Source organism: Pogona vitticeps, chromosome 6 (genome assembly GCF_051106095.1).
Source record: "Pogona vitticeps strain Pit_001003342236 chromosome 6, PviZW2.1, whole genome shotgun sequence".
Lineage (NCBI taxonomy): Eukaryota > Metazoa > Chordata > Lepidosauria > Squamata > Agamidae > Pogona > Pogona vitticeps.
In genome coordinates, this window is record NC_135788.1 from 75998590 (window position 1) to 76142768 (window position 144179).

General features: G+C 40.5%; 2 long non-coding RNA genes across 3 annotated transcripts; one reads left to right on the top strand and one right to left on the bottom strand.

The window, feature by feature from the left end:
• Positions 1 to 32379: 32379 nt before the first annotated feature.
• LOC140708375 (uncharacterized) lies at positions 32380 to 118805 on the top strand. Its single transcript, XR_012088506.2, has 3 exons — positions 32380 to 32469; positions 90772 to 90820; positions 118716 to 118805. It is a non-coding gene; the product is annotated as an uncharacterized LOC140708375 (long non-coding RNA).
• On the bottom strand, positions 91566 to 116811 carry LOC110086081 (uncharacterized). Of its 2 annotated transcripts, XR_013537434.1 has the most exons (5): positions 116624 to 116794; positions 114048 to 114131; positions 93551 to 93649; positions 93017 to 93089; positions 91566 to 91742 (listed from the first exon to the last, which is right to left on the bottom strand). It is a non-coding gene; the product is annotated as an uncharacterized LOC110086081 (long non-coding RNA). The 2 variants fall into 2 exon arrangements; XR_013537433.1 differs by lacking the exon at positions 114048 to 114131 and having other exon boundaries at positions 116624 to 116811.
• Positions 118806 to 144179: the final 25374 nt, after the last annotated feature.

Here is a 144179-nt window from a genome sequence, read left to right on the forward strand (position 1 = left end):
AAGGAAGGAAGGAAGGAAGGAAGGAAGGAAGGAAGGAAGGAAGGAAGGAAGGAAGGAAGGAAGGAAGGAAGGAAGGAAGGAAGGAAGGAAGGAAGGAAGGAAGGAAGGAAGGAAGAAAGAAAGAAAGAAAGAAAGAAAGAAAGAAAGAAAGAAAGAAAGAAAGAAAGAAAGAAAGAAAGAAAGAAAGAAAGAAAGAAAGAAAGAAAGAAAGAAAGAACAAGATATAAATGTGTCTAATAAATAGAGAATGAATAAACCACTATCTTTTTGGCCACAGACCTTGATGAAACAGTGTAGAAACCACCAACAATGAGATCATCCGAATGATTTGCTGTGAGGGAGGGAGGACAGTGTGGAAGCAAACTCTGCCCAACTCATAATGTCTGGCAAAGGTGTTCTTGAGATTTTAATGCACATATGCACCTACTGTGCCTTAACTTCTATCGTAATTTTTGAGAGCATGACAGGAAAGCCTGTGACTAGAATGTGTGAGAGAGAGCATTCAAGAAATCCAGGCAATGAGTTGTCAATTAGACACCCATGGTGTTGTTTTTTAAATCTTAACATCAAAACAATCCAGTCCAGGTTATCATTTGTTTTGTTTTGGAACCATCGGTATACGAAGGGAGAAGAGTTATGTTTCATCAGAAGTCTGTCTGGTGATTTACTGACAGTGGTTTAACATGGCTGTACAAGAAACCAGGGATGGGCAAAGGCAGCCCTCTCTTGTTGGCATTTCTCACTGCTTGCTATGCTTGCTTAGGGGGATAAGAACTCTGGTCTGTGCTGTGCCATCAAGAGGGTTGCACCCTGCTTACTTTTGTGTAGCCATAAAGCTCATAGTAGAAACATTTTCACAAGTGTTTGCTTTCTGTAGACAAAATTGTAATCTCCATATGTGTGTGTGTGTGTGTGTGTGTGTGTGTGTGTGTGTGTGTGTGTGTGTGTGTGTGTGTGTGTGTGTGTGTAATTGCAACCAGATATCTTGAAGTGAATTGTATTTCTGGAATTTAGTCTTGAACATTTCTCAAATTATCTTCCAGTTTCGTTAAAATTAGGTTTTTCATTTTTACTGAAATTGTGCATCTACACCGAGGCAGTCATCATGGATCTGGCCTTTGATTTCCAGTTGTGCCGCTGTTAATTTTGACCCTTGGCCCTTCCTTTTACAGGAACTCACCTCTTTAGATGGCAAGTGTACATTGCCTCCTTTACTTCAAAATGTGGTGAGGAGCCACATTGCTTCAGCTGGGGGGACCTCTTGCTCACCAAACTGATTTGTGACCCCTGACTTTAGACTCCCAAGTCCAGCCCTGAGGGCTATATTGCTTATGTCAGTGTCCCACTCCTTGTCACTCTTGAACTGCAGTGGAGAGTCTTTTCCTTTCCTTTCGACCAGAGCCCCTTCAGTAAAACAAGTGGTGTTTCCTGATGTGTTCTGACATTGCATTCGTGTTTGCTATCAAGATTCTTCGCCTGTAAAGCCACCTCTGTATCTGTTGTTTTCCTTCTCTTCCTTTTGCCTTTTATAAGTATGATTACACCATGCGGGCATCTGCATTTCAATGGGATTTTACGCCTGTCCGCTTTCTAAACAATCATCACGAGACAGAGAGGAAAATTAATTTACCTTTCATTGAAGCTACTAATTGCAGAGTACATTATCTTCCTTCTCTTTTTCTTTATCTTTTCTTTTTCTCCTCTGACGCACAAGCTCTGTAACAAGTGGCACTAACTTGAGAGCTTGCATAGTAAATTGAAACCGGCCACTATATTTATACACTTTCCACATTTAGACAAAAGCTATTTTTATCCGGAGTTCTAATTGTGGGGGCTGCCAACGTCACTTTATATTCACATGGAGCTCGGGCATCATAGGCTTCATGTTTTTGTTTACGACGCCTCTGCCAGACTTGCCTTCTTTTCTTTTCACCCGCGTTTTTCTGTTTTTGTTTTTTTAAATTGAATAACAGGCAATCTCTCAGCGGGCCAGGGCTGGAAAATAGTTTTGTACAACTGCAGATTCCCAGATTACTGCGGAAGGAAAAAGAGTCCCAACCCACCGTTATCGTTGCCAAGCCTACGTTTCAGGAGCGGGAGCTTTAAGGAAAAAAAAATTAAACCGTTTCTCTCCGATAGGGACCACCGGCGCCGGGGCGCTTGCCTGGAGCCGGCGCCTGAGGGGGAAGGGAGCCGAGGGAGCTCTCTTTCCCTCGGTAGCCTCCTCGCCGAGCAGCCGTTAATTTGTGCTGAGTGACGCCGAGGAGACGCTTCCTTCGAAAGCAGTGGCAGACCAGGAGAAGCATGCGAAGGAGCGAACTGCTGTACCCCTTCTGTACGCTTTTCTGCTGCTGATAGCTGTAGGTTTTGTTTTAGCATTTCAGCCTGGCATCGGCGTTATTTCTCTCCCCACCCTTCCCCCATACCATGGGCGCGCCTTGGAGTGTGATGAATGGCAACCCGGGAAAATAAAAATATCCCACCCTAGGGTCTTGAAAGAAGGTACAGCGGCAGCTGCTCGGTGCATAGTCATGCATAATGCACGCGACTTTCAAGAAGGGCTTCCCTGAGTTTCTCTGGTAACCTCCGCTGGCCCCCCCAGAGGAATTCCCCACTTCCTGGGTGATTCGGGAGAGTCACTCATTTTGTGCGCCAGCCGGGCATGCCGGATTCATCCGATACCCCCATCACGCGTCCTTCCCTGTTCTCTGTGTGCTCTCACAGGCCCTTGCAATTTCTCCGGTTACCCCAACACAGGCAAGCAGCTTCTAACTTACATAAGAATGAAGAGCAGAGCCCATAACTGCTGAGAGCATTTTTTTTAAAGCAACTTGTTGGTATATATTAGATAAATCAATAAAGTAATCCTGGTATTTACTTCCACGTACAGTAGTTGATTAAAACTGTAACGTTTAAATTGTATTTGTTGGACCCTTGAGTGTTATTTTTGCCTTTCAAATATCAATATCATCCACGTTTGAAATTTACAACTGGAGAGACTGGATTAGAAAAGGGGTGTGTGTGAAATCCATATTAGTATGAAAATAAATGAAAATGTACTTGCTCTTTAGAAAAACCTTATCCTTATTTCCTACATTAATGCCTTTTTTACCTGGATTTCCAAGTTGATTTAATCGACATGAGGGACTGGTGCTGTTTTTCCCCCTGACACATGTTTGACTGATGCCTCTGAAGTCTATGAGAGTGAGAACATGTTGAAAGGAAATGACTAATCTCACATTTTATTCTTCCATCTTTGGAAGCAGTTATCTGAATATTATTTATCGGATTCCCTTGATTATTTGAATGTGCAGGATGCTGTCTTTTGTAGCAAGCTTTAGCCCTATCCTTCATAAGATACAATTCCTCTTGTCACTGTAGCTTTCTGACAATGAAAGTTATTCATACTTCAGAATGTTTTACAGACAGAATGGCATCTAGCAAGTTAGAGCCCTGGTATTTTATCAAGTTAGTATATGAGTATACAATTGCACACACACACACTTTTAAACTGAGTACTCCAAAAATACAGATGAAGAGTGTAGAGTGCAATCAGATGGACATTTGTCCCACAATTTGTTCTGGGTTGGGAATTTGCTGGTTTGCTGCTTTTCCAGTGACCACGTGATGTATGTGCCATCATGAACCAGCCCACTCCTGATTGATGCCCACACATACTTTTTTGTGTCCTTGTCAGGAGCTACTGTGTTGTGTGGGTTTTTTGGTCCAAGTAGGATTGCTTTATTTTGATTCAGTTCCAGCATGTGTGATCACTTGGATTGAACCAAAGCTGCTGACTGACCGTTACTTTGTTGACGCCACTTAATGATCTTGAGAAATGGTCACCTTCCTTGCTGCTCACCTGTGAAGGGGAAGGAAAAGGAAATTTTGCATTTCCTTTTAATTGTTGCTATTGCATAAGAGATTCTTTGAAATAATTTTTTTAAAAAAGAAAAAAGGCCTTTCAAACCATTGCTGATGCACTATATCAATGAGCAACAATTTAAAAGAAATGAAAATATTCCTCTCTCTTCCTCTGTGCAGGTAAGCCACAAGGAAGCTATTTCGCAAGACCATTAAGTGACCTAAACAAAGCATGGAGGAAGACACAGAAAGGAGATTTGTTTTTGTTTTTCATTCCCCTTTTCCTTTAAAGGGAAAGATCATTCCAATCATGCTAAACAGTGTCACTTGAAGTGTGATGTGGCTAATCCTTGCACAGGGATGCAATCCCAAATGAAACCTGGAAGTGACCCTGCTTATTACAATCTAGACTGATTTGGCTGGTCTAATCGCACTCTGAGTCTCACAATAAACTCTCATAAAAATATATGTTTATATTCAGAGTTCTCCAGGGGAAGCTGCTAGAAACTGCAACAGTTTAAATCAGCAGCACAGACTTCCCCAGCTTGGTACACTTCTTATAAATTGAGCACAACTCCCATCATCCATAGACAGTGTTGACAGTGGGAATTATGACAGCTGTAGTCCAATGCAACTAAAGGGTATTAGTTGAGTGAGTATACATGTACCCTTCATAGGTTCTGGCATGGCAGGCTTGTTCAGACATTTCCACTGTGTGGTATATTGTGCTCATCCCCTTGATGCCCGTAGAATGTGTGAGTTACTATATAGATGCCAATGATTTCAATCAAATATTAAAGTCTTTTACCTGTGGTCATGACAATGTATACAGTATTTTGCAACACGAAGGGTACTACTATTTAATACAGAGAACTATATTTAATGAGAAGTTATGTTATTATCTCAGGACCATTCATATTAATCAGGGATCAGAGCAGGGATCATTTTATAATTCTGGGTGAGCAAAACAATATTTGTTTCCTTGGTTACATCTGAACACTTATAAATGACTGGAAAAAGGGGTTATGAGTGAGAGAATTTATAAGCATTTCCTGCATAGCTGATGAAGAAGAACACACAATGCGCTACGGTTGCTTCTCTAGACACTGTTTTCCATATTTATCTCAGTCACAATCCAAAAGCAAAAGAGCAAGTAAGTGTAAGATGCAGATGAATTTTTGAAGTTATAATTGAACCATCAGTATGGAGCATTGAGAACTAAGGATTGAGCTTTGTTAGAGTGTTAAGGAAGCTGGCCCAAGATAGTTTGTTGCCTAGGAGAGAGGACAAAATAGAGACCCCTAAATAAAGCCATCTAGACTGGCACTTGAATTTTACTTCAGCTGTGCGACATGACAAGTGTCTTCCACTGGACTTGTGGATTGCAAGCCATTGTAGGGGGTGGAGCTGGGGCAAGCTACGTGACCAAACACAATTCTCTCTGTACTTTCTCCTTCAGTGCTGAGAAAACATATAGAATTAGACACTTGTCTACAGTGAAAAACTGATCATATTTTGCACCCTATGATAATTTTGCAGGATTGTTTCTGCAACATTTTTAGTGTGCACTCTGGAGTAGCCATTCTTGAGATTTCAGGCACTTCCCCAGTTCTTGTTATGACAAGGCTAGTTGTTGGATTCAGGGAAATGTAGTCCAAAACAGTTAATTTCTTATCCCTATCATCAGAACTGGGAATGAGGATAATTCGGAAGGTGAAATATTAAAACAATGACAAGAACAACCATTTCACGATATTGCCACAATCTGCTAGTTTATCAAGCAAAATATTCCACTACAGCAAATTTTCCTTGTATCTGAATCATCTTCAGTAGAATTGTGTGCTATTTCATATCTTGCACAACCATGTGACATGGGTCTGTAGGCGTCAATCGCAATTATACGTTCATGTCTCTCATTGATGCATGGTAGGATTGCTAACCGGCAAGTTTTCTACAAGAAAATCCAGTTTGAGATATATGTCATGCCTTCTGAGGGGGAAATGAATCCATATGGGTATGTGGCCTTAGGGAATGTCTTGTGTCTGGAATAAAAGGAAGTCGTATCTCTGCAGTTCGTTTAACCCAATCTAGGCCTATACTGTAGTAAAATCTTCCTTCATGATGGAGCTATGATGGTTTTATTAAGTCATTTATATCCCGTTCCCACCCACCCCATTTGTTACTTAAATAGCTAACAAAATGAGTTTATATGGTGTACATTCACAGTTCTATACCAGCAACACCAGTTCCTCTAATAAAGTTGCAATCCTCTTTCTCTCTCTTTCTGTCTGTCTCTAGGTTTTGTCTACATGGGATCTTTTGGGGGAGGCTGGTGTGGGCTTGGGGTCGAGCAGAGGTGTGATACACATCTGTGAATCTTTTTGAGCTCAGGCAACCCTAATTGGTCTCGCTCCTCCTGCTGGCAGTTTCCAATATTGTGTAGTGGCTTTAGAAGAGAGTCACTTTAGGATATTATCAAATTAAACACTTCCTCTGCTCTTTGGTGAATGGGCAGAGGAGATTTAAAAAAATTAAGTAATGCAGATGAGCCACATCACTTACCTTTAAAAAAACACACACATTTTCTTTGCCTTGTCTTAAAGGGCGAGTTGAAAAACTGCATGCAGCCACATCTATCTATGACTACTGGCAACTGATATTTTTTGGTAATTAAAAAAAACTCCTCTTGCTATCCTATGGCTTCCATGGCCCCTGTTCCATGAAACAGATTATTTGCAAGTCAGACAAGTCACAGGACAGAAGGAGAATGTCTTTAATTACTGAAAATCTTCCACTATTGGTAATGTCATTACCCTACTACGTAAAGGCACAACATACCCAGCTCCTTCAACTCTTTATCACAACACTTAGTATCTAGACCTATTAGTTTTTTGGTCCCTTTGCAAAAGAAATATTCCACTGATTATTTTTTAATAATGTAATGAAGACCTAACATGGTCAGTAAAGAATGCCACTCATCTTAAGTACACTCCTTATTTAAAGGGCTGCCCAGTTCAAATCTGGTTTAAAAACATACAGACTTATTGGTCAGAATCCTATTGGTTTTCACATAAGGTTTGCATAACCTCCTGTGACTAATTGTAACTAACTGATAAAGTACCAAGTCATGTGTTAGTCTTAAAACTGGTCACACACTTGATTGTGCAGCCAATATGTGCCACAGCACCTTGTCGGTTAGCTGCAATTAGACATGGTTTAGAATTCTGGCCATTTGATTTTTATAGATATACAGTTGAATTTCTTTTTATTTCTTCTTATTGTTTTAAGATTATTGTAATTTCTATCAAAAGTACCTAGTAGTAGTACAGTGGTGGGAAGAAATATAAATAATAACAACAATAATTATAAAAATTAATCAGAGTGAGCAGAGGCTTGGAACTCTCACATCATTAGTGAGAATGATTTTTTTCTTCCACCCATCCGGTTGGCCCTGGTTGTTGTTAAATATGTGATTTGCTTTCTCTCTTTAGTTCATTTTGAACATTCTTTCTCTCTTGAGTGTGTGCACAATTCCTTATTCATCTTTCCTCATAGGGCTTGGTTTCCAGTCCCTTGGTCATCCTTTTTCCCCTCTTCTGAACTTGTTCCAGTTTGTCTGAATCCTTTTAAAAGTGTCCTATGGCTCCAGTGGCTGGACATAATACTTAACATTCATTTCCAAAAAGCTCGCATACCTGTGTAGCTAATTCTGCTTTTGTTTCCTGGGAAATTTAGAACTCAATCAGGAACTGAAGTAGAAGATAGTCACTTCCTCTGAGAGCTTCCTATACTGCTGCTTTTTTCCACCAAGACATCTCTGTTGGTATGCTTGACCCTAAATTTTGAACATGGAAGTAATTAACACATTGTTCAAATCCTGTTGCATAAGTTATGCCTATACAAGGTTGATGATGTATTTGGGAGGGAGAGATTTTCAGTAATTAAAGATTTCCTTCTTCTGCCTCAAGGCTCTTACGGTTTATGCAAAATGAGATTGATTATGTATGAGTTAGATCAGTGGTCAGGGAACAGGGGTAAATTACCCCAAATGGGGTAAAAATAAAAATCCTGGGGGTAATGAAGATGGTCGCGGCAGCACGACCATCCTCATTACCCCCAGGCATTTTATTTCCAACGATGCTGTGTGTAGGCGGGCACATCGTCATGGGGAGAGTGAGTCCCGGCGAGGAACTGCACAGGGCATCCACCTGCCCTCCTCGCCTCCAAAGGGGGGGGACAGACTGGGCCAGCTGCACTCTTTGCCCAGCGGAGACCTGGCCAGAGCTCTCCTTCGTCCCAGATCTGTCCGCCCAGTCCACTGGCGAGAAGGCCCCCTACCCACCCTGCCTCACCTGAGTTCATGGCCGGTGGACCTGCCACCCCTGTGGCGTCTGCCTCCTCTCACCAAGGATGCACTTTCCTGGCAGTGTGGCTGCTCCAGACTGGCTGCCCAGGTGGTGGCAGCAGTTCCCAGGCAAGCGCAGAGGTGGGGGGGGGGTCAGCCGCGGATGGCAAGAGTGGAGAGGGGTGCTGGGAGGGGGCGAGGTAATGTCATCATATATAAATTGGGGGGGGGGGGTAAAAGGTAAAAAAGTTCCCTGACCCCTGAGTTAGATAAACTGTGGGACACTCTTTAATTACCAGAAATCTCCCACACTGGTAACATCATCACTCTTATGTAGATGTAACTTACATAATAGGATTTGAGCCATTACAAGTAATGTAATGTATTGCTTTTCTTGGTAGCAAGGACGAAAATATAGTTCTCGAAGTGATAGCTGTGTTAGTCTGTGTAAGCATATCAACAGGAAATACAAAACATTGAAATAGAGTAGTTCGTTTCAATTTTTTCCTTTTAGTTTCTGTTTCTTAACAAGGACATAACAAGATTCTTGTTTTTAAAAAATACAACTGATAACATTGCTATTTTTAGTGCACTTACTACTTTTTTTTTCCTTTATTGGTTTGTTCATTATTTCTAGAACACTACTTGGGGAAAAGTCATTTTGAAGAATTTGAGGTCATTTTTTGTATTTAAAAAATAATCAAAAAGTAATCAAAGAAAAAAAATTATCACCAGCATGTTCCTTTTCGAATAATGAGCAACAAATAATCAATTGACTCTTAAAGTTAATGTCACAAGCTCCGCTTATGACATTTGTAATTCTTTGTCACATACAAAGATCTTGTGAAGAAAGTATTCAATATGATAAATCTGCCAGAAAGGGTAACTGGTTCATTTGTTTAGAGTAATCACATCTTTAAATCCAGCGCATCTTAACATTTAAGCCTTTGTGTAAAGGTTTCAGGAGTATTCTTTGTTTACACTAAGGAATTAGATTGACAACAGATTTTGTAATGTTCTACGCATCTCTGAGAAGGATGTAAGAATGTGGGATAGAAACTACATTTGCCCGCCCACCTTTTTCCTGCCAGGTACCAGCAAAGACTGGCACATCCTCACAGTCATTCTGTACCCAGTGTGACATTTGGCAAGTCAGAGTTCTCTCTCCTGCCTCTTAGCTGAGTACATTCTTCGCAGTGCTACATACTCATTTCCCTCTCCAAGGAATACATAACCGTCAACCACCGGGCTGCTGTGATACTGAGTCACAAGTCATCAAAGATCACTTTCAATTGCCCCCTGCTTTTATCTTACAGCAGAGGTATCTGATATTGTTCCGTATGCTCCCTTGAATGTCAAAGAATTTATTCCCTCTCTCTAGAGAATGTCATCATGTTTCAATTTACCCATAGCATTTCCCATTTTTGCAAATCGTTCAGGAATAATTCCTATGCTGGCATTGGTACTCAATAGTGAATATATGGAGTGGGTTTATTTAGTTGCATACTTTAATTGGATCCTTTTGCATTTACTGGTTGTCCAATTAATAGTGTATGAGCACTCAACTTGCAGCACAAATGCCATTAATGGCACAGGCAGCAGAGGCTTATTGCAGACCAAGCCTAAGGGCTCTAGCACTGGCATCAGATTGGGCCTGCGCTCCTGATTCGATAAGCACTGGGAGGGTGGGGTAAGACAGCATTATTAAGGGGGCTGTTAAGCTGTTATGGAATTGCTACGGTGATTAACAATTTCCTCCTTTAACAGGCTTTTTAGCAAGAAAGGTTTCAGTGAAATGGCTTATTTGTGAAATAAGTGGTGCAAATGAATATTCTGAGATAGAGAACTCTGTCCATAATAACGAATATACAAAAGGAAAAGAGCAGGAAGGAAAGCTAATCTCTTGGGTTCTTTTTTCTTTTCCGTAATATAGTCAAATAAACATGAGTTTCCCTAATCTAAAATAACCAATTAACAGTGGTGCCCAATGACTAACAACCTCACACGTTGGCTCTCATGTATTATTATGTAACAAAAGGAAGAAAATGGACAACAGCCTCAAAATTCACATTGAACTTTGTGGAACAACCTATTAGAATGAAATAATTATTTGCATTGAAAAGTATTGGGTCATATTGGGAATATAACAGATTGTTCTTATATTTCTTTTATTTGTTTATTTGTCAACACAAGAAATATGTCTCTATTGTAAAGCTTTTAAAAAATTGGGGGGGGGGGGAGCCCAACCTTTTATCTCTGCAGATTGTTCTATCAGTTAACCAGCTGATAAGGCTACCTCTTCTAAAAGCCATAAAAGCAACAACAGGAATAATAACAACAACTGGGTTTAGGAATTAGAAGTCAAACTGCTGACAAGAAGCATACATATATTTCACCACATACAGCAGGGTGGTCTTGGCTGTATCCATTCAAAAAAGCTTGGACTCTTCTTCTTATCAATGTTAAACATTTGAAAATGTTAATTATGTGGTTGGTGTGCACAGAGAAAACGCATATGAAGATATTACAAAATGGGACAAAGACATATATACTGAGGTACATGGAAGACTTTGCTATAATCAGCCAATTCAAAATGATTCCTAAACACTGGCTTTCATGTCCCGGGATGTGCAGACATCGCAGATTAAGTTGGTGGTTGTGTTTAAAGGGTTCAATGCAGCTGAGTGGATAATTCATAATTAATCCTTTGTGGCCCTTTGTTTAACTTCTTGTTGTGTGGGATTTTTTGTTCTGCTTCCTTGACTTGACAGATTTTTCTGCATCAGGCTCTACCTGGGCATTCAAGTACTGAAGGAAAAGCTCTGGCATCAGTAATAGGTGATGCTGAGCTGTGTGTGTGGGTGGGTGGGGGTTGATTTAACAGAGTAAAAGTGTTGGTTGTTTCAGATGCGAAGGTTGTCTGAACAGGAAGCAAGACGTTTTTACTTCTCTGCGTCTGACAGCAGCCTGACAAACAGAAATAAGTAGGTGACCCTACGCAAAAGGGTGAGATTATCATGTGCTAATAACTGCAGATAGAATTACAACTAAAAACACAGCCAGAGCGGCTGGTTAATTTAGGAATGCAGGAACCCACACTTACCTGAAGAACCCCCTCCCCCAACTGGGGTGGAACTGGTAGCCCAGGTAGGCAGTGAGCCATGCAGTTGGCTTCCAGCATCATGATGACTCCCACATGGTCACAGCAAACTCAGGGGACAATGGGAGCTGACTGCTGAGGCAATCATCTTGCCACAAGCCATTGGGAATTTTGAATCATAGTCTTTGGAAAGGTGGACCTCAAAGGAGCAGGCTCCAATCCAATCCACTGCTCAGCAGATAAAGCGCAGCTGGAAGATGTTCCAGCCAGTCATTGGCTTGCCAGTTTTTCTTCCTGTTCCCCTCTTCCTTTTATGTTTTGTTCCTTACTTTCTTCTTTTGGTTTAGACATGTCAATCAATAATGTTAAGATGGTGTGATGCTTGGTCTTTGCACAGTGGTAGGATGTAATGGGCATTGGTTGGTTGTTACGGGTTACTATGCATTTATTCTGTCACAATTTTATTTGGTGATTTGGGGTATTGGGGTGGCTCCAGACAGTCTGACGGTGGCAAACAGTGGCCTTCTGATCCTAGTTGAGAAAGGAATCCCTTTAAGAGGAGCTGAGGGCAGGGCCTTGGTCTTTCACAAATACAACATTCCCAAGATATCCTCTTGTTGCTTAAAAGCCTGACTGAAAAGGAAGGCCTTTCCTTCATGATGAGAGGACAAGAGGGAGGTGGACAACCTGGCTTCTTGGGGTGTTGCATTTCAAACTCTGGAAGCAACCACTGAGAAGGTCCACTCTCATGTTCTCACCTAACCAGTTTTGAAAGACAGGGGAGCTAAGAGAAGGGCCTTCCAGGGAAATCTTAAAAGCCACGTAGGTTCCTGTGAGGTGATACAATCCTTCAAATATCCTGGACCCAAAAGATTTGACTCTGGCTACTGTTTTGCTTTTTCAGTCCCCCCCCCCTTTCCCCCGTGCATCCTAGCTTCAAATATCCACTGTCATTAAATGTAAGCACAGTCCCTGAGCCTGATGAATAGGTGGTTAAAAAGCAAAGCTCCCCCTCCTTGTTTTATATCTGCTGAAAGTGCAGGACTGGGAGGCAAGCATCTTCCTCCTCAACAAAAGGTTTGTTGTAGACCTTCAAATAGAAATTATTCTTATATTTTGTGGTTTTTCTTAAAGATTTTATTTCATAGTTTTGTGGACTATTTAAATCAGGTTTTCCAAAGTTTGCCACAGTGGAAAATTTAAAAAGCCCAACTCAAAAAAAAAAAAAAAACCCTCACAAAAAACCCTGTTCAAAGTGAAACAAAATAAACACAGTCAGTCCAGATGGTAGCATTCATTTTCTACAAAGAGACAGACAGACTAATTAAAAAAGGACTATAGTTTCCCAGGGTTGCCAATCAAACAGTGTTTTGCTGATCCAACCAGGAAAATTGTGTTTCTTCAGGTCACCAGAAGTATTGGAGTTTGAGGTCTCAAATTGACATGTTGAAAAAATAATAATGTAGCTGCTGCCCCCTCCCTTTCTCATTCTCTGTATATTTGGAAATCTCCCTGTACAGTAGCTGAGGTGGGTGTGGGTTGTGAGATCTGTCGCCTCTGTATCATTTCAACTTGTTACTCTTCTATATCTTTATTATTTTAAAGTATAGTTAGAGATCCAGTTATTAATTTCTCTGTATGTCTACTAGTGTCAACAACCTGCAAGATTATTTCAGGTATTATTTACCTTTGATCCAACCTGGACTACAGAAAAAACAGCAAATGCAAAATGTTCCATGAAGTCTTCAAGACCTAAATGGGAGGAACCAGTTCATCAAAAGGAGTAGATAGGTAAGTACATAAATCATAACTAGATGGGTGATTCTATGAGGCGCGATCTCAGTGAAGTTCCCATTTTTCATTCCAGTGCCCATGTAGGTCTGGCCCAAAAGAGATTAATAACATGTCATTATGTAGGGTTGTTACTTTATTAAATATAGAATTCTTATTACAACAAACCTGACTTTTCTTTTTCTGAAAATGTCACAGGTATCGATCTTTGCATGTGCAAGAGTGAAGGCGAGATTTTAAAAAAATAAGCTGCATTTTTTACCAGAAATCTGAATCTGTTTTGTTTAGCACACCCCCCTTCCCTCCTCAATGAACAGAAATTAAAATCTTTACAGTAAAAGCTTTGGGTGAGTGCTGATGCGTTTGCTTTTCATTTTAAAAAAAGAAGGTGCTAATCATTTTCCTTTAAGAGAGGCTGACAATTATACTATATGTAAATTCTCCTTCCAAGGAACAGACCAGATTGCCTGGATCTTTTTGTTGTTGTTCTGGCTTCAGTTTCAGAACTGAATGCACTCCTTCTGCTCCGTCTGTTTGAGTTTTGACAATGCAATAGATGAAGCTGGAGGAAATCCCATGGATAAGAGTGGTCTAAGCTTCTGCTTTATCTCAGTTTAAATTACATTTCTGTTTAGTAGCTGTATACCTTGTGAGGAGAACTTGTTGTAGCTCTTAGAGTGGAGGAATCATACTTTCAAAAAAGAACCTTTGACCTGTTTTAATGTATTGAAATTACAATATTTGGGCTTCAGTCCTCGCTATGCATGCCTACTGTGGGGATGGGTTTCAATGAGTTCACAATATTTACTTCAGGATGAACAGACATAGAACTGAAACTCTCATAAATTAACTGATTAGAATAAATGATTAAAATCTTTTGACTAAAAAGTGTCTCCAATTAATTAAGGCAGCACATACTTTAATTTTTCACAATATTTAAATAACAGTTGTATAGCATTCAGTTGTTTAAAGCATCACACACATCACCTAGTTGCAACTCCTATGGCAACTGTTGTGTTATTATACCTAATATCATGGGTCAATATTATTATATCTTATTTTACAGATGTGAGAACTGAGTTTGAGAAGGAGCAGCTTCCTTGAAACCACTCAATGAGTTCATTGAGGAAGGCAAAATATGAATTTCTTGCATAACTGCCTGCACAACAGAAGTAGTGTCATCAGTTAGTATCCTGTTGCATATTGGCCAGTATCCTTTTACAGATTGTCACTAATTAAAGAGTCATTGAATTTCAGTTTTCATGTTACTGTGTATCTATGTGTGAGTGTACCCCCAAGATAAAAAAGGAACTCTGGTGACATCAGTCCTCAGGCACAGGTGGAGCTGAACATTCTGATACTGGACTTTTGAGTTACAGTGGGGTCTTGACTTGAGAACTTAATCCGTATTGGAAGGCGGTTCTCAAGTCAAAAAGTCTGTAAGTCAAGTCTCCATTAACCTACAGTGCATTGAAAACCGATTATTCCCGTAACAGGCCGTTTTTGTTCCATTTTGGTTTTTTTCTGGTCTGTAAGTCAAATCTTAGTCTGCAAGTCAAACCTAAATTTTGCGGCCAGAGAAGTCTGTAACTCAAAAAGTCTGTAAGTCAAGCCGTCTGTAAGTCAAGGGTCCACTGTATAGCTTAGTCTCTTAGCTATGCTCTTTATCAACTGTAAAAATGCAATAATGAGCATCTTAGAAGATTTGTTTTATCTTCCAAATCATCAGGAACTACAGAGAAAATTGGGAGATGAAATTGGATTAGGAACTGCACCATCCAAAAAGGGAATTGCTAATGGCAGCAGAAGCCAAGCGGATGTAAACTTTCTTCCTTACTCTTCAAATCATAATATATTGGTACTGATTTTTTCCACACACACCACAAAGTTGTTCCAGCCAATGTCTAAGAGTATCGCCTTCCCAAAGAATGCAGACTGGATATAGGTTTTAAACCAGCACTTGGAGAACTATCTAGAAAATGCCAGAACTGGGCTGGATACATTACTGTAATCTGCCTTGAGCATTTTGGTTAGCAATGGCATAATTACTCCAAATAAAATGGGTTAAAAGGCCTATAGACTGATGACTCTCTTAGCCAAACATTGACCCTCTCCTACACATAGTAGTTCACAAGGGCCCCAGTTATATATCAGATGCTTTCATGTTTGCCATGGATGGCAGAAACAGAAGGTTTGGCAGGCTCCAGTACATAACTGATGAGTGTGAGGAACGTTCTAGAATGGGTATAAAGCCTTTAATATGCTGGCCACTTTTCTGATAGTCATTATGCCAACAGGACCAATCCATCCATCTAACAAATCTTAATATTTTCTGTATCATGCCTGCGTAAGTGCCTATCTTTCAATGGCTAAATCCAGGCTTTAAACTGCTATTTAACTAATGCAGATGTGCAGTTTGGGGGTGTTCCTGGATTTGTTTCTAAGCCTGGATGCCCAGGTTTTGGCGGTCACCAGGAGCACCTTTGCACAATTAAAACTCGTGTGCCAGTTGTGGCTTTGATTTGGCCATGGTGACACATAACCTAGTAACATCTTGGTTGGGTTATTGTAATACACTCTACTTGGGGTTGTCTCTGGAAAGTGTTTGGAAACTGCAAAGGGTCCAAATATCACAGCCAGATTGTTAACTGGGGCTGGTCACAGGAAGCATGTGACACCCCGTTACAGTAGCTCCACTGGCTGCTGATCCGTTTGAGGGCACAATTCAAACAGCTGGTTTTAACCTATAAAGCCCTAAACGGCTTGGGTCCAAGCTTTCTAAAAGATTGCATTTCCCTCTGTGAGCCTGCCCAGGCATTAAGATTGGGGGAGGCCTTTCTCTTGGTCCCACCACCCTCCTAGGTGTGTTTGGTAGGGGCATATGAGAGGGCCTTCTCTGTTGCTGCTCTGAAGCTGTGGAGCTCCCTCGCACGGGAGGCCAGGCTGACTTCATCCTTGCTGCCCTTCTGCAAGCAAGCAAAGAGATATCTCTTCAGACAGGCTTTTCCTTAGTGACTGGCAATCTGAGATAGATTTTGTGATCCTTTGTCTTTAAATTTGTTTCTAGTATTGATTTTATTTACCATTTTTTAATATGATAGGTATTGAATTCTTTTTAATATTTGTATACTGTTTTTAGCCTTTGTATATTGTCCTGTTAATGATGTCAGCCGCCTTGGGTCCTTTTGAGGAATAAAGTAGGATAAAAATATTTTAAATCAATCAATAATAAATAAATAACCCTGACATGCGTGTTGTTAATTGGGGTGGGATTAGAGAAGGTACTTCCACCATGAGGCTCACATATGCCAGTAGTGTTTCCACATGAAGTAGGTTCCCAGACATGACATTCCTTATGTTCAAGGACATGCCATGCCAGAGATATGTTTGTCATGGGCCTGTTGGATCCACTGAAATCAAATCCCCTTTGTTTTCCTTGAGGACCCCTGTATTGGGTCCCATAAACTGTCAGCTTTGTTTAGAGAAGTGGCAAGTACTCAAAGAAATGATTGTTCCCAGGGATTTCCCAAGTCTTACCCTGCCAAGATCTCCAACAAGACTTCTCCCTACACCAGTGAGACGTCCTGCTTCGCTGCAAAAATTAGATCCCATTGCTCAACCCCACTTTTAAAAAAATCGCTTGTTATTCTGCACAGGAAGCTGCCCAATTCTGAAGATGACAATGCTCTTTCTCTTGAAACATGTGCGGAACAGATGCCATTTTTGCACGTTAATTGCAATCATCCTGAGAATCTTTGAGGTTTCTTTTCTCCCCTTCCAGGGGGATCCTATGGAGGAAGGATACTGTTCTGTGCAGGAATTATAATATTTTGGTGGTTTTTTTTCCACAGAAAATGACCACAAGACCTTCAAAAAAATCCCATAGGGCTTCCCATAAGATTTCGCAGGAAGGAATTTCTCACAGAGAAATATTCCAAGGAGAAACAAGGACTTCTCCCCAACACATTTCCCATTAAAAATGAGAGTGAGGTTTGCAATCTGGATGAAGATGTTAACATTGTGATGGTGGTGGTTGGACAGAAGGAGGACAGAAATCTGCTGGGCCTGTTTCTAGAAAAGCCCAGGCTTCCCCAGCTTCCTTCCTAGCTGACAAAAGCTGACAGCACTTTAGACGTGGTAGACTGTCATTTCTTCCTCTGTTCCCTGGAGCTTGGAATTGCTTTGTTTACCAATAACCAGACTGCTTTGGAATCTTAGGGCCAATCTAGACAATACGTTTATCACTTTTTTTTTCTGAGGTGCTCCCCCAAGAAACACATCTGCTTGTTATGGCATTTTATTTTTCGTGTACTGTGTTTAGCATGTTTTGTTTTGTGCTTCGTCTTTGGAAAGTAAACATGGCCTTAATTTTCACATGTGATTCCTGATGCAGTTATACAGTATCTGAGGAGAGTTAATGGAGTTAACCATAGAAAGTACACATTTCCCTTCACATTTGTTTGCCATTTATTTAGACTGCTTTTTTTAACCTGTCATCCACACTTTATTTTAGAATTGTTCACTTGTCCTCTTATGAGTACATTAATTAATTGAAACACGTGTATTATCCAACCCTCATTGGAGAGATATTGAAGGACACATGCAATCAGGTAATACAATGCAATAAAGTGAAACCAGGCTTTTAATTATCATAAGATTGATACACACCCTCCTATTAATTGGATTTCCAGTGTGGTGTAGTGTACAGAGTGACTGACTAAGACTCTGGAGAACAGGGTTCGAATCCCCACTTAGCCATGGCAACTCACTGGGGGAGTAGAACTGGTAAAAGCACTCCTTAAATATTTCACTTCTCTTGAAAGCCCTATTAGGGTCGCTGCAAGTTGATTCTGACTTACAGCACAGAACACACACACACATTAATTATTTAATTATAATTTATATATTCTGGCACAACCACTTGTGGCCTTCAATAGGGAAACACACACACCCCTACGAAGCCTTTCAGTGAAAACTACCCGAGCTTCACTGTGGACAACTGGTTGTGGAATAAGAAATGGATTAGCAATTGCTTTAGCTGTTTATTTCACCAGATGAACAGGGCTGAACTTCTTAAACCTTTCCAAACATCCTTGTGCCATTTTAGTTCTCCTCATAAATGTATTACCACATTATGGAAGTAGGGCATTTTTATGGCCAACATGGCTACTGTTGCTTTTTGCTATCAATTAAAACTTGCATAGCTAGTGCCATCTAGTGGAGCCCTTGTGAGATTTTGGCAGGTTTAAGGTGTTTTTGTACGAGAACATCCATACGTGTAAATGAACACTTATCTTGTCCAAGTGAAGGACTGTATATCTGTAACTTCATCTCTATAAGAAGCAGTCTAATACCACATTAAACTTTCAATATTTATCTAACTAGTTGCATACTGTATATACTATTACTGGCAAGAACTCTTCAGGATCTCAAGCAGTGGCCTTTTCTGTTGTTTGCTACTTCTTCTTAATCAAAGATGATGGGAACTGAACCAGGGAATATTACATGTGCCATACTTCTTTTCTTATACACATAAGTCTCTGTGAGTGCTAAATGTGAAAGTGGAATGTGAAAATGGAAAGGTAGAATCTGAAGGGAGAAATAAGGTAAGTAAAAGCACTGCTTGTCCCTCTTTCAGAGTCATTCTTCTGTACTTTTAGAGACAAGCTGCAGGGAGTGGGGTTGGACAGTCACAACAGCTGCTGGAATTGTTGCAGAGACAATGCAGTTGGAGGTGGAAGTGTTCAGTGCCTCCTGCCTTTCATTTTTCTCCTGAAAATGCCTTGGTAGGTAGACATATTCACATTGTTCCAACTATAGTGGTAGGCAACCATATTTACTATAGTAACCATCAGATGAATGCCAGGCAAAAGAAAACAAAAAAAAAATTAAGAAGACAAAAATGTTGTGGTACCTTAAAGACTAACTGCTATATTTTAATGTGAGCTTTCATGAACAAGTCCACTTCTTCAGACACTTCTTCAGACTGTTGCCTATCATTAAAGATTTAACTGGGAAGATAATTTGATTTTGTCATGCTGTGCTATAAAAGCAGTTTTATATATCATAAATAGGATCTATACACCATCAGTTGTTGCAAGCTTCCATCCTCATCTGAAATGTCACGAAAGCATCATTTTTTTCCTCATCAGGACTGCATGGAAGTGACTTGACACATGTTTCTGGTCCTTCAGGGATTGAAACATCAACTGAAAGCTTGCATGCAAGAAAGGTACAACAGAAAATGGAAAGTCACAGACCAAATGTTCACACCACCTCTGAAACAATACTATCCAATAGAGGGGGCTGCATGTCTGTGAGTGGCAAACAAAGACCTTGAAAGCTTGTTATATGGGTGTGCCGATCACATCCAAAAATAATATGAATGGAAAGTATTAGAAGACATGCAAGAGAACAGCTGCAGAACTTATGATCTGCATGATGCATATATTTAAATATATTACCAGGTTTTGTTAACTGTATCAGTGGGTGTCTGGGAGGCCGGGAAATTTCAGAGCAGGAAGCATTCTGCAACACCCTTGGATGAAAACTAGGAATCTTTGCCAGGCCAACTATAGATTTAACATGCACTTTGCTTCTGTTAGTTAAATGGGGTCCTACAGACCTCTCATGACAGCAAATTCTTTACTTTCATGATGAGTGTTGAGGGCCTGTTGATTCACCCCATTTGCAATAAAAGTGAGGCCGTTTGTAAGGTAGGAACATCACACCACTCCTTTGAAATAGCTATGGGGATGCCAGATATCTCAAGGTTCACTCACTGTTAATTATGGTCTATGTAGCATATGATAGAGTAGGAGAATATAAGCAATAAAATAAACATTTGAAACCCCCAACCCCAAAGTAATAGCAATATTATTAAAACATCCATGAACATTTCACCGTGGTTACAAATCTAGGGTCTCTAGCTACTGCCACAATTCACAGAATCCCTGATCATTGGCCATGCTGGCTAGAACTTCAGGAATTTGAAGTCCATGAGCATTTGCAGAAACAAGTTTGGGAATCACTGCACCACTCCAGTGAGGATGAGGGTTTGAGGCTTACTGAAATTCAGGGTACTATTCAAAATGCTTTCTTTCTTTCTTTCTTTCTTTCTTTCTTTCTTTCTTTCTTTCTTTCTTTCTTTCTTTCTTTCTTTCTTTCTTTCTTTCTTTCTTTCTTTCTTTCTTTCTTTCTTTCTTTTTTTCTTTCTTTCTTTCTTTCTTTCTTTCTTTCTTTCTCTCCAAAAGGACCCAAGGCAGCTGACATCATTAAAACAGTATTTAAAAGCCAAAATAGTTATGTATACAATTTAAAAAAAAAAAATTAAACAAGTATTATATTCCAATGGTAACTAAGGGCAATATTAAAATACATTTAAAACAACAGAGCACAACATCTGGGAATCCTTTCTCTCTTCAGTTACCTGAAGAACTACCTTTCTCAATAACCATATGTGAAGACCTTTGGTATTCCATTCAGGAGCCTCATACAGATACCTCATCATCTGAGATGAATAGCAGTTTAAGGCATTCAAAATGGTGGTGGCCACCATAACAGAGAGCTTTTCCTGAACATACGTCTATGTCACATATTTCTTGTCTTGTAGGTACCAGGAGAAGAGCTCTCCACACAACTCAGTTTCCTAAACTTTTAGATGCAATTTTAATGTCGCTGTTTAATATTGTTTTTGTGGCCTTGTAGCTTTTTATTATTTATATAATATTTATATTTGCATTTTAATTCTTCTATTATTTCTTTATACACTACTCTGGTCAGATGGATGGTATAAATAAATAAATAAATAAATAAATAAATAAATAAATAAATAAATAAATAAATAAATAAATAAATAAATAAATAAATAAATAAATAAATGAATGAATGAATGAATGAATGAATGAATGAATGAATGAATGAATGAATGTGAATGAGTGAGTGAGTGAGTGAATGAGTGAGTGACATAAAATATGACCTGCAGATTTAAATAAAATACAGTCTACAGGATACCCTCTTGTGCTCACAACCGTTCTTACTTGTTGAAAAACAGCCCTGACAATTGATTTGTATTTGAGTGAGAAGTGGTTAACTGAGTAAAAAAAAAAAAGGAGTCTGTGTCTTGTTTATTTTGCACAAGGGCAATATGTCTGTCAATGCTATTTTGTATACTAAGACACACACAGTCTGTAATAAAATTATATATTTAAATAAAGAATGGACTAAACATTTGTTTTATTGGTATTATAAACCTATCTGATCACACTTCTCAAATCAATATACGGTTTAAAAGAGATCTATAAGTATTTTCACCTTTACAAAATTTGGTTGTTCAATCAAAAATATATATACATCCATGATGAATATATTGAGGGAAGTATGTAAAAACTGTATACAAAACTGGAAGAAATATATGTATGAGATAAAGTTGCACAGAAAGATGTTGTAATGTGTTATACAAATTTTAAAACAAAAAATGCAAAATGATTTTGAAACGGAATAGAATGAACTTAAAAAAATAAGAAACTGGGCATGTTTGCTGATCGCTAGTTTTAAAATCCTCAAGATACCTCCTGATGCCCCACTTCATCACTGACTGTATGCTACTGCTGACCGGCTGTAGCTGCTTTGTCATGAACTTACATGAGGTCACTGCCCATACACAATCCTGCTGCAAAACAGAGTTGAGAGGTGAATAGTGAAGCCTGTGAGTTTCTGTGGGGATGCCGTGGGCATATAGTAAAGTCACTTCCTATGTGAATGAACACAGAGGGCATCTATTTGAGAACCACAGCTTCCATTTACAAAAATCTCATTTCGTCAAAAAGGTAAATTTAAAGAAAGACTGATGATGCCTTGTGGCATCTCCAAAGCCTGAGAGGTTGGATATTGAATACGATTTCCAGGGATCAGGGGTTCGATTTCATGTGATACCTCACTGGCTCTCCCATGACAAACAAAAAAATACAATCGTAACATTATGCATAATAAGAAAATCACATAAATAGGCATAAAACCGCAGAACACACTTTTCTTTATCACCAAAAAAAATATGTTTTTTTACCAAAGAATTGAATATGTTGATGATCTGGGAAGCAACAGATATTTATTTTTATTCCTTCCAATTTAACATATTTGTCCTCTTTGCAGACATATAAGCATATCTTGATGAGGTCGCATGACACCTCAGATGACGAGTACTCATATCCCTACCTTCTGCTTTGGCTATGCTTTCAGTTCTCTTGTTAACAGATCCACAGGGATTTCGAAGGACAGCTTGCTTTTCTAGAAGCCACTTCTCTTGAACCCGTTGTAATACTGCCAGTGACATATGAGAGAAGGTGCTCATGTTCACTGCCCAGTGGCAGATCTGGTTTCACCGGGAAGCCTCTCAAAACTCTCACCCAGCAGAGACAGCTGCTCAGGAAACAACACTGTATGCACATGCTCTAATTATTCAAACCCTGTGATATAGCCCCTTCTTTCAGAATGTAGCTTAAGGCACAAACCACTGCCCAGTAATCTCACCCATAGAGATCAAATTTGCTAATATGAATTCTGAACACCTGATCCATATCTGATCATGTGAACAGCAGGGATCAGCAACCTTATTGCCCCATGGACACATGCCTCCCCCACAAAATGCCAGAGAACTTTACTCCTTTTATGGATCATTCAGCTTACTAAAACTAGAAGCAAACTGTTATGTTAAGTACTGTATCAGTTCTAATAACATATGACTGTAACTGCCATGACAGGTGCTAGCAACTATTCATAACTTCAAAAGGAATCTCCTTGAGATCTAGTGGGTTAACATCATAAAAAACTCTTTCTGAATTCACCATGAGGTTCACTGAGTTCTGTTTCCAACAGGGGTGTGACAGATGCTCTTGGGCAGCCAAAAAAACAGGGCATAGAAGTTCTCAGAGTAGCACTGAGGCACAGAACACCTCTACCCAGAGTTTCCTTTGATAGTTAACATACTAGAAGCTAGTCATCGACCTGTTCTCCATGAATTTTCTTGCACCAAATAGATTTCCAGCTATTTAGAGACCTTTCTCATAAAATTAAACCAAACTCCAGCTATGGCTGCTACAGAGGTATCCAACATTTGTAAACAAATGAGTAGTTTTCACTTTTTCCAAACAATTGGTTTCTGTTACATACAAGATTGTATTTCCAATTATCCTCTCAAATAATAAATTATTGTGCATTTTGTATTTACCAGATAATATAGATAAAGCAAAGAAGGCCATAGCTACATATATAGTTACCGCAGCTAGAATCTTATATGCTAAAAACTGGAAAAGTCAGAGGACACCGAAACAAGATTTGATAGAGAAAATAAGAGAAATGGCAGAAATGGACATACAGTGGACCCTTGACTTACAGACGGCTTGACTTACAGACTTTTTGAGTTACAGACTTCTCTGGCCGCAAAATTTAGGTTTGACTTGCAGACTGAGATTTGACTTACAGACCAGAAAAAAAAAACCAAAATGGAACAAAAACGGCCTGTTACGGGATTAACCAGTTTTCAATGCACTGTAGGTCAATGGAGACTTGACTTACAGACTTTTTGACTTGAGAACCGTCTTCCAATAAGGATTAAGTTCTCAAGTCAAGGACCCACTGTACTATCAGAAGTAATGAAGGACTGTCCTTTGCAAAAGGCAACCCAAAGACGGGACTTATTTTACAAATGGTTAGAATCACCAAACAATGCTTGAATAATTTAGAACAAAATGTGAATTAAAATCTAGAAGGCAGAAAAGAGTACAAAAACGGAAATACAATTTTGGGATGATAATGTGAATAGAATGGATGTTAATATATTTTTGTGTCTCCTCTTCCTCATAACCCCAACCTTTCTTTCCTTTACCCTTTGCATCCGTTACCCTATTCCAAGGTATTAAAAATGAAATTTAAATAATAATAGTAGTAGATTATTTATTTATTTATTTATTTATTTATTTATTTATTTATTTATTTATTTATTTATTTATTTATTTATTTACTTACTTACTTACTTACTTACTTACTTACTTACTTACTTACTTACTTACTTACTTACTTACTTACCACCCATTGGCTAAGGGTTATTTGAGCCCATGTCTCCTGAGTTGCAGCACTGCATTCTAATCACTACAACATGCTGGCTCTCAAGCAATAAAGGTCTTTCCTCCCTGTCTTTCTGGGTCTCTGTGAGAAGCTTCGTTGTTGTTGTTGTTGTTGTTGTTGTTGTTGTTGTTGTTGTTGTTGTTGTTGTTGCTGCTGCTGCTGCTGCTGCTGCTGCTGCTGTTGTTGTTGTTGTTGTTGTTTTTAAAATGTGTGTAGAATCACTATTTTGGTTTGTTTCCAGCCCATGTCATCATGCTAAATGGCACACCAAACCTCTACCTGACCTGAACAACCCTGTTTAGTTCACACCAGTGTGCTCCAAATAAACCCTTGTAGATAAGCCCTTAGCGCTTTTCTTGACAGAACATTTCTTTGCCTTGAAGTACTGGGTTTCACACTGATGCCACCAACCAATGTTTTTCCACCAGTTGACATGATGTTCTCCTGTTACTTTTCACTTCCTGAAAACATTATTTTGTGTACTGTTTTCTGCTGGTAGCAGTAGTTCATAGTTAGCGTCTGGTGGTGGAAGCTTCTAGTCAGAAACTTTCAATTAGTACTCAATTAGCACCAAACACACACACACACACACACACACACACACACACACACACATACATACATACATACATACAGTGGTGCCCCGTATAGCGAGGTTAATCCGTTCTGGATTAACCCTCGCTATACGGAATCATCGCTAAACGGGTAGGGAAAATGTATTGGAACGCATTAAACTTTGTTTAATGCGTTCCAATACCTTTGTTACTTACCCGTTCAGCGAGGATTGCAGGTGCCGGCAGCCATTTTCGCACCTTCGCTAAGCGAGGGCAGGGCGCGAAAATGGCTGCCGGCAGCCATTTCCGGGCTTCCGGCGGCCATTTTGGAACCGCCGATCAGCTGTTCGGCGGCTCCAAAATGGCCGCCGCAATACCCGATCTTCGCAATGCGGGTTTTCCCCATTGCGAAGATCGGGTATGTTTCCGTATAGCGATCCCGAAAAAGGGATCGCTATACGGAAACATCGCTATACGGTGCACTCGTTAAGCGAGGCACCACTGTACATACACACACAGAGAGGGGGGGAGTTCCAGCAGAGAAGTTCCAGCAGGGAAGTGGATTTCTTAAATGGTGCCTAAAAGAGACAAATAGCAGATTTTTGAAGAGGAGTTTGGATGCATTTTGTAGGGAGCCCTCTGGCCAAATGATACAAGAGGAGGAAATGCTCCATCTAGAAAAGTCCCCAGTTTAATAACTCTTTGATAAACTTCCTAGGACTAAAATAATATTTGTCAGGACTGGATAATCATTACCCTAAATCTTTTTCATTCATTCGTTTTTGAGATATTTTCTATGTGAGTGGAGCAGGTCTCTGTAAAGGGACTTGTGAAAAGATAAGATGGGTGGTTGGGCAGACATATTCATTATTAACATCTATAGCCAAAGACTGGGTTGCTTTAGCAGTCCTAGTCCATTGTTTCTTAATCCCAGACAACTGCTTTTTAAGCATGTTGGTGCAGATGCCTGTTCCTCTCCATCTTCTTCCTAATCTTTTTCTTCAACAGCAGCATCTTCAAACCATGTGTTCTAGAAATTCTTATCTAGCTCTTGCTTCTTACATCTATGATCAAGTGGCTTTCTTGCCCTTTATCTTACTTGTAGCTCATTTACACTGGTCATTTTGAGCTGGCTAGTGTGGGCTAAATAGGGTCACCTGGGGTTGGATGGAGGTGCAATATGCTATATGGTGCCATTCTCACATCTGAAGGTCATATCAGAGCTCAAGCCATCCTATCTAATCCCAATCCTTCCTTTTTGAATTTCTGGTATTGTGAAGTGGCCTTATAAATTAACCACTTCAGGATTTCAACAAATTGAATACTTCCTCTGCTCCTTGGTGGAGAGGCAGGGGAAAGGGGGGGGGGAATTAAATTATTAAAAAAATATTAAAATAATTTTAAAATTATTTTCTTTGTTTGAAGGACTGGTTGAGAAATTCCTCATAGCCAAATCCATAGATTTGACTGTGTGCAGCTTCTCAACTAGTTCTAAGACAAAGCAAAAAAATTTTAAGAAAATAATAGAAGCAATGCAGTGCATCAGCGATGGTATGCCAAAGTCTTTAGAAAAATAAATTCCCCTGCCTTCACAATATCAGAAATTCAAAAGGGAGGGAACCTTGTCAACCAGAAGATTTGCTTTTTGCCTGTTCCCAGTGATCATGTGACCTGGAAATGGACCAAACTAGAGCAATCTTACCTGCACCAAAAAAGTAGAGACCTCTGGAAGGGGCTCAGAAAAGTGTGGGTAGAGACAATTAGGAACAATTTGGTTTGTTCCAGCGATTACGTTGTCTGATTGCCAGAAAAAGGAGCAAACCAACCTGTCCCTGCAGATGACAAAGTAGTGGGCTAATGATCGCACCCTTACTCTGCTTGTTAAATTTGTTGCAAGCTTGCTGTTGTTGCTCCTAAGCAGAGGCTCATGAAGTCAGATTGGATTTCTTCAATATTGGGGATATTGCAGGAACAGGAAAAATGGCATTACACTGGAATTTCTGGGCCTGGTGGGAAACTATGTCTGAAAAGGAATCCCAGAAAATATCTTATTTCTCTCTCTCTCTCTCTCTCTTTATAGCCTTGTTATCAAATGGAACAATTTATCTTTCACTTTGTACATGCTTCATTTCATCTCTTTCACATCACTGGTGATGTGCTATATAGGGAGGAGGAGGGGTTGTACCTAAGATTATGCTGTCATGTTTACTTCAGGTGGAAGCTGAGGTAGAAGAAAGGTACATATGTGCCTTTATGTTTCCAATGTGGATGGGGGCAGCTTGATCTTTGCTCTGCATTTCCTTGCTTTTGATAATATAGCTCTGACCATCACTTTTTGCTTTAAATCTGCCCTCCCAAAAAGTGTTGATTTCGTGTTGTCACATTCCCACCTGTCTCTTGATTGCTTCACCAAACACAGGACACAAGCTACTTGTCTTTCAGCTGCCACCAGTTGATTACATTAACATTAAATATTATTAAGAATAGAGGTCCAGGCCATGTGTCATTTTAAATAGAACCAAATAGAAGTTGTTTATTAATACAGGTGATGAAGGTACAATCAATGTCTTTAACTCCTAACCAAACATCCCACTTCATCCACCCTCAACCGCCAACCCTCTCTCTCTCTCTCCACTCCAAACTCCCAATTCCAAAACCTCCCTTCTCAAGTCCCCTCAAACTCCAATTTAATCTCCCCCTCCTCCCACAGAGAATCTTATATCTCGTGACTCCGCCTCTCCAGCACTCTCATTGGTACATGCAGATAACATATGACCTGGGTGGACGCCACAAGTGCTTAAAGTTTTCTCTGGGAAACATGTTGCACGATCAGATGTGTTCCAAAAAAAAACACCTAATCCTACCCATTTGAGGGAAGGGTTAAATAACCCCAGTTGCACCCTCTTAATTGCCACTATACCTTGTCTACTTGATAAAAGGCAATGGTAGCCACTTCCGTCTTTCACATGTAAATCTCTAATCAGCCACACCTATAATAGAAGCAATGAGCTTCAACATGTGGCAAATGTAATAAAAGTTATCCTGTTTGAAACATAAACAATGCATTTTCAAAATATACATCTGGATATTTCAAACGCAGAACCAAAGGACATGAGGCTTTTCTTTATAGGATCTCCCAATGTTTTTTAACCTTAAAAGCATCTGCAATTCCACCCCAACACTCAACTAGATGAAGGTACTGGGACTAACCCTCCCCTTCTCCAATTTTTCTGATCAAAACCATTCCCTGATACAGCTGTTTGCCCTGCTGAGAATTATGTCCTTTGCATTTTGCAACCGCCGTAATTCAAATGCCAGGCATAAAATCAAAGAATCATGTGATATTCTGGCACTGCAGTTACAGGCACATGTGTTCTAAGGCTATGGCAAATGATTGCGTTAAGGCAGGTACAACTTAATTTCCTTGTTAAATTTTTTAAGTGTCTGTCTGTCTCAATTATGGAGCTTTCATAATGCTTTGTGTGTAAAATACCATTAGGAAAGTTAACTGGCAAAATATAAATGGAAACATTTGCGAATTTCCTCCAGCTGTTGTGACTACTAATGTATCTACCTCACAAAAGTCTAGATTTGTTCATAGCTTTAGGGGTCTTTGAAATACAAAAAAACTAATCAAATCTCAGCTGCTTTTCCACTCTTGAGTTTTGTAACTCTTGCTATGTGGCACTCATTTCGTTCTGCTGTATCCAGACAATGGTCAATGGTAAGGAAAGAGAAACTTTGCCTTTCAAACAGCTTTCTAAAGCTAGCCTAAAATGGAGGTGTCAAGTGTAGATGATGCATGAGACTTTCCTCTTTAAAAGCTCATGGGCCAGGATACGTCTATGGGATCCTGGCACTCATGTCACAATTGGTGACCTCTTCTCCTGTAGACCCTTGTACAGCTTAAAATGCTACAGATGGCGAGGGTTGGGAAAGATTTTTGATGGTAGAGGGTAGCAGCAGCAGCAGGATCATCCTGGTTCCATTGTGTTGGATACAAAAGTATACTGATGAATCTTGGCCACAACATCCATGCCCCAGTGCCATTATTTAACTGATAGGATACCAACTTCTTGGGACCTGCAATAAACAGATTTTACAGATAATGTTTAGAAGCACATCCAGGGGGGTTGTAGATACTTTAAAAACTCACATATACACCAACAATGCAATTTTTTCCAAGTATATGCATATTTAGAAATATTGAGATTTAAGTTACACTGAAGGGAACCCGACTAATATTCCACCCAAATCACTCAAAACAAATTATTCCATTAATCTACATTCTACCCCAAGTCACCCAAAATAATTTCCTCTTCAATTAATTTACCCCAATTTACCCTCTAATTGATTTCCCTCTAGATCCTGCTCCAAATCAATTCAATACCCTTTTAATTAATTTAATTAATTAAACCAGCTAATCAATTACTCCACTTATCACCCTAATCAGCTCTAAATAAAGTCATTTTAATTTCATTTATTTAAATTCATTTAATTTATACAGTCCCGCCCAGTAACTGAGATAATTTCCTCCATATTCATTACCCATCCCAATCTTGCCCCAAATCAATTTAGGTCTTCAATCCACTCATTTCCACTCTGCCTCTTGTTTCAGAAAGAAAGAAAGAAGCTAGCAAATATAAAATCTCTTATGTTGGAACTTTTTTCCTAAAGAAATTGAGATGGATAGGTCCTTGCACTCCTGTACAACATACACCCCGAAAATTCTTCTTTCTGCCTCCTGTACTGAAGCACACCTTGCAAAGTGTGGACTTTGATATCTGAGATCAGGCGCAGGAATCTACCACATAAATTTCCTCTGGGCAAGAGTGGCATTGTGTTCAGCCAAAGTGACAGCACATTTGGGGGGGGACAGAGCAATGGGATTGCTGAAGTCATGAGGATGTGGGATGGACTGGCTCAGATCAAGGCCTCAATAGCTCAGATAAAGGTTCACCTGGCATGATACCAGATGAGGATTTTACAGTGCAATCATGCGACCTCATTTATCAAAATGGGATGGATTGGGCAGAATCAGGACAGGACTGAATTCAAATTTTAGCCCTCCTGTTTCCTTATTCTGTTTTTTTTTTCCTTTGTAGAGAAAATCCAGCAAAGAAAGGAGACAGGATATTTGCACAATGTTCTTCAATTACAAGAAAGAATCCTCTGTCAGAAACTTTTCCTGCTGATGGCAGGTGGTCCTCTGGTAGACCTTGTGGCCACCTCCTCCTACGTCACAGAGGGGACGCCACTTCACCCTCTCTTTCTCAACACACGCTGCCACCAACCACACACATATATCTGACTCCTCAGACAAAGGTATGGATTTTAAAAAGGAAAATGATTGTTTATTGTAACAAGTAAATAAGTTAATCACTATAATCAATACATAAATAAAGTATCCCCTCAAACACACTATCACTCAGACCTTAACTAACACAGTACTTCATGCCCTAACTCAACTCTCACTCTAACTCTAACTCTCCAAAAACTGTCTCACCTCATTCACTCCCCCCCTTATATACATAGCTCCACCTCCTGGAGTCCCACCTCCTGCCCCGCTATAGGCAGAAGAGCTCCAGCATACCATTGATAGGCAGGTGACGTCATCGCAGCCATCACAGACCTCAATAAACTATTTTTACAAAAAAATGATAGACATTATGAGAAGGAAATATAAATGAAATAATAAATTATATGTGTCAGTTTTACAGGAAAAGACTGGGAAGAGAAGTGGAAGGATGCAAAGGAACTGGCAGCTTTTTCCTAATGAGACTTATCTTTGTAGGTCTGGACTAACTTTTTGTATAAGAAGCAAGCTGAGTTTTTGGTGGAGGTATGAAGAAATCTCAACGCTGTCTTCTTTATGGTAAAGATAGGCTGCCTTAACAGGTTGAGACAGCCTAGCAAGGATTCTCAAGCCGTGCACAAAAGATCTCACCTCTAGCACGAAAGTAAGATACCAAACATTTGTCCCCATTCCAGTGTTTTTCAGGATTAGCCTCAATCTTCTGTAGCATCTTTTTCCTTTGTGAAGCTATGCACACAAACCAAGCACAAAAGGGCTGGGTGACTGTTCCAGAAGATGCAATCCCAGCACTTCTAGTGAAAACAGTACATGCCACAAGACAGGAGGTATTATAGTGTTATGTTTTGTGTGTTTTTACACAATTTTGTAAAAATCAGTCTCAAAAATGCATGACTTCTGTGTAAAATGCTGAAAATATCATCTCAGGACAAGGTAAATATTTTCTGTACTTTCTCATTTAGAGCATGAAGATGAACTGGGTCAGGATCTAGAGCTCTAATTGAGGGCAAAGGAGCAGGCGGGGGTAACTGCAGAAGGCACAGTCGGAGGGAGTGTAATGCACCTTCCTCCCCATGCAGTCATGAACCAGCTTTAAAAGGAGCCGGCAGCAATAATAGGCACTGATGAAGAAAGTGTCCTCCAGTGCTAAAACTCCCATGTCTTTGTGAACAGCAAGGATACTTTTTACTTTCTTCCCTACACAGAAGCCCCACTTTCCTTCCTTCCACTATACAGAAAAAAGTATAATGCCATTCCCTTCCATTTCCACAGTTCTCTAGCAATTGTGTCTGGATCCCTATGCTCTTCAAAAGCAGACAGCTCGTCCTTCCCTGCCTTCCCCCCCCCCCAATCACCACCTAGAGATACTCTCATGAAGAGCTGTGCTCCCACACAGCTTTTAAAACTTGTTATATTTTGATACTACAAACCCAGATGTTTTCAAGAATATCACCCCAGGCTGACTCCCAGCTAAGAAGTATCTTTTCCTAGTTTTTAAAATGTAGCCTTCATGACTAAAGCTACTAGATCAAGTAATAAATCAAGATAAAACTGAGGTTCTATATCCTGAATAGTTGCACTTGGAAGATTAGCTGCTACACTCGCTGTAAATTCAGCCCACATAGCCTGAAAACAGGTTTTGCAAAATGGCTGCTTTTGGGGTCCTAGGCTAACACACCTCAGCCACCAGTGCCTCTAGGCAGCCATCTTCTCCTTCTCTCTTTATGGTGAGCAAGAACTAGATGGCCCAATGAGCATTGCAGTCAATCTGATCCATTGGCTCCAAGTGTCTATGCAAGCAAACACACACACACAAACACACACACACACACACACCTCTTTCTTTTTCATGCACCCTCAAGGAACCTAATTGAAATGCTACTTCAGAGACAGTCCCTCTGTCTTGAAATAGCTGTCTTGATCCTTTTCCTTGCCCCAGCCAATTATACCACACAACATCATGCAGAGTAATGCAGAGCCATTCCTGAAGTCTTGACACCTTCAAGGTGGGCATGGTCCCAAGAGGGTCACCCTAGGCCTCTGTACCTTCCCTACTCACATTGCTTTGCTGGATTGCTTCTGCAGGACAGCTGACCGAAAGAGAAACCTTGTCCAGGCAGATGGTATGTCCCCGGGGGCCACGTGGCCCTTATTAGAGGCAGGGTATCTCCCAGGAAAGTCTCTCACTTGGCAAAGCTGCCTCAATCCCACTTTGGTAGTGACTCTCAATATACGGTATATCTATTTTAAAAACTCGCTTGTTCTTTTTCTGGATTACTCATGAGAAAACCAGAAATAGGAAGGAATTTTGAGTATCTGTAAGCTGTATCTGGCAGAAGATGAAAATATTTTACAGCTGGAAGTGTGACATCTGAGACAGGTATTAAACAAAGAATGCATTTCTCTATATTCCAAATGGAAACTACTTTGTTGTGAATGGACTGTGGTTTGTTGGATTTTCTTCTTTGTTTTGTTGAATCTTGTTTTCCCCTATTTCTATTCTATCAAGAATCTAAGCAAATCAAATATGTACTAGATGGGCTGTCAGATTTCTTTCATTTGCCTTCATTATTTACATACCTAGAGGGGCATGTCTCATTTTCCTTTTCATTATAAGATGCCGAGTTTTTTCCCACTCCAGGAACTGATGGGGTTAAAACAGAATCACTGTAGCACATGGTGGTTCTTTTTTCCCCCCTGACACCATCACTAGTCGAACTGGTTTGACACACTGGAAACCTGTTCAGCCAGAGGTGACAATATAAACTATATGTGTACAATATGAGAACATGGCTATATTGTGATCAACATATGGTTTAGTCCCAAGATAGCCCTGAATTTAACTGTATCTGAGTGAGGTTAAGAGCTGTTTGTTGCTTTTCATTTGTTCTTTGACAAAGACAATGACATTTTTGTCTACATCCCTAATTGGTATGTTGCCTATGCCTTCAGTGACAGTGAGCAGCCAAAGTCTGCTCCCGTTATTTGATTAAAAATTAACTGTTATAATTTATTACCAGAATCAGCTACAGGTGTGAGTATGGAAACAACTAAGTATGTATGCATGGAAAACATTTATCTTGCCTTTCTAAATATTTGAGTCTGTTAATAATAGAATTTAAAAATCTTACCTTACCCCAAAAATCTTTAAAAACAGAAAAAAGAAAATGGGTGAGGACACAAAAAAGACCAGACTGAAATAGTTAGGCAGCAAAACTGCAAACTGTCCTATTAAACTACTAGAGTTATTTCTAACACTATAAGTAATGCGCAGCAGGCATTTACAGAATTCATTTTTGTTTCTTGCCTCTGTCAGTGTGAAACCCTGAGCACGCACAACTCAAAATCACATTTGCTATAAGCAGAATCTGCCTCCTTCTTCTTGAACTCTGACAACCTTGAGGCATCCTTTCTTTCCATTTGCTTCAGGCAACTGGGAAGTAAAATGACAAGAAAGACATAGATCAAGTCAGGCCTGAAGTCTCTTGAGAAGCAAAAATAATGAAACTGAGACTACGGTGGGCACATCATGAGAAAAGACTTGCTGGAAAGGACAATAACGCTGGAAAAAGTTGAAGAGAGCAGGAAAAGAGAAAGCCCGAAACTAAGCTGGATTGACAAATAATGGAAGCCATGGTCATGAACTGCAAGAGCTGAGCACGGCAGTACCTTTTGGAAGCCACTCATTTAGAAGATTACGATATGTTGGAGGCAACGTAATAGCACATAACAAGAAAAACAAATTGACAACCCATGTGGTCCTGCTTTGTTCTAGCTACATAACCCATCATCATATAATTCTTCGAGTGCTCCAACAAATATCCCTCCCCCCGAAGAAGTAGCTATTTCCATATGTCCAAGAAAGATTTGGAATTATATTTCTCAAATAGCAGCCCTCCCTATGTTCTTCTGAATATTTCAACTACTTGAAAAAAAATCTTTGCATTAAAAATAATTTGTAGTTGAAATGATCACAGAGCAGAAAAAAAAAATAATAATAAGTGAAATTCTCCAGTCTGATGTTACTGGTTTTGATCCAGGCTTTATCATATTTAAAGCAAACCCACTCTAATCAATGGCACTTAAGTTAATTATTGGTTTGCTCTATTGATCACAGTAGGTTTATTCAAAGCTTGACTAAGGTTTGGATCCAACTCTTTTTGCTTACTTTATTTTTTCACAGTGGCTAAAGGTGTGGCATGTCATTGCACCAAACATCTTTCCAGTTTTGTGTAAAGGTAATTTAGTAGGTGGTCCTGTTAAACTGTTGTACCAAAAGGAAACCAGGAGTCTTATAACAGATGAACTAATATTTAATTTTCCTAAGTTTTTGTTTGTCCAAGAACAATTCTTCAGATGAATGGTAAAAAGTGTGGTTGGATATACAAATGCTTATAACAAATAAATACTAGTCCATCTTAAATCTAGAAGACTTCTGGTTTCAATATTGTTTGGTGGCCTTCTCATCTTCAGAGTCCCCTGGACTGCAAAGAGAACAAACCTATCCATTTTGAAGGAAATTAACCCTGAGTGCTCACTGGAAGGACAGATCCTGAAGCTGAGGCTTCAATACTTTGGCCATCTCATGAGAAGAGAAGACTCCCTGGAAAAGACCCTGATGTTAGGAAAGTGTGAGGGCAAGAGGAGAAGGGGACGACAGAGGATGAGATGATTGGACAGTGACATTGAAGCTACCAACATGAATTTGACCCTACTCTGGGAGGCAGTGGAAAACAGGAGGGCCTGGCGTGCTCTGATCCATGGGGTTATGACGAGTCAGACACTACTTAATGACTAAACAACAACAAGCCTTCTCATCTGCCCATGCCTTGTGTTCTGAAAGAGCTTACTGAGTTATCTCATGGCATCTTCTGTTGGACTTCAACTGAAGAGCGGTAGCCAAGGGTTGGGGAAGGAACAGTATGGGGTATGAGTAATTTCCCTATATTGCTCTTTATATCTATATTTATGTCCTACTTTTCCTTCAGTGACTTCATGGCAATGCACGTGACTGTCCTTTTTACATGGTATTCAGAACAACCCAGTGAGATAGGTTAAAGCTGGAAGACTGACTGGATGAAGATTTTTCAATGAATTTTATGACTGGGTGGGCAAACTTAAAGAGCGTCAGAGGAGAGAGGGGGAAAAGGACAAAATATAATGCCACCTTAAATACTAACATACTTGTTTCACTGTAAACAGCAGTGGAGTGCAGTGGCAGCATGACAGGAGCAGTTAATCCCCACCCCACCCCCCACTGGGGATTAACTGTAAACCAAATTGCAAATCAGTTTGGTTTTCCAGTTGATTTGTGGTTTGTTACTAACCACAAACCATCACGGACCATCATTTTTCAGGTTCACGCCCAGCTCTAAACAAGTCTCTGAGCACAGTTACATTAGGGAAAGTAACTATTTGAATCAGGTTCAGCATGTTAAAAAATGATTTTTTTAAAAAAATGTGACTACACAATGCACATGGAAGTATGTATTGTTTTGACAGGGAATTGTTTTGGAAGCAATATAAAATGCTATTCCACCAGAGGGTCATTTATTTTAATTCATGTAAAATTAATTTATTTTGAATTGTTTTGGCATGTGTAAATTTTGTTATAAATTGTGCCTGTGTGGTTTGCCAATTAGTAGTGTGCCTTTTGTGCTCTTCATCTCTTTCTACTCTGTGTGTGTGCGTGTGCGTGCGTGCGTGTGCGCGCTTACCTCTTTCACAAGCCTACGAATGCCCATCTAGTTAAAATGTCTGGTCAGATTCACTTCAATTCAGTGTCCCACCCCCCCCTTTCACAAGCCTTTAGTTTCAGCCAGGGCTCAATGTCTCCGAGGTCTGCTGCTTGCTGGGATCCTCACTTTTTACTTTTAAGCAGCAGGAGATAAGTGGCAAGAAGCAGTCTCCAGCCCCAGCTGTGGCAGAGAGCATTCCAGTGGGCAAGCAAGCCCATCAGACAAGTGATCAGCAGGCAGGTGGAAAGCCCACTGAATAGCTGATCAGCACATAGCAGAGTGGAGGAGGAGTATCCAATTGGTGCAGAGAGCGAGCTGGCGGGCAAAACTGCTGAACAGCAAATAGGCATACTGCAGAACAGCTGACCAGTGCACCTTACAAATTGTGGGTCAGCCCCTGCCCAGCAGTGGAGGGCACACTGGCAAAGCAACCAGCTGCAGAGACAGATTCCACTGGAGGGCTGAGCAGCAGTGGCAGCGCCACTGTTGGAGGGCATGGCAAAGCTGTTTTAATTTTTTTTTCCTGTCTGTCATTCCCTTTTAATGATATCCCAACTTGAAATACATAAAAATGCTTCAAATATTAAAAATAATGCCACAGCAGCAGCAGTGAGTGGCTGTGAGTGGCAGCCAGTGTGAGGGTGGGTTGGTGCAGGACAAAGCCTCAAACACAATGATTCTAAGGGCCCGGGTTAACCAATATGCAGCACAGTTTAAAAACGGTTAAATGCTTTCTCAAGAGGATGCACACACTAACCCCCCAAAAATGTGACTACCATGTGACTTTAAAACCAGCTTCAAAATCCATGAGCCCTCAAGCCATTATTTCCATAGCATAATTGTACTCTTAGTTAATTATTCTGAACTAGGAATTTAAATCCTTGCTGATTTTATTGCAGGTGAGAACAAAGCATTTAAACATTTCCTCCTCACTGGACAAAAGTGTTTTTTTTGCATGGTGGAAGTTTCTAGTGGAAAATTGCAGTGTTTTTATGAAAAAAAACCATGCTAACACTTCTGGTGCTCCCCTCCCCCCGTTGTTGTTGTTGTTGTTGTTGTTGTTGTTGTTTTTTGCTTTTTTGTAAGATAGTATACCATCTTACAGCGACTGATCTTTTTTAACAAAGAAGATGTGGGTTTTTTTCTGTCCAAGGGTGGGAAAATTTGTTAGTTCACCCTTAGTCTAAACAAAGGCTTACAGCACTCAAATTAGATGTGTTGCTCTGACAATAAAGTCTTTATAATTTGTCACACTTTCCTAAGAAAGTGGGAGGAGAGGAGATGTCTTCACTTGTAGTTTTCATCAGAGGTTGTTATCTGAAAAGCACTATGAAGTGAAAAAGATATTGAGGAAACCAAAAGTAGCTACTGATTTCCCATTGCAGATTTTTTTTTTTAAAAAAAAAATCAGAACTGTAAGAATGGGTGGGCAGTCCCATTTTCACCAGGAATATTGTGAAGCTATTCTTAGAGTGACCTTATAAGCAGACTCAGAATCTTTAACAGATTAGGTCATCTTGGCACATCTCCACAGATGTTACTAAAGATAGGTACGAATTTCATTTGGCTCCGTTTGCATAAGAACTTTCATACATTTGATCAGAAGAACTTGAATTTTTACATAATCTATCCTTAGCAATATTACTAGTCCATAATATATTTTTAATCACCCACCATGGAGCCAAAGGAAATTCTTGGTGGTGGGGATCTCAACTCTTCCAGATTGCCAACATTATCTTAGATAATCTCCTGCAGGAGGGGCTTCCCTGCAAAAGCGACAATCTTGCATGATGTTTCTTGGCAAATAGTACTTTGCTGGTGCAGAAGACCGGAACAAATGTTTTTTGAAGTTGGTTCTCAGAGTACCTGAGGATTGTCTTATGCAGACATTGTCCTGAAGGGTAGAGTCCCACATTTTAAGGTGGTGTGTAAGGCACTGTTCCATTTTTTCAGTGCTTCTAACAGATTAGTTTATACTAGAGATGGGAACTAACTGCCAAAATGGTGGCTTGTCCTCCATCAAGGTTGATGAACCACAAATTTCCTGCCTATGAATTGATGAACTATGAATCAGTTTGTTGTTCATCAGTTTTTTTTGTAGACAGACAGAGACTGTCTTAAAAAATGGTTACAAACAAAGCGCTGGAGAGTTCTGAAATGGCCAGCAATGAGTCAAGATCTGAATCCCATAGAACAGTGGTCCCCAACCTTGGACCTCCAGATGTTCTTGAACTACAACTCCCAGAAGCCTTCACCACCATTTCTGCTGTCCAGGATTTCTGGGAGTTGAAGTCCAAGAACATCTGGAGGCCCAAGGTTGGGGACCACTGCCATAGAACATCTGTGGAGAGATCTCAAAATAGCAGTTTGGAGAAGTCATCCTTTAAATCTGAACACCCTGGAGCAGTTTGCAAAAGAAGAGTGGTTCAAAATTCCAATAGAGAGGTGTAAGAAACTCATTCATCGTTACAAGAAGCAATTGATTTCAGTTATTTTTTCCAAAGGGAGTGCTACCAAATATTAAGTTAAGAGTGCCAATAATTTTGGCCAGTACATTTTTGGGTTTCTGTGTGGGATTGTATCAGTTTTGGCTTTTTCTCTCTGTTTTGTGTGTGTGTGTGTGTGTGTGTTGTCCCAATACAAACCAAAGAAATGAACATGTGAGTACCAAAGCATTTGCAACTGCAACAATTTTCTGAGAGAAGGGTTGAGTTTTCTGACAGAATTTCAAGGGTGCCAATATTTTTGGCCATGAGTGTATTTAGATATAGATGTTCCCCAAGATTGAAGAAAGAAAGAAAGATGCTTAAAGTGCTGCCCAATTATCCTGACCTGGATAGGTCTAGATCATGCTAAACAGGATCATTTTTAGGTGCAGTATGTCATTTGGGGTGATTGACCACATAGGTAAAGGTAAAGGTTCCCCTTGACAATTTTTGTCCAGTCGTGTTCGACTCTAGGGGGCGGCGCTCATCCCGCTCTTCAAGCCATAGAGCCAGCGTTTGTCCGAAGACAATATTTCCGTGGTCACATGGCCAGTGTGATTTAGACACAGAACGCTGTTTACCTTCCCACCGAAATGGTACCTATTTATCTACTCGCATTTGCATGCTTTCGAACCACTAGGTTGGCGGGAGCTGGGACAAGCGACAGGCGCTCACTCCGTCACGTGGATTCGATCTTACGACTGCTTGGTCTTCTGACCCTGCAGCACAGGCTTCTGCGGTTTAGCCCACAGCGCCACCACATCCCTATCGCCACCACGTCCCTATGATTGACCACATGGCAGAATTGAATGGTTTTATTTCGCACAATCTAGACCCTTCTCCTTTTAAAGGGAAAGGAAAAACAAACAAAAAAAGTTTGCTTTGCTTAAGTGGCTTAACAATCTTGAGAAATTGAGAGATTCCTTTTCCTTGTCTGCAGCAAGAAAGGGAAAGGAAAATTTCCATTTATTTTTCACTGGATATAGCACATCAGTGATGCATTGAAAGGGTTGATGGGTTAGCAACAATGGAAAATAAATGGAAAACTTCCTCACCCTTCCTCTTTTCAGGCAAGCAGAAAGGAAGCTTTCCATTTCTCAAGACTATTAGGTGGCTTCTGCAAAGGGATAGCCAGGCATCCACTTTAGTTCAGTCTCACCAATCACACACACTGTGGAACTGAACCAAAACAGAGCAAACCTACCTGCACAAAAAAAGAGTAGCCCTGGCAAGGACACGAAAAGGTGTAGGTAGGAATTGATCAAGAACAAACTAGTTTATGATGGGACATTGTGTGGTCACTGGAAGAGGAGTGAACCAGCCTCTGCTCAGCCTGGACCAAATCATGGGACTATTGCCCATCTGACTGCACCCTTAGTTGCTTTGACAAAATAGTAGTCATACTGCAATGTTTGCCAGCAGAAGGGGGAAAACACGTTAATTACTTAATAATTCATTGCCAGTTCTTGATGTAGGATTTTTGCTTTGACAAAAATACTAGTTAAGAGGGAAGATGTATCATTTTACTTTTTAAAAAGAAAGTAAATAAATACGTAAATAAATAAATAAATAAATAGATGCTTCTGCATACACAGTCATCCAAAGCAGAGCTTCAGAAGAGTAAAGAACTTTTACTGGGGCAATATCAACTCTAAGACAAAAGAGAACACCATATATCTGACTCCAGTTGCTTACTCACTTGTGTCCCCAGCAATACCTAAGGTTGTTGTAGCTGTAAGAGATTAAAGAAAAGCCATGTTTTTCCCCTTTATTGTTTTCCAGTTTGTTTACTGTGTGCATCTGACAGCACTTTGTGCCTCGTCCGTCTCCTTTTCTCCCCTGTGTAGTCAATCAGTTTCCCCTGCTGTTTGCGTGAGTCTTTCACACAACGACTGGGGAGAGAAAGACATTTCTTAAAGATAGGGAAAAATGATTGTAAAAAATTACAAAATCTGGCAGGGAGGCTCAGGGGTGAGAGATAGTATCTGACACTACTCTTATCTCATTTTTTGAAGTTGAATAGCTTTTGTATTAAGGATGTATAGTTAAAAGCATAAGTCTGAGCAGGTGTTCAGCTCCAAAGTCTAAGAATCCAGGATGTCTAGCAGGTTCTTCTTAAAACAAACGAACAAACAAACAAACAAACAAGCAAACAAGCAAACAAGCAAGCAAGCAAGCAAGCAAACAAACAAAAACTAAAATCCCACATAACAGTAATTAAGCAGGGAGATAGGAATGTAGATCCAGCTTTCTTTCATACTCTGTGTCAGCCAACTGATGGAATTTCTTTTTTAAAAGGGAATGGATGTGCAACTGATTTGCACAACGCATTCTCCATCTTAGTAAGATTGTTATGGGCATGTAGCAGCTTCCTCCTGTGTATGCCTGTTCCCTATCTGAAATGGGCCATTCATGGCAACCATTAGCAATGAACAGTTAAATAATCAAATAAAACATACCTCTGAAGTTATCTGATTATTTTAATCATCAGAATGGGTTGGACTGGTAAGGATGAAATCATGCATGACTTGCATATGTTGTTATGAGTTGTCAAGTCACATCTGACTTATGACAACCCTAAAGGGGGTCTCAAAAGCATGTAACTCATTTGAGGAGTGGTTTTCCCAATGCCACACTATCTGTGATGTTCCATGGCTGAGTTGGGTTTGGAACCCAGATTTCCTGCCTCCTCGTCCATCATTCTATCCAACACACCACACTGGCTTTGAAAAACAGTGTTGCTTCTGAGGTGTGCACGTGAGCAAATGAGTCAGCCACACAATCCTAGTTTTATTGATTAAAACAATTTGTCGAAATTGTTCCGTTATGCTCTGACCTTCCATTAGAGATGATGGGGGCAGAATATATGCACTGATGGAAGAGGTCTGTCATGGGTGCAGGAGCAAAGAGTTTCCTTTATTCTTATATATCCCCCACTGTCTGCTCTGGACAGCTGGGAACACCTTCTCATGTAATACAGGGGGCTGGGGATGAGGAAAGAGACAAACAAATATAAGTTCACAGGATTCACATGGAAATCACCCCCTATTGTATCCACTGACAGAGGTTATATCCTCTGGAATTATCCCCAGTTAGATCCTGATGATTTTTCACACCACCTGAATATGGATTAATCAAAGTTGTGCTGTGTCTAAGAATTGCTTGAATTGGAAGTATAAATAACCAACATGAAACAAAAAATTAAGGTCTACTATTCTAAAATAGTACCGTCATTTGGTTCTAACTGCTGAGGAAGGCAGTTTTTTTACAAAACATGTATATTGATCTGTTCTGAGAGTGTCAGACACACTGTCTGCATTATGTAGTTAGTATGGACTGGTGAGGATGTATATGAAGCAGATTATGAAACATTCCTATTAAAAAGGGGACTGTTCTATTACTCATCACTGCCCTGGCAGGGACAGAACATTAGAATTAATGGTCAAGCAGGTACACATTGTTGCATTCCATGCTACTAATGTGTTGCCATTACTGTTCTCCTGCCTCCCTGTAGGTCTTTATATTATATCCTATCCTCAGGAGGGAAGCTGCAGCCACTCCCCCGCTGAGAACTGAGTTCTGTTTCCTTCCTCCCTCCCTCTTTTGTTCTTTCTTTAAAACCCAGCAGCTTTTCCTCCTTTTGTTTAAACTCAGACTGAAGCCACTTGGTTCCCTTGACAAGCTACAAGTGCTTGAGAAAGTCTTCTGAAATCAATAATGGCAACAGTCTCAGGAGGATTCTAGATCTATAACATTTGAGTGTGCAGGGCAATAATATCACAGAAATGTATATTAAAGCTGTAAGGTGTCTTGTGTTATTAGATCTGTTACATTAGATCTGTAATTATAGCTTTAGGATTCTCTAATTTTATCAGTTCTGGTGGACTGGATTAGATTTATAATTCTGGACAGTATCCTGCTCAGTACTCACGCTTGTGGAACTCAAACTGCAGAGAAGTGCTGACCTGACAATGTGTTGTTCATGTGTTAGGTCATGTATGGCTGGCACTTGGCCAGGCAACGTTGGCAGCTTCCACAGTTAGAGCTACACAGACATGTAAATACTGGCCTATAGCTGTTGTTGTTCAGTCGTTAAGTTATGTCTGACTCTTCGTGACTCCATGGACCAGAGCATGCCAGGCCCTCCTGTCTTCGCCTATAGCTTTAGGGTGCCATAATATTATTTAATCTATAACATGAGAGCTAGTGGATTTGACTTATTATTACAGTTTTAGGGAGTTTTAATGTTATGAGCTCACGTTGGCAAACAAGATCCTCCTTTCCATTTTTGTCTTCATGACCACCCTATGAAATAGTGTAGACTGAAATATGAAGGTAGTTTGAAGGGACCCAGTTTTCCCAGACTTTAGAATTTGATCAAATCCACTCTCAGGAATCTAGGATGGAAGATGAGTTTTAACTCAGCAAACTGATTAAGCATTTTATGGGTACAACTGGATGGGCATTTGTCCTGCTGTTGCTCATTGATCATTTTGACATATTGTCTGACGATTGGACAATGCTGTTGTTCATCCTGGACAGAGCTGATCTTCCTGTGTGACTATCTGGCACATTTCATTTAGCCCCCAGTGTCCCTTTGTCCAATCTCTCTCTCTGTTTTGTTTCTGTTTTTATTTGATTGGGTGTGTGTGTCAGAATTGTATTGTGTAAAAAATGTTTTAGTTCTTTTTTTTGCTGTACTGTATATCTTGATATAGATCAAGCCATATATGGTGAGATGTGGTGTGGGAACAAATACTTTTGCCTCTTCCCTCTCACTAGTTGCATTGCCAGTAAAATTACAATACATTTCCTATAGAGTTTTTTTTTTTTAAAAAAAAACCATCAACAATGATTCTAGCACTATGTCAGTTGACAGGTTAAACCATTTTTGAATTATACTGATATACTAACAAACCATCTCAGTGCTGCTTTGTTTCTTTATTTTAAAAAGACAGTGAATTAACAGATATATGCGATGGAAGCATGAAATACATATACAACAGGAAACTGAGGAAAACCTGTCTCCAAAAACTGCAGCTATAAGTGATGTTTGTGACAATCACAAATAGAAAAAGATTTTGTGCTGTACTGATACACTGCTAAGCCACTTCAAGACTGAAAAATATTGACTGTATGCAACTGAAGTGAAACACATTTGCAACAAATACATTTGGTATTTACAACAACAACAAAAAACTTTAGTAAATCCATGTCTTCAAAAAGGTGATTTCCCCAATTTTGCATTATACTGATATACTGCTAAACTATTTCAACACTATAATGGCTGTTAATTTTTAAAAAGATATTGAATTAAGTTATATAGAATGAAAGCATGAAATTACAATTAAAAATTTCTCTGGCCCAGCTCCAACCGAACCATGGCAGATGGCGGCCAGCGATGGGCCCCGGCTGGCGGTGTATGGCAGCCAAGGTGGTGGTGGGGCCGGCCATGGTGGAGGGCAAGGCCGGGGCGAGTGGCTGGAGCACCCTAGCCAGGAGGAGACCCTGCTTCCAGTGCCTGGAGAGGTGGATTGCAGTGGAGGGGGAAGGGCGCAGCCATGACAGCGGCCTGGGCCAGGCTCAGCCTCCTGCTGCTGGGCCGCCACCCTATGCCCCGGCACTCACCCAGGCATGTGGCTCCCTTTGGCGGTGCCTCCGTGCTGTCTGGCCAGGGCTGAAGGAGCCTCTTGCCCTCCATGCGGCGGCTGTTGCGGCTCTTCGACGGCGAGGCCCCTGGCTGCCCCAGCGAGCAGCTGCTGGAACCACTGCCGGGAGGTGGCGTTGGGTGCCCCCGGAGGACAAGCTACTTGCTGCTCTTTGATGGCCACCCAGGAGCCACCCGCTGGCGGAGGAAGGGAGCTGCCTCCACAGGGCCAAGGACTGAGCATGGCCCCACCAGGCGGCAGTGGAGGAGGAGGTGACAGTGGCCCGGGTGGTGAGGCTTCGGCGGTGGTGCTTGACTGGCCACATGTGACCGAGATCCTTCCTTTCAAATCAAGGGGGTCATGCCAGCGTATATAAATTTTTCAGGGGGTAAAAGGTAAAAAAGTTCCCTGACCCCTGCATTAAATGTTACATCATCCACAAGTCAGCATCCATGAGTCAACATCCATGAGTCAGCATTCTTACATACCTGTACAATATGACTGCTCATTAACACACACTTTTTTCTTTGCTTTTTTTGCATTTCCCATGGGTCTTGCATGTTTTGCTTGCTTTTTGCTTTGCTTTTTTGCATTTCCAATGGGTCTTGCACGCTTTGCTTGCTTTTTGCTTTGTTTTTTGCCTTTCCAATGGGTCTTGCACACTTTGCTTGCTTTTTGCTTTGATTTTTTTGCATTTCTGATGGGTCTTGCACAGTTTGCTTGCTTTTCTCTCCCCCCCCCACACACTTTGGCCAGAATGGATTATCGTGTTTCTGATGGGTCTTGCAGTGGGTTTTTGTGTGTGTGTGTGTTGTTGTTGTGGTTTTTTGTTGATTTTTTTCTTCAGCCAGAATGGATTAATTGTACTTCAATGGATTCCTATGGGAAATGGTGCTTCAACTTACATCCATTTCGAGTTATGACCATCTTCCGGAACAGATTAAGTTAATAAGCTGAGGCACCACTGCAGTTCAACAGTGCATTAAAAGTGTAGGTGATCCAATTCAAAGCACTCTGCACATACCTATTCTATGTCAAATTTACTCAGCTGCCTGACCTCAATCTATACCATTCCATAGGAGGCATAATTTCAGTAAAGCTAACTGGAAAAGTTAACAACAATGCTAGATGTAGTTGTGTTTCAACTAGAGAACTATGATCAGTTTGTAACTTCTATTTTGGAATGTTCTCATGCCTCCATTACATTTCACACTTCAAAGAAAATCCTTTTAGTGAACATACAATAAACATACAATAAAAGCTGGAAGAAATTTGATCTTGACCCCTGCAGAAACAAAAAAAGAACTCACTGGACAGAAACTATGACAGAGTTTGACAAGACAAGAAGCAGCCAGAAAGCTTGGAGACTACGGAAAAAGACTGAACAATGATCCAAACAAAAGGGCACTGTATGCAAATATAACCCCCAACCAACCAGAACACCAACTGCTCCTGGCAGGGAAAACCAAATATCACATCATAAAAATAAAACATCAAAGGGATATGTAGAGAGAATCCAACAAACTTTCCACTGTGTTCATAGTGGCAGAACTAAAGAGGCCAAAATAAGATGTACAAATGGCAAAGAGGTAGGACTTGATGATATGTGAATTGAGCAAATTAAACATTTGGGTCAAAATACAAAGGAATTGTTCCTTCAACTCCTTAATAACTGCTGGACAGGGAAACAAATTCCAGAAATATGGTGGGAGATGAAAGTAATCACTAGACTGAAACCAGGCAAAGAATCATCAGACCTCAAAAGCTACAGGCCAATCTCACTACTACACCACTTATACAAAGTGCTTAAATGAATACTATAAACCATTTAGCCCCTAAAATTGAACTTCTAATTCCAAAAAAGGCAGGCTTTTGTCCTGGCAAAAGCTGTATGACCCAAGTCACAAATCTAAGCCAGCATATAGAAGATGGCTTTGAAACATATAAAATAATGGAGCAGCATTTGTCGAACTTACAGTGGCATACAATACTGTCTACCATCAATTACTGCTCAAAAAGCTGTACCTGCTTATTAAAGATTGTGCACTAACAAAAATGTTTGCTGTTCTACTTCAAAACTGAAGATTTGTTGTGGAATTTTGAAGCAGACGCCGGAAAAATTAAAGGAACAGTCTCCCACATGACACCATTGCTTTTAAACATTTACACAAACTATAAACCATCATCTTCATACTTCAAGAATTTCATCTATGCTGATGATCTTGCCTTGACAGGGGAATCTTTTGAGTCCACTGTGTTAACCAGCAAGCCTTATAATAATATTTGTGTGCCATCAAGTCAATTCTGACTTATGGCAATTCCTTTCAAGATTCTTCCCAGTAGAGAATACTCAGACATGGTTTGCCATTTCCTTCTTGGGGGGGGGGCATCTTGGGGCTCTGCAGCTTGTCCAAGGCTACATAGGCTGGCTCTTTGGAGATACAGCACATGAGCAACAAATACCAGGATGTGGGAGAGATGCAAGGCAGAGATTGTACAGTCTTTTTCATCCTGGAGCACAATTGTCAATTAAATCTAAATTGAGTGAACAAGGCTCCCAAAGATGCCCCTAAGTTAATGTTGTTTACCATCCTCTTTAGTCACTACCTAAATGTGTGGTGGCCACATGTGTTGTGTCAAAAGAGCTAGCCCCCTGCCTCCCTCATTATTTTCAACACATGGAAGTGACAGTCAAAACAGTGGGAGATGCTTTATTCAGATAGTTTCTCTAGAGAACATCATGGAGGAGGGTGTCTAATGAAAAGACTATAAACAGACTTCCACCTTCCAGCATCTTTGTTTCATATGCTGAAAATGATGACAGAAGGGGTAAAGGGCTAACATGTTCCTCTCAGCATGTGTGGACTCCTAATTTTCCCCCCTATGTATCCATGTGTTAGAACTTTGTAGATCTTGGCACTACCATTTCTGGGAAGCCATAGGTTCCATTAGGAGGGATCGGTGTGCTACCCTTTTTTTATATTTTAAAGTACATAACTAGAGGTATTCTTTTGTAGTGATGCATGTTATGCAACCATATAAAGCAAACATAATTGCTATGCAGCTTTGCCATGCACACCCCCGAAAAATTCCAGCAGTTGATATTTTCTGAAACTGATTCATTTTTTAAAAGTAACTATTGTATATTTTGTTTTGTGGCTTCAGTCTTGCGCAAACTGCCTGGATAACTTATTCTTAATCAGCACTATAAATATGTTGATCATATACAAATTTTCACAGATCTCTATAAACACACATTCTAGGACCTCAGCATTGCAAGCCATTTGTTATGTCTCCCTCACAACCTGCATGAGCAAAGCAAATCCAGACACAAAATCTCTCACTGTGGAAGACTGTGACTATCACCATACACATACTGAAGAGAAGGGATGTATTAGAGGAGCCCCATGTGCCAAGATGGAATGATTTATTGAAACAGATTAATACTACTAAAATTTCATTCATTTTATAACCATGGTTTAGTTGTGCTCTTTAGCAGAATTATCTTAAGGCTTAATCCAATCATAATATTTTCACTTGCTATACAAACACCTTTTCTTTGGGAAGGAAAATCTAGAGCTGGGTGGAGTAGAATTGACTCTTCCTGATACCTGTAGACAAAATCCAAAAACACTAAGGGGAAAGACCAATTGCACAAAAGTAAAAAAAATCAAGTGTATCATCATTTAAAATGTTAAAGTTGTTTCAGAAAAACAGAATACTGTAGACTCAAACTGCTTTGAATACAGTACAAAAGATTTTACATAACATGACACTCCTAAATTATACAGGAAAAAAAGGAAAGCAAGATACACGCAAAACCAAGGAGGAAGATATTTTTGGTCATTTATTACATTAATGCATATTTTAATTAATATCAGGGAATGGACATTACATAGTATGGTGGAGAAAGTTGGAATATGTACAGAATTCTCTTAAGAATGCACAGAATTGCCACCATTTTACATTCATCCCAATTTAGTTTGCTTGGTCAACATTTAGATGCTTTCTCCATCCAATTTAGTAGGAATTCATGTGGAAAATAATAATCCCACTTCTCAACCAACTTTAGGAGATAACAAATATTTAATGATGCCCTACCTAGAAACAATAAATAAATTTGAGTTCCTCCTGGACTCCTGTGGAAACAGGTAATGAAAATTTTATAAGATGGAAATTAATAAATTATAAATCTGGCTGTTAAAATGTGAATCACTAAAGACTCTTGACACCCTTTTCCTTCCTCTAATTAGAATTTGAAAATAAATAAATGAATGTATAAACCTGCTGCATTTCTAGACACTAACTTGTTTCTCAGAACATGTCGTGAAGCTAATAAGCCCTGACAGTGCTACAGTTTACATGCCTTCATTCACAAATTAAAATTGCTTGGAGGGACAGTAACAAGAGGAAATACAAATGATTTAAAATGCAGTCCTTTTATAAGAATCATGTTATAACAAGGAACATAACCACAAACAGGTTTTTGACAGCTGAGAATTCATCACAGTATTTTTATGCACATAAAAACGAGCAACTGTAAGAGTACATTTCCATGTTGATGTATTTGCTTTTTAAAGGTTCTGATAGACATACTTCTCTGTCTCTGTAGTGCTGTCCAGCATCACATGTACACAGAAAGGCCTTGTTTCGTTCACATCAAACCTGAACATCCTTTAATTTTTTTGTAGAGTCAGGATAGCAAGACATCTCTATAGACTGCCTTTGATTCAAACATTGCTTTCAGTGAAACAGATACAAAATGTTCTCATGGACTGCAGTTCCACAGTACATTATACAGGGTTTAAGGGACAGGGACTGCAAGGGCAGGGCACAGGCTAGAATGACAGAGGTACTTTAGATTTCCCCATCTTACACTCTACTTTTGAAATCCCCTCAGTTTCAAAGGTGACGTTAAGTGGCGAGCAGGATGGCTGTCTGAGAAACACAAGCTCTCAAACCCCTGTGGCTGGGTTGCACTAGGGGTATGGTTCTCTCACCGCTGGTTGCTTAGCAGAAATCTGTAACCAGGCCAGCTTCCCATAAAGATTATAACTTAAATCTCTCTGTGTGAACTTGGAAATAAATCCCATTGGCAAGAGAGACTTTTGATGTGACTTTATCACTGACATTTCTCTCTTCTTTTAATATCAGAAACACAAATTTCTATCATAACATTTTGTTGGACTGAAATTATACAGTGGTACCTTGACATAAAAACGTCTCCACTTGCGAATGATTCGAGTTACGAATGGCTCCGTTCACAAAAAGTTGCTTTGACTTGCAAACGGAGCCTCGACTTACGAACAACAACAACAACAAAAAAACACACAAAAACTTTTCCTGCCCTTTTTTGGATCTAAGTTCATCTTATGTCAAAAGATGAAAAAATTTTTAAAAATTCTCCCCCTAGTGGTAGAGTACGGATTAACCGGCTTTGCATTAGTTCCTATGGGAACTAATGCCTCTACCTATGAACAGCGCCTCGACATGCGAACGAAAAACAGCCTGAACTGATTAAATGGTTTTCAGTGCATTCCTATGGGAAATCTTGCCTCGACTTACGAACTTTTCAACATACGAATGCTGTTCCAATACGGATTAAGTTCATAAATCAAGGTACCACTGTATTTCTAATAGGGCTTGGCGAGGCTGCTGTTTGAGAAACTAGGGAGTGCACTCACCTATTTGGTGCTGTTATTTGAACCCAAGGCCAAAACAGAACATTAACCATTCTGGCTGGAGCTGATGCTGTTTGAAATCCAGTATCATCAATCTGGCCACATGTTCCCTGCCCTGAAATGAAAGAAAAGATAGAGAGGCTAGAAACAACAGCAGTTGCCTCTGAGAGGGCAAGTGAGCAAACAAGCCACTAGTAGTCACCAGTGCTATTTGCTGAACCATTTAGGAAGGTGGGCTGTTTCCTGCCCTCTCCCTCTTTGCAGTAAGAATGCAAGGGGAGCTCAATTCTGCCAGATGTGAACTAGATAAAGATGGCACCAGGAGGAAACACGGCTTCTCCTTACAGGCACAAGGACTATGGCAGCTGCCCAGCAATGCTTGGACTTGCCATTCCAGCTGAGACTCGCAGTATTTTTGCATTGCATTGCTGGACAAATTCAAGACCATTTTTTTTTTGAGATGCTGTAAAACAACACAGATACCACATTTTACTGAGTCATTGTAAACAACCAGGAAGCTAAAATCTTGGTTCAGTGCTTGCAAGGGGTTATGGTCACAAATGTGAGCCTTGTTCTAGTTTTGTGCCACCAAGTCGCCTTTGACTTATGAAGAAGCGATCTCCAAAATGTCTGGTCTCCACCAGCCCTGCTCAGCTTTTACAAACTCAAGGCTGTTGCCCCCTCTAGAGAGTTAATACATCTCATATTTGGTCTTTTTCCTGCTGCCCTCAACTTTGCTCAGGATTAATGCTTTTCCCAGTGAATCTTGCCTTCTCATGATGTATCCAAAGAATGACAGCCTCAGTTTTGTCATTTTTGCTCCCAGAGAAAGTTCAGACTTTATTTGATCTAGGACTTGCTTATTTGCCTTGCTGGCAGACCATGGTATCTGCAAAGCTCTACTCCAGCACCATATTTCAAATGAATCAGTTTTCTTCCTATCAGCTTTCTTCACTGTCCAGCTTTCACACCCATACATAGTGATTGGAAATACAGGAATGTCAATGATCTGCCGTCCCCAGGCACTGGGTGAGAGACAGTGTCTGGGAGTATTTCTGGCCTGCACTCCCCTGGCCTTCAGGACTAGGACCCTGCTGCTCCTGCTGCTGCTGCTTTGGGCTACCCCACCCCTTCTGCAACACCAGCCATCTGGCTGGGAGGGGAGAAGGGGCATTAGAAGGGTGTGTGGGTTTGTTTTGTTTGTTTTTAACTGTTATTGGGTTGCATAGAGACCCACAGTGGACCTGATGGAACAGGAAGGGGGGAGGGCGTTGGAGGGGGCAGCCATTGAGGTGGTGCTGGGTAGGGGAAGGAATGGCGGTGGGGGTAGAACATGCCCGCGCAGGAGAAGAGAGGTTAGATATCTTACATCTATCCCCTCTTCTAGTCCTACCTCCAACCAGATGGTATCAGGCGACCATATCAGTAAACCCTCGAGCCACATGGTGCTGTTGATGAACGCCAGGTCAGTACAAAATAAGACTGCCCTCATCCATGATGTAATTCTGGATGAGGGTACTGACCTGGCATGCATTACTGAGACCTGGGTGGGAGAGGAAGGTGGTGTCCCCCTCTCCCAGCTGTGTCCTCCTGGGTACTCAGTCCAGCACCAGTATCGCTCGGAGGGTCGGGGAGGGGGAGTTGCTATAGTCTATAGGAGTTCTATCTCCTTGACCAGGCTTCCTATCCCTTTGAGAGGAGGTCTTGAGGGCCTGTATTGTGTGTTGGGCTCACGAGACAGATTAGGGATTCTGTTGGTGTACCGCCCACCCTGCTGCGTACCAACAGTCTCCCTACCTGAGCTGACGGAGGTCGTCTCGGACCTGGTGTTGAGGTCTCCCAGGCTGTTGGTGCTGGGAGACTTCAACATCCATGCCGAGCCTGCCTTGACTGGGGCGGCTCAGGACTTCATGGCTGCCATGACAACCATGGGGCTGTCTCAATGTGTCATCGGCCCGACACATGAGAAGGGCCATACCTTGGACCTGGTTTTCTCAATGGGACTGGAAGGTGGTGGTTTGGAAGTGGAGGGGCTGGTTGTGACCCCATTGTCATGGTCAGACCACTTCCTGGTCAAGTTCAGTCTATTAGCATTTTCTTCCCTCTGCAAGGGTGGGGGATCAATTAAGATGATCCGCCCCCGGAGACTAATGGATCCGGATGGTTTCCTGAATGCTCTGGGGGATTATCCGTCTGATATGGTCGGCGCTCCTGTCGAAGCTCAGGTCACCCTATGGAATAGGGAGATGACCCGGGCGGTTGACACGATTGCGCCTAAGCGCCCTCTCCCTGCTCGACGAGCCCAGACAGCTCCTTGGTATACTTCTGAACTGTGGGCGATGAAGCGAGAGGGGAGACGGCTGGAGCGCAGGTGGAGGAAGTCCCACTGGGAATCTGATCGAACACGACTTAGAGCCCATTATCGGGCCTATTTCGTGGCAATACGGCTGGCAAAACGGCAATATTTCTCCAGCCGCATTGCTTCCTCAGAATGTCATCCAGCAGAGCTGTTTCGGGTGGTCCGGGATCTTCTTCAACTGGGAAATCCGGTGGAGGTCCTGGACTGCTCATCAGCTCGCTGTGACGAGTTTGCTATTCATTTTGAGGAAAAAATTGCTCAGATTCGCAGTGGGCTGGACTCCACTGTTACTGAAAAATTGGAAGATGTGTCCAGTGTGCCGTGCTTAGGTCAAACTTTAATGGATGAGTTTCAATTGTTGAGACCCGAGGATGTGGACAAGGTGCTTGGATCTGTCCATTCTACCACCACGCTGCTCAACCCTTGCCCATCTTGGCTAATTGGAAGTTCTGCCAGGGGGGTTCGCACCTGGGTCCGGGAGGCCGTGAATGCCCCTTTGAGAGAGGGAGTGGTCCCTACCGCCTTGAAAGAGGCGGTAATTCGACCACTCCTTCAAAAGCCTAACCTGGACCCAAGGCTGGTGGTTAACTACCGACCAGTGGCGAACCTCCCTTATTTGGGCAAGGTGTTGGAGCGGGTTGTGGCCGGGCAACTCCAGGCGCTGCTGGATGAAACGGATTTTCTGGATCCATTTCAATCAGGTTTCAGGCCGGGTTTTGGTACAGAGACTGCCTTGGTCGCCCTGTATGATGACCTTTGCCGGGAGAGAGACAGGGGGAGTGTGACCCTGTTGATACTCCTGGACCTCTCAGCGGCTTTCGACACCATCTACCATGGTGTCCTTCTGGATAGGCTGGCTGGGTTAGGAGTTGGGGGCACTGTTTTACGGTGGTTCTGCTCCTTCCTAGCTGACCGTGTCCAGAGGGTGGTGCTGGGGGACAGTTGCTCTGCCCCATGGCATTTACGTCATGGGGTTCCTCAGGGCTCGATACTGTCCCCCATGCTGTTTAACATCTACATGAAACCGCTGGGAGAGGTCATCAGGAGGTTTGGGCTGAGGAGTCAGCAATATGCTGACGACACCCAGCTCTACCTCTCGTTTTCCACCAATCCAGGTGAGGCGGTTTCTGTGCTGAACTCGTGTCTGGACCTGATAATGGACTGGATGAGGGTTAACAAATTGAAACTCAATCCAGACAAGACGGAAGTGCTGTTAGTGGGTGCTTCGCCGGACAGGTTGGAGGGCCATTTCCCTGCCCTGAATGGGGTTACACTCCCCCTAAGGGACAGGGTCCGCAGCCTGGGGATGCTCCTGGATCCCAGTCTAACTTTGGAAGCTCAGGTGGACTCGGTGGCCAGAGGTGCCTTCCTTCAGCTGCAGAAATTATACCAGCTATGGCCCTACCTGGACGAGCGGAGTCTCATGACAGTTACACACGCACTGGTAACATCTCGTATAGATTATTGCAATGCGCTCTACGTGGGGCTGCCTTTGAAGATGGTCCGGCGACTGCAACTGGTCCAGAATCGAGCTGCACGGCTGGTGAGTGGTGGAGCCGCTAGAGATCACATCAAGCCGATTCTGTTCAATTTACATTGGTTACCAGTTGCTGCCCGGGCCCAATTCAAAGTACTTGTTTTGACATATAAAGCCCTAAACGGCTTGGGCCCTGGATACCTGAAGGACCGCCTCCTTCCATATGAGCCTACCCGGCAGTTAAGATCTAGCCAGGGGGCCCTTTTGAAAGAGCCGTCCCTCAAGGAGGTGAGAGGGACGGCTTGTAGACAAAGGGCCTTCTCGGCAGCTGCCCCCAGACTATGGAATGCCCTCCCAACTGAAATTCGTCTGGCGCCGACATTGATGACATTTCGGCGCCAGGTTAAAACCTTCCTGTTCCAGAAGGCTTTTAATTGAAATAACAACTGTGGGTCCTGGTGATGGCAATTTTAATTGTATTTTAATTGTATTTTAACTGTATTTTAATCATTTTATTTTATTGAATTTTAATTATTGTAAGTCGCCCAGAGACCTCTGGGTAGAGTGGGCGGCATATAAATTAAATAAATAAATGAATGAATGAATGAATGAATGAATGAATGAATGAATGAATGAATGAATGAATGATCTTGGCCATGGTCTCCAGTGACACAATCTTATACTTGATAATCTTTTCCAATTCTTTCGTTGCTGCCCTTCCAAATCTCAGTCCTCTGATTTCTTGACTGCTCTCTCCATTTGGATTGATAACTGAGGCATACAAAATCTTTAACAATTTCAGCTTCTTCATTGTCAACATTAAAGTTGTGACATTCTTCTGTAGTCATAATTTCTGTCTTCTTAATGTCCAAATGCATGCCTGCTTTGACACTTTCTTCTTTTGCTTTCATTAAAAGTCATTTCAAGTCATCACTGCTTTCTGCCAGTAAGTTTGGGCCATCTGCATATTTGAGAGAGGGAATAACTCTCAAGAAGGTCTTGGGAAATAGATAGGGAGTTTGTAAAATTTCAGAAAGAAACTATAAGACTCACAAGATCCATTCTTTTTCAGCATGAATTAGATAAGGCAATAGGAGGGGGAAAGTAGTAGGCAAATGCTTTTAACTGAGTTGATTGCGGAAATCTATGCAGGTTGAAATAGTTAAGCTCTATGGTTAGGCACAGTCAGGCCATTTATTTCTCAAGTTTGGAGAATTCCAAGCAGGGCCATTTCCCATTTTGGTAAACAGTTTCATACTCACTCCTGAGGAAGTAATTTTTGGTATTTGTACAGTTTGGAGCTGCTTACAAGGCTGAGATTATTACTGTGTCCTGAAGGTGAGATTCTTAAGACTGCCAGCTCAGCTACTAAAATAACTCCCACTTCTGTTTACAACTGAAAATAACACCCAGGTTCCACTTTCTTTCTAAAGAAGAAAACGGAAGGAGTCCCAAACATGACTTCTGAATTCTAAAGTTAGCAGCTGGCATTTGCGTTGTGGCTACTATCAATCCAAAGACAGAGGAATCTCTGTTTTGAAGAAGTGTAGACCTGTTCTTTAAGTACCAAGAATGCACAGACTTTTCAAATCCTCACTTTTATTTTGTGGATGCAGTCTTGACAGATACTCTGAACAGAAGGGTCACATGGTGATTCCTCCATGTACATTATGGAATATCTTGTAGAAAGTAAAAGGTAAAGGTAAAGGTTCCCCTTGACATTTTTAGTCCAGTCATGTCCAACTCTAGGGGGCGGTGCTCATCTTGTTTTCAAGCCATAGAGCCAGCGCTTATCCAGACAGTTTCTGTTGCCACGTGGCCAGAGTGACTAGGAAACCTTCCCACCAAGGTGGTACCTATTTCTCTACTCATATTTGCATGCTTTTGAACTGCTAGGTTGGCGAGGAGCTGGGACAAAATGACGGGAGCTCACTCAGTCGCATGGATTCAATCTTATGACTGCTGGTCTTCTGACCCTGCAGCACAGGCTTCTGTGGTTTAGAAAGTTGTAGAAAGTTGGGACCAATAATGCATTCAACAAATGAAGCCCAAAGTATGAGCTGAATCAAGTCAGTTCAGAGTGCTTCTCAAGGTGAAATATTTCTGCCTCAGCTATTAGGACTCAAATTGGACCCCTGGATTCAGAAAGGCAGCGAAAAGCAAAAATTAGAAGTGTCTGAGTGCTTTGTTTCAGTGAAAATTTTGAGAGAATGGGTAAGGAACAAGAGAGGCTTACTAGTCATGGCTTAAAATCCTCTTGCTTAGCATAGTAAATGACAGTAAATTAGGCTCATTAAATCCTTGGTGATTTTGTGAGTTAACTCCTGTGTATATTCCATTGATTCAAATGGGCCTACTCTAGCTGTGACCTTACTGCACACAAAAAAAGATATTGCAAGGGGTGCACAGACAGTAGTTAAAATTATTGCATTATCTGGTGGATGGAATAACTTCAGGACTGGGCCATAATTCCTATCAAGGCTTTGAATTGGCTAATTAAGGCACTACTCTGGGTTAAATGATTTGAAATTCTGATAGGCATCTCCATGTATCCGTAACTGGTCAAGAACAACTTGTTTTAATTCCAGTCAATGGGAGAAGTACAGTATGTATGCATTATGGTGACCCAGCTATAACCTTCTGAGCTCTTTCTTGGAGATTTCATACTTCCAGAAGTAAAAGGATTCTGGAGCCAAGATAGCAGGATGATGTCCATAAGAAATGCCAAGCTCACCTACAGTTGTACAAAAAGCTAGCACGACTGAGTCCCTCTCTAACTAAAAGACTTAAAAAAAACTCATCAGTTTAAAACTGAACAATAATAGTTGTTGTTGTTGTTAATAATAAAATAATGATTAAAATAGCTTTGTCTATACTTAAAGTGTTTTAAATTAATTCTCTCCATTTACTATAGCAACAAGCCTAAAACACATTCATTCATTTATTTTAAAAGTGAATTCCATCTTTAGGGAAAGGGATTTTCTGGAACATATTGTGTATAAAAAAATTCCACCACCTTTAATCAATGGAGTGCTTGTTTCACATATTTAGTGTACTCAGTAAACAACACTTTAAAAATGTTTGCCATGTTAATTGTGCATGCCTTGTAAATGTCTGATTTTTTTTTGCCACAGGCAAAAAGTAGATGAACTGAGATGTTTGATTAGGAAAAATATCAATAAAGTGCACTTAGGCATCAGTCTTATACAGATGGATCTGGGGATAAGCCACATTAGAAACAATGGGGCTGACTCTTGGTAGACACCTAATGGTTTACACTATAAGTGTCATGTGAATGTTATATTGAAACAAATTCAAAATTTTGCTCAGAAATTGTTTTGACTGGAGATTTATAAATATTTTAACTGGTTACTACTCAATACTGTGCTTCTCTTGAAGAAAAAAAATGGAGACAGTGCAAAATGGTAGCATACTAATGTTGCTTAATATGAACGAAGACCTGTGCCACAGTATAATATGCTTTGTTGGAGTACGTAGTCAACTAAAGGAGATTACTGAAACGATGGATTTGTGCTTGTGCAATAGTGTCATCATTTCAGCTGCTCATTTTGACTTGTATTGTCAGAAGTGTAAGCAGCAATTTTGGTGCCCAGAGCTTTGTGACCCTATTGGTTAAGCTTGGGTAACATGAGATTGGTATATGCAGGGAGAAAATGGGAGAATAGTGAGGTACTCTTGTATATGAGCACATGATGGCCATGTTGGTCTGACACTTGACTCACTTTTTAATGTTTACTTCTGCCCAGAAAGGAGTGGCTGTAAGTGGAACAAAGGCTTGGGACAAGTGGGTTCATGCTCTTCCATCAGCAAATAGCCATGGACAGGTTGATACCCCTGCAGCAGCAATTTTGTCATTCTCTGAATTTCAGCACCTGGGTCAAAGCTCCTCAATGTCCCATCCTAGTTTTGTGTGCTGTGTTTTGTTACTATTGTGTTATAATCATTTCTAGAAATGGACATTTTTCCCAAGGGAAAATGTAATATTGGGAGTATTGATTAATACCTGGCAACAATTACAGACTGTGGTAGTATAATAAACCATAGTTTAGGAAACAAGGGACAAGAGGACTGGCCCAAGATATGTTGCTACCTGAGGTAAAGGACAAGAGAGCACCACCCATTCTCCAGTCCATGTACAGAAACTGGAACAGCAGTTGAGTCTTATTTTGGCACTACTAATAAAGTAGTACTGCATTCTCCATTTCCACCATAGCAGAGTCAGTTGAGGGCAACACTGTCCCCCAACAGGGAAGAAGTGCTGATAGTTTTTAAGGAACAGCTAGGACAGCCAACAGGAGTTTCCTCACTCTGCCTAATGGTAGGGGTGGCCTCAGTGGACAAAGTTACGGCCCACCCAATTTCATTTCATGCCTTGAGTTCAATGAGTAAATCCTGGTTTGAATTAAGCCCAAGTTTCTGGTTCCATCAAAATCATGAAACTACAGCTTAATGTTGGTTAATGGACCAAGATAATGACGCCAAGAAGTGGGAGGAAGAAGTATCTTGCCACACTGCTCACCCAAGAGCTGTGAATAAAGGGGCAGATATGAGTGGATGAGCTGACAGCAATTAGTACTTAGACCAGAAGAAGATTACAAGCCCAGAGCAGATAAATAATCTTTGTCTCGTGTCAGAAGGACAAAGCATCAGACATGACATCAAACATGTTTCATTAGTGAGAAAAAAAATCATGACCAAAGTAACATTTTAAAAACCCTGAACTAAACATGGAGCCTCTGACATTTTCTTCACAAATTAGGTCTCACTCACCCCTGTAACACAATTAGTCTCTCATCAGGCATGATAATTGAATGCAAACCAGATTTTTTTACCCCTCCTGAATCCTCACCTCAAGACTTCAAAGACATCAATTTGAGCTACTGTGCTCCTCTCTCCTCTATTCCTCTTTCATACCTTCCATTACAATATTGTCTCTTTCCACCACCATCTGGAGGCTTGGGGCTACTGCTGTCCTCTTCTCCTTTATATTGCCATCTCTACCCTCCAGTTGTTATGACAACTATTATTACCCTGTCACTGACTGAGCTTCTGTGATGCCATATACAAGCTGAGGGGAGCAGCAGCAGCAGCAAGACCTACAGTGATGATACCATGTTTCCCAGAAAATAAGACAGGGTCTTATATTAATTTTGGCCCCAAAGAAGCATTTCAGGGAATGCTTTATTTTTTTCACGTACAGCCATCTATATTTATTCAAATACAGCCAGGTCATCTTTTGGTTGCTGCACAAGGGTGGAAGGTGGGTTTTCACTTAACTAGGGCTTATTTTGAGGGGTAGGGCTTATATTACGAGCATCCTGAAAAATCATATCAGGGCTTATTTTCAGGTTAGGTCTTATTTTCGGGGAAACAGGGTAGCACACAAATGCAGCTTTACCATTAACAACACACCCACCCATTTATCTACTGCTGCCAGAACCCAATTAATGTGGCCATTGATCTGGATTTGAGCCAGACTACCCCTTTTTAAAAACCTTATCGTCTTGTTGGTCCAGAGGCTTGACAGTTCAGGATGGCCTAGAAAGATTCCTCAGGGAAGTCCTTGGAATCAATCCATGATGGGAAGGGTAGTGTCTGACAATGCCTGTGTTCTGAAACTGACAAACACAGAAACTACCCTTCCCATTATGTGTTAGTTCAGAGGATATCTCCTTAAAACTAGAATTCAAGAAAAGGAACTGGGGCTCCCTCTGGTCATTTCATTTGTTGTGGAACGTAATTTGGGGACAGCATGTTTAGAGTTTTAAAAATATATGAGGGTGCAGCGGGCAATGGCTTACATAACTGTTGATGAATTCAGTAGTTGATTTGAATGAATGAATAAAAATTAATTTATTTTGTCTCATTCAATTTGTTTTCTAATGCATTTAATTTTAGGAATAAACACTGCTTAAGGAATTGAGCATAAAATGTTATTTGAAAATAAGAATTAAGTCTGTGTGAGTATTGATGGGTATTGATGTCATAATTCTCAAAAAATTTATATGTATAAAATATAAAAGGTTAAATATAAAATGGATATTCTTTTTCAAGTATAATCATATTCAGTGAATTGCAAAAACTATTAGGAGGCCATTAAACACCATGCATTATTGACTTAATTTATATTTCACCTTTCATCCAGTACTGGGACACAAGGTGTTCACCTCAACCAACTTCTGCCCTATGATGGATTATATATTATAATTATACTTAAAGTATCGTTGTCTAGTCGTTTAGTCGTGTCCGACTCTTTGTGACCCCATGGACCAGAGCATGCCAGGCCCTCCTGTCTTCCACTGCCTCCCATAGTTGTGTCAAATTCATGTTGGTTGCTTTGATGACACTGTCCAACCATCTCATCCTCTGTCGTCCCCTTCTCCTCCTGCCTTCACAATACTTAAAGTACAGCACATATATATTCTTGCACCAGATTATATCCTGTAATTTACCATTAAATTTTTGGTATTTCTTAATACTTAATATGTCTTTGACATACCACATTAATACAATGTATGCATTATAATTCACCTTCTTGTGAATTATAATTTGTTATGTACACATCTGCATAAGTTTGCTGTTCATTGTATGCCTTGTTTTTCAATATATCAAGGAGCAGCTGGTAAATCTATCAAAAATATTCTGATGTTTTCTCCAAGGCTGTAAATGGATGTGAAGTTGTATTGCTAGAATCTATAATATGCAGATGATACCACTCTGATGGCAGAAAGTGAGGAGGAATTAAAGAACCTTGTAATGAGAGTGAAAGAGGAGAATGCAAAAAACGGTCTGAAACTCATCAAAAAAACTAAGATCATGGCCACTGGTCCCATCACCTCCTGGGAAATAGAAGGGGAAGACATGGAGGAAGTGACAGATTTTATTTTCCTGGGCTCCATGATCACTGCAGATGGAGACAGCAGCCACGAAATTAAAAGACGCCTGCTTCTTGGGAGGAAAGTGATGACAAATCTTGACAGCATCTTAAAAAGCAGAGACATCAAATTGCCAACAAAAGTCTGAATAGTCAAAGCTATGCTTTTTCCTGTAGTGATGTATGGAAGTGAGAGCTGGACCATAAAGAAAGCAGACCGCCAAAGAATTGATGCCTTTGAATTGTGGTGCTGGAGGAGGCTCTTGAGAATCCCCTGGACTGCAAGGAGAACAAACCTATCAGTTCTAAAGGAATCAACCCTGAGTGCTCACTGGAAGGACAGATCCTGAAGCTGAGGCTCCAGTACTTTGGCCATCTCATGAGAAGAAAAGAGTCCTTGGAAAAAACCTTGATGTTAGGAAAGTGTGACGGCAAGAGGAGAAGGGGACGACCGAGGATGAGATGGCTGGACAGTGTCTGCGAAGTAACCAACATGAATTTGACACAACTCCAGGAGGCAGTGGAAGATAGGAGGGCCTGGCATGCTCTGGTCCATGGGGTCACGAAGAGTCGGACACGACTAAATGACTAAACAAAACGAATAATAATCTTAGAACTACAAAGCTGGAAAGGACCTTATGGATCATCAAGTCCAGCCCCTGCCCAGAAGACACAGTGGGGAACTGAACTCCCAACCTATGGCTCCACAGTCAGATACCTAAACCACTTGTCTAGGAATTCTTATGTGCCCTATGCCATTATCAGCTCCAAATGTATAATGACATATTATATATCCCAAAATCACTGAATAAGCTCTATCAATTGCTGGATACTGTCAATATAAGCATGTTTGCACTTTAACAAAAATTAAGATTTAGATATTCAAATTGAAGTTATTCACTGGTTGTCTGGTTGAAGTTTTATTTATAACCACACATGCTATCTGAGTGACTGGGAGGGATTTTTCTGGGCTGAGGTAATTCTCTCTCTCTGTCTAGTGCTAACCAGTAATTTCTTCCAGCTTTTTAACTCAAAGAGAACTCCAACTTTCTGCTCAGTGTTCTATCTCTCTCTTTTGTCAGTTGTGGCAATTTTTTGTTTGATGTTGATCTGGTTGGTTGGCTGTTAGTATGTGTGCAGTAAAGAAAGCAGTATATACAAGTCTATAATTTCAAGCAACTGTAAGTCAAGAAATGTGTTTTTTTAAATGTTTTCTCTTACAAATGTCTCAAGAGTGAGTTATTGAGACTTTAAGTGCCAGTTAATGAGAAATGGGTAGACTCATTATTCTGGGGAACTTATAACCATTCTCTTCTGTTGATTGCTATCCTCCTATTGTGTAGTAAAAAATAATTTCACCAGAAATTCAAAACCCTACAACAGGTCATACACCCTCATGGTAGAAACTAGGCTATCTATAGAAGGCAATTGTTAAAATCATCAAAATGTGTATGGAACATTTTGGGGAAACACTATATAAATATTAAGTGTGATTATTTTTATAGTGTCTTCCAATAACAGTCATTATTTTCTGCTTCCTCCTGCACAGAAACAGGAGGTGATTGAGATGGCAATGTAATTCCACATCTCAATCAGTACCAGCATGCTTTGCTTCCAGAGCTCTGCAGAACAAATACCGTATTTGCTGGCATATAAGATGACTTTTTTGGCCCCAAAAACATGCCTCCAAGTGCATGTTGGGTGCATTTTAGTTGGGCCAGGAAGGAGCCGCCGCCGCTGCTGTTGAGTGAGTGACGCAGGGCCGTGCCGGCTGGAGAGGAAGGCAGGCGGGCAGGCAGGCAGTCGGTCCAGACGGAGGGAGGGAAGCAGAGCCAGCCATGCCTGAACAGCCAGAGCCCGCTGCCAGGCTGCCTGCTGCCCTGGACCACTGAGCCAGCTGCGTGCTCGCCCGCCAGCCGCCGGAGAGGCACTTCCCCTCCCCCTCCTCCGCTGCCGCTGCCCACCAGGATGCTTCTCCTCCTCCTCGCCCTCCTCATTGCTGGCTATGAACTTCCAGGGCGGGCCTGGGCAGAGCCCTGGGCAGCCACCACCAGTGCTGCAGCAGAGCCGTCCACTCTATATTTTGAGTGGAAATGTTGGGGGGTCGTCTTATACGCCCAGTCATCTTATACACTGACAAATATGGTAATTCATTAACAAGGAAGATGCCTGTTCTAAAACTTATATTATGATTCTGCTTTGAGTAGAACTGTTGCTGAAATCATTTGGCCATTTTCTTTTAATTGGGCAAAATCAGTGCTAAAGAACTTGAGCATGAATAGTATTTGCATCTTTCTTATATGTCTTGATTCAGGGAAAACAAGAAAAAGTGATTTCATGATGAATGTTTTTATATTTAATACACCCTCTGAATGAACCACAAATATAAGTCAGTTTCAAATAAAGATTTACAGTGTGGCTAATTACGCAAAAGGTAAATGGGATAGAAAAGGAATGGGTAGCCCTTCTGTTCTGGTATTGTGAGCAGTTCTGAGAGAGGAGACTCCTCTCAGGTCACAGTCCAGACAATGGAGAAGGCTTTTTTGCCTTGTCATTGCCTGGGTAACAGCTAACTGGAATCTCTACCTTCAGAGGCAGCTAGGCAACAGTCATGGTTTGGCAAGGCATGACCATTCTCTGGTGACATTCACTGTTTCATATTGCAAGGCCTGTAAGTGTACATGGCTCATAACTGGAGCTGGGGGAGAAAGTCCACCCAGAAACTTGAGGGAGAATTGGCTTAGAGACCAAGGGTTGCTGCTGACTTTAAGCTTAAACCAATAAAGCTGACTGGTAGATTTTTCAAATAGCATTTAGATAATTAATTGAGAGGGCTAGTTTTAATCAGTGAAGTTGACAGTTAAAGTTACACTTCTTTATTTTAAGACTGTTTTATCAATGAAGTGTTACTGTAATATGGCACACAAAAACAGAGATAGTTTCTCCTTTCCGTAATGAATTGTACCTTTGACTTATTAAATTATAAGGTAGCAATCCATCCTAGTGCAAGTAAAATTATTAAAAGCTGCAACACAATATTGATCAATGGCATGGTTCAGAAGAGAGACATGGCACAGTTGTTATGTTCTGCCTAGTTACATCTGACCAATGGTGACTCTAATAGAGTTTTTCAGGGACATGAGATAATCAAGGGGTGGTTTACCACTGTCACTCACAGGGCCAGGTGTCCTGGGTTGTAGTCTGATACACTTCCACTAAAATATGTCAGCTTTCATAATGATATATTGGCTCTGGGTAACTATATCTGGGATATAGTTACCCAGAGCAAATCCCACTGAAACTGGGAGAACTAGGAAGACTGGTTATCCTGTCTTTCAGAATCTGAGCAGTTTTTGTAATGGATACAAGCATGCATAGTTACTGAGACAAGCCACAGAAAGATGAAGGAGGATGGGAGAGATGTGTGTATGAGGCAGAAGAACAGAGATTTTAAGCTGAAGGTGGTTGCAATGCACAGGACTGTAACATACATGGTTAAGGGTAAGTTTGGAGGATAAGAGAGAGAGAGTTTCTGGCTAAAATAGATATAAGCCAGCAGGAAGATATTACTCTGCCATTCCTTTGTGATGGACCTCCTCTAGAGTTATTACATGATATCTTCTCTGGGGCTCACCTGAAAGCAGGAAATTAGGGAAGCTACCAAGCATAGCAAGTAATACACAAACAAGAAATTTACTAAATTAAATACCAAAGCAAGTGAAGACCCAAAAAAGTGTAGTGGAAGAGGAACTGCTTATTTTTTTTCAGACTTCTGTTACACCAGACTGTTTTGGTGACCCAGTGGTGTCGAACTGTGGCCCTCCAGATGTTCTTGGACTTCAACTCCCAGAAGCCTTCACCACCACCTCTGCTGGCCAGGATTTCTGGGAGTTGAAGGCCAAGAACATCTGGAGGGCCACAGTTCGACACCACTCTATGCAAAGAAAAGACACACAGAAACCAGGGGAATAACCTGGGAGAGACAATAATACTGACTTGATGTCCACCTGCAATTTTTTATGAAAAGGACAAAGTAGAAACAGATGAGTAAGTGTTTCACTTCTGCTATCTCCCCGTGTATATAAATGGTTTAATAATAGGACTCTTTTTAAATGACCCAAAGCAGAATATGGCACATTCAGTTTTAGAAAAAGTAATTTAGAAATTTGGAGCTATTTCAGCATGATTAGATCTTATAAATACAATGCTTGTGTATAAGCAGGATCAGGTGGAAAACACTCATACTGAGGGCACAATTTTCTTATGTGGACAAATCACTCTGTTGTTTGATATCAGAAAGATGCTATCTTAGCAGACCTCATCCTTTAGTGACACCAAGATTTAGTAGACATTGCAGTGATAGGTTATAAAAGCAGGGCCTAATATTAATGGCTTTTATCCAACTGCTCTCGTGTGAGTCAGGACTAGAGGAAACAGTCCAGAAGTGGCTAAATTCATCCAAAGCCAATAATGAAATATCTTAAGCCAAGCCTGTGTAAAAATGGAAAGGCCAACTTCTAATCGCAGGGATGCATTCGAAACATTGCCTGGAACAGAACAAAATTGTCTCAAGAAATCTGAATTGCGCAACTTCCAGATGAACTTGAATTGTAACCAGGCTATTTTGGATTCCCATGAAATCACTGAGTTCAGGATTAGTTTTGAAATTTTCATGTACATGTATGATAGCTAGCTCAACAATAATGTGTGGTGGTAAAAGGTTAGCATAGTTTAAAAATGTAACATATGTTTTTTACACAATGACTGAATTCCTAAGGCTTAGCATAGTAAATCATAACTAGAATAGACACACTGAATTAGTGGAGATTTCATGAGTCAACTTCTCCATAAGTTCCATTAATGCAAATTAGCTGATTCTTGTTGAGGCTGACTTTAGAGTAGTAAGTTACAACTAGAGAAGGCTCATTTGAATCAATGCAACTTGTGGAGGAGTTGACTCAACAGATCTCCACTGATTCTATGGACCTATTTTAGTGTGACTTCATATGCTAAGCAACAGGAGTTTAGCCATTGTGTAAAAACATATGTTAAATTTCCATGCCAGTCTTTTACTACCACACATTCTTGTTGAGCTAGCTATACTCTCTGTTCTAGATATTTGAAAGTTCTTAGGCTGTTGAATTGTGTACCCAAACACTATTTATCTTATTGAAAGAACATGGTAACTTGAACCCAGCTCTTAGTCCTAAATAAAAACCCATAAAATCAATGGCACTTACAGCAGAGTGGACTCACCAGATTATTACTTATTCACATAAATGTTGATTCACAATTCAGTGGTAAACTGGATGGTAAAATTCTAGCTGCAACTGCAAGTTGAATTTAAAACCATTACTCTAGTTTTATTAGAATGCACCACAAACTATTTTGTTCGACATTGTTGACAAAATGTCTCCATTATCTTCTCATGCTTATTTTTGTCTAGGATAAAAATACAGTATCACCAGCTTACAATGAAATAGAAACAAGGGTTTTTTTAGCTAGTATTGGAGGTGTGATAAGCTGAGCATGTTATGAACTTAATACAGAAGAAATGTACTCCCTCAAAGTCTGCTACAGGCGTGATCATCCAGGACCAAGCACAACAGATGGACTGCTGGGTGCAGCACTACTCTGAGCTATATTCCAGAGAGAACGTAGTAACCGAAGAAGCATTAAATAACATTGAGTGCCTGCTTGTCTTGGAAGAGTTGGACAGCGAACCAACCTTAGCAGAAATAAAAACAGCCTTGGATTCCCTCACCTCCAGCAAGGCACCTGGAAAGGATAACATCCCTGTTGAAGTGCTGTAAAGAGATCATCACCACCGAACTGTATGAAGTCTTTTGTCTTTGCTGGAGGGAAGGTGGAGTACCACAGGACATGAAGGATGCAAACATCGTCACATTGTACAAGAACAAGGGAGACAGGGGCGACTGTAATAACTACTGTGGCATCTCTCTTCTCAGCGTTGTAGGGAAGCTGCTTGCCCATGTTGTGCTGAAGAAGCTCCAGGTGCTGGCAGACAGAGTCTATCCAGAATCACAGTGTGGATTTCGAGCTAACAGATCCACCACTGAAATGGTATTCTCCCTCGGACAGTTGCAGGAGAAATGAAGGGAACAACAACAGCCACTGTTTGTGGCCTTCATAGATTTCACAAAAGCCTTGATTTGTTTGCAGGGATGGCCTTTTTAAAATACTTCCCAAGATTGGATGTCCACCTCCATTCCTTAACATCATCAGGTCCTTTCATGAAGGAATGCACTGTAGTTTTTGATGGCTCAATATCAGATCCCTTTGGCATCCAAAGCAGAGTGAAACAGGGCTGTGTCCTTGCACCAGCTCTTTTTTGTTTGTTTGTTTTTGCCATCATGCTGAAGCATGCCTTTGGAACTGCAACAGAAGGTGTCTATCTCCGGACTAGATCATACAGCCTTGAAGAGTCCAAAAACATGTGGGGACCCAATGGTGGGAACTGTTGCTCTAGACCTACCGTACAGACTTGTTCTGAGGATTAAATGAGGAGGGGATTAGACATGTGGGCTATTTCCAGATTATTGGAAGAAAGGGCAGGGAATGAATGTAGCAAACAAATAAATAACACATAGAACAGAAGATAAAAGAAATAGTTATGGTTAAGCTTCTCTTGATTCCTAGTGTGGTGTAGTGGACTGAATGAGGACTAAGACTCTGGAACAGGGTTCAAATTTCTGTTTAGCCATGGAAACTTATTGGTTGAATGGAACTGGTAAAAGGTAAAGGTTCCCCTTGACATTTTCAGTCCAGTCGTGTCCGACTTTAGGGGGCAGTGCTCATCCCGTTTTCAAGCCGTAGAGCCAGCGCTTGTCTGAAGACAGTTTCCATGGTCACGTGGCCAGCATGATCGGGGACGCCGTTTTACCTTCTGACTGAGGTGGTACCTATTTATCTACTTGCATTTCCATGCTTTCGAACTGCTAGGTTGGCGAGGAGCTGGGACAAAGCAACGGGAGCTCACTCTGTTGTGTGGATTCGATATTATGACTGCTGGTCTTCTGAATCTGTAGCACAGGCTTCTGCGGTTTAGCCCACAGCGCCACCACGTCCCTGGAACTGGTAAAACCACTCCTTAAATATCTCATCTTGAAAGTCCTATTAGGGTGACTGTAAGTTGGTTCTGATTTGACAGCACAGAACACACACACACACACACACACACACACAGAGAGAGAGAGAGAGAGAGAGAGAGAGAGAAGTTTCTATTGGAGAAAGGATTGAAAGACCTGCATGCCAGTTGGAGCAATTTGGTATGGGACTGTCCTTAGTCATTCTGATTCTATTTTTGTTTCAGATTTAAATACTTACTGTATTTTTCCATTTATAACGAGCCCCCATTTATAAGACCCACCCACCCCCAAATTTTCTAACCCAAGAATTAAGGAAACTTACCTTTGAGGATTCAGCCTCTGGGCTCAGAACATCAGGAATTTTGTTTCTGTTGAATCTTGAGCCTACAGGCTCCACCTCCAAGGATGTGTGTTCCAGTTGATTTGTTCAGCATCAGATGACATCAGTTCCATAAGACTTGTGACTGGAGGAAGCTAAGTCTCCTGACTAGGAAACTAAGCCTCGTGGCTGAAGGAAGCCTGTTTACAGGGGCAAGGTGTGTGCCACTGTGTTTTCTCCTCAGCTATCTCAGCTTACTTCTGTGTAAAAGACACCCCTCAATTTTTTTAAGGAAAAAGTAGCATCTTATAGACAGAAAAATACGGTATGTCAGTATTTGTGTCCATATATTGGGAGGAAATTTATTGCTGGACGTTTTGGAATGCACTTGATCAGTTCAGTATTGCCTGTTCACTCACATTGAGAATTGCTTCTTGACATTTCACTCCCAATACAAATTGCCATCCCCTTTTGCCTAACTTTTCCACCATCTCCCCACCCACTTTACTCTCTACCCCCTTCAGTGTTTGTTTAACTGGACCACCATTCTCAAACCTTCACCTTTCTGCCACAGTGCTTTCTGATTTAAATTTTTTAATTATCAGTTTTCACTTATGCACTATGGTGCAAAAGTGTGTGCATATGTGTGTGCGTGTTTTGTGGCATCAAATGATCCTAATAGGGTTTTCAAAGTAACCGAGATATTTAAGGAGTCTTTTTACCAGTTCCACACCCCCAGTGAGTTTCCATAGCCAAGTGGGGAATCAAACCCTCTTCTCCAGAGCCCTAGTCCATCACTCTATCCACTACACCACACTGGGAATTCATGGTGCAAAAATATTAACATTAAAACATTTAAAAATTAAAAAACAGAACACAAAAATAGCTGCTACCCCAAGGAAATTAAACAGGAGTGTATGTAAAGCGTGGAGAATGATCAGTAAAAGCATGCCATAGTGCACAAATCTGCATGCATCAAGATGGCACTGGAGTTCACACAAGGAAACTGTGCACTAGAGCAAGTTGTAGCAAAACAGAACAAAAAAATCAACATATCAAAAAAACCCAGAAGAAAAGTTCTCTGTCCAATTTTGACTTGGCTGGTACTAGTTTCAACCCTCTGTTGTGTAGGCATCAGGATGCAGTAGTACAGATGCAAGGAAAGTTGAACAAATGCTTAGTGTGGATGGGGCCTGTGTGTGCATGCAGGAACATACCTGTGTATGTATGTGTAAGATACTTTTGCCCCTGACTCTACCTGTTGGGGATGAGGTCAGAGTCTGACCTCATTCCTAACAATCGCTGCTAGGAGGCCATGTGGGAGGAATAGGAGGCAAGGCTTTATGTTTTGTTCAGAAACTAGTAGGAACATTTCTGCATCACTTCATTAGAGGCCAGTATAGTGTAAATTGTGTTTGTAAGGTTTGTCAAGTAATGGATGCCAGTCATGGTTCTGAGCTGCAGGAAAAGTTTGCAATTCAATTGGAGAGAGAAAGGCTGGGTGAGGGAAGAAGCCATCAGTCTTGTCAATTTATCTAGTCAGTTTCCCTTTACTACTCACTAATGTTCCTTCCCTTTTGCCAGCCCTACCTGCCAGTATCCTTACTCTCTATCCTTCTCCACCCCCCCATGTCTCTCTCTCCCTCCCTCTCTGCTGCAGTACAATCTTGCACACTGATCTGTGTTAAAAAAATTTCTCTCTATCATACTGAATTAGCGCTATGTCAGATTGCAGCAAATTAAAAAATAGCAAAAGTTATTTTTAAAAAACACCATAGCTGCAGTGGCTAGTGTTTGTGAGAAGCAGCCAGCATGAGAGGTATGTGTGCTTAGCACAAAGCCTAAAATGCAATTATTCTAAAAGTCCATGTAGCTCCCTTGACTGATATACAACACAGTTTAAAATGGATTAAAAGTTTTCCCAAGAGGATACACACAACAATACCAAAACCATGTGACTACCACAAAACTTTAAACTGACTTTAAAGCCCCAAATCCATATTCCAATTCATTTTCATTGTGCAACTGTGCCCTTAGTTAAGCTGTTGTATTTCTTTAAAGCCAGATGTTGCTGTGATGCATGAGCATATAATAAATAACACTTAATGCCAGGTGTAGATGTCTTTAATCATTAACTCTTAACTAATGATCTCTGAATGTAGAGTTCTTTCACATGTGCAGAACTGAGGGGACAAAGGTGGGATACATAGATATTAGGAAACGAATCTTGAGAATATATCAACTCTCCCCCCCCTTCCTTCTCCATACTGCCGCTGCGGCAGGAGGTAAAAAAGTGGTTGTAGTGGACCATACTGAATGTCACTCTGGATGGTGGCACACACAGTCCCCGACATACTTGTTCCCCAAGTTTGTATACATTTACCTCTACACACATGCAGTCAGGAAAAGTGAGGATCCTGTGATGAAGCTCTTCAGGAAATGTTTCAATGTTTAAATCTTTTATTTTGAATAAATTACTTTATCAACTACATCCATCAAAGTTATCTAAGCCAGGAAAGATATTCTTCTATTTTTAAACAAGACTTAACTCAACACCCAGATTAGTTTTACTCTACTTGTTGCTACCTCGGTGAGAAGGTAACAGCATTCCATGTCTAGTCGCACTGGGCACATGACCACCGAAACTGTCTTTGGACAAAACGCTGGTTCTGTGGCTTGGAAACGGGGATGAGCACCGCGCCCTAGAGTCGGACATGACTGGACTAAATGTCAAGGGGAACCTTTACCTTTACCTTTACTTGTAAGAGTAAAGTTTTCAAGGAAGTCAACGGCAGTACATACAGTAGATGTTTTACTGCTCCTTAGAGATGTGGGGAGTGAATAGAGTGAAATAAAACCACAAGGCCACATAATAATTGAAACCAATATTTAGAATTTTTCTTTTGGCCCTGTAGGTGAGATTAAAATCAATTAATCTTTGTTTCAACAAATAAACAGCATCCTGTTTCTTGAATGTGAGACATTATTCAAAATAACACTTGTAAGTCTCTAACCACTATACTATTTTTCCAGTTAACATTCTGTGTGGTCCCCAAATTTATTTTAGATTCACAAGGCACAAATGCAGACATATTAAATAATCCCTGTGAGAAGACTGAGACTAAGGCTGAAGCTGAAGCTGAGGCTGAGGCTGTGAGAGAGTGACTGGCCCAAAGTCATACAACAACCTTCATGGCAAAGTAGGGATCTGAACGTAGTTTTCATCTAACACTGTAAGCACTGTGTCATATATTTTACTTCACATATTTTTGCGTGGCTGGGACATTTAAAAGTTCTTTTTAGTAAATATGTCAGATCAACACATGAGATCAGATTTGTATGTTCTATTTAGGGCAGAGGTAGGAAAATCAGTTCAAATTTCCTGGAAAGCCCACACCACAACTTCTGAGCCAGCACTTCGCAAAACAGTCTCTTGAGCCCATACCTCATCTGAGAATGGGTGAATCAATCCTTCATCAAATTTGTATGTTTCTGTGAATGTGAATGAATGGGAAAGGGGTACATGAATGTGTCTGTGAGCCAATCCTTGAAGAGTCAGTTTAATCAGGAGATTCCTTTGCCTGCCTTTCACCTTCCCCAGTAAAGGATGGGGCACCCTGAGTTGGTACCTAAGAGTTATTCCTTGGGCACTACCTCAGATCAAAGGCAAAAGGAGGGGTGGTTTTCTCCCTACAACATCTCTGTGACACTACAAATGACCCACCCAGGACTATGGTGAGAATTACATTACTCAGTGAAGCTTCTAATCTGGATTTCCCAATTCCCAGTGCACTGCTACACCAGATACTGGCACAAAGATGTTCCTTTGAATAGCAAGCTCACGAATTGTCCACCAGTGTGATTGTTATCAATTACACCTGTAACTTACCCTTTTTTCATATAACACAATGCATAAATCCGTTTTATCCTATATGGGGAAGTAAGCTGAGCGAGGTGCTTTCCCTGAGTGTGTCATCGAACACACTTCATGACTCCGTGGGACTTTGAACCACGCTCTTTCTGATCCAACTGTATTTTATATAATTAAAGTTGGGTTTTTTTTGTATTTTTATTTTTTATAAGGGGTAACAAAAAGGAAAAGGGAATTGGGATTGATAAGGAAGAGGGGAGACAATAACATACTTTCATCCATTCTGTACCTATTGCCATATCAAGATTTTAAATTATTCTATTTACTCTTTTCTGCCTTCTAGATTCAGTTCTCCTTTCAATATGTACTGTTCACAAGCTGCCTGTTGATTCTGTCCACTTGTTAAATAGATCCCATCTTTCTGTTGCCTTTTGCAAGGGATAGTCCTTCATGACTTCTGATAAAATGTCCATTTCGGCTATTTCCCGTATCTTTTCAATAAGATCTTCTTGTTTCGGTACCGTTGATCTTTTCCAATTTTTAGCATATAAAATTCTAGCTGCCGTAACTATGTATATAACTATATAATTCTTTGACTTATCTATATTTTCAGGTATCATACTCAATAAAAACAGTTCTGGGGTTAATGGCACTTTACAGAGCAATATTTGTTCCAACATTACATGTACTCTTTTCCAATATTGTTTCGCTACTCCACATGACCACCACATATGATAATAGCTTCCCACTTGTGATTCACATTTCCAACACTTATTTGATACATCTGTATTCATCTTTGACAATTTTTCTGGGGTCATGTGCCATCTATAAAACATCTTATATATATTCTCTTTAAAGTTCACCGATCTTGTAAGCTTTATATTATTTTGCCATATTTTCAGCCATTGATCAATATCAATATTATGCCCTATATTTTGTGCCCACTTAATCATACATTCCTTAACCATTTCATCTTGCATCTTAATTTCCAACATATAATGATACATTTTCTTAACAGTTTGTTCTTTTGAACCTAATAAAAGTTTGTCAAAGATCGTTTGCTCTAAGTAGAAGCCTTCTATTTTATCTTTTGTATATCTAGATTCTAGCTGTGCTCTAGGCCACCACTCTCTATATATATTCTGTGACTCTAGCTCTTCTTTAGACTTTAGTTCACCATCCTTTTTTAATAGATCTTGATATTTTAAAAAGTTTGTTTTTGTCATAAGACTGGGTTGGATAAAGGCCTCTAACGGTGACACCCATACAGGTATTTTATAATAAATTTGTTGTACAATTTTTCTCCACATTCCCAGTAAGGCTCTTCTTATCATATGTGAGTTGAAATTTTTTTGTTCTTTGTCCTTTTTATACCATAAATAGGCATGCCAGCCTAATTGCAAATCATGTCCCTCCAAGTATAATTAAAGTTGTTAAAATTTATATAATCATACTTCCTACACAATCACTGTTTTAGACTACATGAAAAGCTGTACTGAAATTCAGAGGCTACAAACAAATTGGCCTTTTCAGCCACACTAGATGCTGTTCCAAGTCCTCGATACAGAGCATGTTACCATAGTCTCTCGAGACTGAAGGATGCCTAAGGAGTGACAAACCTACTGATTTTCCCTTGCCAAACAAGGCTATTTTCTTTCTTAATTTTTTTAAAAAATGCTACATTAGTGTGGCATTATTCTAATATGGATTTTATAAAATGATTTTGCATTTCATACCATTTCCCCCAGGTTTTTATATCTTTTCTCTGTGTTAAAGCCATTGAACTTTTTTTGCAGATAGTTGAATTGTACTGTTAGAGCAAATCCATCCCAAAGCTGTGATCACCCCAGTTAAATGTCCCAATTTTCTTGCATCTTTTACTCGCTGAGCAGTCTTGTGTTGTAGTCACGTGGCATATATCCCAGGATGTGCATTTTGACATGTTTTTAAAGTACCGCAAAACAATTTTAAAATTAGATGTGCTATGTGCAGCTACACCTCTGTAACAAAACACATCTCTTCCTGGTTTTTTTTGCATTTCTCTAATTGCTCTTTTTTAAAAAAAAAAACAGAATACATCAATGTGTTGACAATAAACCCTCGATAGATACATATGTATATGAGGCATTTCTGCCTCTTGCAGTACTGTGTTTGCCTCAATGGTGGAGAACCCACCGCCCATTGGCAGTCCCAAGGCAATAGGTGGAGTGATGTTCCACAGGCCTTTGTCCAAGCATGCCTGGAAGGAGTATCCAAATATGCTCCCTTTCCCCTCTACTTTCTGGATAGCATTGGACATCTATCATTGTCACAACCCTTCCTTTTCCTTTACAATCCTGTTTTTCCTAGCTCCTGAAGTCTACCTCCCCCTCTCCCTGTTAGACATAGTCCATGCCACAGCTTCAGTGAAAATGACAAGTAATTCTCGACATGTCAATTTATCATTACAGAGCAGATGGAACTGGTTGATTCTTTGTATCATGAGCTCAAGAAACCAACTATTCCATTTGCTCTGTATAATGTTGCATGAGTGGGCTTCCTACTTCAGTGAACTTGGTTGTGCCTGGTTTGCCACTGTTTCCCAGCACTATCCCTTGTGGAGAACACTTCGGTCCTTTTTTTTTTTTTGCAAATTCACAGCTGTACTATTTCCAAAATTAGCAAGGAAACCTTCGATATTAACAACAGAAATACCAAAAATTACACAGGCAATACCACAGACCATTTTAGTATCGCCTTCCCCCTCCCTACAATGGTCTTCATCCAAGAAATGTGGGTGCCCTTCTGTGCTCTGAGATTCACAAGAAAACGTCCCCTACAACCTGAGCTACATCACAGTTAACATTAGGGACAGGATTTGTCATAGTACTTTGTGAGGGCGGCTTTAGAGTGACTGTTTCTTTAGATTTTGGCCTTAATACTACTGTTTTGATTCAGCTGCTGTTAGGTAATAGAACAGCAGTGCTCAATTCGCTGCTGATTTACTATTGGTAAAATGTTTGCTTCCACACCTCCATCCATGCAAACTTCTCCTTACTCATTCTCTTCTTTCCTGCCCTCTACAGCTACTCTTCATGGATTGCTGCCTTGTTGTGGTGAAGGGGCTTGAGTAACTCAGAGAAGCTATGGGCTATGCCGTGGGGGGACACCCAAGACAGACAGGTCATAGTGGAGAGTTTTGACTAAACGCAATCCACCTGGAGTAGGAATTGGCAAGCCACTCCAATATCTTTGCCAAGTATACCCCATGAACAGAAACAAAAGGATAAAAGATATGACGCTGGAAGATGGGCCTCTCAGCTTGGAAGGCGTCCAATGTGTTACTGAGGAAGAGTGGAGGACAAGTACAAGTAGCTCCAGAGCTAATGGAGTGGTTGTGCCAAAGCCGAAAGGATGCTCAGCTGAGGTTGTGCCTGGAAGTGAAAGGAAAGTCTGATGCTGCAAAGAAAAATACTGCATAGGAACCTGGAATGTAAGATCTATGAACCTTGGTAAGCTGGATGTGGTCAAACAGGAGATGGCAAGAATAAACATTGACACCCTGGGCGTGAGTGAACTAAAATGGATAGGAATGGGCGAATTCAATTCAGACAATTATCATATCTACTATTGTGGGCAAGAATCCCACAGAAGGAACGGAGTAGCCCTCATACTCAGCAAAAGAGTGGGAAAAGCTGTAATGGGATGTAACCTCAAAAATTATAGAATGATTTCAATATGAATCCAAGGCAGACCTTTCAACATCACAATAATCCAAGTTTATGCGCCAATCACCAATGCTGAGGAGGCTGAAATTTAACAATTTTATGAAGATTTACAACACCTTCTAGAAATGACACCAAAGAAAGATGTTCTTCTCATTATAGGGGATTGAAATGCTAAAGTAGAGAGGCAAGAGATAAAAGGAACAACAGGGAAGTTTGGCCTTGGAGTTCAAAATGAAGCAGGGCAAAGGCTAATAGAGTTTTGTCAAGAGAACAAGCTGGTCATCACAAACACTCTTTTCCAACAACATAAGAGGTGACTCTACACATGGAAATCACCAGATGGGCAATACCGAAATCAGATTGATTATATTCTCTGCAGCAGAAGATGGAGAAGCTCTATACATTCAGCAAAAACGAGACCTGGAGCTGATTGTAGCTTTGATCATCAGCTTCTCATAGCAAAATTCAAGCTTAAACTGAAGAGAGTAGGAAAAACCACTGGGCTAGTCAGGTATAATCTAAACCAAATCCCTTATGAATACACATTGGAAGTGAAGAACAGATTTAAGGAACTCAATTTGGTGGACAGAGTACCTGAAGAACTTTGGATAGAGGCTCGTAACATTGTACAGGAGGCAGCAACAAAATCCATCCCAAAGGAAAGGAAATGCAAGAAAGCAAAGTGGCTGTCTAAGGAGGCCTTACAAATAGCAGAGAAGAGAAGGGAAGGAAACAAAATGCAAGGGAGATAGGTAAAGTTACAGAAAATTGAATGCAGACTTCCAAAGAATAGCGAGGTGAGACAAGAGGGCCTTCTTAAATGAACAATGCAAAAAAGAGGAAAATAATAGAAAAGGAAAAAACAGTGATTTGTTCAGGAAAATTGGAGATATTAAAGGTGTACTCTGGTCCATGGGGTCAAGAAGAGTTGGACACAACTAAATAGACAGGACTAAACAACAACAACAACAGCTACTCTCCCTCATCCTTGGCTCTGGTTTATGTCTGGCCATCTAGAGCTTGGGATAGCAACAATTAGCACTGAATTGTGAATTGCCCTGGGTGTTAAAATGAGCTCCAAAGCCCCAAGGAGAATTGCATTCCCAGGCTCAAAACAAAGAATAGGCAGTCACTGCTGGTTCCATTCATACAAGTCCAGCTGTAGTAATGAGTAAGGGGTGGTTTGTCCTGACAAAATCTAATTGTCTTAATGTGCTTGAAGATCGATTTGCAAGCCACTTTGGAGAGCTATCTGAATTCGGTGGGGGGCAATAACAGGGGGTGGGCAAGGAAAGTTGTGATAGTGGGTAGGAAAGGTTTCCCATCAGTATGTGTGGGTGTATCATTAAGGGATCGGAGGAAGGGATTTTCCAGATTTCATAAACACTTAAGAAGAACCAGAAGAAGGGCTGTCCTGCTTTCCTCTTTCCAACACTGTGATCACTACTATTCTTGTTTATAAATGAAGGCACAGGCAATGTCAAAAAAACATTCTCTATTCTTGGACTACTGAAACATATAGCTCAGAACATTTCAAGTAGCACAAAAGCAGTTATGAACATTCACAAGTCACTTTCAGTACTTACCTGAGTGCCTGTGCTCAAAACTGACTTCTGGGATAGACTACAACCGATGCATGCAGTCCTATTACCTCAGGTGTCTTTCCTCATGTCCCTGTTGAATTTCATTCTGTTGTTTTCAGCCCAGTGCTCAAGCCTATCTAGATCATTTTGAATTTTGTTTTTGTCTTCCAGTGGGTAAGCTATTCCACACTATTTTGTGTCATCCGTAAATTTGATTAACATTCCCTGTATCCTCTGATCCAGGTCATTAATAAAAATGTTGAACAGCACCTTCTAACAAGGGAACACCTCTGACAAGTAGTCCTGTCATTTGCAGATGGTTTAATATTCCACAGAGTGTATTAAGTCTGTTTGTAGATTTGAAGGGAAATTCTTGGGCAAGTGGACTGACGCATTTTTGTCTTTTTTTACTTTTTATTTCTCTTTTGCTTTTAAATTAATCCATCCCTTTTAAGAGCCCTGGTTGGGTTCCATGGCTGTGCCGATTATGTTTCAAGTAGTGTTGGAACATAGCCATGTTTTTATCATCCCATTTTACCACAGAACAACGGAGGCATTGTGGGAAATTACTTCATAGACTTACAAAGTCTTATGAAGCCGCTGTGGTTAACTATTGGTATACAAGGCACTGCAAACAAATAACTTCCAACATAATATAATATTATAAATCCGTATGGGTCATTTTCTTTGCTGCTGTTTTTTTTTTTTAAAGTTTATGGTTGAAACACTCAAGGATAGAAAATACTTTACCTAGAATTATTCTTATCTTCAACGCCACCTCTTGCAACAGCCAAGCCTAATAATACAGATCAGGGCTTCTTTGTTTGTTTTGGAAATAATGCTTGGATTGGAAACAATTAACAAGAGATACATCTTTCTTATCCAGCTGCTGTGTATCTTCTGTCCCTGGTGGAATACAGTAATCCCTCTATGATGATTTCCTCAGTGTTCGTTTATGAATATTCCATGCCCATCTGCGATAGTTGGAAAAGCTCTTTCTGGATGCTCTACTGAGCTGCCAACTGCCTTGTTAGTACTTATGCGGATATTCTGATCGAACTGCCTGGCCTACTAAACTCCTTCTAAATATGGCAGGCCTTGACTGGATAAAAAAATACCAGGCTAGTCATCACCTTCACTGGTCTTGCACGCCTCATAGTAAAAATCTATACACATTGTGCTTCAGGGCGGGAGCTATTCTTAGGTGTTATTTTTCCATTTGTTCCACAGCTGTTTTTAGTCACAAGTTCCTGGCACCAGAACAAGACAAAGAGTTGGTGAAAGGAAGAGTGTAAAGACGATGACATACAGCCCCATGTGAATTCTACTTTATAGAATTATAGAGGATCAGGCGGTTCTCCCTTTTCTGTCCTGCTCCCTGGAAGAGGGACATGAAAAGTAGTAAAGCAGGCATCCTGGACTACTCTAGTTGTTACACCCAGTTGGACAGAAGCCCATCCCTGATGGTCAGGTTTATATGATAGCTGCAAAATACAGCTAAGGCATAGCGGCTGTTTGAAGCATGTGTCCTGTGCTCCCAAAAGCAACAGATGGTTTCCAGGTATGTGTATTTACTGCTACAGTTAGCTTCAGACCCATGAAGAGAACATAATTTGGAAACTGCAGCACATATATAGTAGCAACCACACAAAGTAGATGAAGGTGGCAAGCTATGTGCACTTGTCTGCGAGTAAGTTCAATGTGACATAGTAGGCAAACATCTATGGTTTGTGATATAAAAAGTTCCAACAAAACAGAGCAACACTCAGGGAAAATTTAGATCAGAGTAGTGCATTCCAAGTGGAAAGCATTTTCTCACATTGAGCACAACCCTTATAAACACATTTTAAATATAAAAGCAGTACACAGGTTTGACATGCTGTGTGTAAGGCAAACATGCACACCACAATATTATGGAACATATGCACAGAGGTGTGTATAGGGTTTGACAAAACTTTTTTTAAAATCACAAACTTATGAGGGAACAAGATGGAACATGATTCAGATGAGGAAAATGAGAAGAGTGTGAGATTTACACATTGGTCTGTCCCTGTTTTCTGATATCTAGTGTGGATTTCTATGATCTTATTTTATTTATTTATTTATTTATTTATTTATTTATTTATTTATTTATATGCCGCCCATCTAGACATGGTCTACTCTTCTTAATGTACTATAGTTCCATTCATTTTGAAACTATGATCATAGTATACCAACTCCACCCCACAGCTTATGTAGAGTGGGGAATTCACATTTAATGGAAGAGGTACAGTGTTGGAATTTCATACAAAACACAGCAAGTAATTCAGTGGTGTGTAAATCAGTCTTAAGAACTGATGGCAGCTAGGAACAGAAGGATATCAGAGTCAAAAGAAGGATGAATAGTGACTTCAGTGGAGTTTAAAGAAGGGGTTAACTCTTAGGCTCTTGCAAGAAAAGGTAAATATCCTTATCTCATAAGTGAAGTTCATCGGCAGGATATTCAGGATATGCAAAGGGAAATACTTCTTTGTATACTGTTTAATTAACTAAGAAAATTCACTCTAACCATATGGACTGAGTGATTGAGGACTAGTAAATTGCAAGGAGCATTGGCCTATTAACAGCCATTCCATACCTGCTGGGAGGAAACTAGGGGCACAGCAACTTTATTTAATGCTATACAGTGAGATCTGTTAGGAAGGCAAGCCACTCCGCAGAAATGTAATAAGGCAGGGGCTGAACTTCATTCACTTCGGGTCCTGGAACAAGTTCCATGTCTCTAGGTGGCCTCAGGCCAACCACCTCTTGGGGGGAAAAGGCCCTCATCACCCACCTTCAAACCTCAGGATTCTGAGTGCGCACTCCAAACAGAAGTCAAAGGGTTTCCTTTCCCCATCACTCATCCAAAAGACAGATCCAGGGAGTCCCCTTTCACCATAGATATCCCTCAGGGTATTCACTTAGGAGTATCTATGGATTTGTATCCTGCATCTTCCTGCCATTGTGACAGATGTATTCAAATATTTTAAAGGCTGATGCAATATATAAGTACACTAGTGCCACCCTATTCCAACATCCAAAACACACCTTAACTTACAATGTCTCGGGGCATGGGCTGACGTCTCAGGGAATTGCTATTCTTCTTCAAGTTTCAAGGCAGGGGCACAACTCTCAGAAGAAGTAGCACGGGAGGAGGAGAAATGTTGATTTCATGATTTACAGAGGATGTAACGTATCTTTACGCATGCTAGGGCTCACTGGTCCAGCAAGGAGATTTTTGTTTAGGAAGTAGTGCAGGAAATCTTTCTTGCTCTGGGATGGCCTTCTATTTCCCAGGGGAAATGAAAAGAGGAAGAAAGAGAAGAAAGGAGCCATGTAAGGGGAGAGCAATGGCACTATGGGTGAGAGAGCTGTGACTTGGGAAACAGAGCTGCAATGGGTGTTCTTGTTGATTATGATGGAGGCTGTATCTAAGATCCCCCCCAACAAAAAATTGCATTGGGGTAATGACAAAAGCAGTAATTATACAGTGGGGTCTTGACTTAAGAACGGCTTGAGTTAAGAACATTTTGACTTAAGAACCGTTCTCATAGGAAAATATTGACTCAACTTACATACTTAGATTTGAGTTAAGAACTAAAAAAAACCATGTGGGAGGCAGGGAAAGTGCAAAATTGGAACTTTCAGTTAACGGTTGGCCAGTGAAAAGAGTGCCTGTCTGCTTCCTCACTCCTCCCAGCGTTTAGAGAGTGGATTGGGAGACAGTCTTCAGACTGTCTGGTACTGAACTGCCTGGACTGTATTTTCCCTGCCTTCCCTGAACCTTTCTTGACCTAAGAAAAAAAGAAACAAAATATCCCCCTCTAGTGGTCTAAGGCAGAATAGCAGCTTCCCATTAGTTTCTATGGATGGAAAAGAGCAGATACGGATCAAATGGTTTTCAATGCATTCCTATGGGAAATGCAGATTTGACCTGAAAACTTTTTGACTTGAGAACCGCCTTCCAATACGGATTAAGTTCTCAAGTCAAGACCCCACTGTAGGGCAATGGCCACCTGAAAGGACTGACAAAGACTGCAGACTTTTTAGTTGGCCAACAGCAACAATCATCCCATTTGCAAACCCATTATTAATCTCTCTCTCTCTCTCTCTCTCTCTCTCTCTCTCACACACACACACACACACACACACACACACACACACACACACACACACACACACACACTTCACACACACACTTCACTCTCTCCCATGCACACATATCATTTGTTTAGATCTTCACACTGGCATTAAAGCATTCTCTTCTAATACTCTACATATTCATAGTTCAATGGTTTCATCAAGAAATCTCAACACCTTGACATGCATTCACCAGGCACAGTACCTTTCAGGCTACATCCTAAAGTCATCTTGCTATATTGTCTGTAGTTCATGATGTAATATAGCACATAAAAAATCCAAGTTTCCATTCAAGAATAGTTGGCTATTTTCTGTGGACCAATTCACACTTTATCTTGTTGGGTGTCTTTACACTATTTACACAAGGGTTTCCAGCATGAACATGGAAAGTGTTAAATTAATCTTCAGACATGGAGTAGACATTGACAGCACGTGTCCACTGTGATGCTGTGACTGTTCAGAGACACACTTCTCCCCTTTGCACATGCTTTCAGCAGCGTACATTATGAGAAAGTGACAAATACACCTACCATGTTCAAGTGTGAATCAGCATGGGATCTGGTCTAGCTCATAGACTTAACATGGTCTGAATTCTAGACTAGTAAAACAAATACCTTCAAATGTTCTTCAAATATTTGTGTAATAAACAGACACCTGGTTACAGCATAGCTTCTCTCTGATGACAAAGTATCACAACCAAAGGAGGAAATTTAATGAAGAGCACAGTTACCTACTTAATTACACTAAATAATTACATTTATTTTCAGTTTGAGTTTCAGAACCTTTTATTGGCATACAGTACAAGAGAGTGAAATACAATAAAATGTTGGAAAGGAAAACATATATGCTAGGGGATACCCAGATGACATCATTAGGACTCAATGGTGTGTGACACCATGATGCAATGCCTCTGGATGATGGAATGGATATATCTGACTGTTGTCTGGGTGAGTTCCTTGTTAGTGCCACTCAGCAGGTGCCGGATTTTATCTGGGTCGCCCCAGCCAGAGTGGAGAAAAAAGGAAGGGGCTCAGGTATTGCAGGTGGAGAATCTGATACCACATACAATAGAACAGCATATGCTGCAATAATCACATCTATTGCTGTATCATGCTATCAAGTTCTATCTGGATTATGGCAACTCTATGAATGAATGATCTCCAGAGTGTCCTGTCATTTAGGAGCCCTGCTTAGCTCCTGTAGACTCAAACCTATCAATTCCTGTATGGAGACAACTAATCTCAGATTTGGTCTTCCTCTTTTCCTGCTCCCTTCAACTTTTCCTGCCAAGTCTTATCTTCTTATTATGTGGCCAAACTACAACAGCCTTCATTTGATCTTTTTTATTTCCAGAAAGAGTTCAGGCTTAATTTGATTTAGGACCCACTTGTTCATCTTTCTGGCAGTCCAGTCCACAAAGCAATCCTCCAGCAACATTTTTCAAGCAAATCATTTTTTTTCCTGACAGCTTTCTTCACCGGACACTTTTCACACCCATACATAGTGATTTGGGAATACAGTAGTGAGAATGATCTTGGTCTTGGTCTTCAGTGACACATAGTTATACCCAATTATCTTTTCTAGTTCCTACATTGCTGCTCTTCCAAGTTTCAGTCTTCTAATTTCTTGGCTGAAGTCTCCATTTGGATTCATGGTTGAACAGAAATGTGTGAAATCTTTGACAATGTCAATTTCTTCATTGTCAACATTAAAGTTGTATAGTTCTTCAGGAGTTGTGTCCTCTGTCATCTTATTATGCTGTTTTTGCACTTTCTTCATTTACTTTCATCCGAAGTCATTTCAAATCATTGCTGCTTTCTAACAGTAATATGGCATTATTTGCATATTTTGAATTATTGCTGTTTCTTTCACCAGTTTTCACTCATCTTTCACCTGAATCTAATCCAGCTTTCTGTGTGATAAATGCTGCACAGAGATTGAACAAACAGAGAGATAAAATACATCCATGTCTGGCACCTTTTACTATGGAAATCATTTTGTTTCACTATATTCTCTCCCAATAACAGGCTTTTGTCCAAAGTATAAGCTATGAATCCAAGGGACATGGTGGCGCTGTGGGCTAAACCGCAGAAGCCTGTGCTGCAGGGTCCCAGCTCCCGCCAACCTAGTGGTTTGAAAGCATGTAAAAATGCAAGTAGATCAATAGGGACCACCTCGGTGGGAAGCTAACAATGTTCCGTGTCTAAGTCACACTGGCCATGTGACCACGGAAGATTGTCTTCGGACAAAAACGCTGGCTCTATGGCTTGGAAACGGGGATGAGCACTGCCCCCTAGAGTCGAACACGACTGGACAAAAATTGTCAAGGGGAACCTTTACCTTTTTTATAAGCTATGAATGACGGCCATCAAATGTTGCGGTATACCTTCTTCTTCTTCTTCTTCTTTTTTTGGAACAATTCATAGCTTTTCATGATACATATAAACAACAACTTTGCTATAGTCTAAAAAGCATTACTTCAATAATTAATAATAATAATGTGCTGTTAAAGCAACTCCAACTTATAGCAACCTTTTTCAGGGTTTTCTAGGTATGATGTACACTGGGAGTGCTCTCAGACTGTGCAGCTTGCCCAAGGTTACATAGTTTGGTTCATTTCCCAGGAGACATCATGAAGAACTGAACTCCTGATCTCTGCTATGCAGCCAGGTGCCAAACTCACAAATTAACCCACGACCATTACACTAATTCGTTCGTTTAGTCATTAAGTCGTGTCCGACTCTTCGTGACCCCATGGACCAGAGCACGCCAGGCCCCCCTATCTTCCACTGCCTCCCGGAGCTGGGTCAAATTCATGTTGGTCGCTTCGATGACACTGTCCAGCCATCTCATCCTCTGTTGCCCCCTTCTCCTCTTGCCTTCACACTTTCCCAACATCAGGGTCTTTTCCAGGGAGTCTTCTCTTGTCATGAGATGGCCAAAGTATTGGATCCTCAGCTTCAGGATCTGTCCTTCCAGTGAGCACTCTGGTTTGATTTCCTTTAGAATTGATAGGTTTGTACTCTTTGCAGTCCAGGGGACTCTCAAGAGCCTCCTCCAGCACCACAATTCAAAGGCATCAATTCTTCAGCGGTCAGCTTTCTTTATTGTCCAGCTCTCACTTCCATACATCACGACAGGAAAAACCATAGCTTTGACTATTTGGACTTTTGTTGGCAAGGTGATGTCTCTGCTTTTTAAGATGCTGTCAAGGTTTTTCATCGCTTTCCTCCCAAGAAGCAGGCGTCTTTTAATTTCGTGGCTGCTGTCTCCATCTGCAGTGATTATGGAGCCCAGGAAAGTAAAATCTGTCACTGCCTCCATATCTTCCCCTTCTATTTGCCAGGACGTGATGGGGCCAGTGGCCATGATCTTAGTTTTTTTGATGTTGAGTTACACTAATACTGTGGGCTAAATTCAGTTGAAGTTGAATAGTCCCACTGGATCAATGGCATTGGTTCAATTGACATTCACGTCCCATGGATTCCTTGGGCTTACTCAGACTGAGATTAAGAAGTGGATTTAGCTCCTTATATATATATATAGAATGTTTGGCTTCTTTTACATTAAGGGGTTCATTTACTACGTGTATCAACTGACTAAAACATTTTTACCTGGTTAAACACCTGCTTTTTAAAACATTAAAGTGTCAGCACATCCATTTAGATAAATTTACATGTTCAGTTAAAACAATCCCTGCAAAAATGAAGGCAGCCTCCTTAACAGTCTTATTTTTAAGACATTTGACCACGACTAAGTTCCATTACATCCGTGCCTCAGCTTCACTTCTGTTGCAGAGGGACTGTGGCCATTGGGGGTCTTTTCAGCAGAGGTGGCCAAACTGGGCACTTGTAGCTGCTTTACAGGCGTGGATCTCAGAAAACGGAGAAGCTGTCCTAGAAAAGGCTGATAAAGAAATGTGAGGTGCTTTGTTGTTACCTGTCTTTCAAAGTAAAAATGAACACTTGCTTCATGTCTAACTTGGCTACCCTTGCTTTTGCTTCACTATTTCGGTATATGCTTTTGAGATCAGTAAAGGAAAGGTTTTCTTGAAAATTGGCATGACATAAATATTGCTTTGATATATTTCAATGTAAAACAGCAAATGACTTGATAAATATAGGTCAGAATCTTATAGCCAATTAACACTTGCATAAGGAATGTGTGTCACCCTTACCAGGAAATTGTTGCTTGTTAACAAAGTGCTGGTTGCATTCCTGGGCACATGCTTGATCACGCAAGGGGGTTCATGCCCAGGAACACAACAAATACCTCATTATATTCGTGAAGGCTTTCACGGCCGGGATCTAATGGTTGTTGTGGGTTTTTCAGGCTCTTTGGCCGTGTTCTGAAGGTTGCTCTTCCTAACGTTTCACCAGTCTCTGTGGCTGGCATCTTCAGAGGACAGCACTCCGTGCTCAGAGAGCTGTCCTCTGAAGATGCCAGCCACAGAGACTGGCGAAACGTTAGAAAGAACAATTTTCAGAACACGGCCAAAGAGCCCGAAAAACCCACAACAGCCATCAAATGCCTCATTAATGGCCAGTAGTTTGCTGCTGTAACTGACCCAAATTCACTTATGCAAGCACAAGTCAGCAGCAAGAATCTATTACTTAGATGGATGGACCATCTTAAGTGTTTTACGTATATTACCTTCACACACAAGACCAAATGTGCTGTTAAAAATGAACACCAGGGCCCTCAACTTGGAACAAAAAAACAAAGCAGGGACTTCAGGACTTTCTTGACCTATACTGTTTCTAGTATGATATTGCCACCACATTAAATTTGTTCTCACCAGCTAAAATGGGAATAAATTGATTAATTAACTTGATTAACTTGATTAATTTATCCTTTAAACCAATTCAGGCTTAGCATCCTATTATTTACCAACTTGTTTCATTTGTATCTTCCCTTGCAAAAAGCAGGGAATGGGTTGATGGGATATCAATATTTCAGGGGAGATAGATGAAGTTTGGAAGACACATTAAATACTATAATTATTTCCTTAATTTAGAAAATGGGGAAAATATACTTATTTCTTTCCTAATACATAACTGAGTGTGCCATCATATGTTGTGCTGTAGTGCACCTATTGTTGTTCCTTTATCTTTCTTTCTTTAATCTCTGAGTTACATTACAATGAAAATTCCTTAGGGGAAGATGGTGCTGTGTGCTCCCCTTAGTATTGCCCCCTCCAAATACGCTACTCCTCCAAGCACCAACATCTACGCTTTTTGCTTTGTAATGGCTCTACTACATCAATTGTGGAGTGGGTGATGCTCTCCCGCTCTTCCCCATCTATCCCAAGTTCCAGTCGGTATCACAGTACCACAGATTTCAAATAAAATTCCTGGGCGTTTAGGTTTGAAGCAGGCATGAGATTTTTATGATTGCCAAAAGAAGGCAAGGATTTAAAAGGGTTGAAAAACATTGGTGATGGTGCACATAGTGCTGAGCTTAGAGTAAGAAGCCAGCTTTAAAATCTCCACTAAGCTGTGGAGTCCCCTTGGGACTCTTCTATGATAAGAAGATTAATGTTGCTCCTGATCACCCTGGCATAGTATGCCAGGAAATGCGTGGTTCCCTGTTAGTCCTTTTTGTAGTTCATTGGACGTAGTTTATAGGAAGAGTTATTTCTAGAGTTTTTATGTAACCAAGTTTGAAAGAGCTGCATGATTTGTCTGTATTTTCCTTCTATCCCAATACAAAAATGTTTGTGGCAATGGAGGTGAGAGTCCGCTGAGACTTCAAGAAGCAGCAGGTACTGTCAATCCACTCTCAAATGCTTCTGGTATGCAGTCTGAATAAGACCTCAGCCTTGGAGGCTGAGCAGACAGTGCACTCTATATGGCTGCTCTGGGGCATACTGAAGAGTTTGATGCCAGTCAGCCTGCTTCCTGGGACTCATGTGCTGAGAGACTCTCATTTTGTCATGAAGAAAACAAGACAGAATGTACTGAACAGAAGCAAGCTGCTCTCTTGAAAAACTATGAACTCCGGACCTTTGCCATTACAAGATCATTTCCCACACCTGCTTCATTACAGGATTTGTAAACTAAGAAAGCTGCTACTGATGGACTGCAGCCTGTTCCTCAGCATGTCTTACCTCATTTCAACCAATGAGGTGATCAGGTGCCAAGTAGTGGGCATATGCCCCACCCAGTCTTAGCATCTTCTGCATGTAAGAGCCTCGTGGCGCAGTGGTTAAAACGCTGTACTGCAGCTAAAACTGTGCTCACGACCTGGGGTTCAAATCCCAGGTAGCCGGCTCAAGGTTGACTCAGCCTTCCATCCTTCCGAGGTCGGTAAAATGAGTACCCAGCTTGCTGGGGGGGGGGGGCAATGTGTAGCCTGTATAATGAAATTGTAAACCGCCCGGAGAGTGCTTGTAGCACTATGGGGCGGTATATAAGTCCAAAAATAAATAAATAAATAAATAAAATAAATGTTTGAAGTGGAGCTGCATTGCCTTTCCACTTGTGTGATAATTTTTTTCAGTAACAAGAGCAAATGCAGGTTATTGAGATGCGTGGAAAAGAAATCCCTTCTGCCTTGCCTTTTCCACAAACAACAAAAATAATAGGTTGACTCTAAACCTATTAGACGTGTTGAAATCAATGGGAATTAAGGTAATAATCCACTGATTTCTGTAGGGTTACTCTAAATATTGCTCATCCTGGATCACAATCACTACTAAAAAATTACGAAGGAACAAACTGCTCGCTTGTGTTCAGTTGCCCCTTCTAACTCCCTACTATGTAATCAAAACAAAGTGATTTATTTGTTAGGGACATTTAATTAAAAGGCTGGAAAGAAACGTATTGTAGAACTTAGAATCACATTGTCTATTACCTTAGAAATTCCCTATTGTTGTGATATAGGAAGTCGACTTAGCCTAAATATGGAGTTTGATGAGGGACCATGTTGTGTAGGTGTCAAGGTGTTGGATGGACTGGGACTTAAGAGAGCCAATTTCTAGGTCCCACTGAGCCCTGAAACTCACTGAGTGACCTTGAGTCAGTTATTCTGTCTTAGCATGATATACCTCACAGGGTTGTTGGCCTGAAGATAATGTGAAGAAGACACATCAAATTTGCCTTGAGCTCATTGGAAGAAAGGCAGGATATAAATGTGATCTGCAGTAAGTAAGTAAGTACATTTTTTAAAAAAATCATGGAATAGAATTCAGCAATAGCTGAAATGCAGCAAAAGCCTTTGGAGAGAAATGCAAAGTAGCATTTGGCTGCAAGTTAGAGAGGCAGGCAGGCAGGGAAACACACAGATTATTCCTTCCATTGCAACTGCACAACCTGGAAATTAAGTTGAAAAAACTTGGCAGAGATTTAGTGGTGGCAGATGCGGTCTCTGGAGCATTTGACAAAACTCCAGTGAAACAAAGTTGGATCTTCAATGTGTTATTTTAATTTTTTTAATGAAAGAAAGAGTGAACCTTGATCCCAAGTAAAAGTACTGCTTCAGGCTATGTGATGTCAAAGGAAATTATTCCAGAAATTATATTCTAGGCTTAATTGTCAGATGCAAGGGGATTTTCAAGATACACATTGGATTCTGCCTATGGATTTTAAGCTGACAATAGAACATTCCCATGGTGTTTTAATGTGTGACTGCTCTTCCCTACAGTTGTTGGCATTTCAGTTCCCACTTTAGGTTACCAGTAGGAGAGAAAGGCAAGTTAAAAATCAAATACATAGATAAATTAATATCAGACTGCCTCGCTTGATATTTTAAATCAATATCAGATTGTCTCTCCTGTTTACCATTGATGAATACTGTACTATTTTAGTTACTATATCATATTTTACTGTATGATGCTAACTTTGATATAAAGGTTTCTTTTGAATATTTTGATTGTCTATAGCATGATCAGTTTATTATGGGAATGCTAATCTTGCTGATTTGCATGGTTGGCTAGGTTAGAAGATGCTTCGTTAACAGTTTTATTTTTTACAAATGCAGCCAGAAAGTATAGATAGAGAAAAGGAACAGAGGGTGGTGGTTTGGTTTGGTTTGAGCGACCTGGCAGAAAGCAGCTTTCAGATACTGTGAGAAATACACTCTGCTTTAGGGAGAATTTACAGGCTTATTTAGACCATAAACACCAGTCTAATAATGTTAAATTTATAACACTGATTAGAAATAATTGGATTCTTGATAGGATTTTGGTGGTGATCATCATCTAAACACTACTGTTATTTTGTGCTTTCTTCTGTCAGAAAAAAAATAAATATGTCAAAGGAAGCAATATGACTGGAAATTTAGTGCACACAGTGTGGTGAAAAAAGAACTATAAAACTGTGTTTTTTTTTTTAATGTGTTCAGAATTTGTGTATGTAACTAGACTGGTGGCAGTGGCAATGCAGTGGGGCATCCTGAGAGTATTAATAATCCAAAAAAGCAACACTCCAAATTTCAGAGTATACTGTATGTCTGAATGCTATTACAACAATTAGATATTGTTGTAATAGCAACAATAGCAATAGATGAACTAGTCTTCCCTCCTCCCAAAAATGTCTTATTCTTTGGAGCTATCTCATCTACTTAAAAAGAAATATTCACTTGATAACTGTGCTTCACCCTGCTTGACAGGTGTGTTTTATATGCTCTCTACTCTCAACTGTCTTACAGCAACCCTAACACAGTATCAAGATAGGTGAGATATATAAGGAATAATTTAACCAGTTCCAATTCATCTCCCTGGTGAGTTTCCATGGTTAAACAGGATTTGGATACATGTCTGCTGAACCCTAGTCCACCACTCAACCCACTGGGTATTGGTTTAACAGTACTGTAGTAGAAGGGCAATGAGAAGCTGACTGGCCAGCCACCTACAATAAGCCCCAGCCAAGGGCTTTTTAACAAACTAAATCAATAATAAGGAAAATACTCTCCTGCCCAAACTGCATCACTGATGTGTATTTTCATTTCAGCATATTTAGCCCCATTGACCTCATTAAAATTAATTTTATTTAAAAAAACCACAACTCTAATCATAATAGAACTAATATGGGGCTCTTTCACTCTGCAATGAGGGGAGTCTATGTTTACTACCAAAATATGGTCTGTTGTCACACTGTTTTATGTAAATAACACATAATGCCTACCCCTCAACTAATCTGTTCTCATCACTCACCTCTAAAACAGTGTATTATTTATTTATTTATTTTTGAAGCTGCCATCTGCACTGCAATCTCTGAATAATCACAATGGAAACATACACTTGACTAAGCAATAGATTTCATATGGATTAGAATGTGCAACATTTCCAGAGTCACCATCCAACAGAGTAGATAATATGATCCTTGGGGATTCACCACAGTCATCTTTAACATTGATCTCCTCAAGGAGCAAGATGACAAAAACTGACTATAAAATCAATAGTAAGAGACTTCTAATTCTATGCTTTGCTAACCATAAAATCCAAGAAAAATCCACATATCTGCTTTAGTGCTGTGGGACTCAGTGCCTTCAGGTCTGTGATATTTTCCTGTTAGAAATCCCATGATTCAGGTTTTATAATTGCTTTGGAAAAGTTGCACTATAGTGAAGTCTTGAAAGCCATGTTTGTGTTTGAGATTGGAAAAAGGCCAAGGGGAACATGTCTTAAACTGTGTTCTTTCTTCCCAGAAGCCAACTTCCTGACCAGAATCCCAGAGTTTTCAGCCCCATTAGAGACGTACGTAGCCTTTTACTTCTGACTAACAATCTGGGTCACATAAACTTTTAACTACTTTAACAAATACTTTGTTATATAGTCTGTGCATCCAGTCCAACTCAGAGACACCAAATTTATACTGAAGGATGTAAAGTAAGCACAAACACACAGTTGATTTTGTTGTATTTTTTTACATGTTACATTTTTTTATCCTTACGTATTCCTGTAAGATGTTACTGATCCCTTCTCTCATGAGTAAGTGGTCATTTTATTTTATTAAATTGTGAATCTTTTCTAAGGTCTCTCCAATATCTCAGAAAGAAATGTCTACAGGGGTTTTCTTCAGTTATTTGGGAAGACCATGGGCATGGATCAGAAAAAACCTTTGGCCCACAATATCCAAAGCCCTCTCAATCCCTGGCCATGCCTTCAACAGAGAACTACATAGACCACACATGCAGCTGGTTCAAAGGATTTCTTTTCCATTTCAAGCAGTAGAAAGGAAAACAGTTCAGATCATGAACAAGACTAGAAGAAAGAATGGGACACACTGGGCAAAATCCTGTTGCTTAATGTGGTCATTCAGCTGTTATTTCCATCCCTCCACCCTCATTTCAGCTGGCGGCTTCAGATGCTGCACTAAGTCTTGAGGTCAGCTAATAATGGAACTACTCTGCCCAGTCAATCACTTGTTTTAGGCTAGATGGGAAACTGGAATCTTAAATCAATTAATTAGTAGGTCTGTTAAAAACCATTTACACAGTCAAAAAGGCAGCCATGTTTAATTAGAGAATACATTCTAAAATTATTAATTGTGATCTAAATGCTTGTCACATCTGCTGATGGAAGGCACCTTCTTCACGGAGGCATTCCCCCTTGGCTTTCACACAGGAGGGGAATACTTCCCTCTCCAAAAACAGTAAGTGCTGGAACATAGATAGATCTAAGAAATGAAGAAAATATATATGAGGGTTTTTTTTCTCCTTTTAAACTGTTTCAATCATAAGCAAACATATGCAGATACAATTAGATAGTCTGTAATCAATAAAATCATTATTGTCTTAGAACTGTAGCGCTGGAAGGGACTGTATGGATCATCAACTCCAGCCCTGGTCAAATAGGCACAGTGGGGAATCGAACTCCCAACCGGATGCCTAAACCACTGAACTATCCAGCAGTTCTGTTTGCTTAGGCTCTTGTTAAAATGCAGCTGACTGAAGGATTTGAAAACTATAATTAGATAACCATTATTGGAAGAAACACCTGTCCAGCCACATGGGTGAGTGCAGTCTGCATCCCCACTCTCCCCTGTGCAAGTGGCAGGAGTGAGAGGTGTGGTGGTCTCTTTGGTAGATGCCAGGCCTGTTGGGCCTTTTTTGAAGAGTGCAGCCTCCATGTTCTGTCCATGGGCTATAAAGGAACTCCCCCCCATGGAAAATTCTCGCTCACCTGTCCCATAGTATAGATCAGGGGTCTCAAACATGCGGCCCGGGGGCCATTTGTGGCCCCCCAGATGATAGTTTGTGGCCCTTGCCTTGCCTGCCCACCAAAAGTGCCCACACATCCTCTGCTGTCAAGAGTCAAAAAAAGAGCATTGCCTCGCTCGCCGGCTCTCTCCCAAGACAGCACCTCTTGCACCCTCCATCCAGAACTGCAGCCTGCCAGCTAGCCCACCTGTCTATCGGCTAAGGAAACTCCTGGGCAGCTTCCTTGGGCTCTTGCTCCACTTGGCAGAAAATCTGATGCAGCCCAGCCTCACCCAGACTCTGCCTCTAGCGGCCCCCAGGTAAATTGAGTTTAAAACCCCTGGTATAGATGGCTTAGGGTTACTCTGAGACCAGTGTTATTGGGTCTCAGCTAATCAACCCATCCTGCTGATGCAGAAACCTGGCTAAATTTAAAAGCTGTTCCTCAGCTGTTTCGCAGGCACCCATTATTCATGAGCCTGCCCGGGTATTAAGATCGCCAGGAGAGGCCTTTCTGTCAGTGCCACCACCCTCATAGGTACGCTTGATGGGAACATGGGAAAGAGGTTTCTCTGTTGCTGCTCCCAGATTCCCAGGCAAAGATAATTCTCTTCAGATAGGTTTTTCCTTACTGATTGCTTGTCTGAGAGCAGTTTTTAAATGGATTGTGCCATACCGCTTTTAATGTGGTTTTGGTATTGCTTTTATTCACTTTCTTTTACGAGTGTTGTAATTGTTTGATCTTTTTTACCGTAGTATTTGTACACTTATTTTTTCAGCTTTAAATATGGTCTTTTAATGATGTAAGTCACCTTGGGTCCTTCCTAAGGAGAAAATCAGGATTAAAAAAAAAACACGTTTTAAATAAATTAATAAACAGACAAACATATTTTCATGCACAAGCCCTACAATTTAAAAGTTTAAAAGCCTGGAAAACATTCAAATGTAATTATTACAAATTTTCTGGGTATAATTAATAATCTGGCTAGAGACACATATGCCTAACATGTAGTAGTATTATTTCTGAAAAGAGCACATGGCGGTCTCCCTGGCTTGCCTCAAAAATGCAGGCACATCCACATCATGCCGAGAGATGGAGATTATTCCATTGCTCATACAGATTTTTCCTGGCAAAGGTCTCCATGGGGTTGGGGGGCATAGAGTCAACAAGGGAAAGAAAAGCCATTTCTTGTGGAAGGAAGGACAGCATGTTTACAAAGTGCAGGAGTGGTTAATGCCATGACACAGTCTTTCTAAATAGGAGGAATATAAAGAATGTGCTAACATCTTTTGGAATGCTGTCTTCTGGTTTTGCTCTGTATGTTTCCCTCGGTATAAGCTGTGAGTTCATTATGAATGGGTTCTACAAACACCAGTTTCATGCCTAGAAAAAAAAATATGGATTTTATTCTTTTCATTTTGGGAAGGCACTTTCTGTGTAGATTATAGGACTAAACAGATGAATACTATTTTGCCATTATAACCAGGAATTGGATTTTGGGCCAAAGGTGCTTGTGCAGAGGAAATGGCTCAACATACTGTTTCAAAATTTTGGCGGAGGAGGTGAGGTAGGTTTTAGAATGGCCCATACCAGTTTTAAGATACAATGGATACAAAACGGCCCTTTAAAACAAGAGTTAAATTTGCTAGAGCTAATTTTTTTTAAAAAATTTTGTTTGCTTATGATTCTTTTTCTGTGAAACCCTGTTCGTATTAATTCTAAAGCAGAACATCTACTATGTGCTTTGCCTCAGTGGGATCATAAAATATTTTTTGAAAAAATTGAAAACACACCTTTTCAGCCTATTATAAACTATACTTGGTGATAAGATTTGTCATGGCAAGTGCTCAATAGGAAGGAACATATGTTGCTTAGTAATACCTTCAGCTGGAGAAGCAGCTTGCATGGACACATGGAACGAGGGCTCTCAGATTTAAAAACTTCACTGATTAAAGTGTGATACTCACACCAAAACATGTGTTTGGTTGTGATTAAGGCTTTGCCCCATTCATTTATTGCAATTTAAAGTAAATTGTGGGCCAGAAAATGACAGAGTGTGGAGAGGAGCTCAACATAAGGGATGTTCAACATCATTTACATGTATATCACATCATTTTTTTTCCCTGTGAGCATAAAGGCAGTATGTATACCCAGCATGGTGTAGAGGGTCAGGAGGCCTTGGCTCAAATCTCCACTGAGCAGCAGAAACTCATTGTGGATGTGGAACTGGTAAGACTACTCCTTAAATATTTCACTAACCTTGGAAGCCCTATTAGGGTTGCTATAAACTGGTTCTGAATTGATAAACCTTTCTATTTAGCCAGCATTTTAATTAATTAGTATTCTTTAGCTGGCCATATGAGCAGCAGGATTTATTAATATTAATGTTTTAACGATTGTTTTTAATATAGGATATTATTATAATATTGCCTATTTTTAATGGTTTTAATGTTTTCAAAGTTTTAACATTGTTGTATGCTGCTTAGAGACCACTGGTAATGGCGCGGCTTTAAAAATCTTGTAAATAAAATAAAATAAAATAAATAAATAGCACTTGGCAAAGGGCAGTATACACGTCTCCCTTTTCTGTTTTTATCATCATAACAGTCCTGTGAGGTGGGTCAGGCTGAAAGATAATGCTTCATCCTAGGTCACCAGTGCGTTTTCTGACTCATTGGAGACTAGAACCTCGATCTCTGAAGTCCTAATCCGATGGTCTAGCCACTACCCCACAAAGGTTTTCATGCAGTAGAAGTGGCTTTACACTTTCAACTATGAAGATAATTGTAAAGGCCAGCAGGTCATCCAAAATCACTTCTTTTTTTATGTTGGCAGTTGAGCAATTCATAGAGCCTTTCTTTGCTTTCTAGTTCCTCTGTATTTCCAAGACAGAGAAACAGAGACAGAAACTGTAATATAGACACTGATATAGGACAACATTGGCATTTTTTAGGCATTTCCTTAAGGAAGGAAAAAATTCTACTGGAGAGCCTTCAGGATCCCTTACAGAGCTGTCATTCTTTGGGGATGGTGCTGGTAGCAGTTGCAAGACTTGTAACTTTAGTTGTTCAGTAGCTTCTGCTTCAGAGGTGCCATATGCCTATTCCAGTCAAATCTATCCACCACTTTGCCATTGACAGCCATGGTAGGATTGAATTTGGAGTTACTTGTGGTAGAAGTTGGAAGGGGGAGAAGAAGAACTGGGAGCTGGAACACCTGGGCTTCTTGACTGTGTTTGTGGTGACTCCTCCTGTAGATATATCAAAGCGGATTCCTTCCCAGAGGCAGCACCTCTGCACCACACAAATTGTGTTGCTAAGTCTGCACTTAGCATTGGACTTGGAATTTGCAGGAGGAGTTACGTGTTGAGATATGTGGGTCCAAAACTTCTAGCAGAACGTCTAGGAGGATCCCTGCTGTTGCTTCTTTTTTTCTATCCCTTCCTCCACTATGCTTAATACATCACAACGTTCCTGAAATCATCCCCTCCCATTTTATCATTACTCTGATATTGTTGCCAGTCACTGCCAACTCTGTTTTATGTTCCCGAAGATAAACTGTTAGTTTTGTCTTGGTCTGCTTGTAAAGAGATGTATTTCTATGGGAGGGTGAGCAGTGGGGGAAGTCAGGGATCAGCTGTCAGTATTGTTCAAAGCAGGGGGAGATATGGTGGAGGACAAGCAGCTACAAGAGGAAAGGGCAAGAGGGTATTGGGTGCCTCTAATGTAAATCTTTTGGATAGCCTTGGTGTCAGGTCCCCTGAGTTGAAAGTGATGTTGCTAAAATGCCAGATCAGGGAAATGATATGATTGCTCCTAAGCATCCCCTCTCACAAAGTAGAGTCAAAGCGGCCCCTGGTTTACTGGGAAACTGGTAGTGATGAAACAAGTGGGGCAGGGACTAGAGCAAAGATGGCAGAAAACATAGAGTAAATATGACTGAGTATGGCTTGGGCCCATTGGAAGGCCTATTCTGTAGCAGTGGCAGTGACAAAAAAGGCATTCTTCTCAGCCACTATTGTGTCTCCACAGAGTCATTCAATGGTGCTCTTTTGAGTGGTCAAGGGCCTATCACACCACAACCCCCTGGAAGGTAATGCAGACCACACTGTAGCTTGCAATGAAGAATCTGAACAATATTTTGTGTGCAAAATCTCTCAGATCTGCTCTGACTTGGATACTGTAATTGATACAAATGCTGTGGATGTAACTATGGCCACTGTTTGCCCTGTGTCAGTGGATGAATTTTAGTTTCCACAGCCTGATGATGTGGTCAGGACCCTTGGAGAGATGAAGATTACCACATGTCTGTTGGACCCTGGCCTTCCCCAGCTTATAAAAGCTGCCAGAGAGGGATTGGCCAAGTGGGTAGGAGGAGTGGTGAATGCCTCTTTGCAGCAGGGTAGGGTCTCTAACAAAAGCAGAAGACATCAAGAAGAGGTGGCAAGAATACACAGAGGAATTATATCAGAAAGATTTGGATATCCCGGACAACCCAGACAATGTAGTTGCTGACCTTGAGCCAGACATCCTGGAGAGTGAAGTCAAGTGGGCCTTAGAAAGCCTGGCTAACAACAAGGCCAGTGGAGGTGATGGCATTCCAGTTGAACTATTTAAAATTTTAAAAGATGATGCTGTTAAGGTGCTACATTTAATATGCCAGCAAGTTTGGAAAACTCAACAGTGGCCAGAGGACTGGAAAAGATCAGTCTACATTTCAATCCTAAAGAAGGACAGTGCCAAAGAATGCTCCAACTACCGTACAATTGCACTCATTTCACACGCTAGCAAGGTTATGCTTTAAATCCTCCAAGGTAGGCTTCAGCAGTATGTGGACCAAGAACTCCCAGAAGTACAAGCTGGATTCCGAAGGGGCAGAGGAACTAGAAAAAAAATTGCTAACATGCGCTGGATTATGGAGAAAGCCAGAGAGTTCCAGAAAAATATCTACTTCTGCTTCATTGACTATGCAAAAGCCTTTGACTGTGTGGACCACAGCAAACTATGGCAAGTCCTTAAAGAAATGGGAGTGCCTGACCACCTTATCTATCTCTTGAGAAACCTATATGTGGGACAAGAAGCAACAGTTAGAACTGGATATGGAACAACTGATTGGTTCAAAATTGGGAAAGGAGTACGACAAGGCTGTATATTGTCTCCCTGCTTATTTAACTTATATGCAGAATACATCATGCGGAAGGCTGGACTGGAGGAATCCCAAGATGGAATTAAGATTGCCAGAAGAAATATCAACAACCTCCGATATGCAGATGATACCACTCTGATGGCAGAAAGTGAGGAGGAATTAAAGAACCTCTTAATGAGGGTGAAAGAGGAAAGCGCAAAAAACGGTCTGAAACTCAACCTGAAAAAAATAAGATCATGGCCACTGGTCCCATCACCTCCTGGCAAATAGAAGGGGAAGATATGGAGGCAGTGACAGATTTTACTTTCTTGGGCTCTATGATTACTGCAGATGGAGATAGCGGTCGCGAAATTAAAAGACGGCTGCTTCTTGGGAGGAAAGCGATGACAAACCTTGACAGCATCTTAAAAAGCAGAGACATCACCTTGCCAACAAAAGTCCAAATAGTCAAAGCTATGGTTTTCCCTGTAGTGATGTATGGAAGTGAGAGCTGGACCATAAAGAAAGCTGACCGCTGAAGAATTGATGCCTTTGAATTGTGGTGCTGGAGGAGGCTCTTGAGAGTCCCCTGGACTGCAAGGAGAACAAACTTATCCATTCTGAAGGAAATCAATCCCGAGTGCTCACTGGAAGGACAGATCCTGAAGCTGAGGCTCTAGTACTTTGGCCATCTCATAAGAAGAGAAGACTCCTTGGAAAAGACCTTGATGTTGGGAAAGTGTGAAGGCAAGAAGAGAAGGGGATGACAGAGGATGATATGGTTGGACAGTGTCATCGAAGCAACCAAGATGAATTTGACACAACTCTGAGAGGCAGTGGAAGATAGGAGGGCCTGACGTCCTCTGGTCCATGGGGTCACGAAGAGTCGGACACGACTAAACAACTAGACAACGAGGGTCTCTGCATGCTGAAAAGAGGTAGTAGCAAGACCATTGTTGAAAAACCACTCCTTGGATCCCACAGTATTCAATAATTACCAGTCAGCCTCTAATGTTCAATTCTTGGTCAGGGTGCTAAAGTGGGCCATGGCTTAGCTCCAGGAGTTCATGGATGTGATGGATTATCTAGATTTATTCCAATCTGGTTTCAGCCTGATTATAGGGTGGAGACTTGTCTTGTTGCCTTGGTGGATGACCTACATTGGGAACTGGATGGAGGAAGTGTTCCACTATTGGTTATTCTGGCCGCTCGATGGCTTTCAGTATCATCAACCATGGCATCCTTCTGAGCCATCTCTTTGGAACTGGACTTGGAGACACTGTTTTATGGTGGTTCTGATCCTTCCTGGAGGGGAGAACTCAGAGGGTGGCGTTGGGGGACCTCTGTTCAACATCCTGGCCATTGGCCTGTGGGGTACCTCAGAGTTCTGTTTTGTTCCCTGTGCTATTTAACATCTACATGAAACTGTTGGGAGAAGTTGACTGGATGAGGACGAATAAAGTGAAACTTAATCAAGACAAGACAGATGTGCTCCTGGTCAGTTGAAGGGCAAATCAAGAATAGAGATCCATGGGGCATCAGAAAATTAAATAAATGCAGCATGTCTTCAAAGGGTCCAGATGGAGGGATTCTCTCTCTTTCTCTCTCTCTCTCTCTCTCAGAGTAGTTTTTTAATTGTTAATTTTGTAAAATTTTGTGTATTTTATATTCTTTATCAAAAGTACTTTAAAAAAATAGAAGAATAGGGATCCAGCCTGTGCTGGATAAGGTTATACTCACCCTGCAAACACAGGTGCACCACTTGGGAGTGCTCCTGGATTCATCTCTGAGCCGGGATGCTCAGTTTTCGGTGATGGCCAGGAGAGCATTTGCACAATTAAAACTAGTGTGCCAGCTGCGCTGATTGCTAGAGAGGTCTGATCTGGCCACAGTGACACATGCCTTAGACATATCTTGGCTGTATGTCAAGCTGCCTTCACAAAGTGTTCAGAAATTTCAGCATGTCCAAAAATGCTGTAGCCAGATTTTCAAAAGGGGCTGTTTACGGGGATCACATAACCCCCGCCCCCACATTACAGCAGCTCCACTGGTTGCTGATTCATTTCTGCGCACAATTGAAAGTGCTGGTTTTAACCTATAAAGCTCTACATGGATCCCGAGCTATCTCAAAGACTGCATCTCCCTTTAGGAGACTGCCCAGGTGATAAGATAATCAGGGAGGCCTTTCTCTTGGTCCCACCCTCACATTTGATGGGGACCCAGGAGAAGGCCTTCTCTGTCACTGCTCCCAGATTCTGGAACTCCCTCCTCTCCCATGGGAGGCCAGACTGGCTCCATATTTGCTAACCTTCTGCAAGCAGACAACAATGTTTTTCTTCAGGAAGGCTTTCCCTTAGCAGCTGGCTGTCTGCGAGCAGTTTTAAAATGGGATGGTTTGTATTTTTAAATCTGTTTTAATAATGTCTTTAGCTAAGGTTTCTAATATAGTTTTTATTTAATATTTTTTTAAAAAATATATAATGTACTGTTTTTAGCTTTTAGTATTGTCTCTTTTAATGATGTAAGTCAACTTCAGTCCTTTTTTTTAGGAAAAAGGCAGGGTAAAAATATTTTAAATAAATAAATACGCTATTAAACAATATCTGTATTACCTAAATAAAGTACTCTTTAAGGATATGGCCTCCACAGCTACAAATTCAGAGCATTCTGGAACTTCAGTGAACATGGAAACCTCTTAATATGTTAAACTGAAAAAAGATTTTTGTTAATGGAATATCATACATTAGGCATTCCTTTGCTCTAATAATACAACATTTATGGAAGAAGTGGTTTTCCTCCTTTAAAAGGCGGGGCAGAGAGTTTAACGAGCCCTCGGCAACAATAATATATTTGACATCAAGTTACACAGGTTCCATGTGTTTATTTCCTCAAATATTCAATTAAAGGCTTTCCTTGCCAAGGCAGCTGCTGCTTTGCACAGTACATATGCTGCCTCTTAGATACAGAGCAGCTTTTGAGAAACAACTGCCAACATGCTCTTGCAATATATTCTCAAAGAGCACAGGCAGAGTTCTGACTCCTGTCCTCTGAAGATGCCGGCCACAGAGACTGGCGAAACGTTAGGAAGAACAACCTTCAGAACACGGCCAAAGAGCCCGAAAAACCCACAACAACCATGTTCTTGTAACTTTGGTAATTGTTCCATTTCCAGTATCAGCACTTGGCCAGGGTTGGGGGCGGGGGTGGGGACAATGGTTTGGTAAAACTGTTAGTTGCCATGGCAGTGTAAGCAGGAAGGGTGTCTAGAAGGTTTTAGGGGATGGAAAGCAATTTTGGGAGAACAGTGGCAGTCTCCTCTCTCCACTCACATATTTTCTTTCTCAGGTTCATATACACGGAGAGCCTATGGTAATAAATAATATAAGTAAGGCTGCTCCTTTCTGCATTTCAAAATCTGATAAGCAAGATCTTTATTAAGACCACAGATAAAATACTAAGCAATCCAGACAAGGGAAGTCTTTCTATATAAGGTTTATTGAAATCAGTGTAAGGCTTCCCTTCCACTGAGAGAAAAATATACTGTATTAAGAGAATGTCTTACAGCTCTGTGTGTTCAATGTGCCTTTTCAGCCCTTCCTCTTTTTAGTACCAGATAGGGGTAAGACTCTGATGTTGGGAAAGTGTGAAGGCAAGAGGAGATGTGGACAACAAAGGACGAATAGTGTCATCGAAGCTACCAACATGAATTTGACCAAACTCTGGAAGGCAGTGGAAGATGGGAGGGCCTGGCGTGCTGTGGTCCATGGGGTCACAAAGAGTCGGACACGACTTAACGACTAAACAACAAAAGGATATTTACATGAAAGAAAAAGTATGAAATAGGCTCTCTGTTTTGTTTTCACATTCTTTCATTGATTACTGAAAGAGAGACTCTAAAACACAAATAATTCATAATAATGAAGGAAAGCTTTGTTTTCTCTTTTCTGCAACCATTCTTTCACCCTTTGTATGTCAAATTCCTGATAAATTTTTCATTCAATAACATTACAAAGGAAGTTGCAAAGACAAGGTAATGTGACCAATGAGTGCTATCAGCAACCTGTCAGTGCATCCCAGAGGGAGGAGAATTTTGAATAAATAGTAGGGCCTGGAATCCACTGAAGAGTGCTCTTTTTGCTCCATTGAAGATGGGATTACTTTGAGCTGAGCTTCTAGTACCCTCCATCTTGGATTGCATCTACCTCTCTGCCTCCATTTTGGATGCTTTCCTCTTTTTTGCCCTTTTCTTTGTTGGGTTTTTTTGTGTGTGTGTTGGGGGCAGGGGAGATCCACCCTTTCATTTCTCTGGATTAATTTTGTTGCTGCCAGACAGTGCCTATGAAGTGTGTCTCCTTGGGGTTATTTGTTCTTATTCCCCATTCCCTGATTTCTTCAGGGATTTTCATCTTCTTTGTTTTATTTTGATTTGCCCCTTCCCTTCTTGGATCATTACTGCCTGGGCCTGGCTTGTCTGCTGCCCCTTGTTCAACTAAAAGAGAAGAGACAGTATCAAGGAGCAGGAGAGAAATTCTAGCAATTTTGGTTTGCGATGGCCTTTGATTCCATTTTTTGCATCTGTTTGAGAGAGGCAGCGTGTGCATGAGGAGGTGGTTTCCCTTTTAAATTTGTTTTTAGGACGTATTTTGATGGTATTTAAAAATATATATTTTTCTTTTTCATGTCCTGTTGCCTGCTTTGGGGGTAGATCATGTCTCTTTTGCTCTGCCTCTCCTGCTTTTTATTGGAGGGGTTTTTGTTACTTGGTTAATTTAATTAGCAGAACTTAAAGTACAAAAGCCAGCTGCAAAAAAAGCAAAGCGTGCTGCTTATATACCGCCCCATAGCGCTTCAAGCACTCTCTGGGCGGTTTACAATTTAATTATGCAGGCTACACAGTTCCCCCCCCCCCCCAGCAAGCTGGGTATTCATTTTACCGACCTCAGAAGGATAGGAGGCTGAGTCAACCTTGAGCTGGCTACCTGGGATTTGAACCCCAGGTCGTGAGCACAGTTTTAGCTGCAGTACAGCAGTTTAACGACTGCACCATGAGGCTCCTATAATAAAGGGGAGACATAAAGGAAAATAGGTAAAAGTCCCAGCTTCCACCCAGCCCATTTTGTTCACATAGTGACTAGTCTTTTGTGTATAAAAATCACTCTACAAGTGGCTTAAGTGCTTATTTACAGTTGTGGAACTTCATTTGCAATCCAAAGAATAAAAGGGAAGGTATCAGTCTCGAAAAATCTTTCTTCAGAACTAGCTAGACATCAGCTTCTCTTGCCTAGTGTGAAAGGACCAAGAGGAAAAAGTTTACATGTCTGCTCAGGTCGAAAGAAAGAGAACAAACAAAACAATGGAAGAAAACAAACAGAAAGCAAGGGCAAGGGCTTGCCTCAAGCCCAGGAAAAAAGATTTTGCTAATTGGTTACTGGCAAGACATAGTTATGTTAGGCTGTGAAGCCTTTTTCCCACTGAAACCCAGTGTTAAATTGCATGCAGGTTTATTTTCTCCAACAGTGTTTAAAGAGTCTTTCAGGCTTTAGGAATGCAAGGAAACATGAGTGGGAAACCTAGAATGAAAGAACCTGAAAGAGGCGTTCCCCTTTGTGTAAAACGAAATGACCAGTAGGTGAAAAATACGAGGGAAAAAAGGGATGCACCCTCCCCCAAAACAACACAAAACAAAAAAAAAAACACAAAAATGTTGAGCATGCATATTTCTAGTGTAAAATGTAAAAAAAGGGGGGGGGGCTGAGGATGACGTTTCTGTTCTATCTGTCAACCAGAGGTTTCTTTTTCCAGATATGTTGTTCATTCCTAATTTGCAAAACACAGATTAAGAATTATTAAAACATTTTCTATTGTTTTACAACTGTACTAAAAGGACAGGATGGCAGATTGTCTTAAAACTGTGCAAAATTTGAAATTTAGTTGCACAATTATTAACTAGTGAATGAAGAACAGAATCACACTTCTGTCAGTTTGTTTTTTCTCACAGATCGATGAAACATTTTGAATAGATTACAGATATTTTTATTAAACCCTTCCTTTTTTGTTTCTTTTGTTTATATCAATAGTGCACATTATTGTCTATGTTTGCCTATGTGAGACAGAAAGAGAGAGAGAGAGAGAATGAATTTCAAATAAAATGTCCAATCCCACAGAGACTATAGTCCAAATGTTCCTAACGTATTTGGATGTATTCTTTACCATTCTTAATGAAATATTAAGTGGGAAAAATACATTTGTTTCATCTCAAATATATTTGGCAGTGGATATTTAGATACTTTTATTCTATGGTGTTCGCCTGCAAGCATTTTTAGAAAATAATTGGGAAAAGTCAAATCTTCAAAAAAGGGTGGTTTCTAAAAACAATCTGAATACAATGGTTGACAGACAGAGAGAGAGAGAGAGAGAGAGAGAGAGAGAGAGCAGGCAAAAGCCCACTGAAGCTGCCATAATGGACCCTCCAAAACAGCTTAATTTATTGATAGATTTAATTGATCTTTTGTGGAGTGCCTCTGCTTGACATCAGCTTCTCTTGCCTAGTGTGAAAGGTTGATAGATCCACATTATGACATTTTCAAATGCTGCTTTATTAGTTGACACAAAGAGAACCCTATCAGTCAGAAATCTCTATTTGGACCTATTGTTGATTGCAACCGTTTCTGGAGGGGGGGTTAGTACCTTTCTTTTTTGTGCTTTTATTCCTACTTAGTCCCTCTTTGAGTTATGCTTTGTGATTCTGTACCATGTGGAAAATATAGATGGAACTCTTTTGCAATTAACTGAATGCACAGGTTTTGTGGCATAAGTCATCCCAGATCACATGGCAAAAGATCTATAACTTCCTTTTCCACTACCATCATGTGAATCCATACATCTCCATTCATAGATAAAAAAATGGCTGCTAGATCAATACCTAGGTAGAAGTCTTGTTCAGAAACTAATCACATCTATTCTGATTTAAGATAATTGGCAACCTTAAAGCTTGGACGTGGGTTTCGTGTTTTTTTTTTTAACTTGTATGCTATATAACATAGCTAGCCAATAGGATCTGGTGGTTTGCTCCACTCATTCTCTCCATGCTTGAAAAACTCGAAGGATACTTGTAACACAAGTAGCTATTTCTAACACTATATGTTCAAAATATTTTTCATCCAGGCTTTTCTCTTATATTCTGAGATTCTATTCCATATTATTCAAGGTGCACAAATCAGATTAACTTTTATAATCTTCAGCTTTCAATAGATACCACCTAAAATGTTTGAAAGTTTTTATAAATGATATCTAATTTTGCATTTGTAACACCAATATGTGCCCCATTTTTTATTGTTCTGCCCCGCTGGTGTGAACCCATATCGTGAAAATATTAACTATGCTTTGTACAATATTTTTAAAAACAAGATGGGGACATAGTAAAAATCACAATAAATCGGTAAAATCCAGCTCAGCATATACACCTTGACACAGAATGCAGTAAAATGCCATACAAATTGCCATAGTTGAAAGAAATGATCATGTGAAGAAGCTAAAAACCATGCCATGAGGACTACATTGAAGATATAAGATACAGTGGTGCCTCGCTTAACGAGTGCACCATTTAACAACGAATCTGCTAATGCGATCGCATTTCGATGTTTTAATAGGCAAAACATCGCATTGCGATCATCGGTAAGCGTTTCGCTAACCGATCTTTGCATTATGATGTTTTGGGAACAGCTGATTGGCGGTTCCAAAATGGCCGCTGGGTGCAGAAAATGGCCACCCGCAGCGTTTTCGTGCCCTGCCCTTGCTTACCGGGCGGCGAAAATGGTAGCCGGATGGAGGGTTCCCCGCATAGCGGTGAGGTTTTCCCCAATAGGAACGCATTAAACGGAGTTTAATGTGTTCCTATGGGTTCCCCCCCTCGCATAGCAACGAATCTGGATAGTGACATTAATCCTGGAATGGATTAACGTCGCTATGCGGGGCACCACTGTACTTAAATTGCTTAAAAGAGATAAAATGCCCATAATGCCAATGAGAAAAAACAAATAAAAAAGCTCAAAACAGTATTGAAAATACAACACTGAGTTCTAGGTAAACCCCTTTAGGGAAAGTGTTCTAATTAGTCTAATTTCAAACAAATGTGTAGAGCAAACAAAATGAAGGATATTTGTGCATTTCCAGGGTGTTCATGAGACAGAATTAACAGTCCAGAAGCATTAACAAGGCAGATTAGCGCACTGACTAATCCTTCATATTAAATCTTGAATTCATGTGTAAACATTGAAAATGGTGAAGGAAAAAGAAAAATGTGGGAAAATTACGGAGAATGTGCTCTTTATTTTAGAAAAGAACCTCCTTTGCTTCTCCTGCTGCAAGGCGATTGATTACATCATCAAGATCCTCTAGTCTTGACACCACTTATTTGAAATCCAAGGAACAGGAAGGGTAGGGGCGAGAGGATGGATGCAGCAAGTGAAACGAAGAGCTGCTTGCCTGTTTAAGAAGGACCATTGCCCTTTTAAGATCCATTGCTCACTCCCTTCCTAATGGCTGCCCTAGGAAGTTGTTATACTAGAGGCTTTCACTTGGCAGCCGGAAAACTGAAGAGGAAAAATTAAAATGAAATGATCTGCAACATCTGTCTTGGCTGCACCATTCACTTTATGACTTGGCTTTGTTTGGAGAACCAGGAATGTACAAACACTGTCATGGTCTCAGAAAAGAGTTGGGTCAGCAGTTCTCCAAAAGTCACAGAGTTGGGGGTGGGGTGCTAATACTGGGTGGGGGAGGCACAAAGAAAGAAGCCCTCTTAGAGCCACCCACCATATTTCAAGCAGAAGGAATGTGCAAAGGTTTGCTACTATGGGTACCCTTAAGTCCGAGGAGGAGGTCTAGCTCATCTAGCTACTTCAGAAGGACACCGTGGTACAATGTATTAAGGGCTGCCAAGACATCAGCGAGTAGGGGGGAACAGAGTTGCATTCTTCCTATCTCTCTCCTGATGGAGTCCTCCCACAGAGCTGGCATTCTGGTTTAGGCCAGCCTTTGCTAAACCTTGACTGAATGGGTTCAGAAGACCCTTCTCATCCAGGAGAGCGTGTATGTGGCCATCTGTGCCTCACGTGAACACTTAGTCCAAGAAGAGAACATTTCCCACTAGCCAATAAACGTTATTGATATCTGAGTCTCATGATGGGTTCTTTGTGATTTGACAGCACTATTACTTCCTGTAACACAGCAGGAACCACTCCCTCTTAAACATTAGAAGAAATGAATGTTAAACAACTTCAATTGGTAGCATACGCATAGAGAAATATAATAGGTTGCCTTAATTTTCCTAGCATGAAGATAAGTACAAGAGAAAGCTTATCTGCTAAATTTCCACATGGCCACATCCAGCTTGCCAGCTTCTGAAATTCTGCTACCCAGGGTAGCAAGTAGGGGTAGAGCCCTCTAGCCTTTTGGGGAGAGGCTGGAAAAAAATTCACCTAAATGGTATGGCCACAAATACTGCTGAAATTGAGGCTACCCCATTTACACCCTAGCAAACTGTGCAAAAGAAAAGCATCTGGAGCCTATTGAAAACAATGGCAAACTTACAGTAGAACCACAAATTTTAAAAATCACTATCTCACTGGTTTCATTTGTAAAGATTAGTTTTGTTTCCCATTCAGCATTTTAACAGCAAATGTTGGTTTTTAATATTTCAGTAGTTCCTTTGTTCCCCCTTTGGTTCCCATAGTTTTGTTGTTGTTTTTGGTTGCTACTTTCTATAAAGAAGCCTTGTACAGTGTAATGTTGTTCCTCCTGTAATGCTGTTTAATGTAGCAACACAAACCTGGCAAGTGACCTGAATTTCACAGATCAAACTGCAATCACGTAGGAGACTTGGGGACCTGCAGACAAGAATGTTTTGCCTCACTCTTGCTGTTCTATTCCCTGCCCGCAATCCGAGTGCTCCCCCAACTGACCTTTCAGGCAATTTCCACTGCTGATTCTTAGGAGGTTGTTCAGGTGTGCAACATGCCTACAATTCCTGTGAGGGTATTGCATATGCACCACCTGATTAGCTTTCTTTCTTGTCTGTAGCTACAAGAAAGTTAATGTGTGAAGAATCTAAAATAGGCCTGCACAATTGGGATGAACTGCTGAGCTGAATGCACCCATAAGCTAGGCACAGAGGCCTGCCATTGTGCTTGACAGCCCCACTGTCTCTCCCAGGAGAGTCCCTGCCTGCTTCTGGTTCAGTGGAATATAAACTGTGAGGGCTAACTCTGAACTATCCATAAAACCTTTAGTTTCTAGTCTTCTATGATATGTACCCTTGTTCCCATTCTTTTCAGAATGTTTTTATGTCTCAGTTGGGTGTCACTGATGAACAAGCTGAGGGCACAGTCACACTGCCAATTTGCATTGATTCCAGTCCCAACTTTTTAGAAATTCTTGTAAAGTCACATGGTTTATCACCTGGTAGGCACGTTCACTCTGACTTAAATTACATCAATGTCGTTTTGGTAATTAAACCAGTTTGGGAAACTACACTAGAATCAACTCAATTTCCTTTCTGCATGCGGAGCACACTCTCGGTTATATTTTGGGTTTAATTTTTTTAAGTGACCTATCACTAAATTGAATGTCTATGAAGTGCTACCTGGTGTCACAGTAATCGCTAACAACTGAGGGGAAAACGCCAGTGAGGTGATCCTAGCCAATTACCTGATGGAAAAATGGGAACTGGGTGGGGAGGCTTCTGGCAGGTTCAGCCTGAAGGGAACTGATGCTGGAGCCTCAGCCCCTGCACTACTCTCCTGGATGCTGCTTCTTGGAGGAGGCAGCCTGCCAGGTTGTGTTCATAACCTCACTAGCTGTCTGGCACCATTTCTTCTAGCAAGGGGAATCCTCTAGCCTGTCAGCTGGTTATCAGGCCTCCCACGGCTGCCTCCTGCTTCCCCACTGTTCAGCAGAATGCTGAACAGGTGATTTGCCAGTGCATGGAACAGCTGCTTTCTGGGCTAGTGGACCCATCATTCCCATTGCAGGGTGATGTTCCTAGCGCACCGGCCATCTTCCAAGTCCTGGTGTGTCTGCTTTACACCTGCGGCCATGCTGTTCAGCTGCTGGGTGGGCTGAATCATCTGGGTAAATGGGCTCATCAGCTGCATTGCAGGGCCTTGCTCCTGGTGCACCAACAATTGTCTCTTGGTGCTCTCGCTCTGCTCCTGATGGTCTTCTGCTGCTCTGCAGGTTCTTTCAGTGGTCAAATGGGGAGAACAGGGTAGGTGGTTATAATGCTGAATGTACTGATGAAGTGATACAATGATAGAACTTTTAAGAATTAAAAAATATATATATCAAGGAAAAATGGTGGTGCCCCAAACACCCAAAATCCACATAAATACAAATTAAAATAGTGACATTCATATCAACAAAACCACATTAAATTGAATCAGTTAAGGCTCCAAGATATTTTGTCAGCTTCTTCAAAACAACTTGCTTTGCAGCCCAAATAAACTGACTTCTCTGTGTTGTATGCCCATGAATTTATACATCCATTTAAATAATGATAAAATTGATTTAACTTCCATTCTTATTGCCAGCAGGACTATGCCCATATTCAGCAGTGGCTCTCCAGCCCCTGGAAGCACTTTTCTTCTGCAGTGTAAATTGCCAGGCCTAAGAGCTCCTCTCTTTTAAACATGCTCTTAAGCCTTTTAGGATCTGATCACACACTAACAGAAATGCATATTCCATTCTGTTATACTGTTTTCATTCCAGGCATGCAGTTTTTACAAGCCAAATTAGACTTGCAGATGATGCCCGTGTTTATCTCCCAGTGACCAGTCATAAAACAAAAGCAAGTTGATATGCAAAATGAAGCGAGAAAAGCTTATGTTAGGACAATCAGATATTTATCACTTCAAAAAGACTGCTTCAAATGATGTGCTGACTGTATTATCTAGTCTGGGCCTGATTCAGATAGATTATGTTTTAGTTGTTTTTTAGCTTTGTCCATCTGCCCACAACAACCATTAGATCACGGCCATGAAAGCCTTCACAAATACATTAACTTTCCTGACCTTATTGTCTTTCCTACATTTCAAAAACAATTCCCTGAAGAGACAAAAAGCCAAAATGTGACAGGTACGTCTGTATCCCAGAACTAAAGAGATTCAGACACGATCAACACCCTCCTCACCCAAAACACAGAGTAAAACACTATTTTTGTACCTTAACTTCCACCACAAGTGAACACTATACACAGTACATCACTAGTGGTGTGGAAAAGCTAAAATGAGACAAATTGATATTGTCAACATTTACAAATATCAGCTTTACAGCACAGATTGAATTATAGTCATACAGACCAAAATCCTGTTGTGTAACTTATGCCAACGAAGAGGAAATGATGTCACTGCAGCAACAGACCATTGCTAATGAGCATCTCCATTGCAATCCTTCAAATGATTCATCATTGCGCAAGAGTCAGACAGGCAGATAGCTTCACATGCAACCCAAGAATGCAAGTGGGAACACTTTAACACTTTACCAGCTGTTAAAAGAGTTAACACTTAAATTTCAGGTTGCATTCAAAGTTATCCAACTCATGTGTTTAAAAAAATGCATGAGAAATTGCAGTGGGGCCTCTAATTAGCAATAATCTGCTGGTGCGTTGACATCATGTTTCCTATGCTGGCATAAGTGATGGGGAAAATCCTATACAAGAGGATATGGGTCATAATATTTATTAATATATATATAATGCCCTTATAGCTTTTAGTGCTATGATCCAAGGAAAACAAAAACTTAGGAAAAATATCCTTTTCAATGTGTTTTCTGGTTTTCCCATTCAAATTTCCCCCATAAAAGCTATATTGGTAACTTCAGATGATGGACTAGACTGAGTTTTTGAACTCAGTTTAAAGTCACGCAGTTTAAAGTATTGGGGTCGGTGTGTGTGTTTCTTGGGAAAACGTTTAATCCATTTTTAAGCTGTTTCTTTGTATATCAGTTGTATAGTTTAGGGGGCTACATGGGCCTTTAAATTCATTCCATTTGAGGTTTTGTCCCTCCCACCCACATGTTGGCAAGTGTGCTAAACTGTGTGGGGTTTATCAAGTAATGGATGACAGGATCACGGATTTTGGACTGCAGGGAAACCTTAAAGTCTAATCTGTTCTTTTTTTCTGTCTGTAAAACTAAACTAGCGCTATCACAGTTTGAAAGAGAGAGGGGAAAACACCATTAGCGGCAACAGTGAGTGGCTGTGAGAGGCAGCCAACATGATGGCAACACAGACTCATTGCATTTGAGGGTGTATTGCACCCACTCACCCTTGCACTTGCTGCCTCTCACAACCACTTGGGTTGCCACCACCAGTGTTATTTTTAATATTTGTTTTATATTTTTTATTTCTTTCAAACTGGGATAGCACTAGTTCAGTATCACAGACAGAAACCCGATGCAAATCCAGAAATGTTTTGATGTGTAACCAACCCCTAAACCGCTTAGTGCTTCCTCAAGGAAGGGTTAAAAGTGTTAATGCTAACACTACTAACCCATTCCATTTTTAACTGGGTTGCTTCACACAGAACAGATTTCCTACCTTTATATAACTTCTGAGTAGGAAATTAGATCCATCATCCTCTCTCAAACGAATGTTGTCACATATCATAGAGGTCTGATGTAATGAGAAATATATACAGTGGTACCTCGCAAGACGATGACCCCACATAATGACGAATCCGCATGACGACAAGGTTTTGCGATCGCCATTGCGCTTCGCAAAACAGTGATTCCTATGGGGGAATATCGCTGGATGACGTTTCGGTCCATGCTTCCCCAGATGCTTTTTTTTCAGGAACGATGCTTAGCAAGAGGACAATTTAACAGCTGATCAGCGGCTCCACAAGTGGCTTCCCTAGGGTGTTTGGGACCGATGGTTAGCAAGAGGACAATTCAACAGCTAATCGGCAGCTCCGCAAAATGGCTTCCCTAGGGTGTTTTCTTTTGCAAGACAGCAATTTATAATGGCTTCCGTATGGGCTATCTTCGCTGGATGATGACTATTTTCCCCATTGGAACGCATTAAACAGGTTTCAATGCATTCCAATAGGTAAACACTTTTCGCAAGACGATGATTTCGCTAAACAGCTATTTCAGTGGAATGCATTATCATCGTCTTGCGGGGCACCACTGTATGTGCATTTCTTATAGATTAATATCAATTCAGCTTCTACAATGTAGGAACTTGATCAAATCCAAAAAAGGTTTTATTGTGTCTGTTTTCACTTGGTTTTCCCTCCCTATGGTTTCAGATCATATTATTAATGTCTGGTAGGGAAGACTGGTTGGTGAACTTGCACAGCACCTTTCCAAGTATCAAGACCCTGGGATTATCCTGTCCCTCCTAGCCTTCTTTCCCTTAGGCAGGATTAGCATAGCCAGCAGGTGACTGCCTAGCTCAGAGAAACTGGTATTTCTTTAGAGACCTTGCATATTTGTTTGTGCATGTTGCTTCAGTGAATTTCATTCCTGTTCTGTAAGCTGTAGCTTGGCACAGAAACTATTCTAGTATCAGACACTCAGTGAGCATCTGCATATAATGGTCTGATGAGACACAATGACCTGAATGACTGGGGATCACCGAAAATCATGTCAGTGTCATGATTTTAATTGTCAAAGTGAAAATCTGGTCTTCAGCTCTTCATCAACATTAACATTAAGTTTTGGACTGCCTCTGCAATTTTGCAACACTCTGAATGTTCCTATGCATATATGTTTGCAGGCCAGTATGTGAGTAGCTGACAATATTGGTCCATCACCTACAGCTTCCTGAAACAGTGAGAATTAGAGATGTTCAGAAAGCACCTCTCCATCTTCTCAGCGGCATTCACAGAGCTCTGAAAATGGCAGGGGACCACCTTCCACATTCTTGAGTGGTATTGAGAAATCCTGAAGAAAGTGTTTTAGGGGCACCCAAGTCATGCACTTCCACTCGTTAATCTTAACTTTCCTCTCAATTTACTTTCCTTTTTGTGTTTCCTTATACAATTCAGAGATACTTCTCTCTTTGATGAGTGCATTTTTTTAAAAAAAGCAAACCACACAAAACTGAAGAAAGGGGCCAACCAAAGATGGATCTGCAGTTTAGGAGTTCTGAACTTTTACCTCAGATGCCTGAGGGCTGTACTGCCTAAGGCTGGGAAGGATGTGTGCTCTGCATGTGGCTCAGAAGCAAATCCCTTGGTGCCCACCAGATCCCACAGTCTTCACAAACACATACATGTGTACAAACATTTTCCCACTCACTCCCACAGTGACATCTCTCTGTTTTTATGTCTTAAAAACCGGTGGGTAAATGCTGCATATTTCTTTTCTCTCTCCTACCTCCCCTCTGGCCCCTAATAAATCAACAGGCTGGAGTATTATCTAGGTAAACCTCATGATAGTTTTTCTTCTGAACACTAGTAGCTAATTGTTTCCCAAAGTATGGCTATTTACTTTCCAACATCACAGCATTTATCCGTTTCTTTAGCCCCATCTGAAATACAGCCTCAAGGTCATTGTGCCTATGTACTCTTTCTTCTGAAGCCTTTGAGTTTGGGTACTTGCTCTTTGTTTTTGTTTAGAAGCCTGTATATCACTAGTTTCTACAACTAGCCCAGGCTTGAATTGGTTTCCAAGATTTGTGATCTCTTCCCAGAACTATTCCCACTTTCTTCTGATATTTGCCCCCTTTTTTCTTGAATTGCCCTCTTATCTCATTTATGCAGAGGGATTGATGTTGACAAATTACCCAACTATCCATGGACAGCCAGGATGTGAGGAGCCTTCTGTTTCTCTTATTGTGGAGCAGGAATGAGTAATGTTGTTTGTCTAGACTACACCTTGTAAAATCCCACAGCTAGTGTGGTCAATCCAAAAAACAAACGTCTAGTCTGAAAATCTAAGTCTTTCTATTCCTGGTGTGGAACATATAAACTTATATTTGTTTATTCCATGTTTCTTGTTCTTTCCCTCTTTTTAACCAGCAGTTGAGCTTTCCTGATTAGGAATGGGGAAATCTATTAGTGTTCCATTTCCCCCATATTCAAAATTTGGAAGTAATTTTGTTATTTTAATAAATTTGGATCAAAACCAAAATGAAATGAAATTTCTTTCTCTTCCATTTCTTGATGTTTAACTTCCCAACACTTAATCATTTCCAATATACAGGGCTAGGTCTTTGCTCCCCCTCTTTTAATGTATATATATGTTAAAAATAACATCATTCAAGGGAAGTTATTTTCCACTTTGTTGAGACACAGTGCATACATCTGCTGTACAGGTATGGGAGCAACAGTTCTGGGAATATTCCTTTAATCCCTGTGATTGTCTTAATGCACATACACATACATGTGAATGGAGAAAGATGTGGAGCGCCACCTTCATTCCAAGTTGAGGGGAACTTTGGGTCAAACTAAATGTTACCAGTAATGTGTATTCTCTATTATTAACATGTTTTCCATTGCATAATGGGATGATCTCAGAGATACTATACCTTAGAAATCACACTTATACTATATTTATTTTCCATAAACAATGCAAGCTACATGCAAGATGCTTAGGTCAAGAAAAGGACATAGCATGGACAAACAAATATTTTTCACCACTTTTAAATACTTACTAAGTTTGCCTCCAGAAAGAAGTGAGTTCTATCCATGTAATGGACAGCAGAAAGGGAACATGTTAATATGGATTGTCCAGATCACTGTATAATGTGGAAAGAAGTTCTGTGAGCAAAGGATTCCACCTCTTATTCAAGAACTTTGTGGCAAAATGTGATTGCAAGAGTCTCCTAACATCTGGCTTTCAGGAATTCTCTTCTATGCAAAGCATTTTGGTTTAAATATTGCCTTCTAGATATCTCCTTATATAGGACCTCATAATTTTTAAACATCAGATTACTAAAGCAATTGTTTTGACTACCGACCACCCTGACTGCATTAATACTATGCTTTAGTGGACATAAATTTCGTCGTTTTGCTTTATATGAATAAGAAGATTTATGAGGTTAGACAGACCATTAAGTCATTTTTTCCCTTTAACAATGTCTTTGATTCAGTGAAATCAAATTTATGCTCTATGTTATAGTGTGCTAACAGCTATTTCTTGTGGGGGCTAGGAATTCAGCAATAAATTTGAATTTAATAAAGTGATAATAGATCTCAAGGAAAGGGAGATTCAGAGCATTAATTTCTTTATTTCTGTCTTATTAAACAAAAGGGAATCTGCATGTGATCTATCTACTAAATTTTGCATTAAACAGGTATATGCTACTACAATGCATTTGTAACTACATAACAGAAATTGTTAGCATCCAATGCATGACCATTGAGCAAGATGTGGATAAGGAATGAAGTAGCTGGAGAAACTCATACCTTCCATACTAACGTGTTATTTCCTATATGCAACACTGGAAAGTCAAACATGCTTCTGCACTTCTGAATTAAAATATCCACAATGAATGTAGCACATTTGTAACCTGTCCTTCCTCTTCAGGGAGTTTCCCTTCCTAATCCAGCTTCTGGTTAGGCATAACAAAATTAAGTTACATATATATAGTTGAGATATGGGTGTATTTATGCTATCGTATTTTGAGGGTGCTCTTCTCCCCACCTCTGGATGTCTGTTTGGCTTTTAGTCATATCATAATTTAATAGAATTCAAAAATTCTCTCATATATAGATACTCCTGCATTTTGTAAAAAAGAAGCATAGAGCACTATTTTTAAATTGAGTATACATTGTAGTCTGTGTAGTTTTAAAATTTTGATTTACAAATATGGGAAATTCTAATGTAGTTCTTAACATCATCTGTAAAGGCACCGGATGACACCACTACAATATTAATTAACATGACTGTGCTCCATACTACTTGTGTGTCATCAAGTTGATTATGACTTATGGTCATATCAGGGTTTTTTAGGTATCAAATACACAGAGAGAAGTGGTTTACTGATCCCTTCTTTGGGGGGGGGCACCCTAGGACTTTGCAGCTTGCCCAGGGCCACACAGGCTGGCTCTTGTCCCTGGAGGCACAGTGGGGGATCAAACTCTTAACTTTGGGCTCTGCAACAAAGCACCTAAACAACTCAGCTACCTAGCTAGCTACCTTGCTCCGTAGGAACTAAATAATTTACAGATTAAGATATCTTCTGCAATACCATGGACCAGCAAGCAGGGTGGGCGGGCGAGCAAGCAGGGCAGGAAGACAAGTGAGTGGGCGGGTGGGCAGATGAGTGGGTAAGAAATCAAGCAGGCAGGCAGTCCTGTCTCAGCCAGAGCACAGCAAAGGCCACATGTGGGAGAGGAAAAGGGGAAACAGAACAAAGCCTGTGGCTGCCCACGAATGAGCACATGGGAGGAGGTTTCCCAGTGATGGGAGGGGGGAGGAAGTGTCCCATCTTCAGAAAGGGCTTTCAGAGGACAGCCCAGCTCCTTAGCCCTTCCTTGCCAAAATGCTGCTGCCTAGAAATGGGGGCCTGAAGGGACCCATCATGGCCGGCTGGTGGCTGGGAATCAGCTGCTCAGCTGTGTGGTCCAGACCGTGACGCTTTTATCTTTTTAAATTCATGCTATATGGTATAGTGCTGTATCTGATAGCAGGAATTTAAAAGGGAGGGGGACATTTGCATATGCTGAATAATTTCCAGTGAAACAATTCCAGGTCCAAGGTTGAAATAAACAGACCTCTCTGGTGGAGTAAACTAACTCTCTGCCACATGCAAAAAAGAGATCACCTTCCAAATTAATCTGTGTGTGCATGTACCTCATGTAAATCCCCTAATTTGTTTATTAATTTATGCTAAACTAAAATTAAATAGGGTTTGGGTTTGGTTTTTTGTTTTTTGTTTTAGTAGTGGGATCACTATGTTACAAACAAGGCACAAGCAGGGCACAATTTGGAGTTCCAACAGAAGTCTTCATCAGGCAAAGATGGTATAAAGCTTGTGGGTGGGAGAGGAGGCAAATGATGCCAGATGTGACATCTGTTCTCTAATGCAAATTGCTGGCAAGGCAATATGGAGTTTGCAGCCTCAGCTGGCACAAAGGCGTTAAAGTTCCCTCTTACAGTCTCTTCCCTCCGTGCAGATAAAACAGCTGACCCGGACTCCCTGCAGGGCTCTTTGGTGCCTTTTACTTCTCCTAATCCTAGGGATCAGTTTTGGCTATTTCTAAAACCACACAGTACCATACTTACAAATATTGCTTGTTCCTATGGTTAAAGTTAATACGGCATCTGTTGTTACACCGGAGGTTAGCTCTATGAGTCTTGCATCTGTTTGAACAGCATCAGTCTAGTCGACTTCAAATCCATGTGCAGCCACCAAAGGAAATGCAGTGGAACAATATGTCCTGACCATTATCGTCTGGGTGAGCTAAAATTACGAGAGAAATGTCTATAAATATCTGTCACACAGTTCTGATTATTAAGACCAGCTGTACACTAACCTTCCCTTTTGCATGCTACTTCCTCATGTTTCAAATCCTTCCCATCAACAAAGAGTGGGAATGAGGACAGCCATCGTAATCAGCAGGCCGGCTATTTGACATTCTGGTTTGCAGCCTTTGTGTTGGAGTGTGTTCTGCCTAAAAGTCAGGACTGTGCATCCTTCTACTGTTTAAAGACGACAGTGGGATGTTTCAGAGGCATTCTGAAGAGCTTGTGAATTCTGAGGGAATGCAAAAACCCCCAAAAGGCCTTTAGAGGAACAGGGTGGAAGATCAACCTGAACAGCAATAGATATGAATGGAACCTACAACAAAATATTGCAGTGCAGAGTGTTCCATTCCTCAGTGCCAGCTGGCCGGCTAGCCAGTCATTCTATTCCATTCTTTTCTCCATGTTACACTATTTCTTGGCTGGGGTATGTGCTCACTATGGCCATTGACCAAAAACAAAAGAATCATTTTTCCAAAAGATGGAGTACAAATGGAAGACCTGGCTTGCAAAGTCCAATCCCAAAGTCTATTGGGATCAAATTGTCAAAAACTTGTCAAACAGCTAGAAGTCACCTATTGAATCTACCAGTATGATTAAGCAGTGTTTTAAGCATTTTTCTCTTGAAATTGGCATGGATTATCACCACGCCCACTGTCCTACACTAGCAAGTTATGAATCAATCCACTGGACTGCTGAGTTTTTTAAAAGTATAAACGTTTTGTTGTTGTTTTTGTTATAGTAGTGCAATATGATGCATCCTTTTCACCCTTAATATGTGGCCACTGTTATACAGTATTCTTGTAGTGCATAGTTGGGGTCAGCAGGTGCTTTGTGTTTTCCCAAGAGAAGTGTTTTCCCCCCTAATTCTCAGTCCAGGATGGTATGAGGTCTCCTGCCTTGGATAGGGCATTGAACTAGAAGACCTCCAAGGTCCCTTCCAGCTCTACAACGATTCTGTGATCACTTGGTACATTCATATGAAGCTGGATTTGGTGGAAATCCGTGTACATGCAATTTGTTTCACAGATCCTTCTAAAGAATGGTATTAGCATATGTATTGCTTTTTGAGACACTTCTTAAAAGTTAGCTGCCTTGAGAACTATTTTGCTGGAAATGCAGGATATAATTATTCCTCACAATCAATAATAAAATGAATTCTTGTGCAAGTTTTGTGAAAATCAGAAAACAACAAGACATACAGGCAAATGAATATATGTATACCTGAACGAGAGTGTTATTGTTGTTGTTGTTGTTTTATTTATACAAAATGTGAGATTGGGGAAACTCCTGTCATTCACAAATTTAATTTAATTTAATTAACCCCCCCGAGCTTCCGTAAGCAAGTGAAAACTTAGTTTTTTACCCAGGCCTTTACGAACCTCACCCCTTTGTAATATTAATTTTGTACTGAGGTTATGCATGCCTATGGTTCGCCAAACAGGTTTTCGTTTTTATATGTTCAATTTTTTTTTAAAAAAAGAGTTGTATAGATTATTTTTGTTATTTCCTGGAAGCCATCCAGAGTAGTGGCTTGTCCACGAAGTGAGTGGGGCACAAGTTTAAAGAAATTAAATAAATAAATAAAAATGGTCAGCGTTCACGAGTGAAGATTGCCTTCTGCCAAAAGTCCACTAGCTATATTAATCTGTTGCATCAACACCAACAAGAAGTTTTGCTGACAGATTTAGGGTGGTACATGCTCACACATGTTGCACTTTCAGTGTATCAGATAGAATGCAGTAAAATAGACGTATTGATTATTGAGGACTTTGGGAACGAAATAACTTTTTAGCATGCCCAACAGCAAGCGCTGAACTGATATGCCCTCTCCCTATGTCATATTTTCCAGATCACACGGAAGGATGTTATTGACAGATGCAGGTCTAAAGATTTTATGTTTGCATAACTAAAGCCACATCCGAGTTCAGTCCATACCAGGGAGTTTTGGATTCATACACCTGCAAAAGTGACATTTCCCAACAATGCTGAAGGAGATCAAAGAGCTCCATGGAAAGGCAAAATTCTCAGCAGTGTCAAGGTTTGCATACACCAGTGATTCCCAAACAGTGTCCCATGACACCCTGGGGCACTGCCAAACCCAGCCAGGGACACCACAGAATCCTCTTATTCTTCGCTGCAACCTCCCTCTCACTCTTAATCTAGCATATAACTGTATTTCTTAAAAATCAATAAGAAGCATCCTGTCACTATTTTTCACTGAGAAAATAATATGTAAGGAGGTGAAAGCCGCACCCTTGTCCCCAGATGCTCACCTGTGCAAGGAGAGAAGAGGCTGAGGTGGCAGCGATGGCTACCTTTCTGCACCAAGGAAGTTCCAGGATGGGTCAACGGAGCCGCAAGTGGAAAAGGTTTGGGAACCACTGGCATACGCGGAAGTGAAATACATAATTTGATAATGAGTGCATCTGAAGAGAATTTGTTGTGATTGCTTTTAAAAGTCTTCAGAAGTATAGCAGAAATGGGCTGAATAACCATCCTTTTAAAGCACAGGGTTTTTAAAGTTTTGGCATGCAAGTGTTACACCTATACCTCTTTTACTGTTTGTATGATCACTCACTCAATATCTGTTGTACTAAATATCTTGCATGTAACCATGTTTATTTCATAAAGATCAATAAGAAGTGTTCTGCCACTATTTTTCACTGAGAAAAGTTGTTAGGAGGTGAAAGTTAGCCTTTCCCTCCACCACATTGATCCTGGTGAAATTTATCAAATCCTGATGAAATGCTTCCCTCCACCTCCAACCCTGCAACTGGCCTCCCCCGCATGCTGGCATTAGTTTTAGTAGGAAAAATCTCCCATGGGTAACAGTTGGAGGTTTTTTTTTCCTAACAATGTCTGTCACACTCGGTATTTCACTGAGAATGGTTACACCTTGCCTTACCACATACTAATTAATTAAAAGTCTACGGTTCCAGGCATAAGTTTTAAAAAAGAAGTTGAGACATAGTCATATGTCATTTGTTTAATATAATACATAGTTTTGCCTTTGGTGCATGGAACTTCTAAGTTGGCCCAAAATACAATTGTTTCAGAGGAATATCCACCTCAAGCCTGAAGCGGAACACTATGCAGTTAGTACTCATCCAATTTAGCCCCAATGTGATGAGGAAAGCATGCTATCTGCACACCCTCTATCATTTGTATGGAATGTGCCAAGTGTGAAGAGGAGAGGTTCCTGCATGTGTGAAGGCTTTCCATAGCAGCTGGGCAAGTAAAGGCTGTACAGAGGTAGTTATGGCAGGAGGCATATACTCTCCCTCTTTCTTTCAGTGGCTTAGTGAGAAATGTTTCAATGCCAGAACTCATCATGACAAGCTCATAGACATGCTCCAACAGACAGTAAATAAAATGCAGGCTACCATGTTTATCTCGAACATAAGCAGACAAACACACTGAAGATGAGCCATACATAGCATAATACCTGATTTATTAGGATTCATTAGGGAGGGATGCTGAAATTTCACTGCCCACTATTCCTGCTCCACTACATCACTGCTCTCCTTAAAGATACCAATCTGTTTCTTGTCATCATGAGCTATTAGTTGCGAGTGAGGTGTTTACTTGTGTATTTTCTTTCTTTGTCTAAGATCAGACATGGAAGCTTAACCAAAGCATCTCTAATGAAATTCTGAGTTATGTCAGATACTAGGGAGAAAACTCTTCCATCTTAACTTTGTGTTCTGTCGGGTAAGCAGTACGCAGAAGCATCACATGTGAGGAGGAGAAATCTCTGAATGTATTTGTCCACCTGCAAACTCTGCTTATTGCTCCTGAAGATTACAGAAGCTGAGAAAACTGTCTGCCATTCTTTGGTTCTCAGAGTGGTGAGAGGGCATAGTGTCAAATTCTCACTTCTACGGAAGAGGAAACTCTCCAGAATCGACTGTTGCCTAGTGGAGAACCTGGACAACCTCTAGCACCATCTACCTTTACTTCTAGGTAATTCACTAAATTCCAGTTTCCATTACTGTGATGCTATAATGCAAACCTCCCAACAGAAGTAAATCCCACTTAAATAATCTACTACACTTTTAAAAAAAATACCTATAAGCATCTTCTGAGAAAATAATTCTAATAGCAATTCCATATAACTGAAACCACTGCTTGTATAAATGGCACTTTAGGGCCCTTGCCATGGCTGTAGAATGAAGAATACACACACACACACACACACACACACACAGAGAGAGAGAGAGAGAGAGAGAGAGAGGGAGGGAGGGAGAGAGAGAGAGAGCCAATTTTCACACACACACACACACGCACACACAGAGCCAGCTTTTATATCTTGCCACTCAAATCGCAAGATTCTTTAAAAGAGAATATAAATCTGAAGTTCATAAAGTCTAGCAGTCTGCACCTTGTCTGTCTGTCTGTCTGTCTGTCTGTCTGTCTCTCTCTCTCTGTCTCTCTGTCTCTCTGTCTCTGTCTCTCTGTCTGTCTGTCTGTCTGTCTGTCTGTCTGTCTGTCTCTCTCTCTCTCTCTCTCTCTCTCTCTATCTATCTATCTATCTATCTATCTATCTATCTATCTATCTATCTATCTATCTATCTATCTATCTATCTATCTATCTATCTATCTATCTATCTATCTATCTATCTATCTATCTATCTATCTATCTATCTATCTATCTAACCCCACCTTTCTCCTTAGAAAGGACCCAAGGTGACTTACATCATTATCTGACAATATTTAAAGCTAAAAACAGTACATATGCAAATACTAAAAAGTATCAAACAAACACCAGCCAAGAAACGATAAACAAAAGCAAGACCAAAAACACATTCAAAGCAGTAAGGCACAACAATCCATTTAAAAACCCTACACAGGCACCCAGTCACTAAAAGAAAGGCATGCCTGAAGAGAAAGGTCTTTGTCTGCTTGCAGAAGGACAACAATGTTGGGGCCAGGCTGGCCTCCTGTGGGAGGGAGTTCTAAAGCCTGGGAGCTGCAACAGAGACGACCCTCTCCCATGTGCCCACTAAATACACCTGTGAACATAACCTATCTATATGTTTTAGTTTGTTTTATATGCATCTTGGCAAAGCATGCAAGAGTCAACCACTTACAGCTTGCATATGTCTATTAGACATGAGTTGCACTGGACAATAAACTATATTTGGGACATCTTTCATTGGCACCACTATATTACACTGAACACACCATATCTTGTCAGATTTTGAATGCTAAGCAGGGATAGGCCTGATTAGTAGTTAGACAGGAGGTCTCAAAATAATATCATGGATCTCAAGAGTGGCCTAGGAAAGATTTCTGCCTAAAAACCTGGAGACCTGCTGCCAGTCAGAGTCAGTTGACCTAGTTTAATGGAGCAATGCTCTGATACTGTGTAAGGCTACTTCCTATGCTCCTGCCTACTCACTGGGAGAAAGTGGGAAGGATTTTTTTTAAGTAGTACTTCTGGGGTTTTATTGGTACTATTTTTGCTACTGCCACCACCACTGTTTATCAATTTGAATAAATACTATTGTTTGGTTTTAATTCAGAGCTCCATATGTGGGAATGGGACACCTAATCAATGTGGAGTCCAAGATTTTCTGGTCCTTGAGATAAGTATAAAAGAAGGCATGTAACTGTTTGAAAATGACCTCAGCGCTTGAATCTTAGATGACTTACATATAAATGGAAGCCTCCTCCAAGTCTTTTGGGCACTTAGATGAGAAGCTAACAGTGGGCTGTCCTGGCTGCATATTGTCCTTATATCCTGGGAAACAGGAAGATGTTGCCCTTGAAAAATGCCATAGCAATTTTACATAGCCATGCACAATACAGGCACCCTCAAAAGAGATTAGGGGAAGGATTTTTAAATGGCTCCCACAGTGGAGAATACTTTAAAGATGATAAATTTGGTTCATTTCATTAGAGTCCATGGATGGAAAATAAGAAGAGAGAAACTATAACAACAACATTGAGAAGTAAAAATTGATCAGTTATGTTTTAGAATCATGAAATGTTTCAGTCATTGAGTTTTTATATCTAGGACGCCCTTTTGCAAAATAACTAAGCAATATGGGATTTTAGAAAAAGATGAAGAAAATGACAGAAACAGACATGCACAAAGCATGAACTAAAAAGATTCCTTTCTGATCTGAAAAAAAAAGGCTTAGTTTCGCAGTGAATCAATTTCAGATCCTAGGTGCTTTTTAGTGCCTCTTGTGAGACCTCCTTTCCTTTTTTGTTGTACGGGCTGAGCAGCAGAGCTGTAAGAGGCAGAAAATCCAGGCCTTGTCATCACATGCATGACGCCTTCGTGTTGCCTGGACAGTGGCATCTTTATTGCTGTGTGACTTCTAATCCCAGCATATGCAGATTAGCGCCAGGGGCAGTGGTGGCCAGTCATGCTGCAAGCATGCCTTTCTTTTTTTAAACACCCATTCCTCCGCAGAGTGGCTGTGATGTGACTGTCAGCTCCCATTTCCTGATGCCGCATCTCACATGACTACTTTAAGCTGGGCGGCATCACATTCACAGAGCTGCTATCCAGTTCCTAATCGGTACACAACAGCAGGCATGGGCAGTGAGAGAGAGAGAGAGAGAGAGTCCTGGCTGCTGGCTCAGCTCCACAATGTACTTGGAGAAGGGCAAACAGTTCCTGTTCACATGTGAATTTTGGAGTCCCCCCTCTACAATCAGCAGATGGATGGAAAAAAGAAACTCCTACTACAGCACAAATGGAATACCAGGTCAATTGGGAGCCGGGCAGCAAGTGACTCCCTCAGGTGACTGCCTTCAGGATTGTGAAGGGATGGGCACCACACACTCCTTGACTTCACTCCTGCCTTTCTGTTTTTTTTTTTAAGTCATCAGGCCACACAGCACTACCCAGCTAACACTGTCCAGTGTGTTCCTTGTCTTAGATTTCAGCAACACATTGCTAGAAAAATATAGTAGACTTTTTGCCTTCTCTGTTCTTAAATATCTTGGCAGTGTTTAATAGAGGCAGTATCAGTTTAAATTTCAAAATCTGTTTAAGTGTTGTTGTTATGATTCCACATGGCCCCTGATTGTTTCACCAAACTAGGAGCTCACACGACGTGGCCCTCAGCTGCCACCTGTTGATTACATCAACAATACCTATCATTAATGTTAGATGTCCAGGCCATATGTCATTTTAAAGGAACCAAATAGAAATTGTTTATTGATACAGGTGTTGACAGAACAAGCAATGTTGTTAACTCTTAAACAAACATTCTTCTTTATCTACCTTCAACCACCATTCCCCTGCCTAAAATCCACAACTCTTTCAACTAACACTCTAATTCTCCATCTCAAAACCCTATCTATTTCTATCTAAAGTCCTCCTCCTCCTGCTCTTATATCTCGTGACTGTCCCTCCAGCACTCCCATTGGTCTATGCAAATAGCATATGAATAATCATGACCGGGGCAAATGCCACAGTTGTCTTCCCAAGAAACTTACAGTTTAGCAGCCTGCATCATATAGAAAAAGCATTCACTCATGTAAATACATAGGATTCGTTACAAAATGGTAACTTACTCTAGTGACTATAGGTAAAAAAAAACAAATTACACATGACATAGTTTTCATGAGGTCATGGACACCACAAAGGACAACAGCAACACCCTTGCAATGGTTTGCTTTAAGACTGTACCTTGATTAAAGAAATCTTAATTAAGTCTGAGTTTTCATTTATTCCTCAGTTAACAAGTATATCTGCACAAATGCAATGGCTGGAGGTCAACATGCCTGGATGAAATGATGTGATATATTTCAGTCTGACTCAAGGCCTCTGGATATATCACTGAAAAGCTGTTGGCTATTCTCAGTGATGTCTTTCTTCTGGAGAGTAGTGAGAAAAATGTTTCCTCATTGAGCTCATGGTGGCTTTTGATATCATTGACCACAGTGTAATTCTAGAGTTGTTCAGAGGGTTAAGAGGAGGAACCACTGTGCTTCAGGTATCACTTCTCCCACATTTGTATTGTGTAAAGACCACACCACTTTTTTATTTTATTTTTTAAATTAAAGTGTGATACTGCAAGACTCCACCTTGTCTCTCCTAAGTTTCCAACATCCATATGAAACCATTATGGCTTGCAATGAGGGGAACTATAACACAGCGACACCAATATGTGCATAACATTCAGTTCTGTCTTTGAAGGAGAAGCTGTGCAACAGCTCATCTGGTGCCAGGAGGAAATACTAGGTTGCACAAGGACCAATAAACTGATAATAAATCCTGTTAAGACACAGTCTTTGTGTGTGAACAGTTCATGGGTCTGAAGATTAGGTAGCAGTCTGTTCTATATGGTGTAGCAATCTCTAGGAGTACCTGTTGATTCAAATCTGTCACTGAAGTGTCAATGGTTGGTTATAGCTTATTTTGCCAGTTACTGCCATTCCTGGATTGAAATAACCTGGCAACAGAAATCCATATTCTGATAACTCCTCAGCTAAATTATTGCAATTCTCTCAATGTGGGCTTTCTTTGAAAATAGTCCAGTGGCTGCAACTGATGAAGAATGCTATCACCTACATGTTGACGAGGGCAGCAACAGGTGAGAACTACTTTTGAAATATCAGCACTGGCAGCCAATGAACTAGGAGGCCCAATTCAAGACATTAGTATGAAGGCCTAATGTCCAAATACTTGAAATACTGCAATCTGTAGCACCAACCAAGCCAGCATTTAAGTTCAGCTGAAAAGGCTGTTTGTGATACCCTTTATGAGTATGATTAGTTGAACTTCAGGTACTTTTGGAGGAAAGCTGATCAATCCACTTCAACCTAGTTTCCATCTGATTTTGGTACAAAGACAATAGTGGGCAACTTGCCTTCACCTGTGCTATAGGAGATATAAGAATCATGTGACTGTCATCATTGGCCATCCATCTGGCTCAACAGGAAGGGCTGTCTTGGAGGCATTTTTAGCGGTGGTTCCTCATTTTCTTGGGAGGACCCCCAGAGGGCTGCAATGTCCTTATAGCGGGTCTGCAAGGGCTTGAAGAAGACTAGAACTGGAGCCCCTTTATACACCAGCCTTTAAGGTGCCTCCATAACTCCCACTTCTCATGATACAAGTGATCGTCTGCCTCTTATCTTTTCACTCACCCTCCTACCAACCTTCCCTTTAAAAACAGTAAAACAGGAATCGCTTCTGCATCTTCCCCTCCTGGATCTGCCCATTGCCCTGGAATAGCTTTGTTTTTGTTACAGAAGCAAGGGGGGGAGGGAAAGGGGCATGCACCATTGCAGTTGTGGAGGGAGCAGGATTTGGAGAGGGTGGAGAGCCAGGGTGCCCTTTGTGCCACCAGAGGGCATGGAGGAACCACAGCTGGAGACCAAAGCAGAGACTTTCTGCCCTCCTCACCACCTCAGCTGCTGCCACCAGCCTCATGGAGGTCTCCGGCAAGCGAGGATGACAGCAGTGGTGGGAGCAGCCCAGGGAGCAAGATGAGAGTCCCCTCTAACCTGGGTTCCTGAGGTTAAAAAATAATAATAAAGGGAGGGAGGGAGGGGGAAATGCCAGTGGTGCAAAGTGGGCAAAGCATGAGGGGGAGAGTCTCAACATAATTGGGGGTCAACGAAGTACACACCAATGGGGTGTATTTTGAGGTGGGGGTGGTGGAGTGGAAGTACCTGTCTTCTTCTGGAATCCCTCCTGGCTCCGGCCTGGCCACCTCATGGGTCCGGAAGTGGCCTCACCAGTTAGCAAAGGTGGGCTGGGGGGACATTACTTCATCTAGAGTTAAGTTTTGATGGTCCACAGTAACAAAAGATATTTAAAGGGGGTTGATGATAAAGAAAGGGTTAAGAACCACTGTTCTATACCATCAAAATTATCCTATCTGGTTCATGGTTTCTTCCACATTTTTAACATGTTATATGAGGAGACAATGCAGAGAGATGGGAGAAATTATGCTGGCCCCAGGTCCAGTTTTCTTTTTTATTAGATCCAGATAAGTCAGTTGCTTTTTTCGACAACTGTCTGAAACAAATGGTGGGCTGGAGATGTGTCAATAAATGTAAACTTTATCAATAAGAGCTTCTGACAATAGGAGGCTTAGTGGATCAGCTGGCCAAGAAAAAGCTTTTCTTTAATATAATGTGAGCACATACATTCAAATAAATACTGGCTTGTTATACATGGAAATATAATAATAATCATGTGCTGTCAAAGCAATTCCAACTTATGGTGACCCCTTCACTGTTGCCTAACTATACATTATTCAGATATTGTTTATCGTTCCCTTCTTCTGAGGGCATTCTGGGATTGTGCAGCTTGATCAAGCCTACATAGGCTGACTCTTTTTCTAGGAGGCATGGTGGGGAATCAAACTCCTGTCTCTGCAGCTGGGTACTTAACTCACTGAGTTATTCGGTCACCCAGTCATGTGAATGTCTCGGACTAAATCCAGTCATTAGGCCCAACTAGAGTAGACCCATTGAATTCTATCATGTTCCCACCACAGAGAGGACCATGTTACACCTGCCTGCCATTAGCCAATAAAGATGCAGAGCCTGCGAGAAAAGATTCGGTAATACAAACATGGTTTATTTATTTATTTATTTGATTTTTATACCACCCGTCTGGAGAAATCTGGAGATTGATAAAATTTACAATCAAACACAAATAGTCTTAAAACAAATGATAAAAATAAAATAAGAAAAGTTAACATATGAAAATCCAAGATGGGAAAGACGAGAGAAGGAGCTAAGTACTAGCTGGTGGGAAGGCCCGACGAAAGGACCTGGTCTTCAATTTACTCTTGAAAGCTTCCAGTGAGGGGGCCAGCCAGATCTCCATGGGCAGTGTGTTCTAAAGATGTGTTCTCGGACACTGCCGAGAAGGTCTGGTTTTTAGTTTTTTCCTTCTGGGTGTCTCTCGGAGTCAGGCCCCTCAGCTGCCCAGCCTGTCTAGAATGGGTGGTATGAGTAGATCTAGGTGGGAGGAGGCGCTCTGCCAGGTATGGAGGTCCTAAACCGTTTAGGGCTTTATATGTAATTGTAAGAACCTTGAATTCAATTCAGAAGTGAATACTGTAGGCAACCAGTGTAACGTGGCCAGAGTGGGGAAAATATGATGGAATCTCTTTACCCCAGCTAGTAACCTAGCTGCCATATTCTGGTTAAATTGCGAAGATTGAAAAGCCAATTGAGAATTAATCACTCAAAGCCTTCTGTCTGGATCGATGAATCTATCCCCCTTTTCCCCCTACATTTTCCAGAAAATCTCAAGTTCTTTCCATCCTGTTGAGGAAGAAATGTTCACATTCGGTAAACTCTTATCAGAAAACAAACCAAATGAAATTCCCAATTATTTTCCTTTTTGCAAAGTTTTCTATACTAGGAAAGGTTTGTTTGTTTGTTTTTTAGATGAGGAGTACATTCAAATTTATAGCACTTCAGAACAGTAGAAGAATATCATTTTGCTAATCGTTCTCTCTTACTCTGCAATAGTACGTTGTCCATGCAGCTTGCTCTTTCTTAATACAATAAAATGATATTCCCAGAGTGCAGAGTGAAAAGGCAATAATAAGGAAGAAACAAGGGGACAGACCAGAACAAAATTCTACCCTAGATGATGGAAGCTAGGCTGAGATTATCTTCCACACCAGTTAACATGCTTACTTGTGGATGTTCATGAGTGAATGTGATTAAGTCTTATGTGAAACACAAGAGACAATGAAAAGATTAATGAATATCAGGAAGCCTATTTGTTAAATAGACCTTTAACCTACAAAACTTAACAAAGTACACTGTCACTTGCTTGCCTGCACTGAAAATTAACACAAGAATTAATTGGTGCCCAGAAGAAAGGAACAGCGAACTATTTAACTTGTTTAACAAAAAGGTCAAAAAGAATTGAATTTACTGTTCTTACAAAAATAGGGCTAACAATCCCCATTTGCTTTCACACATGGAATATTCTCGGCTTTATTATTTCCCATCATTTAAAAATGAATGGTGCACTTTAGCTACGGCTTGGGTCTAACCATGTTAACTTTAGTATTATAGCTTGGCTTTTGGTGCACCATCCATATCGTATTTAGATGTCCAAGCTTGTTATCTGTTCTTTGCCTGAGAAACATATATTTTTGGTTTTGTATATTATTGCTTTCAAATGTAACCCTTTAAAATTTAATATAATGTAGTGAAAACAACTTTTCCATAAATGCGTCCTGCCCTAGTGAAAACTGACTTTGGAGGCATTTTTTTAAAGAGTGGCTTCAAACACGGATGACAACATTTTCCAGTTCAGAGAGATGGCAGAAATTATTGACCTCACTTGGACTAGGCTTTGTGTTGTTATTACACAGTCAGATACAATATAACTCCATAGTGTCATTTATTGGCTTGGTTGGTTTGTCATCTTTATTGCCTTGGTTCAAATGTGTACATGTGCGTATGGTAAAAGGCTGGAATTCTAATACACTCTAGATTGTTGGAGTTAAGCCAGGAGGTTTGTGGGTGCTGGCTAATTGTTCTATTTGCATTGGGAAACACTGAATTCTAACAAACCAGAGAAATATCCCTATGATAAACTAATGCTTATTTACGTGGCCCATTATTTATGAGGGCCAAGGGAGAGTACTGGCTTTTACAAAGTTTAGACATCATAGTAAACAAAGCTGGGTGGAGCATCTGTAATTTATCAGCCAGTGTGTACTAGCGATGTTGTTCATCCCCAATAACCCCCACAGAACCTTGGCTTTTCATGCCTGCAAACTCCACCACTGACAAGAACATAAAAAAATAATAATAAAGGGAAATGTTTGAGTGGTGGCATTTGAAGTATCTCCTTTCATGGGAAAAATATTTGCACATATAGGGTATAGCCTGAAAATATATTAAGAAAGAAAGAAAGAAAGAAAGAAAGAAAGAAAGAAAGAAAGAAAGAAAGAAAGAAAGAAAGAAAGAAAGAAAGAAAGAAAGAAAGAAAGAAAACTTAACTTCTTTCACCCAATGCATATTAGGCCCTTTTCTGCATCCAGACATCCAACTAGTTAGAGAGTTCAGGTTGGATACGAAGACACAGCATACAGTCAAGCAATTACAGAGGAGGTCTATGTTTCACAAGGTGGCTTGATAGCTCATTGGTTTAAGTATCTGGCTGTGGAGCCAGAGTTTGGGAATGTGATTCCCCACTGTGCCTCCCGCAAGTAAAGTTAGCCTATGTGGCCTTGGGTGAGCTGCACAGTCCCAGGATGTCCCCAGAAAAAGGGAATGGCAAACCACTCCTGAGTACCAGTTTCTGTCTGATATAAAGCCATTAGTCTTAAATTACAATATACAGCCGTGCTCCGCTGGACAATTACCCCGCTCTACGACGAATCCGCTTTACGTTGACATTTTTGTGATCGCTTTTGCGATCGCAAAACAATGTTTTAAATGGGCTTTTTTCGCTGTGTAATGATCGGTTCTCTGCTTTGGGAACCAATTTTCACTTTACTATGATCAGCAAACAGCTGATCGTCGGGTTTCAAAATGGCCACCGGCTGAAGAAAATGGCCCCCCGCTGTTTTCTAGGATGGATTCCTCATTTTACAGGCACCAAAAATGGCCACCGTATGGAGGATCTTCACTGGACGAGCAGGTACTCAGCCCATTGGAACACAGTGAATGGTTTCCAATGCGTTTCAATGGTTTTTTTTTTTTGTTTGTTTGATGACGATTTCGCTCTACAGCGATTTCACTGGAACGAATTAACATCATCAAGCGAGGCACCACTGTAACAAGTATATCCTTGGAGGATGTTTCTTTTGTAATACAATTATAATATGTAGTTATATTGCAATTGTTTCTTTGATGAAGGTGCATGCTTAAATAACAGGGAGTGTGAATGGGCAGGGCGAAAGGGGGGGGGGAAATGAGTATAAAAATAGACTGACAAAAGGTTTTGCTTCCTACTTATATCACTGCATCTGACATTGTTATCATTCAACCTCCATTGAAATATGCTGAAAGATGCTGCTAGTTTCTCGGAAGCACCAGAGACGATTGCTTTGGAAAAGATACAGAATAGTATCTCCACTGCGATGGCCGTGTTTAGAGTGGATGGTGGTAGATGGGCATCTGCACAACCTGCCCAGTACTGGTGATCCATCTGTGCATGACATCAAATACCAGATGCTTGTCTTCATCCGAGTTTGGAGGGCACTCACTTAGAGAGATTGGAAGGTATGCGCATGAAAGAGAAACAAATACAGATTTCATCCTGTGATTGACAAGCCATTTAAACTACAGTGTTTCTTGGAGCCATGTATTTTGGCTTAACTAGTTTGCAATTTTAAGCGGCTCCAGCTAAGAAGCAGGGTTTGCTTCCAATTCTGCTTTGAATCCTCTTGGTTGTATTTCCATAGTAAAGCCTGTCAGCTGGGTAGGCACTTGAGAGGCCACATTGGCAAAGACACTGGAGGGTGGAGCCATCATGTAAGATGTAAAATATATTTAAAAGAGATTGTGCCACATTAGTAGTAAAGCATGCATTAAGGCACTATTTGCAGCTTGCTCAAATGCTGCAAAACAGCTTTCGGCTAAAATTATGCCCTATTTGCCATTGGTTACAAAAATGATTAACTCCCAAGATTTCTGACATTGTATGCATTTTAGGTCTGTAAGTTAGTTAAAGAACTTTTAGTTGATTGTCATCTCATCTGCCTTTTAAAAGGTTCATCAGTTAGCTTTAACTAAATTTCCATTCGACAAAAACATCAATTTACGTTCGCTATTTTTTCAATACTGCAGAAAGTATACAAAATCTTGGGCCACTATTCTGTTCAGTTTACTGTTCACATAACTACAAATGTGTGTTGTACAGCAGGCCGAGGCAAAGAGGCAGTCCTGAAACAAGCAAAACCAGGTAGCTGGACAGGGGACAGATTGTATTTGCCTTCAGTGTGGAAGGGATTGTCACTCTCTGGAATTGGCCTTCTCAGCCACACTAGATGCTGTTCCAAGACCTCCATACAGAGCACGTTACCATAGTCTCTCGAGACTGAAGGATGCCTACTACTAACTACAAATGCAGAAGCAGCTGCCATGATCTGGAGAGGGTTGGTTACAACCAGCTATTTATTTAGTTATTTATTTGATTTTTACCCTGCCCCTCTAGACCATGTCTACTCGGGGCGGCTTACAAAATAAAAACATGTATCATCCAGACAATTGGCCCTCTCATATTGTTGCAGCCAATTCCACATTTGCAGTTACATGCGCAGTAAATTGAACAGGAAACTGGTCTTAGACTTCAAACAAAACCGATTGCTCACAGTTAGGCCCATTTAAATTTTCTCTATAGAATGTTAAGTATCTCCCCCCCCCCCAGTAACCAGAAGCACCTGAGAGCCATCATTTATTACATATTGTTTTTGTTTCCACTTATATATCACCCCATAGTTATGCTGGCTGAGCATAAGTCCCCAGTGAGCTGGGTACTGAATTTGCCAACCTTGGAAGGATAGAAACCTGAATCAGCCTTGAGCTGTGTACCTGAACCCATTGAGATCAAACTCAGATTGAGAGCAGAGGCTTGTGGTTGTGCTGTCCTCTGAAGATGCGGGCCACAGAGACTGGTGAAATGTTAGGAAGAACAACCTTCAGAACATGGCCAAAGAGCCCGAAAAACCCACAACAACCATTAGATCCCGGCCGTGAAAGCCTTCGCCAATACAGCAGAGGCTTGGTTGTAGTACTGCGGTTTAAACCACTGTTATTCTTGAAGTGTCCCTGAAAGTTTCTTTAAGAGCCTCAACACTTTTCTTCAGTATCTAATTTTGCTTTGATAACTGTCTTTATTTCTTGGTAACATTGCTGCTGTCGAAGACACTTGCATGTATACTTGGCTTCCATTTTCTTTATCAAAGTGCTAGGACTCAGTATTACCAACAAAGAATAAACTTTAGTACCAGTAAGCTTCCCAGGGAGAAAAAAAACTCTCACCAGTAATCAGTTTGTACCTGTCTTTAAAAGGGAATTACCAGCCATTAAAGCACTCCTGCTTCAATTTCAGGGGTTGCTCATCATGCTTACAACATGCCCACAATGTGTTTCATTGCTGGCAAGTCAAACAAGACCTAGATCAAAGCAGGATGTTAGTTACCAGCAATCTCCCCCTCCCACATGCCATTACTTGCAGCAGCAAATTAAAATCACCTTTATGCAGATTTTTTTTTATTACTGTGGTCCTAGAGCTATCTGGCCACCAGGACTCTCCCCCAAAGGAAGAAAAAGAAGATATATTTATTGGTATATGGCCATTCAGGCACCCCAAACAACCTATTCAACATATTGCATTCTCTTCATATGCAAGATGAAACAGATACTTTTAAGAGTTCTTAACTGAGGATCACCAGGACAGCATTTTGATGAAGGCAAAAATTGGCCAATCTTTGGAGTTGCATACTAAATCTATCACTTTTAGCAGATGCCTCAGTGCTCCACAGAGGGTGGAGGTGTGGACTAACTTTGTGCTAAGTGCTAACTATGCCCATGTATCATTTGTTTACTTTTGAATAAACTGCGCAGGTTCATAAAATATGTTGCAGATATTAAACTGTATGTAAAGCACAATGATTATGCTGGATAATGCTATTCTTATATTTCCCCTCAAACGCCCTTACAGAACATGTAAAGGCCTTTGTTTACTCAGCATTATGACACTCCTGGCCTCTCTGAGACTGGTAGGCTACCTGTAGAGCTATTAGTTCAGTTCCCATCCATCACTTCAAACACTCAAAGCCTCTTCCAAACAGGATCATGTACCAGAGCATATGGCAGCACCAAGGGTAAAGAACAGAAACCGCCCAACAAATATAGAAACAGAACCCAAAAAATCACCAAACCCCCTGCAGCAAAATTCACAACATTTAAGTGCCAGCAAGTTCTTAGATCAGGGGTCTCCAAGCTACTGCCCATGGACCACATCCATCTCACCTTGCCTTTTTATTTGGCCCGGGTATAGGAAGAGGAGGGAAGGGGAACCCAAGCAATCACCTGCACCCGGTGTCTTTGCAAAGACCACGGGGGTAGGGGATCACTTGGGTCCCCCTTCCCTCCTTCAGCCCTTGAAAATGTGTGAAATACTATATGATGTGACCCTCATACTGAAAAGTTTGGGGACCCCTGTCTTAGATCATGCAGGAAGAGAGCACTAAAAGAAAGCCTGGTTGTTGTTATTTACTACAAGAAAAACTTCGACAAACTCCAACATGGCAAGCTGATGGAGTTGTTGGTAAACAAAGGTCTCAATTCAAAAGATCTGGTATTATTGGCAACAAAAACTTGCAGTGAAAACTGATTATCAGCTGACAGAAGACATAAAGGTACAAAGAGGAGTATGACAAGGATACTATTCTCACCACTGGCTTTCAGTTTATGCTCCAAGAACATCTTTGGAGAAGCACTTCCTTCTTTAAATGATGACGACATTATCAATAAAGAGATTATCAACCATGTCCTAGAGACAGATGATAGTGTTGTTACTAGATGACAATCTAGGTGGTTCACAAATGTTAGTCAAGCCCATGAAGTAAGTAATGAACATGATCTAAAAATGCATGTTAAGAAGAAATTGTGATAATCAGTTAAAAGCAAGCATCCCAAGAAACAAAGTTAGAGATCCCAAATGAAAGTGTAGCGAATGTTGGCTAATACAAGTATCAAGGGTTTGTTTGACTGAACAGAGAGATCAAAACTATGCAATAAAAATCAGAAGACAAAAAGTTTGAAGAGTCTTCTTTAAAACAGAAAGGATAATATGCAGCAGAAATTTAATGTTTTCATTGAGAATGTGGGATGTACAGTGCTGTCTATTTTCACTTTGACTGTATGGCATAGAACTATAGACTTTGTCAGTTGACTATAAAGGAATGAAATCTTTGATTTATCACAGAGTACTAAGAATTTTGTGGACTGAGAGATGATCAATAAAGGAAAATTGACGTAAAAAAAGAAAACCAAGAAAATACAAAACACATAAAATGCAGAAAGCTAGAATAGTTTGGTCATGTAATGAGAAACAAAAAAATACAGTGTTACAGCTGATCATTCAGAGTAAAATAAATGTGAATAGAACTTGGGAGACTGTTTTGGATGCCATACAACATTATTGTTCAGTAGTACAACATCGAAGTTTAACATAGCCATGATGATGACTGGCCTCTTGTCCAAGAAGAAGAAGTCTTCCTTTTGAGATTATATACAAATAACACAGTTAAGAAAAAATTTAGAGATAAGACTAGAAAACAATGAATATACAGTCGTGCCCCGCTGGACGATTACCCCGTTCTACGATGAATCCACGTTACGTTGATGTTTTGCGATCGCAAAACAATGTTTTAAATGGGGGAATTTCGCTTCACGTTGATCGGTTCCCTGTTTTGGGAACCAATTTTTTGCTCTACGACAATCAGCAAACAGCTGATCGTCAGGTTTCAAAATGGCCACCGGCTTTCAAAATGGCAACCCGCTGTTTTCTAGGATGGATTCCTCGCTATACAGGCACCGAAAATGGCCGCCGTATGGAGGATCTTCGCTGGACAAGCAGGTATTCAGCCCTTTGGAATGCATTAACCGGGTTTTAATGTGTCTCAATGGGTTTTTCCATTTCATTTGACGATATTTTTGCTCTACAGCGATTTCGCTGGAACGAATTAACATAGTCAAGCGAGGCACCACTGTAGTTGTATTGTACATGATGTTCTACAGTAGACGTATGTATTCAGAGCACAGTTCGTTGTTATTTTGAAGATGATTTAATGTGCTAAGTGATTTAGTATGGACTAGGCATTTAAAAAACAAAGAAAGACACTTTAACAATATGAATGGATGTGTTAACCAGTTTTCCAATATGACCCAGTTCAGGAATCTTCTTCTACTGGAATTTTAAGAATTGGCATTCACCATGAGAAAAAGTTCTAAATGACTAAGTGGCTTAAATGCTTTGAAATGAGCAGGCAAATGTCAAGAAAGCAGATTCTAAAGTCAATGTCATGATTTAGCAGGCGTTCAAGAAAATGATAACTGGCAACTTCTGTAGTTCTTGGCTTTCTAGTTAGCTAGAAGCCTCAGATGGTGAAAGGGACTTGTCAGACTTCCCACCATGCTAATTGCTGTGCTTCTTAATTATGTATGTTACTAAAGCATGCAAATTAGCTGTGAAGCTTCTGCTTATGAAATGTTTCCAGAGTAGCCCTTTATATGAAAACAGCTTCCCATTCTTTCATTTACACTACCTGGGAGAATTTTTTAGGCTATAAACTTTTTTAGATCCCATATCTTCAAGCCAAAGTAAAAAGGGATCCATTATTCATTTAAAAATAATTATTAGGTATAATAAAGCTAAAAATAATAACTACCCTATTATCTTGGCCTAGCTTCAGCTTCCTTTTACTGTACCTTGCTTTCCCAACCATCCGATGTTTCACTTTCTCTCAAACATGGTTTTGATTACTCATGATATAAACACTGTGGGTCACATCATGATCTAGTTATTAGGAATGTCTCACCACATTGACAACTACTGTGTGTGAAATCACCTTCATGTAATCCAAATAGGTTCATGTCTGTAAATTGTGAATGGTATGGACAACCATATCATGGTGAAATCTATACATAACACCAGCCAAATTCTATATTACTTGCAATCGTGTCTCTGGCTTCTAAGTCACACATTTTCTTTTTCGTGCCCTTCCATTTGACAGGAAGCAAAACGTGATGTAAAATGTTGTACTGAGCAAACACGCAGGAGACAAAGAAGAAAGAAGTGGCCAGATATTAAAGCTCTGAAAGAGTCTTTGCTTTTTGTTAACCGTCAGGAGCTCTGCAATTTGTGTAAAATGTATCAAGTGTGCTTTTCCCTTTTAGAAGCAAAGCAAAGCATGCCCACTGAAGGACTGGCTGATTGTTGAGGGACAAGGCAACAAATGGTTTAGTTATCTGGCTGCAGAGCCAGAGTTGAGTCCCCACTGTGTCTCCTTGACAGGGGCTGGACTCAATGATCCATAAGATCCCTTCCAATTCTGCAATTCTAAAATGATAATGATGATTGTTGTTGTTACCCAGCTAAGGCCTCACATTTTTAAATAAAGCAGCAGGCATTCCAATGTGAAACAATAATTGGTTGTACAAATGTGTGCACTAAATCATCCCTCCTTTTTACACAAAATATTATTCCCTCTGAGGAAAGAACTTAATAGAAAACTTCAGAAAACTCCTTGGTATCCTCAGTTGCAAGAAAAAGAATTCTGCAATTCTTCATCCTTGCCTGCAGGGATAAAAGCAAGTGAGGACTTGCCTCCTCATTACAACTATGTATTTGAACTTCAAATTCACACTTTACACTTTTTGGTATATGCTTACAAATAATTTGGTGTATATGTCAAAACATAAATGTGTGAAAGAAGCTCTCAGATTTTTAGAAACTGTCTTAATACCCTAAATGGAAATGTATGTAAGTCACACAAAATTATGCAGGAGTACAAATGAGGGAAGTTTACATGTTGCATTTGGTAACCTTTGATACCCTAATTAAAATATTTAACTCACTTAAATCATTTAACAATTTAAAAAATGTTGAAAGAGTTCAGGAGAGTAGCTGCTTAATGTTTATTCCTGGCTTTGTGTTTGGACCAGAAAAATAACAGCTTTACTTGGGTCTGGTAGCATTTGAATTATCCAAGTATAGATGCCAAAAAGAAAGCTGTTTATCTTTTTCCAGACTTCCTAGTCCCACCCACCCACCCACTTTCTTCTGTGTGAATCTAAATCTCCATCTGACCTTTATACAGAGAGAAAGCCATGGGAACTTACAGAGATCTTCAGATTTTCCTAGCAGAAAATATTCTACATTTACTCCTTTCTGTTGGTCTCTGAAAAAGAAAGCAGTGAAAGCAGCCAGTAAATTGGGATCCTTTAGTTTGAACAAAAAAATTTTTAAAGGAAAGGAGGTGTGTAAAGCTTTAACAAACAGACTGGCAATTAATGTTCTCATTCAGTTAGATTATGGATTGGCAAAGACAGTTTTTTCTGTTAAAAAAATTAAATATAGATTTTTTTTCCCTACAGTTGGGGTACAGTGGGAGTGGTGCTCCAAGGTCTAAGGCCTGTGTGTGTGTGTGTGTGTGTGTGTGTGTGTGTGTGTGTGTGTACATGGGCACTCACACACAAATCTCTGGACATTTACTCCCCTTCATGTTCTAATTGTTCCCTTAAACTGTTAAAAGAAGCATGGGATCTATTTGCAAAGGCAAGAAGTATTGTGGGCAAGTTTTACCTTGACATTTAAAGTCTAGAATATCTCAATTTTATCATTCACTTTTCGGCTTCAAGCCCTTTGGGCAATTAAAAGAGAGCAAATGAGAATGCATTGCCATACTTTGACTAAAGGAGTCATAGGAAGGACAGTAAACAATAGTGTCCCACCATCATATGCACACCACCATATGTACGAGGCACATACACACACGCACACATGCACACACACAACGAAAGAAAGAAAGTCACCCATCCTGAAAAAAAAATATTATTTCCTTCTACCACTTCAGAGTAGAAACATATTTGGTAACTGATACAGTATTAATTATCAAATATTGTTCTTTCTCCAGTCCCTAAAATGCAAAGTTTAAACATCAAATCATTAATGTTGATTTTTGACCATGGGGAGACTGCTTCGCTATCTTAAATCTAACTGCTAGCCTAACTAGAATAGACCAAGTGAATTAAATGCCAGATGGTAAGTCAACATTTATGTAAATCCCATTGATTCATTTGGTCTACTGAGAATAGCAGTAGGATTTAGGCTGTTGTCTGTAACATCAAGAAGGGCATAATTTAGTTAACTGTTAAATAATTTGTTAATTAGATCATAATGTGTGTGGTTTTTTTTTAAAAAAATGAAAGCCAGAAAATAGCATGTTTGGTTGTCACTTTCGCTCCACAATGACATATTTTGTTATTGTCTCTTTCAAAATCCAAATCTGAATAAGAAAATTGTATTGTACCTTTTATATATAACTTTCCACTGACGTTTTTTAAAATTGTATTACAATTTGAGGGTGTTGTACACAGAGAACCATCATTTTGCAAAGACATCACAAAGGGATGCGCTTCGTATTTAAGTAATGGCTGAAATCCTGTTTGTGGAGCTATGCTGCATAAGTCTGAAGATGTCATCAAGCACAGCAATTTATCAGAAATAAAAAATAATCTGCTCCCCTGCTCCCAAAGCTCCCATGGGAATCTTTTTGTCCTGGGGAAGCTGTTGGTAGCCAAATAGTAGGGCTGGGGAGTCTTTAACTTTTGAAAATCCCCTCCAGGATGATTATTTTTAAGATTATGTATTTTAATTAGCATTAAATAATGTCTTCGTACCATAGCTCGCTTTAGGTAATAAGTCCAAGCATGGTATGTAAAGGTTTGAAAAGAGTCACAGGGTCACAAATAATCATCATACTCCTTCCAGCACACTTTAGCCATTTGTGCATTACGACAGGGGTTTCTGTCCCTCAGTTCCAAACTCACTGCACTCAGTGATAAGCGCTGAACAGAAGTGCCAAGGAGGACTCCTGAGCATAAATAAAACTCCTCTTCAAGCCTTACTGCTAAATGTGAGGAGATCAGAATGGAGTTGGGAGTGCAGTGCAGTGCTGCAGTGAGATGTGGAGGGAAGAACCAGCCCTGCATTCCTACACGAGATTTGACCTAAACAGGCCTTTAGACTTAGAGCCTAGAGATTTGGTTTGAATACTATGCATGCAGAATTGCACCAATACACCTCCCACACATGAAAGTCAATTTGTTGCAGTGGCTGAAGGTCAGTAAGGCTTGCTGATCTATGGCAAATCTCCCAGATATCTGCCATTAGATCCAGATCTTTCTTCTTCCCATTCCTGGCCTAGGCAGGAACAATTCTGAGCAGAGGATGGTCTGATCTAACCTTGTGATAATAGTTCAGTCTAAAATAATCCTTCCACAAGCTGCTATATCACTTGCAGGAGGAAAGATATGGAGAAAGTGAGGAAAAGAATCCATTGTGTATTCTTCATGGGTGAAAAAACAGCTTTGGTGCTTGTCTTGGGTAAGAGAAATAGTATTTCTTCCAAACAGCCTTGCTTCCTCAATCAAATGTTGGCTTTAAAATAAATGAAAACTTTTCAGGATTAAGAAGCTATCAAAATGGTGAGGAAATCTCTATTTTTCCATCTGAAATAATTTCAGATTGGAGAACCTGGTGCAGCACCAAGGGGCATGTTGGAAGCTTATTATTAACTGGAGTGCTACTCCACATTTGCATATTTGTATTAAGGTAATTGGAAAGTGCGACAATTAACATGTTGGGAATTGTGACAAGTCCCCTCTCCCCAGATGTCTTCCAGCCAACTAAGCTGATCAGAAACTACTGCCAAACCAAAACATTAAGAAATCACAGTCAATTTTGAAGGGGGAAAAACACATTTAAAACTATAATGTAAAAGTCCCAGTGCTTTATAGTTTCCGGCTTTTAGGATACATAGTCATATTTTGCAATAATGAATAGGTCAATTAAATACAGAACCTTTTCTTTTTAAGTTGAAGGGCCAGATATTATTATTATTATTATTATTATTATTATTATTATTATTATTATTATTATTATTATTATTATTATTATTATTATTATTATTATTATTATTATTATTATTATTATTATTATTATTATTATTAATAATAATAATAATAATAATAATAATAATAATAATAATAATAATAATAATAATAATAATAATAATAATAATAATAATAATAATAATAATAATAATAATAATAATAATACCAGACACAGTCAATCCCGATGACTGCAGGGACCACTGAAGTATGTTTCATTCACAGGTGATATTTCAGTCACTAGATCTCTGTATTTTGTTAGTTTTTCCAATTCTATATTTTCAGCTCTGGCATCCCCTGGAATTGCAATGTCTATTATCCGGATATTTCTGCATTCTATTACTATTATGTCTGGTGTGTTATGTTCAAGGTGTCTATCAGTTTGGATCTGGAAATCCCACAGGATCTTGACTCCCTCATTTTCTGACACCTTCTCTATCTGATGTTCCCATGGAATTTTGGAGGCTGGCAAGTTACAGTTTTTGCATAATGACCAGTACACTTATTTTGCCATTTCATCATGTCTAATTTTGTAATCTGTTTGTGCAATCTTTGGATATTTGCATATGAGGTATGACACAGCTTCATCTAACTCAAGACACCATTGTGTGAGGGTGATGAGAACCGCCTCCAGGCTGGATATAAGGGGGGCTGCGGTCAGAAGACCTGGGTTGGAAGGACCCCTAAATGGAGGAGGAATTCAGGGGTTGAGGGGTGATTGCACCCAATATTGTACCTGTTATTGTAAATAGATATGGGCACAAACTAAAAAAATCAAGTGCAAAATTAATCAAAAATTGCTAATTCATTGATTCACGTTTGTCAGAAGTGACACTCCCCAACAAATATGAATCAATGAATTGTTAGCAATTTTTGATTGCTAATTTTTCGTTGATTTGTCAGGCTATAAGATGGCAATATTAGGAACAAATGTCCCCCCCCCCCCGACACTTAGAACATAATTGCAGGAAAGCTTCCCCTGACTCTCTTCTACAAGCCCTACATGTAGGTGAAGTCTGGGTTTTGGACATCCAAATTATACACCGACAAAGAAGCCCCTCTAGGAAAGTTCTCCCCAGGCATCTAGAGAAACCAAAATCACACAGACATTTCTCCAGGCTCTCCTGTCCAGTCTCTCAGAGTTTTGTGAAGATTGGCTTTCAGGCATGTTATACATCCACAAAGTGGGTCTCCTGGGAAAGTGGGTGTATAACTTAGAGGGACTGTAGAGGAAAGTCAAGAGAAGCTTATCTGGAACCTAGGTGTCTCTAGGTGCCTAGGGAGCTGTTTCACAGGGTTTGAAAGTCAGGACATATCAACAAATCAATTTGTCCATTTGTCAGGAAAAAAATGAATGATTTGTGATTTGTCAACCTTGAGAAATTACAAATTCCCACAAACTGCAATTTTTTCAATTTGTACCCATCTCTAATTTTAAATAAAGCCCTTTGTGCACGGCAGGAGAGGAAGCTGAACACCATCCATATGTGTTGCCTCTGACGGATTTTTGGCATCACCTGGCAGGACAAAGTTCCAAACAGAGTAGTCCTAGAATGAGCTGGAATATTCAGCATGTATACATTACTGAAACAGCGACATCTACGTTGGCTTGGGCACGTCGTGAGAATGGCTGATGGTCGGATTCCAAAGGATCTCCTGTATGGAGAATTAGTGCAGGGAAATCACCCCAGAGGGAGACCACAGCTGCGATACAAGGATATCTGCAAGCGGGATCTGAAGGCCTTAGGAATAGACCTCAACAGATGGGAAACCCTGACATCTGACCGTTCAGCCTGGAGGCAGGCAGTGCATCACGGCCTCTCCCAATTTGAAGAGACCCTTGTCCAGCAGGCCGAGGCAAAGAGGAAGTCACAAAAGCAGCAAAACCAGGGAGCTGGACAGGGGACAGATTGGATTTATCTTCAGTGTGGAAGAGATTGCCACTCTCAAATTGGCCTCTTCAGCCACACTAGACGCTGTTCCAAGTCCTCCATACAGAGCACGTCACCATAGTCTTTCGAGACTGAAGGATGCCTAACCTGTTCTGAGCATAGAATGTGCCCAGGGGCCCTTTGACACTCCTGTTTCTGTGGAAGAGCTGGGCGCGTGGACATTATTAGCTACACAGTTATTCTCTTGCATTTTGAAAGTGAAAACTAGGAGAAAATAGTATGAGTATTCTTTGAAGCTGGTTAAATATTATTAGCATGTTTAGCAACCTGTCACAGTAGCCACAAAAGTAGTAGTTTAAAGCTGCAAGATACCAACTATTCTGATGTCAGTCTTCTAATTCTTTCATAAGATGGAGCAGTGGTTTAAGAAATTACTGAATAGGAAGGGCTTTGGAAAGAAGTCATCTATGATAGGCTATAATATGCCAGGATTAATCATCTCAACCATAAATTATTCACTTATGTTTTCAAATATCAAAAATGATATCAGAATACCTGTCAGCTATTTGCGTAGTTGCAGCTGACAGCTTCCCTTTCAACTAAATGCTGTTCGTCTGCAAGAGGCAACACACCAGTTCAATGGCAAAATGTCAAGACCTAACAGAACAGAGAAGGTGGCACATACCCTATAAATGCTGAGTTGCTCTAGTCTAGTAACTAAGACCAGGATCTTTCCAGTTCGAATCTTTCCAGCCACCAGCAGGGGCCTGAGGGCTCCTGCAACCTCACCAATAAAGCTTTCAAGAGTGGCCAGGAGTGTATGCTTTGCCACACCTCACATTTTGCTGACTGAAGAGGGGTACCTCTCACCCCATGATTTGACTTGATAATGGGATAACAGGCATGAAAATTTCTGAATTTAGAAATCAGGCTCTGTAAATGCTAAGAGATCAATCATTTACCTATGTCTTTTCTAGAAAAGAAAAGAAAAAGGCAGGTCAGATTGCAGTAGAGATAGTACATTGCTGAGATAATGTGCATGAAGCTTTATGAACACACTGTATAAATAGTGGTAGGGCAATCATCTGCCTGCCTGTGATTCTTTTTATAAATGTTTCTATATTTATAAAATAGGGAATGCTAAACTGACTTGCACTTCTTTTCATGTTTTCAAGGTACAAAGCAAGAAACCTCTCTCAATGATAAGGTGTGCGGATTCAAAGATAACATGGGGTTCTCATAGTTCACCCCTAGGAAAGGTGCACAAGGTTATGATCTGGAGAATATACTAGATAGATATAGGCACAATATAGGTGGAAATGAACTGAACAGTAACCGAATAAAAATCTCTGGCTGGGATCCAAAGAAACATATGGACAAGTGTAAACTGCATTTGTGTGTACCTGAGAGAACGAAATGAATGGATTTAAATAGAAAATTCTTTCTTTTGGAAAATAAACTCCATCCACATTCACAAAGGAAATTTTGGAGACAAATTTAATAACCACCTTCATCAGAAGCAATAGAATTTTCTGGTTGGTGACACTCAAAGAGAAGAAAGAGTTCTCAGTGGATTGGGATTCATTACAGGTGAGATACTGAAAACTGTTCAAAAACAATCCCAATGAGAAAGAAATGCAGGAAACATCCAGAGAACCTGAAAATGGCTCCATCGAGAAGTTTCACATAAACTGAGATTTAAAGGGGACGGGAAATAGAGGAAAGGAGAAGAAGCTCTTATTTGTAAGGAGAACGTCAGAATTTCTAAAATTCAGAAT